General features: G+C 42.2%; 1 protein-coding gene and 1 long non-coding RNA gene across 8 annotated transcripts; one reads left to right on the top strand and one right to left on the bottom strand.

Annotated features, from left to right (window-relative positions):
* Nucleotides 1–3,790: 3,790 nt before the first annotated feature.
* GPAT3 (glycerol-3-phosphate acyltransferase 3) lies at nucleotides 3,791–75,543 on the top strand. Of its 7 annotated transcripts, none has more exons than XM_015471698.3 (13): nucleotides 3,791–3,877; nucleotides 4,688–4,974; nucleotides 15,385–15,451; nucleotides 41,915–42,185; nucleotides 46,857–46,931; nucleotides 50,136–50,225; nucleotides 53,024–53,117; nucleotides 58,080–58,195; nucleotides 62,734–62,789; nucleotides 63,503–63,588; nucleotides 64,669–64,797; nucleotides 65,287–65,366; nucleotides 74,284–75,542. In XM_015471698.3, the coding sequence occupies exons 2-13, from the start codon at nucleotides 4,834–4,836 to the stop codon at nucleotides 74,393–74,395; spliced, it is 1,317 nt and encodes a 438-aa protein (XP_015327184.1). In that variant the 5' UTR covers nucleotides 3,791–3,877; nucleotides 4,688–4,833; the 3' UTR covers nucleotides 74,396–75,542. The 7 variants fall into 7 exon arrangements, with proteins under 7 accessions (XP_015327184.1, XP_005208241.1, XP_024848983.1 ...); XM_005208184.5 differs by lacking the exon at nucleotides 3,791–3,877 and adding an exon at nucleotides 4,332–4,524; NM_001192514.3 differs by lacking the exon at nucleotides 3,791–3,877 and having other exon boundaries at nucleotides 4,834–4,974; nucleotides 74,284–75,543.
* Nucleotides 75,544–76,753: 1,210 nt separating this feature from the next.
* On the bottom strand, nucleotides 76,754–99,881 carry LOC112447117 (uncharacterized). The gene is made up of 2 exons (XR_003035209.2): nucleotides 99,377–99,881; nucleotides 76,754–77,063 (listed from the first exon to the last, which is right to left on the bottom strand). It is a non-coding gene; the product is annotated as an uncharacterized lncRNA (long non-coding RNA).
* Nucleotides 99,882–144,179: the final 44,298 nt, after the last annotated feature.

A 144,179-nucleotide genomic window follows, 5' to 3' on the forward strand; every position in this document is an offset into this window, starting at 1 on the left:
GTATGTTTGTTTTTCCCCATGACCTTTTGCCATCAGTTAAATATAAAAATCTCTCCTCTTTGTCCACACTCTAAGGGCTTGCTGCTCAAAGTGTGTCTGTACACCAACAATATCAGCATCACCTGGGAGCTCCTAGAAATGCAGAATCTCAGGCCCCATCCCAGCCCTAGGAAGAATCTTCACTCTCAGGAGCCCCAGGGATTCCTACCCACTTTAAAGTTTGAGGAGCTCTGGACTATATGCTAACCCTTTTCTTCATTCTCCTATACAACTTCCTTTGGCCTCAGGTGTTGACAAGGGGTCATGCATGGACTTGACAGTTTCATCAAAAAGTTTAATATTTTAGGACTGGAAGGGATCTTAGAAATTACATAATAATAAGGGAACCATGGGATTTATCACTCAAACCAGGACATTTTTTGAGAGTGAAAGGAAGTGTTATTAAAAATGTATGGCAGAAGAACAGGTGAAAACAGGATTGTCCTAAACAACCTCATTATTGAGTATTTACTATCAGCTAAAGTTTAATGCTAAAGCTGAAACTCCAGTACTTTGGCCACCTCATGCGAAGAGTTGACTCATTGGAAAAGACTCTGATGCTGGGAGGGATTGGGGGCAAGAGGAGAAGGGGATGACAGAGGATGAGATGGCTGGATGGCATCACTGACTCGATGGATGTGAGTCTGAGTGAACTCCGGGAGTTGGTGATGGACAGGGAGGCCTGGCGTGCTGCGATTCATGGGGTTGCAAAGAGTTGGACACGACTGAGCTACTGAACTGAACTGAAAGTTTAAATGTATTATCTCAAATCCCAATAACAACCTGCCCAGGTAGGTGTTATTAACCCTGGTTTACAGATATGGTAGGTGTAGTGGGTTGAACTGTAGCCTCCCAGAAGATATGCCCAAATTCTAACCTGTGAACATGAACTCATTTGGAAAAAAAGTTCTTTGCAGATTAAATATAATCAAGTAAAGAATCTCAAGATGAAATTGTTCTGGGGACTTTCCTGGTGGTCCAGTGGCTGACTCTGAGCTCTCAATGCAGGAGGCCTAGGTTCAATAACTGATCAGGGAACTAGATCTCACATGCTGCAACTAAAGATCCCACGTGGTGGAACTGAAGATAGAAAATCCAGAGTGCTGCAACTAAGACCCATAGTAGTCAAATAAATAAATAATAAAATCTTTTTTAAAAAGAAATCATCCTGCATTAGAGTGAGCCTTAAATCTGGGGTGATGGGTGTCTTTATAAGAGAAGAAAAGGCCATTTGAAGACTGAGCAGCAGGTATGCTGCCACAAGCCAAGGAACACTAAGTAACCCACGAAGCTGGAAGATGTAAGAACGATTTGCCCCTGGAGCCTTTGGAGGGAGCTTGGCTCTGCAGACACATTGATTTCAGACTTCTGGCCTTTAGAACTGAGAGAATAAATTTATGTTTAGTCACTAGGGGGCTTCCTTGGTGGCTCAGTCAGTAGAGAATCTGCCTGCAGTGCAGGAGACCTAGGTTCAATCCCTAGGTTGTTAAGATCCCCTGAAAAAGGAAATGGCAACCCACTCCAGTATTCTTGCCTGGAGAACCCCATGGACGAAGGAACTAGGTGGGCTACAGTCCATGCGGTGGCAAGAGTTGGACATGACTTAGCGACTAAACTACCACCAAAGTCACTATGTTTGTGGTAATTTGTTATGGCAGCCCTAAGACAGTGAAGGGAGTCTTAAGCGTAGCACAGGAGGGAGTATCCTTCCTAGGTTTAAATGATAGAGCCTTAGGGTGGGCAAGGAAAGGAGTGAAGTGAGAAGGCTGAAGAAAGCATGGAGACCCCCTGCTATGTCTTGTCTCCCCTCTCCCTCCCCCATCACTGCAAAAGTGAGTCTATCTTGGTTCCTGTGTTTCAGGCAAGAAAAAGATGGTCTTTTAACTCTCTCATTGAAGCCCCCTTCAATGTCTACACAGACCTTTGTTGTTACTAAATGATTTCAAACTCATCATCACATTTGACCCTAAGAAGAATCCATTTTACTGATGAGAAAACTGAAGCACAGAAGACTAAATGAATTGTTCAAATTTATGTGCTGGAGTCAAAACCCTTCAAATTCTACTTTATTGCTGAGGCAGGAGATAGATGAGCCCCAGGCTGAACAGTTTCTGTCCTATGGATAGAAACTCTGTAATAGCAGAAATTCTATAAAAACAGAACGATGGAGGAAGCTGGGCCTTGTCCAGATGAAACATGAAAACCACATATTCCTTATTCTGCAAGTCGAAGAGACCTCCCAGATCACACATGCGCAGAAAGGCTCCTTGGTGGTCAAAAAGGGAGGGAGCGTCACCTCATAGTAAGTGATAATCAACTACCCAATGAGCCTCTTCACTAGACTCCATTTTTGCTAAGAAATGAGCCTGCACACATGGGAGGGTCCTGAGATATACCAAATACAGACTCAGAACCAGGCAAATCAAAATGATTGGCCCGAGGAAACCGGGAAGAAATGCCCCATAAAAGTAATTAAAACTGCCAGGAGGGTGCAACTGAGTGACTCTCTGAGCCCGCTTGTGTGTTCATCCACATTACTCTTTTCCTCCTAACAAACACTTTACTTGTTTCATCACTTGCCTTCTTTGTGGGAATTATTTTCTGCAAAGCTGAGAAGCCAGGGTGTTGTCACTGAGGACGGCCTCCATCTCTGGCAGGGAACCGAAGCCCCTTTTCAAGCTGCTGCAGGCAGAGGTCACTCGAGATCATAGCCATTTAACCATTCTGTTGTGGGACAATACTTGTTCCTTGAAAAAACAAACAAAAGCCCCCAAAAACAAAAGAAGCAAACCCAGTTCATGAAATTTGGTCATGAGCAACAGATATCATTGCAGATTGTGGGCGCTCAGCTTTTGGGTCTCAATGGGTAGAAAAAGTCCGTCCTTAAACAAAGCTGCCTGCACTGGGACTTGTTGGGTAAACTTCGGTATAATCGCTCAGGGTTCCTTAGTCATCTTCCTTTGAGGAAATAAAAGAAGCGTTTAAGAGTTTTGCTTGAATGTATAGTGTTGAGCCAAAATAATCTTTGAGGATTTGGATTATGTGTTTTAAATATGTGTTTGTTTCCAGCAAGGACTTTGTAAGGATTTTGGCAATTGTTTTTCTTGTTTTCATAAAATGGCAGACCAAACAGAGGTTTAAGGTTGAGAGGCCAAGCGCGTGAAACTTCTTTATTCATAACTTGAATTTTAGGACCGAGTTACATTTCTTTGCCCCTTCTTAGTGGGGGCGGGAGGGGAGGGGGTTGTGATACCCACCCGGAGAGAGGTGCAAAGGCCGAATATTTACATTCCTCCCCGGGGGATTCTCCTTCCTTCCGCTCCTAGTTTCCGCTACACCTTAGGCCCCGGCAGCCTCCTTGGCAGTATTTTCGATCAGCCCTCTGAATTCAGTTTTTCTTGCCCTCCCCGCTTTTCCAGCTTGAAATAACACCCGAAAGAGACTGCTGTGAGATTTTTGGTCTCATTCAGTGACGACCTGGAAATCCCGGGGAGCCTGATTTTCTCATCTACTACACGGTCTCAACATCCCTTCTCCGGCTATATTCTTAAAAACAGATCAGGTTTCTAAAAGGCGTGAACCGCAGTGAAGTCAATACCCCTCCAAGGTTGTTCGAAGGAGGGCCAGCCAGACGGCGGTGCGGGAACTGAATTCCCCGGCAGCGCGCGTCCGCGGGGTGAAGCCAGCGCCGGCCTGGCGTTTTTCTGTGGTTTCTGTGCCTTAAGTTGGGGGGGCGGGGGCGGGGAGGAGAGGGGAACTGTGGTCGGAATTTTGCCCCAGGAAGGGAGCTACCCTGGGCGGAAGGATTTCTGTGCCAGGGACGCGGCGGCTGAGCCAGGTGAGAGGTCGGAAAAAGCTTTCCCCTCCGGGGATGAGCTAGGTGTCTCCCTAGCGGCTCAGCAGAGGAGGGAGGGGATGGGGGGCGGGGGGAGAAGGAGGTGTGGGAGACCGGGAAGCCGAGGAACCGAGGCGTTTCTCTCCCCTGCGGTTCCCTGCCTTCAAAGCCCGGCCGAGAGGTCGTTTTATACCCAAATAGGACCTTCTCTAGCGTCCCGGACCTATCGGTAGTCCATTCTGGGCATGAGAAAAGGCTAACGTTTTGCAGATGAAAATTCTGCCCCCAAAGGGACCTCCGCTGAGAGTGCTGGGAGGCGGGGCGGCGAAGGCGGGAGGCCGCCCGGGGAGGCTGCGGCGCTTTCCGCGTGGATCCCGCCTGGAGGCTCCCGGTTGGGTGGCGGAGGAGGTGGGGCCAGGGCAGGGCGCAGAAATAGGGACTCCCGGCGTCCGCGCGCAGCCCGCCGCCGGTGCAGTCCTCGGCCGGGCGCCAGGTCCGCGGCGGTGCGGTGCCGTGCGCCTCGGGATCCTCGCCCGGGAGGGCCTCCGTGAGTCACCGCTTGAGTTGTCGCAATCGCCACCCAGCGGAAATCGGACCCGGGGTGGAGCCGGTTCCCCGCCGCGCTCGCGTGTCTCCGCGCTCGCTCCCAGGTCTGCGCTCCGGGCGACGGCTTCGGTGGGGGGCCTGGGCCTCTGGCGCAGAGGGAGTTAATCGGCCGCGGCGAGGAGGAGCCCGAAGAGGAAGGAAGGAAATTGCTGTCCTTCTGAAAGTTTTTTTTTTTTTTTTCCTTCCTCTCTTCTTTTTCCCCCGCAGAGGTGAGTGCCGGGAGGCGGCGGCGTTGACTCCTGGGAGCCGGGCTCCGCGCTGCTGCTCCCGGAGTTGCCTTCGGACTACCTGGAGACAGGGACGGCCATCGCACTCGGACCTCCTCCGTGGACCCCGTCGGGGTGCTCCGAGACATGGATGGCGCGGAGCTGGCCGGGCAGATCCTTTACACCTGGCTGACCCTGGTGCTTGGCCTCATACTCCTGCCTTCGGCCTTTGGGGTGTCTTTGGGCATCTCTGAGATCTACATGAAGATCCTGGTGAAAACTTTAGAGGTGAGTCCGTGGAGGGATGCTGCTCCCCTTCCTCGGAGGGCTTTGGAGGGGGGAAACCCGGGGCGATGGGGAACAAGGTTAGAGCTGAGAGCCGAGGAGACGCCAGGAGACCAGGAGGAAGGTCAGTGGTCTGGAAGGAGGTGCGTTTTAGTTTATCCTCGGCCGTATCCCGGCTTCTCCCGCAGAGTTGGAGGGATCCTGAGACCACTGGACCACCTGGTTGCTGTGGTTGGAGGTAGAAAGACCCCACTCCCTGTTATTATGATGATGCTTTTTACTCATCTCAATAACAACGCGACCGCCTTTTCTATCACCGGTATTTCTTTACGTTCTTTAAGCGAGGCAGCCGCCACCTCATTCTCCTTAGTTTTTATAACCTCAGGTTTCAGAGGTCCTTCTGTGGACTAAGGTTTCCCGTCCAGAAAGGCATCAGGTTTATGCCCAAGATAAGAATGGATGGTAGAAAGAAATCTGATTATATTTTAGGAGTCATGGAAATTTAATCTAACCAATGGCACTTGACACGTCATTGAAAATCTGTGTTTTTTTTGACTTCAGCTCTCCCTATCTTCCTGTTTCCAAATTTTGCAAAGAAAGGTGTTAGATGGGAGAGGCCCTAATGGAACAACTGTAACTTGCCCTTCATACAGGGTTTTATTAAGTCACTGAGGGGTTCCCTGTGGACTCTCATCAGATGTAGGGAGAGCAAATGTTATCCCCCCTTTACAGATAAGGACACTGAAACTCTGAGAAGTTCAGTGGTTTGCTTGAATCAAGCAGTTAAGACAGGAGTCTAACTGAAGTGAGGGCCTGTAGCCTAAAGGTTAATAGTGCAGACTCTGGTTACAGATTTGCTTTGACTTGGTACCAAAATCCCAGCTCTGCTTCTCAACAGCGGACTCACCTACTTCTTATGCTTCATGTTCCTTATCTATAAAATAGTAGTAATCATAAGAACTACTTCCATAGGGTTGTCAAGTGAGTTGAGTGAGTTAAAATATGTCAAGCACTTCAGATTGGTATCTGGACATGTTAGATGCTTTGTAATGTTTGCTGCTATTAAAAGAATAATATTAAAAAAAATAAATAAATAAAAAAAAATAAAAAAAAAGAATAATATTATTGGGACTTGCCTGGTGGTCCAGTGATTAAGACTACACATTTCCACTGCAGAAGACACAGGTTCTATTCCTGAGGATCTTACATGCCTTGTTTCTCTAGCTGCTACAGAAGCTTCTAATGTGCCTATGTGCCTCCTCAGTGGTGTCCAACTCTTTGTGATCCCATGGACTGTAGCCTGCCAGGCTCCTCTGTCCGTGTGGTTTCCCAGGCAAGAATACTGAGTGGGTTGCCATTTCTTCCTCCAGGGGATCTTCCCGACCTAGGGATCAAACCCGAGTCTTCTGTGTCTCCTGCATTGGCAGGTGGATTCTTTACAGTACCTTCTTACACGGGTTCTCATTTTTCTGCCCTTATTCTCTGCCTGGGGCTTGGCTTTATTTGCTCTTCTCCCTCAGCCAGGAGAGTGGCTTTCAGATACCCATCTCTAATCTTTTATCTCCTACCTGGAGATTACCTGTTGATCACCCACCAGCTGCTGCTGCTGCTAAGTCGCTTCAGTTGTGTCGATCTCTATGCGATCCCATAGACGGCCGGCTGTCCCTCGGATTCTCCAGGCGAGAACACTCGAGGGGGTTGCCATTTCCTTCTCCAACGTATGAAAGTGAAAAGTGAAAGTGAAGTCGCTCAATCGTGTCCAACTCTTAGCAACCCCATTGACTGCAGCCCATCAGGCTCCTCGGTCCATGGGATTGTCCAGGCAAGAGTACTAGAGTGGGGTGCCATTGCCTTCTCCACACCCACCAGCTAATCTCCTGCAAATCTTTTCTACCTACTCATGTTTTATCTCACGTTTTTGTTGTACTTTATGGTTGATTTTCTGTCTAGTCTTTAAAAGTTATATTTGACTGTTCATCAGCCCTCATGTTTTAAAAGTTCTGTTGTTTCTACTTGGGAGATATTTCAGTCTCAAACCTTCCTTCTTGACATCACACTTTGGACATGGTCACAAATGAATGGTCACAAATAAATTTTTAGAAGTGTGAATTTCATGTGGTCACAAATAAATTTTTAGAGATGTGAATTTCCTAGCTGCCTCTTGCCTTAGATCATCTGCCTGTAGCAGATGATTATTTTCAGCTGGTGTTCACTCTTAGAACTCTGAAATGACTGAACTGTTCTCCCACATAGTAATATCTTTTGGAATTGATACTCCAAGTGAGAATATAGTAAATTACACACTCTATCTTCCAGGTGCTGACTCTTGAATGCTTGCGTAAGTCAGCTACAGCTAAAGAGACGTCAAGGAGACTGGCCTGCTAGTCCCTGTAGCGTGTGTGAGTGCTTGCGTGCTCAGTAGTATCTGAGTCTTTGTGACCTCATAGACTGTAGCCTGCCAGACTCCTCTGTCCATGGGATTTTTCAAGCAAGAATGCTGGAGTGGGTTGCTATTTCCTCCTCCAGGGGATCTTCCCAACCCAGGGATTGAACATGATTCTTGGATTCTTTATGCCACTGAGTCACCGGGGAAGCCCTCTAGTTGCTGTTAGCTTGGCAAATAACTTCTACACTTTGAAGAGATATCTCCAGTCCAGGATCTGACTTTCAGTGTGGCAAGGCCTCAAGTTTTAATTTTTGTCCATCTAGATTTCAAGAGATTTTTAGAGATGTACTCCTTGTTAGTAAAGCTCTCAGGAATGCTAGTTTTCTTTTTCTGTATTTGCGCTGGGTCTTTCTTGCAGCTGCTGGATCTTTGTTGCTATAGGTGGGCTCTTCTTCAGTTGCAGCATGAAAGTGAAAGAAAGTGAAGTTGCTCAGTCATGTGGGACTCTTTGCGACCCCATGGACTGTAGCCTACCAGGCTTCTCAGTCCATGGGATTTTCCAGGCAAGAATACTGGAGTGGGTTGACATTTCTTTCTTCAGGGGATCTTCCCAACCCAGGGATTGAACCCAGGTCTCCCGCATTGTAGGCAGACGCTTTACCGTCTGAGCTACCAGGGAAGCCCTTCAGTTGCAGCATATGTTTCTCTTATTGTAGAGTATGGGCCCTAGTGTGTGCCAGTTCAGTAGTTGCGGTGCACAGGCTTAGAATTAATTTAATTTTAAATTAATTGAGAATTAGTTAAGTTCTCAATTAATTTAGAGTTAATTAAATTCTTAGTTCCCCGACCAGGGATCAAACCTGAAGCCCCTGCATTGGATGGTAAATTTTAACCACCAGACCACTAGGGGAGTCCCACCAGATTTCTAATTTTAGTGGAAGATAAACCAACTAGCTTGGAAACCAGGTAGATGGCAGCATAAGGAACCATCCTCTTTGCTAAGACCAAAGTTTATTAGGTCAGACAGATGCTTGGCATATATGTAGTTAGAATGGGGATTCATTTTGTGAGCCACCTCTGATTTGGTGGTAGCTGCCTGGATTTCCTGTGTTTGGGAAAAGCTGGGCGCCTCAGGGAAGAGCTATGATCCAGTAGTGAGGTCTGCTTTGGGCACAGGAGAGGGAGATGGTAACCCAGGGCTTTGTATCCTCCAACCAGAACAGCAATGTTGGAAATTGACAGTGTTGCTCAGTTGTGTCTAGCTTTTTGCGATCCCATGGACTGTAGCCTGCTAGGTTCCTCTATCCATGGAATTCTCCAGGCAAGAACACGGGAGTGGATAGCTATTCCCTTCTCCAGGGAATCTTCCTGACCCAGGTTTTGAACCTGGGTCTCCTACATTACAGGTAGATCCTTTACTGTCTGAGCCATCAGGGAAGCCCAGGACTGTATTTGGTATTTGAAAGACATTTGTTAGGCAGAGGTTGGTAGACTGGATTGTTTTTCTGCCAACTATGGGAATCATTCCCTTAAAGATTGTGCTGGTTGTTTAATATTAAAACATTTTTATATTTGGACAAATACCCTACTCTTTGTTAAAGTCCATTCAAGGTCCAGACCTTCTGTTACTCATTATTCCTTAGTATATTCTCAACTGACTCGGTGGTTTCTTTCTTTTACTTTCCAGCCCCAAGAATATATGGCTTCCCAGGTGGCCCTGTGGTAAAGAATCTGTCTGCCAATGCAGGAGACTTGAGAAGCTTGGGTTCGATTCCTCTGTTAGGAAGGTCCCCTGGAGTAGAAAATGGCAACCCACTCCAGTATTCTTGCCTGGAATATTCCATGGAGAGAGGAGCCTGGCTGGCTATGTATGTAGTTCTTGGGGTCCCAAAGAGTTGAACATAGCAACTGAGCACACACACAGCCCCAGGAATATTACTTGGACTCTTTAAAAATATATATTTATTTAATTTAATTAATTAAAAAATATTTATTTGGCTGCGAAGGGTCTTAGCTGTGGCATGTGAGATCTTTGGTTTTTGTTGCAGCATGTGGGATCTTTTATTAATAGTTGTGGCAGGTGAAGTCTTAGTTGCTGCATGTGGGATGTAGTTCCCCAACCAGGGATTGAACCTGGGCCCCCTGCATTGGGAGCTTGGGGTCTTAGCCACTGGACCACCAGGGAAATCCCTCTTTGGACTCTTTAATTAGAATTGGATATTTTTCAGGTTTCCTTGGTTACAGTTTACATACCATTTTAAAAGGCTGTTTAGTTTTATACATGTGTGTTTACTTTGATAAGTTTTCTTGACAATGGGTAGCTTTTTTGTGACCATAAACTCAAAAAAATTCTGAAAGTTGCAGTATGAGGGGATAATCTTCAGAATAGCTGACTATGAAAATGACTAGTTGTCATATAACTCAGCCAGCTGAGGACTCTTCTGAGCTCTCCAGTTCAGGTAATAACTATTTATTAAGTACCTGCTGATTGCTGCCTTCTGCATTGCTGAATATCTTTATGTGTATTCATAAGTCCTTGATATGGCAAGCTACTTGAAAAACAGGGCTTGAATTTTTATCATAGAGTAAGTGAGTGAGTCTCTAAACCAGTGATTTTCTTCACTTCTGCTTCTTTTTTTTTGGTAGTTTTTTATTTATTTATATATTTGGCTGTGCCAGGGCTTAGTTGTGGCATGCAAATGCCCAGGCCCCCTCTATTGGGAGCACAGAGTCAGCCATTGGACCACCAGAGAAGTCCCTCTAAACCAGTGATTTTCTAGGGGTTTATAGTAATTTTTAGGAAGTAGATGTGTCAATATTATGACTTTATATTGGAGAAAGTTGTTTTAGGAGTGCAAACTATGCAAAGTAAAACTTCTGACTGAGGGAATGCATAGTCCATTAATACACCCTGCCTGGTAGGGTGTATTAATATATATTTAGATCTCTGGAAGAGAATATGAGTTTTTTATGTTTATCAGACAGGAGCATGGATTAAAGGTTGAATTATGCTGTTCTCAACTAGGAAGGGTTAATGATGCTTGTTATTCATTGGTCTAAGGACTGTTATTCATTGGCCTAAAGTTCACAATTAGAGGGAAATAAAGAATGGAAAGAATATAGGATTAATGGAGAAAAAGATATGGGGGACTGATACATAAATTGCTGAATCTAACCAGATATTGCAAGCAATAGATAGATAAAAGTAAATATTAATGGACTTAATTTTCCCCTCAACTTTTGAAGAATAATTTGGACACATGAACAGCTGCCTCCAAATTTCTGGCTTTGTAACCTTGGGCAGGTCATTCAGCATCTCCACCTTAGTTTCTTCCTGTGTATTTAGGAATGTAGCTCACAGAGTTATTGTGCAGATTGAATGAGGAGAAGTGAATGAAAGCCATTAATATACACTAGGTGCTCAAATCTTAGTGGAGTTTGGATTGGAACACTCTTTGGTTGTATGTGTGTGTGTGTGTGTGTTTGCTCCTATGTAGCCAAGAATTAATCTACCTTCAGATCTGATGGGTCAGCACACACATATTCAGAGCAGTCTACTCCTGACTTGTATTTTAGTTACTATTCTTTCCCTTACCGTCTCCTCCATTCACCGGTTATTTTTCTGTCTTTTAAAAAAGGCAGGTCAATAATTTTCAGATGGTTAACACTTCTGTTGTTATAACACTCAGGCATTACCCCTGGTGTTGGAAATACAGTAAATCTTCTAGAAGGCCATGACTGTTTATGACAGAGTGTGCTTAGTCGCTCAGTTGTGTCTGACTTTTTGTGACCCCACGGACTGTAGCTCGCCAGGCTCCTCGGTCCATAGGATTTTCCAAGCAAGAATAGTGGAGTGGGTTGCCATGCCCTCCTCCAGGGGATCTTTCCTACCCAGGGATCCAATCGCGGCTCCTGTGTCTCTTGCATTGCATGTGGATTCTTTACCTGCTGAGCCATTAAGTCATAATAAAAGAAAACTACCAAAGCAATGTGCTTCTTAGTTAACTTCATTCCACAACACCTCTCTGGGATAGGGTGTGTTATTCCCACTGATAGACTGAGGAAAGAAGGTTCAGAGAGGTGAGTTGACTGGACAGTGGCATACAGCTGTCAGTGGTAGAATCAGAATTTAACTTGAATCTAGAGCCTAAGTTCTTATTCTGCCAAGAGACCGTTTTATTTTGCTACAATTGATGGCCAGCCATTGAGTAGGCCTAACCTTTTGTAAGTGAAGCTGCTCAGTCGGGTCCAACTCTTTGTGATCCCATGGACTGTAGCCTACCAAGTTCTCCATCCATGGGATTTTCCAGGCAAGAGTACTGGAGTTCATTGCTATTTGCTTCTCCAGGGGATCTTCCCAGCCCAGGGACTGAACCCAGGTCTCTTGCATTGCAGGCAGACACTTTACCCTCTGAGCTACAATTTTCTACATTTTTCCTTTTTCCTTTCCCGCTCCTTAGTTAATTCTTATGTGTCTTTTTAGCATGGAAACCGGAAGTTGAATTGTCTAGCTGACAGTGTCACATTTTTGCAAACTTTTGGCCCAAGTTAGAAAAATTAGGCTTACCCATTTCTTTACTGTGAATTGTGGACAGCTCCTTATTTTCTTTCAAGAGGATTTTGAAATTAAGTGAAATGACAACCTGATGGAAAGTTGTCAGGACTTCCCTGGTGGTCCAGTGGCTAAGACTGCTTGCTCCCAATGCAGGGGGCTAGGTTTGACCCCTGGTCAGAGGACTAGATTCCATGTGCCACAACTAAGACCAGACATCGCTAAATAAATAAATAATCATTAAAAGCAAAAGCAAAAAACGTGCTCGTCTTGAACACAGGAACTGTGTTTTGGAGGACAGACTTGGGAGCTAGCATTTCAGGAGAGGGGCTTTGTTCTAAACCTCGGGTGATGACAGAACATGGAGTTCTTTGGAGCACATCGTGCTGTTGCAGCAAAGTACCCATATTAGTTTGTTGCCATAGCAGAATCCCATAACCTCGGTAGCTTAAACCGTGGAAATTTATTCCCTCACAGTTCTGGAAGCTAGAAGCCCAAGATCAAGGTGTCAGCAGATTTGATTTCTTCTGAGGCCTCTCCTTGGCTTGTAGATGGTGCCGTCCTGTAGGCAGTGGCCTGGAAGGTCTGTCTTGTGTATACGCGTCCCTAGTTCTTCCTGTTCGTATGAGGATACCAGTCATACTGGATTAGGACTTCACCCTAAGGGCTTCTGTTTAACTGAGTCACCTCTTTAAAGACTTAGTTTTCAAATACAGCCAGGTTCTGAGGTACTGGGGGTTAGGGCTTTAACACATGAATTTGTACAGTTCAGCTCATAACAGCCATGCGATACCAATGTTTTCCATCCTGTCAGCATGAACTGATTGTCCTAGTCTAAAGGTAATTCCCACTTATATAATACTCAAAAGCACATGCCCACATTAAAAAAAAAAGAGCTCCAAGATAAGGATGAATGTTTATTTACAAAATTTTATCTTAATCATATCTTTAGTCTACTTAACAACCAATGATAGGTACCAAGACTGTAAAGTGAAAAACTCTTCCCCAGTGGCTCAGTGGTAAAGAATCTGCTTGTAGTGCAGGAGACGTTGGAGACGTGGGTTCAATCTCCTGGTTGGGAAGAACCCTGGAGGAGGGCATGGCAACCTACTCTAGGATTCTTGCCTGGGAAGTCCCATGGACAGAGGAGCTTGACGGGCCACAGTCTATGAGGTCACAAAGCACTGGACATTGTGTGTGGTCACAAAGCGCGCGCACACACACACACACACACACACACGCAGAAATGAACCTTCACCTCTACTGAGACAAGGTGGGAGGCATGAAAGTCCAGAATTTGAGAATTCCTGCCTGGGATCAGCAAGGGGGAGAAAAGGACGAAACCAAATTAAGACTCTGAGCCTGTTATCATTTGTGACTGGCCACTTGAAGCTGGGAAGATTAGGCACCTATTTATAGGCTGTTTTCTAGGCACAAATGGCATGTTCCTGCTTTGCTATTTGGGGTGTGGTGCAGGGGTCCTGATCCAGTCAGGTTATGCCCTACTTCTTGACCTTCATGTACATGTTTTAAGTTATTTATTCTCTAGCACTTATCTTCTTTTTTATTAAACAAAACAAAACAAAAAATCCTTTTATCTTTCTGCTTAATCCCTTCAGGCCCTGCAATAACTGAAGTGTGTTTTTTCATTTGTTTGTATTTTGGAAGGGGATTGTGCTGGGTCTTTGTTGAGGTGCACAGGCTTCTCTTGTTGCCGGTGGGCTCAGCAGTTGCAGTGCTGGAGCTCTCTAGTTATAGAGCGTAGGCGTAGTTACCCGGCAGCATGTGGGATCTTAGTTCCCCAACCAGGGGTTGAACTCGAGTCTCCTGCACTGGAAGGCGAACTCTTAACCACTGGACGACCAGGAAAGTCCCAATAACTGAGGTTTTTGCCTTGACATGCTTAATAAATACTGTCTTTTTGCCCCTTCAAAGGTGCTGAACTCTTAATTATAATTATTACAGTGACCTTTACTTCTTCTTTTGCTCTTCTCCTACCTCCCCAAGTCAGTTTAGGCACTGTTAGCTTCTAGAATTGTAATCATCTAGATGATATTTTAATTGATCCGTTCTCAGCTGAAGATGGTAGCCACTGGGTTTTCTGGAGTGCTGTCAAAAGAGTTTACTTGCTGCTCTTGAACTGTGATGTTAATGGTAGGTGATTTGCTGCTGCTGCTGCTGCTGCTAAGTCACTTCAGTCGTGTCCAACTCTGTGCGACCCCATAGACGGCAGCCCACCAGGCTCCCCCGTCCCTGGGATTCTCCAGGCAAGAACACTGGAGTGGGTTGCCATTTCCTTCTCCAATGCATGAAAGTGAAAAGTGAAAGTGAAGTCACTCAGTCGTGTCCGACTCTTAGCGACCTCATGGACTGCAGCCCACCAGGCTCCTCTGTCCATGGGATTGTCCAGGCAAGAGTACTAGAGTAGGGTGCCATTGCCTTCTCCAGATGATTTGGGAAATATATAAAAAAAGTATAAAGAAGAAAAGAGCAAATCACACCTTGCTATATTTCTGGGAGTTAATTTTTTCTGTTCTTAAATTCTCTCAAAACTGGTTCCTCTTAATCATAATATTTTCTTTATCTTAGTAGGTAAGTGACCTCATGCGCAGATTTTTTTTTTACTTTGTTTCTTTGTTTAAAAATTTTTTATTGGTGTATAGTTGCTTTACAATGTTGTGTTAGTTTCAAATGTATAGCATAGTGAATCAGTTATACATATATATATCTTTTCTTTTTCACTTTTTTTAGATTCTTTTCCCAAAATAGGCCATTTATAGAGTATTGAGTAGAGTTCCCTGTGCTATACAGTAGGTCCTTGTTAGTTATTTGTTTTATGTATATAGCAGTGTGTATATGTCAACACCAGTCTCCTTAGTGATTTCATGGATTCCTTTCCAGCTTTCCAAGTCTCACAATAGTCCTTCTGCAAGCTTTTGTCTGATATAGGCAGTTAGGCATCTTTGAGAATGTCTCATCCTTGATTGCCTAATTTGTTATGAAAATAATATTCTTTGTGTCCTGTGTTTATGTCTTTACATGTATTAATCTCATTTAATCCTCAAGGCAACCTTATGGGATAGGAACTATTATCCTCATTTAACAGATGAGGAAATTGAGGCTGAGAGGAATTAAGTAATTTTATACCCAGAGTTGATGTTATAGTCTGTGCTCTTGTCCTTCATACTTTCTGACCTTTTCAAGGAGTAATTTATTGGATACCAGGTGTGTGTGAGAGTTTTAATAAGGTAAACATGATCTTTTCCTCATTTTTATTTGGGAATTATTGGTAACTAATATTAGAGTATACCTGGGACTTGGAATCCTATTATATCAGAAATTCAGTGGGGTGTCTCTTCAATTCAGATAGCATGAGGGCTTAATGATTAATTTCATGTTATTTAAGCATGGTTTAAATATGTTGTGTCCTGTCTATGGCACATTTTAAATTCATAACTTCTTGTTTTTTGAACAGTGGGCCACATTACGAATTGAAACAGGAGTTGCAAAGCAATCAGTCCTTAAAAACTCAGCTTCTGTCGGTAAGTCTCCCTTTTCATTATGACGGTTAAAATATCCAAATTGGGTAGATATGTGTCTACCCAACTTGAACTTGAAATATACCCAAAACAGTGCATTTTATGGGCCTTGGATTGTTCATAATTCTGTCCTTTATGCAAAATAGCAGCCTTCTGAGTTCTGGATGACTTTTCACTGTAGTCATACCATGCTGGTTCATCTATGTGTTCTTACAGGGTATTTCTAAAGGTATGCATTTAAAAGTGGTTGCCCATGGTATTTAAATGGTCTTAAGAAAAAAAGAAGGGGGCTAATTGGACCACCTAGGGTTAAGTTAAACCTATGTTGAGATTTCATTATCACCTTATTCTAACTTTGGTTCTTAAAGTATGTTCCTTAAAATATTTCCTGCTAAAAACCAATTAGTAATTAATGAAAAAAAAAAAAACCTCCCTTGTGATATAAGCTTGGGAGTCACCACATGCTACTAATAATGTCTAGTAATAAAGGCTCAGAAAATTCGGTAGTAAAGACACTCCCTTAGTTTTTGTTAGAAGTGAGTTACCAAATCAACCGAGCTGACTAGTCCCTGCTTCTGTTTGTGTGTTTTTCCTTTGTCCCAAAAACCCCTTTCATGTGAGTTAAGAACTTTAAGAATTTTTTAAGACACAGGGTTCATAGGGGAGTAGAATTCTGTGGAAGCGATGGCAATGAAATTAGGAAGAAATAAACCCTTGATTTAATTAAAAGAATTAGGCTGTATGTGTTTTCCAAAAATAATGTATAGAAACAATATTGTGCCCATCTGATTTAGGGTTCAACGTGGTCAAAATGTCAAACACTTCACTAGATGGGATGGAATTGGTCTTCAATTCCATGGAATTTGTCTTCTGAAGGCTTGTCTAAGGAATTGTAGAAATTATACTACATTTTGGAAATAAAGAATTTGAAGGAACATATCTGTGCATTTTTGTATAATTAGATTGCTGTGTTCTAATGATTGAAGCAACTAGTGAGCTTTTTGTTGTCTATGTAAACACCAAAGGGTTAGCGCTGATAACGTTTTTACCAAGATTGGGTATTTCCGGCTATACTTGATCCTCTTTTTATTGCCGGATACCCTCTCTGATAGCGACTAAACGGCACTAAACGACCTAGTAACCTTTTTTTCTGGGTTCTCTTTAAATGTGCGTCCTGTGATTTAAGGAGAGAAGAAACTTTATTGCTGATTTTTTGTTGTACTCGATGAGACTTTGGGCTGTTGTTGACCTTGGATGAAATTCTCTGGGACCCTATAGATTGGCGTGGCGGCGGCCTATATCTTGGGCCATGAATTTAAAAGAGCACAAAGTGTTTCAATTTGGTAGTTAAGAGGATTAAACTCACTAGGTAAGGGTGCAGCATTGTTTTGGTTTTGTGAAAACTATTTGTTTTTGGCTGTGTTGGGCCTTAGTTGCAGCACCTAGGGCTCTCTAGTTGAGGCACACGGGCTTAGTTGCCCCAACGCATGTGAGGTCTTAGTTCCTGGGCCAGGTGTCCAACCTGAGTGCCCTGCATTGGAAGGCAGATTTTCAACCCCTGGGCCACCAGGGAACTCTCTGTTTTAGTTTTTTCAGCATAATGGGAAGGAATATTTCCACTTGGATTTCTTTATTTTTGTCATGCTCTTTTTCTTTGCCTTTTCCTGGGGACCTCCAGGAGACCGTGGAAGTAAGCAGGAGGGGAAAATACACATCACAGTGGTTGAGAGTCATCTGTTGACTCTTTCGATGTCATCAAACACTTTTGATGTCTACAAAATTTGTCCTGTTTCCTTCGGAGTGGCTGCTCTTCCTTTTCAGCGTGTGCAGTTGGGAATTGACTATTGCAGAGACCAAGCATCTGTTGCCAGTGAGGCTGACAGTGGATCCATAGGTGATTAAGACTCGGTTCCTGTGGGGAGACGGGCATCCGACAACCCACTGCAATAAATGCTCAAGTAGCTGCATAAGCAGAGGATGATGTGAGGTCTCATGTAGGCTCTGCCATGTGCTGCTTTCGTCTCTGTTAATCCCACAACTGTGCTTGGTATGCCCCTCTCCTCCTGACTTATGTCCTGTTTGGGTCACCCGGTGGCAGGGTGTGTCCTCTGTGGATACGTTCTGCTGCTTGGAGTCAGCCGGGAGGTAGTGTCACAGTCCTAGACAGAGGCAGAGGGTGATGAAACCTTGAGCACTTATGTGTCTGGCTGGTGCAATCTCCTGCCTTCAGAACATCCTGCCTCTGTCCCGTGGCCAACTAGAGCACAAGTCAGGGTTGAGCCGGGCAGAGTTTAGGCAAGGGTCACTGGCAGGCCACGGGCCGGGGGTGTGGGTATGATTTTGAGATGTCCAAATGATGTAGTGCTGATGAAACATTTGGGGAACCGAGAGGAAGAGATGAGCTAAACAGGGATGAGAGTTATGTTTATTTTCTGCATCCAAAAATTCTCTCTGCCACTCTTACTTGGTGAAACACATTTTTGGAAACACTTTTCAAATCTCCCTCTCCAGTTAAACCCCTCTTGTACTGTATTGGGTTGGCCAAAAAAGTTCTTTCGGGTTTTCTGTACCGGCTTATGGAAAAACACAAATGAACTTTTTGGCCACCCCAATATTTTTTCTGTGCCTTTATTGAATAAGCTGATTGAAAGCTGAACTTTGAGAAGTGTTATCTTTGTGCTTAAATACTTCATTGCCGTCCTTGACTGTACTCTACCATGACTTTTATTAAAACGCTGTCTTAACTCATTGAGCTTTAAATATAATCATGAAGAGGCTCTTTAAGAAGCTCTGTCATTGTACATTCCTCTTCTAGGTTAGGGTTAGTGTTAAAACAGTGGTGAATATAAATTTTCTCCTCCCTTCAAGTAACTGTGTTATAAAGGAAGCATTCATCTTAAGTGGAGACTATAGAGTTGCCCTCTAACCTAGTTTTTCTTCCCTGAGAGCTGATGTGCTAGAAGGTAAAATAAGAGTCTTGGTTTCTTTGCATCAGCTGTGCTCTAGCCAGAGGACAAATGCATCTCCTTGGAACCCTGGAATGTGATTTTTAACAACTTTTATTTTACTTTGTTATAAATAGTGGAAGGGACCTTTGGACTATAAGAAGCCACTTGCCTCTTTCTTTGGGTATCTGATTTCCAGGATTAGACTGCCAGACTGGAAGGAGTCAGTAACTGTGATTGTCATTAAAATGAATGTCATTAATTATGTCATTTTCACGACTCAAGATAAATTCCACTGTAATTGCCTTATGGTGCTAGGACACCGTGATGATTACCAACTGAATGTTGACAGGCAGGACTTAAGGGCCTGCAGTTGCCCTTACCTGGGGAGTGAGTCACAATGCATGTAGAGGCTGTGGCTCACACCTGCTGGTGTTCCGTGGTGCGTGTTGCTGGCCTGACTCAGCATTATTGTCAGTGGGGAAACATACTTGCCTCCTCCGGCCCTCCACCTTGCTCTGTTCCAGCAAGGATTTGGGGCCATGTGCTGCTGCTGCTGCATCGCTTCAGTCGTGTCCGACTCTGTGCGACCCTATGGACTGCAGCCTACCAGGCTCCTCCATCCATGGATTTTCCAGGCAAGAGTACTGGAGTGGGGTGCCATTGCCTTCTCCATGGGGCCACGTGGCTTACCGTTAATTAAGCCCCTGGGCTAAATTTTTCTTCTCTCCTACATCTCTTGCCCCTCAGCACCCCGACTCCACCTCTCCCTTCTCCCGAACATACACAAAGGACAAAATGCTGTGGCAAAGCTTCTTATGTACCTGTTCAAGGAGAATTCAGCCCCACTAATGTCTCCCACTAATTTCATTCACATTTGGAATTCTTTTGTGAGAACTGACTAACCATGTTGATACCAGTACAACATTATTATTAGTAGTAGTAGTAGTTGTTGCTGTTTCATTGCTCAGTTGTGTCCAACTCTGTGTGACCCTGTGGACTGTAACCCACCAGACTCCTCTATCCATAGGATTTCCCAGGCAAGAATACTGGAGTGGGTTGCCATTTTCTTCTCCAGGGGATCTTCCAGACCCAGGGTTTGAACCTGGGTCTGCCTGGCAGGTGGATTTTTTACCACTGAGCCACCTGGGAAGCCCTGTAATTCCATTTATATAAATTGACCAGGAGAGATGAATCCATAGACACAGAATACAGTTAGGGGCCGGGGTAGAGGGGTAAGGAGTGACTGTTTCATGGGTTCAAGTCTCCCTTGGTGGGAATGAAAATGTTCTGGAACCAGATAGAGGGGCAGCTGCACACTGTGAATGAGCTAAATACCACTGAATTAGACACTTGAAAATAGTGAATTTGGTGTTAGATGAATTTCACCTCAATTTTTTTTTTCTTCTTGCCATACCACAGGGCATGTGGGATTCTTTACCGCTGAGCTATAATGACAACTTAGTTTAGCGACACTTTGGAGGACAATTTGGCAATTTGTAGCAAAGTTGAAGACCTACTTATTACCTGTTAACTCCTCAATTCCTGTGATATCAAACCTATCCAAACTCAGCATGTATGTGTTAGGAGACATGTTATGAGTGCATGGAAACGTGGAAATGTGGAGACGACCCAGTTATTCCTGGGGAGGGAAGATTATGTAAGGTGCTTTATTTATACTGTACAGCAATCAAAATGAATTAAATGGATTTGCATGAAGAAAACAAAATAGACAAATCTCAAACAACGTTGAGAGAAAATGAATATACAGTATGATAATATTCATTTAAAATTCAGTACCTTAAACAGATATAAGGTTTAAGTACCTTAAACTATATATTTATGTAGATGTATGTCAATTAGTATGAAGGAACCTGGTGGGCTATATACAGTCCCTGGGGTCGCAAAGAGTCAGACACAACTGATGAGAGATTGGTCTTATGTCGATTAGTAATAAAATACTTATGGAAATGATACATCAGCTAGAAGGAAGGTCAGATGGAGAGGTGGGCTTTAACTGTACCTATGATTTTTTCTTTAAAAAATAATTGAAGCAGATAGGCCAGTGGGTTTCTTTTCTTTGTTGAACTCGTATGTTTTGGTTAAACTTGTATTTTAAACATACATGTTAAGAAAACCAATCAAATAAGTTATTAATATCAATAATCATTCAGCTAGAGTCTGTAGTCTGATGAATGGAACGAGTTTTATGTGAATAGAAAACAGACACTTATCTCAGGGGTGTGACTGATGGATTCAAGCTCCAAAATTCATCTCTAGTCAGTATGCCCAGTGTCGGGAATTTAAACTTAAACCTGTGGAACAGAGGCGCTAGTAACTGAGTTAGAGCGGAGTTTCACAACCTTAGTACTACTGACATTTTGTTGTTCAGTTGCTTAGTCGTGTCCGACTCTTTGTGACCCCATGGACTACTGCCCACCAGGCTCCTCTGTCCATGGGATTCTCCAGGCAAGAGTACTGGAGTGGGGTGCCGTTTCCTCCTCCAGGGGATCTTCCCGACCCAGGAATTGAACCAGGGTCTCCTGCATTGTGAGCAGATTCTTTACCAACTGAGCCATCAGGGAAGCCCCAAATGAAGGCTCTGCCCTCTCTGAAGCTGAATCATTCTTTGTTACAGGGAGCGGTCCTGCATAGGGTTCCGGGTCTCTACTCACTAGGTGACACTAACACATTGTTAATGTGACAACCCAGATATTGCCCACTGTCCCCTGGGGGCAAAATCCTCCCCTTTCTCCCCCACCCCGCCTTCCACTTCTTTTAGTGAATAATATGTTAATCTATCGGTACCCACTCTCATTGGAATAATTTATTTAGTGTTCTAACCAGTAGCCCCTGAAAGGAGCAGAACTTGATTTCTCCAGTTTGTGGCGACTGGTTTGGGGGGAGATGGTATGCGAGGTAAGGCATGAAAACCACAGGGTTAGCGGGGTCACTGGATGGTGGGAGAGGAGGCGGTAGGTTCTTCAAGGAAAGGGAGAGGCGAGTGGAGGGAATCTTCCTTCAAAGTTTACCTCGTCATCTGATGAAAATAGACTTCCTCTTTTAGAGGAATCTTTACTCTCTTACCTCTGAACGCAGATGACTGTGCATGTTATTCTGGCCAACAGTGAGTAAGCGGGATGGAGTGGTTTTGGCAGGAAAGAGAAGACAGGACGTCAGAGCAAACTAATGGTCTTAACTGTGCGGTGAGGGATGGGTGGGAAAAGAGCAATTTGATCCATACATCACAGAGAGGAAGGCTCCTAGCCTAAGAAACCAGTTTTTCCAGTATGTTTTAGCCCATAAAACATACTCTATTATTTTTCAAGATTGTTCTCCTTTTCATATAGCTGTAACAAAGTGGATGACTTGCCCTGTGCCCTGTCCCTATTTTCTGTGAAATTAGGTTTTGTTTTAAATTTGTTTTTTAAAAAGTATTTATTTTTTAAATGAAGGATACTTGCTTTACAGAATTTTCTTGTTTTCTGTCAAACATCAATAAGAATCAGCCATAAAAAAAAAAAAAAAGTACCTAATCTAAGCAGATTTTTAATCTAATGGCAACCCACTCCAGTTTCCTTGCCTGGGAAATTCCATGGACAGAGGAGCCTGGCGGGCTGCAGTCCATGGAATCACAGGGTTGGACTGTGTTTTCCGGGTGGCTCAGTGGTAAAGAATCTGCCAATGCAGGAGACACAGGTTTGACACAGTGGATCTTCCCTGGGTTGGAATGATCCCCTGGTGAAGGAAGTGGCAATCCATTCCAGTATTCTTGCCTGGGAAATCCCATGGACAGAAGTACTTGGCAGGCTGTAGTCCACGGGGTCAGAAAATAGTCAGAAACAACTTAGTGACTAAACAACAACAAATGGAAGTTTGTTGGAAGTCTTGTTGGTGATTTCGCTCTCTTTATCCCAATTCCCTCTGTTGTTTAGAAGAGGGGATCTGCATTTCAGAATTATGAGATTTGAAACAGCTGGGTGTAAACGAAGACTCAAGAACTCTTTGAGAGGGAAAAGAATGTAGGATCAGATGATAAGACAGTCAACTCAAGAGCACGTCTCCTGTTTATTTAGAGTTCTCTACTGCTGGGAGGGGTGGACATCTCATTGGGGACTCATCAAATTTAAAATGCAGCTTGTTATTTTAGAAGTGTTCCTAAAACCAGCTTCCCCACCCACCACACCCCTTCTGGCCACCCTACACCACAGAGAAAACCCTGATCAAAATGCCAAAGCTTTTCCATTCTGTTTCTGCCTTATAGGTGAGAACCTATCAATAATAATGATAATCTTTGTTAAACACTGACTCCATTGTGCAAACTTTATTTACATTGCTTATGTCAAGATAATGTCTTGTTAGGGCTTCCCCTGTGGCTCAGTGGTAAAAAGAACCCACCTTGCAAGGCAGAAGACGTGGAATTGATCCCTGGGTCGGGAAGATCCCCTGGAGAAGGAAATGGCAACCCACTCTAGTATTCTGGCTACAGTCCCTGAGGTCTCAAAAGAGTCAGACACGACTTAGCAACTAAACAACATTTTTTTAATCCTCATTTTATAGATGAGAAAATTATAGATGAAGAAGCTCAAGTAACTTGCTTCAGATCATGTCACTAGTCAAAGGCAGCCTGGAAAGGAATCTCAATTTGTCTTTCCTACTCAAAACCCCTTGCCACCACTCCCTACCCTAATCCATGCCTTCCTTACTAGCCTGTCTGGTCAACGTCTTCTGATTCTCCCTTTGAAGGTTGAGGTGACTCTTGCACAAATGGAAACTCCTCTGCTGGGTGTTGGCTTTGTCACATCCTAGGAAACTCATAACATTTCAATCTCAAGACATCAACAGAAATTTTAAAGAAATGACTCTTTTCAGACTATTCAACATTATGATCAAAGCTACTGTACATAAATGCCAAACCCTAAGACTGACATTTTAATTGAATTAATGGTTCATTTGATGATGAAGTTTTATGGACACTTTGTGTTGTGGAATTTCTTGTTTAATCTGATTAGTTATGTCCAAAGCAATGAATAATGTGTGTCAGTCAAAATATGAGTCAACAGTGTATTGAATGAGATGTTAAAATGTTAGTTGTTAAAATGAAACTATGCCTGTTATTCCAAATGCCTGTTGGTTTCTCTGCAGTGTCAGTTGACAACCGATGACAGTGTCCATACTTCTACTCCACTGATGCCTTGAAATGGGTATAAATACATAATTCATTCCATGATTATATATCTGGGGCTAAAATCCTCCTATTTTATAATCAGTATTGGCTATTTTGTACGTTTCTGAAGTACTGAGGGATATAATGATGGAAATCATGGTAGGTTTTCTCATCCATGTTTCTCAAGAGGCTGCAAGTACATTTCCAGTACTTCTGGCTTAGTGCTTTTAGTCTTGATAACCGAGACACTAATAGAAAATTACTCACAATGAAAATGGCAAATTACTCTATCATAGATATATGAACCATGTAGAAATCAGGAAAATAGAACATTTATTTCAGCAGAACTTTTGCTTCTATCTTAATCCCAAATAACAGGGTCAACAAATGCATTCTGTTGGGTTGGCAGAAAGTTCATTTGGGTTTTTCCATACACTGTTACAGAAAAACCCAAATGAACTTTTTGGCCAGTCTAGGACCATGTTCATCTTCCTGTGACCCTGGAGACATCACTAAGTGATGATGTCTTTGTCACCACTCAGCCGTCTTTATGGTCCAACTCTCACATCTGTATATGACTACTTGAAAAACTATAGCTTTGACTATATGGACCTTTGTCTGCAAAATGATGTCTCTGCTCTTTAATACACTGTCTAGATTTGTGATAGCTTTTCTTCCAAGGAGCAAGCATCTTCTAATTTCGTGGCTACGGTTACTGTCTGCAGTCATTTTGGAGCCCCAGAAAATAAAATCTGTCACTGTGTCCACTTTTTTCCCATCTGGGTAGCAGCTATTTTTTCTCTTCTCCTGGGTGACCCAGTGGCGCTGGATTGCATTCTGAACACTGCTTACTCGTCTTGTACTGTTCTGTGTTTGGGTCCTGTATCTCCTCAAATAGAACTAACTTACGTGGATGGACCTGCAAACACGTGTTCCTGTTTGAAAGTTCGCAAGTTGAAAGTTATGTAGGGGACTTACTGTACTTTGGAGACAGTGCAAAAACATAGCGAATGACACCTTTCTTCAAGTTCTAAGAGAAAAGATTGTTATGGATGGTGATTTCAGATATCCCTTTGTAACCAGTGGTCTCTTGGTTTAAGCAAAATGGAAATTGATAATGAATTCCAGAGACCATCCCTAGAAAGGGAGAAAGAAAGGAGATTAAGATTGGATAGACAGTGCAAGTGTTGGCTGTGTGTGATTTATAGCGTGCACCCGCTTGGTAGGCTATGTAAAGTACTCCAAGTCTTTGTAGAGGCTTGGTGGTGGTGTTTTTTTCCCCCAAGTGTGGTAAACTTTTTGTTTATTAAGTTGGTATCTGTTAATGTTTCATGCAAACTTGAATCCCCTTCCTTCCTCTTCCTGCTTCTGCCACAGCATTTGCACAGATATACTTGAAAAAATGAATGTCCCCATTTTCAGTGACTCATATGTTCACACAGTAAGTTTTCTTGCCAGTCAGTGGCAACCCACATGATCCTCTGCAACAGTTACTGAGTGTGTGACACCAGCAGGCGTTGTGAAATCCCAGCGCGGCAGTTCTCAGCTTAGCCTCTGGTGCCCCTCTCAACGAGCCTGTGCCCAAGATCGCTAATTAGTAGGGAAGCTTGCGTCTCAGAGTACCTGTGCAAGAGAAAAACCGGCATTTTGTAATCAACAAAAAGAGCGGACATCCTTTTCTTTTTTTTTTTTTTAAAGGCAGGACATTGCTTTGCCATTTCACCCTCATCTTTTTTAAAAAAAAATTATTATTTATTTGTGGTTGCGCTGGGTCTTTGTTGCTGTGCGTCAGCTTTCTCTAGTTGTGATGATGACGGGGCTACTCTCTAGTTGCGGCACGTGGGCTTCTGATGGCGGTGGCTTCTTCTGTTGTGGAGCACGGGCTCTAGGCACATCAGCTTCAGTAGCTGCGACTCATGGGCTCTAGAACGAAGGCTTATTAGTTATGGTGCATGGGCTTAGTTGCAGCATGTGGGACCTTCCCGGATCAGGGATCGAACTTGTGTTCCCTGCATTGGCAGGAGGATTCTTAACCGCTGAACCGCCGGGGAAGTCCCTATCCTCATCTTCACAGGGCAAGCCAGCCATTGTGTCTTTTTAGTATAAGCCTGATTTAGTTGTAGTAAAAGCCTGATTTAAATGCTGAAGTTGAAATTGTAATACTTTGGACACCTGATGTGAAGAATTGACTCATTGGAAAAGACTCTGATGCTGGGAAAGATTGAAGGCAGGAAGAGAAGGGGATGACAGAGGATGAGATGGTTGGATGGCGTTACTGACTCAATGGACATGAGTTTGAGCAAGCTCCGGGAGTTGGTGAAGGACAGGGAGACCTAGCAGTGCTGCAGTCTATGGGGTCTAAAAGAGTCAGACATGACTGAGTGACTGAACTGGACTACTGAACGGATTTAGATTTAGAAACTTATAAGTGATATTTTGTAAGTTTGATGAAATATAGTCTTTCCCCTCCTTGTCTGCAGATAATCAGTTAAAACAACGCCTGCATCATATAATGAGTGGGATTGGTGGTTTATGGGCTCAAGGAAAATGAAAAGGGGAAAATGGAGTTCCACTGATGTGAAGAATTTTGAGTGATTTTGGGAAAAAAGAGTATCAGGTGGAAGAAATTGTAAGCAAAGACAGAAGTGTAGGAGAGTCTAAGAGATATTAAGGGCCTAAGAACTAGGGGCCTAGCCAGGCTGGAGCTAGGATGAGGGAAGATGAGTTGGAGGTGGAGAGAATCGAGATTGGATGTTTTAGTTCTGAAAGATCTTGAATGCCAGGCCAGGAGATTATTTAATTAAATTCAGAACAAATCTGGTAGCTTTGTGGAAGTGGGGCTAGACAGGAAGAGGGTGGGGGAAGTGGAGAAAGGATGGTGGTAGATGGAAAGTCATTCTGGAAGGTAAAGGGGCTTTGAACCAGAGCCATGAGGCTGGTGCGGAGGTAGAGGGTCTGGGCAGCCATATATTATAAAATGTGAGCCTTGGGGTAGAAGTCAGGACTAGAGTTGCGCATTTGGGAGTTATTTGCAGAGGGTGGAAGTTGAAATGGTGGACTGAGTGAACTGACTTAGTGAAAGACATTTTATTGAGGCTAGAGAAAAAAGAAAAATGGAAAAGGAGCAGGAAGAGATAAATGAACCAAATAAGGATTCACCAGGGAAGAGAATAGGAGCAGAGAGAGTGGAAATTCAGAGGAGGGGGGGTTCTGACTTTATATTTTCTCTCTGTATTTCTCTGCCCACTGATACGTTTCCCCCCTTAATTTTAATTAATTAATTTATTTGACTGACTGCTAGGAGTCTTAGTTGCAGCACGTGCATCTTCGAGCTCTGTTGCAGCCTGCAAGATGTTTAGTTGAGGCATGTGGGATCTAGTTCCCTGACCAGGGATCCAGCCAGGGCTGCCTGCATTGGGAGGGTGAAGTCTTAGCCACTAGACCACTAGGGAAGTCCTGAAATCCTTTAGTCTTAATTTGCATTTCTTTTATAGAGAGTGTGATTTGGTACTTGGTTTGTTTTTAGGGGCCATTTGTATTTGTTTTTCTGGGAACTGTCTACTCCCATCTTTGGTCATTTTTCTTTTTTTTGCCACTTTTCTATTTCTCTTGATTTCTGTTTCACCTTGACATCTAGGATCTTCTCATGCATTCAGGTGGTTAGCTTTTGTCTCTGCGGAGATAAAAGTACTGCTTTCAGTTTGCAGTTTGTGTTTTGTCCTTTGCTTATGATGTGTCTTACATTATTTTTCATCTTTATGTAGTCAAACTTATCAGTATTTTCTTTTTATAGTGTCTGGATTTTGAGTTTTGTAGTAGAAAGATTTTTCCCTCTGCCAAGTCCTAAAAATTTACCTAATGTTTTCTTTGATTACTTTTATGGCTTTAAAAAAACTTAAATCTTTGATGCATTTATTCTGGTCTGTTTGTCCAGATGACTATCCAGATGTTGCCAACTCCCTATTAAAAAGCCCATCTCTACCCAACTGATTTTCGATGCGTCCTTCATAGTTTCCTGTGTTCTAGTACATTTTTGGATCTATTTCTGAACTTTCTGTTCTGTAACATTTACTTGTCTTCTCTTGCACGGGTATGTTGCTTTAATTATTGACATTTTTAACAGATTGTTTTAATATCTGGTAGGGATTGCTGTTTGGTCACTTTTCCTTACAGAAAACTGTCGTGATAATTCTTGCTTTTGACCCATATGATCTTAAGATTTAGCTTGTCTGTGATCAAGAGGAAATACAACATCTGTTTTTATTAGCATTGTGTTAAGTTTATAAATTTCCTGAGGGTGGTTTGAAATTATCAGTGTTGAGTCTTCCTCTCCAAGGATATTAGATCTTTCCATTTATTTAGGTGTTTTTTTTTTTCTTTTTTAATCGTCCAGAGGTGTTTGAAAGTTTTCCTTAGATAGTATACATTTCCTCTTAAGTTTATAATTCTAGCTGATATTATAAATGGAGCATCTTCTTCCATCATATCTTCTAACTGGTTGTTGTTTGTATATTGGGAAGCTTTTGATTTCAGTAAAGGCAGAAGGATATACTCAAATAAGAATTCTCCTACTGTATGTAGATTTTCATATTTCCTTGTTTTTTTTCCCCAGGTATGCAGTTATTTTATTGTCAAATAGTGATAGTTTTGCCACCTATGATTCAACTTTAGTCTGTATTTTATTTCTTTTCCAGTTTATTTTCTTTCTTATTTTTTTTTTGATTGCATCACACAGCATGTTGGGTCTTAGTTCCCTGACTGGGGATCAGACCCGTGCCCCCTGCATTGGCACTGTGGAGTCTTAACCACTGGACTGCCAGCAAAGTCCCTCTTTTCCACTTTATACTTCATTTCTTTCCCTGGTCTAATTGTGCTGGCTGCTGCTTCAGTACAGTGTTGACTAGCAGTGCTGTTAGTTGTCATGCCTGCTGGAGACAGGCCTCTAGTGTCTGCCCGGTAAGCATCAGGCTGGGCTTGATCTAGTTTTCCATCTTATGGTAAATACTTCTTGGTGCTTGTTTTGTAAGTCAAGAACAAATGTTGAAGTTTTAATGTTTTTTCAGCATTTTGGTGATGAATAAATTACATTAATAGCATAATATCTGAGTCATCTTTGAGTTTATGGACTAAACATTGCTTGACCATGATGTGCTAGAAACTGTCTGCCAAAATTGAAGTTAGGACTTTTTGCAATTGATCCTTATACTTGAGGTTAATATATTACATACCAACTTACTTTTTCCCCCTCCTTCCCTTCTTTCCCTTGTCCCCTTTCTTCTCAGATTTAAAGGTTTGGTAGAATTCCTTGTAAAAACAGTTTGGGTCTGGAACTGATAAAGTTTCTTTACTCGCACATTATTTCATTTGTGCAAATGGTTCTCTTTAGAGCATTCATCTCTTGGTGTCAGTATTAGTAATTTTTTTTTTTTTTTTCAGTTAGAAAGCCAACACTTTTGCTTAGCTTATTGAATTTTCCAGGACTTTGTGCAAAGTTGTTTCTTATTCCTTTTATACTTTCTATTTCTTTTTTTCCTCCTTTTTGGCTGTGTTGGGTGTTCGTTGCTGCCTGTAGGCTTCCCCTATTTGCATCACACAGGGGCTTTAGTTGTGCTGCAAGGCTTCTTGTTTCCATGTACAGGCTTCTCTAGTTTCTAATTTCATCTTTGTAAATTCTTATTTCATATTTATGTGACTTTCTCCCCTGTCCTTATTTTTCTTGCTTGGATTAACTGATGGGATATATAGGTATTTAAAGTAAACTTTATCCTTTTTATGTAAAAAAGAAAAGAAAAGTTGAATGTAACTCTTAAATGTGCCAACTGGGGAAACGTTACTACAAGAGCATAATTTCATAACTCTAAAGCTTTTTTAAAAAACTAGGCCATCGTGATAGAGTAGCACTTAGGAAACCAGAAGAAGTGCTAAGTCAGCACTTATTTTTAGCACATACCATGTATATGATAGTGATAGCTTCATGATAAGTTCTGATTTTGTCCACCCCTTTTTATTTTGGCCGTGCAGCTTGAAGTATCTATGTGGAATCTTAGATCCCCCACCAGGGATTGAACCCAGGTGCTTGGCTGTGAAAGTGCCAAGTCCTGATCACTGGAGCACCAGGAAATTCCTTGCCCCCTTTTCTTTTTATGGTTCTGTTTTGTGGTGCACATGAGTCTAGTTCTAAAGCAGGGACACTTGTGAGACTTCTGTGCAGTGATTTTGTTTTCACATTTTTGCTTTTTATCTTTACCAATCTCTCCATTTCCAACAAGACAGAAACTTCAGACCTTAAAACAACATCCAAATGACCGAGCAAACGGCAACTCCTCCTCTTAAAAGTACATCTGTTAATTTGACCATCAGATAGATAAAATATCAATAATAGGTCAGAAAACTAAGATCATGGCATCTGGTCCCATCACTTCATGGCAAATAGATGGGGAAACAGTGGAAACTGTTAGACTTTATTTTTCTGGGCTCCAAAATCACTGCAGATGGTGACTGCCGCCACGAAATTAAAAAGACGCTTACTCCTTGGAAGGAAAGTTATGACCAACCTAGATAGCATATTCAAAAGCAGAGACATTACTTTGCCAACAAAGGCCTGTCTAGTCAAGGCTATAGTTTTTCCAGTGGTCATGTATGGATGTGAGAGTTGGACTGTGAAGAAGTCTGAGTGCCGAAGAATTAATGCTTTTGAACTGTGGTGTTGGAGAAGACTCTTGCGAGTCCCTTGGACTGCAAGGAGATCCACCCAGTCCATTATAAAGGAGATCGGTCCTGGGTGTTCTTTGGAAGGACTGATGTTGAAGCTGAAACTCCAGTACTTTGGCCACCTCATGCAAAGAGTTGACTCATTGGAAAAGACTCTGATGCTGGGAGGGATTGGGGGCAGGAGGAGAAGGGGACGACAGAGGATGAGATGGCTGGATGGCATCACCAACTTGATGGACGTGAGTTTGAGTGAACTCTGGGAGTTGGTGATGGACAGGGAGGCCTGGCGTGCTGCAATTCATGGGGTCACAAAGAGTCTGACACGACTGAGCAACTGAACTGAACTGAAGAGAAAGATGTTAATGTGTATGAAATCTCAGTGTTCTAATACTTATTGGTAATAATGTGGTTCTCTCAATCCTAAGTATTTCTTCTTCTAAACCATTTTAAGGGGCTTCCCTGGTGGCTCAGCAGCAAAAACTCCGTCTGTAATGCAGGAGATGTGGGTTCAATCCCTGGGTCGGGAAGATCCCCTGGAGGAGGACATGGCAATCTACTCCAGTTTTCTTGCCGGAAAAATCCCATAGACAGAGGAGCCTGGCAGGCTACAGTCTGTGGGGTCACAGAGTCTGACCTGACTGTAGCGACTGAGCATGCACAACTGTTTTAGGTTGTAGAGTAAGTGTGTTAACATTAATCTGTCGCTTGTAGCAACAAAATAATAATGTGATTCAGAGGTGGGGGCCAATCCAGGTTTTGTGGGGGCCTGACGCTTAAGACAGTTTGGAACTGTCTTATTTTTCTCTTTAAGAAAAATAATACTCAAAAGTAAATGTGGGAGCTTCGAAGGGTCTGTGCAGGTGAGGAAACTGAGGCTTACTCTTGTTAACAGCACGGTCCAGCTGTCTTTGGCTCAGAGACCTTGAATTCATTGTACAGTCACGGCTGAGGATGTAGCAGGTTATTTATTGGGACCAAAAGAGAGGCTATTTTCTACAAAACTTGGCCGGGTGACAGTACAGGTTACTGTACCTCTGTTAATATAACAGATGTTGACAATTTTAGAATATACCTTAGCGACAGCAATAAGCGTCAGGGATGATTATCCTTTCTAAACCTTGACTAATCTGCAAGATACACGGGGCAGCTGCCTCTGCCTCAGAGAGGACTTGAAGAGGAAAGATACAGGGAGGACATCTGTGTGCCGAGTCATAAACTGGACAGAATAGCCTCCTCAGAGAACTTGAGTCTGGCCGAACTACAAACTAAGGGAGTATTAAATAGAACACTGCCTGGGGGCTGTTCTTTGTTGGACTTGTAGTGGGAAGACCTAACCAGATGTGCTCCAATCTGTAAAGATTCCTGCCCCTGTTTAAAAAAGCAACAACAAAACAGTAACTTGAATTCAGGCTTCCTGGGAAAGACAGTTGAGCCTGGTTCAGTTAGTGACAAGTGTGTGTCCAGATTAATGGCAGATGGAGGCCACTTACAGATTTTCCCGTATCGAAGTTCCATTTCTTCCTTCAGAGGTAGAAGAGATATTAAGAACTGCTACTCGAGTAGGGCTTCTGTTTAGCAGGGAAAAACTAGGCTGATGTGGAGTTGATGGGGGACGATCTTAATTATGTCTTTGAGGTTTGTGAATGATCAAGTGTTGGACAGAGTAACATGGAATTTGGAAACTTAGGATATGAGGGAACATTTGGTTTCGGAGTCACAAGCTTGGTTTTTAAATCCTGGTTCTGTTCCTCTTTCTCCCCATGGCCCTGGGCAAGTTAATCACTCTGAGTCTTAATTTCCTCATCTGCGAAATGGGGATAATAGACAGTACCTCCCAGGATTCCGTCAGTGCATGTGTCAAGGGTTTAGCACATAGTCTGGCATCAGGAAGCACTCAATAAATGTCAGCTGTCTTTTAGTTCAGGAAAGAAGACAAAAATATCCATGGGAAGTGTAGGTATGATTGTCTAGAGCCTCTAATTGAGAGGCCAAAAGCTGAAAGCTGTGGAGACTTTTTTTTTGGCCACACCATGTACCATACAGCATGTGGGATCTTAATTCCTTGACCGGGGATTGAACCCATGTCCCCTGAGTTGGGAGCGTGGAGTCTTAACTGCTGGACCACCAGAGAAGTCCTTGTGAAGACTTAAAAAAAACAAAACAAAACCCTGAGGCATAATTAGGATACATTAAACTGTACAAATACCAGCTGTTCAACAAGATGAATTTTTACATGTTTGTAGACCAATGTGACTACCCCCCAGATTCAACTAAAGGTAGTATTCATCATCTCAAGGTTCTTGCAGGCCCCGCTCTAGGAGACATCACTCATCCCTCAGTCCCTGCTGTAACCTCTGTTGATTTCTGTCATCGTCATTTAGTTTTTCCCATTTATTGAAATTCACATAAATGGAATCATACTGTTCGGGCTGTTTTGTATCCGTTTTTTCACCCAGCATAATGTTTGTGCAATTTCTCCTTATCATGGCATGAATCAGTGGGTTTGTTTTTTTTTTAACTGCTGTGGACTATTTCTTTATATGGGGTTTCCCACATGGCCCTCATTTTTAAAGAACTAATCTGTCATTGCAAATGCAGGAGACTTAAGAGACACTGGCTCCATCCCTGGGTTGGGAAGATCCCCTGGAGGAGGAGGGCACGGCAGCCCACTCCAGTATTCTTGCCTTAAGAATCCCATGGACACAGGAGCCTGGCGGGCTACAGTCCATAGGTTCACAGAGTCAGACATGACTGAAGCGACTTTGCACACACACATTTCTTTGCATACAAATACATACTAATTTGCTTACCTATTATTGTGTTGATTGAGATTTGGGTATTTTAAAGTTTTTAGCCATTAGGAATAAAGCTGCTGTGACCATTGTTGTGAACCTATTTACTTGTTTTTTTGTACACACCTTGTAGCAAGATTGCCGGGTCATAGGGTAAGCAAGTGTGTTTTAACTGTTGAAAACTGCTAAGTGGTATTCCAAGATGGTTGTGCACTCTCAGAGCTGGGCCTGAATTCCATAATCTCTTGAGTGCTTGGTATTTTGGGCTTTTTAAATTATAGCCATTGTGGTGGGTAAGTAGTAGTACATATCTCATTTTGTTTTTTTTAAAAACAGCATTTTATTAAAAACAGCATGTTAAGTACTTTTCTCTCACTATGTAAAATGATGTGTGTGCTCAGTTGCTCAGTTGCGTCTGACTCTGTGACCCCGTGGACTGTAGCCTGCCAGGATCCTCTGTCCATGGGATTCTCTAAGCAAGAATATTTGAGTGGGTTGTCTCCGGGTGATCTTCTCTACCCAGAGATCGAACATGCATTGTCAGGCAGATTCTTTACCCCTGAGCCACCTGGGAAGCCCATGTAAAATGATCCATATGCTTAATTGAAAAATTAGACATGGCAAATGTATAAATAAGAAAATTTAAAAAAATCCCCCACATGAAATCCTGTTACTCAGAGAAGACCTAATATTTTGATGTCTTTCCTTATAATTTTTCATCTATTCCTATATATTTTTAAAAAGGTAGTTATTTTATTTTATTTTTTTTTGGCCTCATCACGTGGCACGTCGGGTCCTAGTTCCCTGACCCGGGATAAAATCTGTGCCCCCTGCATTGGACCGCCAAGGACGTCCAGAAAATTAGTTTATTAGATTTGGGATTGGACCCTTGTGTCTGTATTTTTCTAGAGGAGGATATGGTAGCCCACTCCAGTATTCTTGCCTGGAGAATCCCATGGACAGAGGAGCCTGTAGGCTACAGTCCATAGGTCGCAAAGAGTTGGACACGACCGAAGGGACTGAGCACGTACTCACATCTGTATTTTTATAGATACCAAAGATAGTCTAATGTGCAGCCAAGGTTGTGAACTACTGAGTTAGTTCAATTTTTTTTTTTTTTTCCTCTCCTTTCTGTATATTTTAGTTCCTGGCCTGGCACTCTCTCTGTAATGACTGAATGAGCAAATGAATGAGTGCTTTTGATTTAGATGAGGAAATTGATTCCCAGCTAAATTGACTTTTCAAATGAGTTTTTGGACACATTAAAATATATATATATCTAGTATTCATTTTTAAAAAGTAAAGAGAATAGTATAATTAATCCCATTATACCCATCACCCAAATTCAACAAGGATTTGTTTCATCTGTCATTTTTTTTCAGTTTTTCCTTTGCGGAAGTTTTTTTTTTTCATTAAAAGTTTAATTAAAAAAAAAAAGTTTAATTAGAAATGCAATATGTAAGCAATGTAGAAAATCAGAGAATACAGACAAACAATCAAAAACACCATATTCTCACCTTAGTGAATGTCCTTCTATAGAAGTATTTTATTTTATCTTTTTTTACAAAACTATTTTAAAACTAATCTACATACTATGTCATTTTACCTCTAAGTACCTTAGTATGCATGCACCTCAAAAACTTCACTTTTAAAAAATATAATCCAGGTACCATTATTATACTTAACTAAGTTGATAACAGTAAACTGGATTTTAAAAGATACTTAGGAAGGAAGGGAGTTGTCCTCAGGAACACAAAGAATTTGCTATGAAAAAGCACAGTCAAATCGTCTAAATTATGTGCTGGAAATTGTATTTTGACTAACGGCCCAGTGAATTTTTTGCACGTGGTATGTCTCAAGCTTTGCCTTGTCATATTACAGATAAATTATTTTGAAAAAAGGTGACAAAAAGTGGACTAGAAAGCTGTGCAGTTGCGTGAACTGCGTAGTTGGTGCACTGGTTAGTGTGTTAATATCTGTGATGATTAATGAACTGAAGACGCACGAGGACAGACTCAGTTGTCTCTTCAGGAAACCTTGGCCTTGGCCTGCTAGCATTGCATCAGGACCTTGAACTACGCCTAAGTGACTAAGCATGGGTCTTATCTCTCCGGAGCTTGGCACTGAATATTTCTGCTCTTTAATCCCAGCAGCTCTGACTCAACCCACTCTCCGAAACCCGACGGCGTATAGTTTTTACAGCTACTTTACCTTGGTCTCTTTAATCAAGCAGATTGCATTTATGGATCAGAAAGGATGTTGGGGCAGGGGAGGGAAGAATGTAGGACCGGCTTCCTTGCTGAGACCAGAGCCCTTCAGAGGAGCTCCTCATAGCAGAAAAACAACCATGTTAACAGGATTTGGTACTGAGACAGATAGACTCCTTCCTGCCCAATTGCTTAATAATTGGGTAGGGGGCTATAGAGTAAAGGGCTTCCCCAGTGGCTCAGTGGTAAAAGAATCTGCCTGCAATTCAGGAGATGTGGGTTTGCTACCTGGGTCAGGAAGATCCCCTGGAGAAGGGAATGGCAACCCACTCTAGTATTATTGCTAGGAAAATCCTGTGGATAGAGGAGCCTGGTGGGCTTGGCTCACAAAGAGTCAGACATGGCTGAATGACTGAATACACACACACAAATACAGAGTAAACTTTTTTTAAAGGGAAGTAGTATTTACTTAGCCCCATAATAGATAAATCATGAAAATAGAGGATTAACAGATACTGTCTCCTTCGATTCCTTTTTTCCCATAGTTGTGGAAACACTCAACATAAGATCTACCTTATTAACAAATATAAAGTGTACGATACAGTATTGTTAACCATAGGCCATACTGTGTAGCAGGTCTCAAGTATGATTTTTCTTAAAAAATTGAAGCATAATATACACAGACAAGGGTGCAAAATTATAACTGTACAACTTGATGTATTTCCCAAAATAAATGTACCATGAACCTCTCATCTAGATCAAGAAATGGAACATTACCCATGCCCCAGAAAGTCCTCCTGTTGCCTCCTCTAAGTCCCTACAGGATGAGGAATTTTTTATTTTTGTTAATTCCAAACTAGATTTAATTTTTAAATTTCTTGTGGAAATAGTGCTAAAGGAAATTTCTATTTCATGGTTCAGTTCAGTTCAGTCGCTTCGTTGTGTCGGACTCTTCGTGACCCCATGGACTGTAGCACGTCAGGCTTCCCTGTCCATCATCAACTCCCAGAGCTTGCTCAAACTCATGTCCGTTGAGTCCTTGATGCCATCCAACCATCTCATTCTCTGTCATCCCCTTCTCCTCCTGCCTTCAGTCTTTCCCAGCATCAGAGTCTTTTTCAATGAGTCAGTTCTTCGCATCAGGTGGCCAAAGTATTGGAGGCCAAAGTACTCCAAGTACCAATTTCATGGTACTGGTACTGCATGATCTGTGATCACGTATATTTTGAGTTAAGTAGACTTTGCTTGTATAGGATTCCAGCTCAAACAGACTTGCCGGGAGCCGGCATATTGCATATTGAGTGCAGCACTTTCCACAGCATCATCTTTCAGGATCTGGAATAGCTCAACTGGAATTGTATCACTGCCGGGAGCCAGCGTGAGGAACTCCTCCCTTGGCAAAGGTCATGAGGAAGGAGGCTCGGCATACGCAAAGGCGGGATCGAGCCTCAGGAGTCCCCCTGGAAATTCTTGAGCATCTACCCCCAAAACCAGAGTCTGCCTCCTTTCTGCTTTGTGCTCTCACCTACAACTCTGACTTTACGGGGGGCTGTCCCCCACTACCTCTCTCTGAAGAAAGAGTTAGCTTACAGCTCCAGTTAATAATTCCTGGGTGTGACAGTGTTTCAACCTACAAACTCCTTTGGAAATCCTCTAGCCTGCCTGAATAGGTTTTTCCGGCCACCACATGTGATTGTTCAGAGCCTCCCAACTGTGAGAGGCAGGAGATGTTCTAAACTGTCTAAACACAGATTCCTTTGAGTAGTTAAAAGATTGATTAGAAATTGTATTGGTGAAGGGTTTTTCACTTATTGGGCCAATGTTTGCTGCTAAGTCTCCATACTCCTTACCTACTGTGTCCTTGGCAGTGTATTGATTGATATAATGGGTGTATAGAAATGTAAGTAGTAGCCTCAATGTTTGTAACCTTGGACCCTTGAGTTAATTCTTTTCTTGACTGAGCCCACCTCACCTTTGCCCTATAGGAATGCAGCTTTGTCCATTGCTTTTTTGGAGGCTGGTGCCTGACTTTGGAATAATCACCTTTAGAGAAAGATAAGTTTCTTAAAATGTTAACAGGCCTCCTGGCCAGAAGATGATGTAATTCACCTGAACTTTTGCATATGATAAGTCTGAAAGCCTGGCTTCGATTAGGACCAGGAACTGCTGTCCCTGCATGACTCCACCCCTTCCCCCATTATCCTCTATGCACAACTTAAGGTATAAAAACTACTTTGGAAAATAAAGTGCGGGCCTTGTTCACTGAAACTTGGTCTCCCCATGTCGCTCTCTCTCCCAAATTCTGGCTGAGTCTCCATCTGGAGCGCGGAACCCGCCATGCTTGCTAATTATGCCTGGGCTTCTAAGATCCGACCGGGGAGGCCTCAGTGTCTCCTCTCCTTCGGGAGAACGGAAGGACGCCTGCAGCCTACGTAAGTGGTGCAAACTTCTTGTCTTGAAGTTTTATTGGTCTCCCGCGTAAACCAAGCTACTCAGCCTCTTTTCTTCACTGAATTTTCCTACTGAGCTATCCTTATTTCAGCCGCTTTTCTTCACTGAATTTTCCTACTGAGCTATCCTTATTTCAGCCGCTTTTCTCCATTGAATTTCCTCACTGAGCTATCCTCATTCTATTACTCTTTATATCTTTGATAAATATTTAAATAAATAGGTCGCCTATGCCATCTCTCCTTTGAATACCCTGGATCAGCCCGGGCTGGACCCCGGCACAGACTAATTCACACAAAGTTTCCATGAGAGAGTGTTTTAAACTCTGAGCTTCTGACGTTTGGAATACAGCTCATTGGTAGGTTAAGGATCAGTTTCTGTACATAAGCTGGTTATATCCACTTCTGATGTGTAGTAGACCCTGATTTTCTGTAGTAATCGCTGACCCAGAAAACATACTTTACAGCTGCAAGATGGAAAAACGAGCATGACTTATAAATGGGCAGTTATTCCAAGGGTTGACTCAGCTAATTTAGAGTTAATTATATTTGAGATGGTTTTAACTTAAGCCTCCATTTTTTTTAACAGGCCTGTCATAGCTGGTATTATTTATGTACCAATGACTTGCCTGAGGCAGGGGGCACAGGAAGCTTGTGCAATTCATCTCTTGCATTAGATGGAGATAGTTGTAATTTTATCTTTATCCCAAACATGAACCTTGTGGCTGAAGCATTTGGTGTAAGGACAAAGTTCAAATGTTTGTGGCTTTCCTTTTTTGAAGTTAACTTGTAAAACAAAAGGAAATAGCTCCTAGAATCAGGGTTTTATCAATTTAAGAATTGGGGTCACTCTGAAGGATCAGGATTAATTTATTAACAATAGCGAGGTTTCCTTTAAAGACAATAAAAACCCAATATTGAAACATCTGTGCTAGTTTGATACGTATTTATATAGCCCTGCAATGGCAGCCCACTCCAGTACTCGTGCCTAGGAAATCCCATGGACGGAGGAGCCTGGTAGGCTACAGTCCACGGGGCTGCTAAGAGTTGGGCGCGACTGAGCAACTTCACTTTCACTTTTTTTCTTTTTTTCCCACTTTCACTTTTCACTTTCATGCATTGGAGAAGGAAATGGCAACCCACTCCAGTGTTCTTGCCTGGAGAATCCCAGGGACAGAGGAGCCTGGTGGGCTTCCGTCTATGGGGTCGCACAGAGTCAGACACGACTGATGCGACTTAGCAGCAGCAGCAGCAGCCAGCCAACCCCTGAAACTACTACTCTGATTTCATGTTTATTATTTTTATGCATATTTTCATAATTCCTCTATACATGTGAAATGAAGTGAAGTGAAAGTAGCTCAGTCATGTCCGACTCTTTGTGACCCCATGGAGTGGGTAGCCATTCCTTTCTCCAGGGGATCTTCCCAACCCAGGGATCGAACCCAGGTCTCCTGCATTGCAGGTGGATTCTTTACCAGCTGAGCCGCCAGGGAAGCCCCCCCTCCCATACATGTATGTATCCTTAAATAATATAGTATCTATTGTTTTGCATTAAGCAAACTCTAAAAATATCACCTGTCATGTATTACTCTGAATTATCTGTTTCTTCTGATGTTTGGAAATGATCTAAGTTGGTAAATGTTTAGTTAATGAAAAAAATTATTTGTTTACTTATTTAATTTTGGCTGTGCTGGCTCTTCGTTGCTGCTCAGTCTTTTCTCTGGTTGCAGGAGCGGGGGCTACACTCCAGATGCAGTGTGTGGCCTTCTCATTTCGGTGGCTTCTCTTGTGGAGCACAGCCTCTAGGGCACGCAGGCTTTAGTAGTTTGCACGTGGGCTCAGGAGTTGCAGCTCCTGGGCTCTAGAGCACAGGCTGAATAGTTGTGCAACAAAGACTTAGTTGCTCCTTGTCAGTGAGATCTTCCTGGCCCAGGTGTCAAACCTGTGTCTCCTGCATTGGCAGGCAAATTCTTTACCACTAGCACTACCTGGGAAGTCCTCTGAAAAAGCTTATTTTTAGAAGGGCTGGTGGCTCAGATGGTAAAGAATCTGCCTGCAATGCAGAGACCTGGGTTCGATCCCCGGATCTGTAAGATCCCCTGGAGAAGGAAAAGGCAACCTGTTCCAGTATTCTTGCCTGGAGAATCCCCATGGACAGAGGAGCCTGGCGGGCCACAGTCCATGGGGTCACAAAGAGTCAGAAATGACTGAGCGACTAAGCACACACACACTCCTGTCTCCAGTGTGTTTCATTCAGCGATTTCCCAAGTAACTGGTCACCTCTCCCCTCTAGACTTAAAAAAAAAAAAATCTGTACATTGGTAAATAACGAAACTCTTGTACTGCTAAATATTGGCCATATTGGATAGAGTAACCCATTCTGAGTGGTACTGCAGTACCTACAGAACATGAGGGTATTTCACTAGAATGCTGGTTTATTCTCTAATATTGATTAAACCCTTTGCAGAGATGAAGAAAGATTAAACTACTTGGACTAAGAAGATAATCTAATGATCATTCAAGAACTTACTTTAGTGCTCTCATTCTTAAGGTGGTTAGGTATTAGCTTTGCTTTGGGCAAAATTGAAAGAAAACCCACCCCAAATCCCAAAAGTAAAATCAGAAAACTTTAGTCTTTGTAAGGATACTAAACACTTTCCCAACCGCTCTCCATCCCCATTTTATAGAGGAGGACACCAAGTTAGGTGACTTATCAGTTACACCTGGACATAGAGCTACCTGGTGGTTGTCCTAATAGAACTGGACTTTGGACTTCAGGTCCTCTTTATTTTCTACTCCATTATGCTGCAGTTCTTTCAGAAAAAAGAAAATGGGTATATTATAGCTGCTTCTTTGGATATACATCCAAGTTCTCCAGCAGGTAGATAACATAGCTCCCTCCACTGTCCTCATTGATTTCCTAGGAAATGGAAAAGTGAGGAAATCAAAGGCGATCTCTTTCAGGGAATTTAACATCTTAATTTTTGGCTTTTCTAATTAAAGTTGGACATAAATTTGTTTGTGGTACGCCCCATAGGGACAGATGGATAGCCATGTCACAGTGTATGCAGCTGCTTTTTATTCTTTGAAGATTGTCTCATTTATTATTTTTATTACGTGGTTAGAACTGGGTGGTATTAGTCATTTTTCGATTTATCAAACTTACACTACTTTGAAAAATCTTTGAATTATTTTCTTTACGGAAAGTACAATAAACAGTATAAAGAGGAAAACCTAACAGCCCAGAGTAACCTCTTAATTTTTTTCTTCTTGACATAGAGTTGAGTAAACCATAGTTTTAGATCCTGACTTTTTTCACTTAACATTATAGGTTTTTTTTTTTTTTTTTTTAAAGGATGTACTACCTTGTGTTGTCTGGATTGATTATAATGGAAAATGCTACACTAAACACTCTTGCTTGCATTTCTGATTATTTCTTGTGACAGTTTCCTAGAATTGGAATTATAATCATCAGCAAAACTATTTTTAGTCTCTTTATGCCAAACAGATTTTGACAAGATTGCTCCTTAACTGACTACCTTAAACCAAGCGTTCAGAGTTAAGCGGCACAAGTCATAGGACAGACTGACATCAGTGCCTCTGTCTCGTGATTCACTGAAAATAATCCAGTTCCATACTCATCCAAATTGAGTATGAGAATACCTGTGTCATTTCTGTCTGAATTTTATCATTAAACAAACATGCTGCTGGTTTGATCATGTGAATAGGCCACTGTGTTTGATTCACATTTCTTTGAAGACTAAAAAAGGCATTGAATATTTATTAACTATTTATGTTGTTTCTTTGAATTCAGTCCATGAACTTTGCTTACTTTCTGGCTTTATAGTTTTTCACTGGGGGAAATATAAACCTTTGTTTCTACATGATCTAGGTCTATACTCGGGGGACAGTTTGTTTCTGTGAGTTCTTTTGCTGATGATACATAGGGATGAATGCAAGCAAAAGGGATACTGAGGACGAGATTCCTCTGTAATGAACTGAAATCATCATATAGAAGCCATTTCACGCAGACTCAGTGATTTTACCTCTTTTCTCACTGCAGTTGCTCGTCCTTATTTCTGAAATCTGCTTCATGTTACCCAGTAGATGTATTTGTCTTCTGCATAAAGTAGCCTTTTTGATCACTTGTTCTTCTGTCCGATGGCGTTTTCTCATGTCCTGATGCTTTCTTTTAAGGTATTATCCAAAGAGATGAGTCACCCATGGAAAAAGGGCTGTCTGGTCTGCGAGGAAGGGACTTTGAGCTGTCTGACGTGTTTTATTTCTCCAAGAAGGGGTTGGAAGCCATTGTGGAAGACGAAGTGACCCAGAGGTTCTCCTCAGAGGAGCTAGTGTCATGGAACCTCCTCACAAGGACCAATGTGAATTTCCAGTACGTCAGTCCGCGGCTCACCATGGTGTGGGTGCTGGGCGTCATCGTGCGCTACTGTGTTCTCCTGCCTCTGAGGTGCGTCTCCCCGCCGGCAACTACAGCTAGTCTAGCTTTCGTTTTATGTATTTAGGATTTTTTTTTTTTTTGAGGTGTACCATTTTAAAGTCTTTATGGAATTTGTTACAATATTGCTTCTACTTTATGGTTGTTTTTTTTTTTTGACCATGGGGCATGTGGGATATTAGCTTCCTGACCAGGGATGGAACCCGCACACCCTGCATTGGAAAGCGAAGTCTTAACTGCTGGACCATCAGGGAAGTCCCCCATCTTTCTTTTTTAAATTATGTATGTAGTGATCACACGAGAGTATATTAATGCAGTAATCCCACCCCTTCCTGTTTATTAGTAGAAAACACCACTGAATGTGACCTCCACAAAGACATATTATCTCTTCTCTCATATCTTCCCCAGATGAAAGTATATATTCAGAATCCAGTATATATCCATCTGGATCCATGTCGCTTTTTTAGTCATAGATAATTTGAGGATGGATTTTCATTGTTGTTGAGTCGCAAAGTTGTGTCCCACTCTTTGCGACCCCATGGACTATAGCCTGCCAGGCTCCTCTGTTCCTGGGATTTCCCAGGCAAGATTACTGGAGTGGGTTGCCATTTCCTCCTCCAGGGCATCTTCCCGACCCAGGGATCGAACCCATGTCTCCACTGAGCCACCCGGGAAGCCCCGAGGATGGATAGAAAAGGGAAGTTAGAACAAAGAAGGGAAAATATGTACAGTTTCGTGTCCACCAGAATATCATCCAAACTGTGACTGCCTCTCTTCCCTGGTCTGCAGCGGTTCATAACTGCACAGGAGAGAAGAAAATTCCTGAGAGTGGTTGCCACATGGGAGAGAGAGATTTGGGAGGGTGAATTTGTTCCACTTCGATCTCTCTTTTTTTATATTAAAAGTTCACCAGTTGGGTCCACTTTGGTTCTAAGTTAGCGTGCCTCCTTATGAGGAGTTAGCCTCAAAGCCCAGTTTACTGGAGCCACAGTGTGGAGCATAAGTAGAAAAAGTGATGAAGCAGGACAAGCTGGGCAGCGGGAGGAAGTGGCTGAGGTCTCCTTAGTATGATGGTGACAGGTAGAAATGCGGCTGCCAGGCACGACATGTCCCTGATGGTCTTGCTTCATTCCCCTGGATGTGGCCTTGGTGTGCTCCCAATAGGGCTTTCCAGGCAGTTGCTACCAGCCAAGTAAAATTGGCACGTGAGTTGAAATGTCTTTACCACCCCTAGGGTGGCCTATCCTTGCCTCACTCAGATTTATTACAAGGAAAGAGGTTGCTTAAGTGTAGGCAAAGGCACATTTCTACCAAGCTGTTTCTCTTTTCTTGTCCTCATGTTGCCAGTGTCTAGATGGTAGAGGTAGGAGGGAGGGGAAGGGAGAAAAAAAAATTAGATGGTGGGGGTATCTTTGGGGAATCATTTCAGCCGTGATAACAGAGTGAAACTCGAACATACTTGCTTGAACATTAAGTCAGTGTTCCCAAAGTGGGATTTGGTGTGTAAAAAGGAAATGGTTCTGCTTTGAGCTTCCCTGGTAGCTCAGTGGGGAAGGATCCACCTGCCAGTGCAGGAGACATAGGTTCAATCCCTGAGCCAGGAGGATCCCACATGCTTTGGAGGAACTAAGCCCTTGAGCCACAGCTATTGAGCCTGTGCTCTAGAGCTGGGGACCTGCATCTGCTTAGCCCATATACGCCAACGACTAAAGCCTACGTGCACCCTGGAGCCCGTGTTCTGCAACAAGAGAAGCTACTGCAGTGAGGAGCCTGCGTACCACAACTACAGTAAACCTGTGCATCAAAGAAGACCCAGCACAACCAAAAAAAAAAGTTCAACTTTTATTTATTGAAAGTTTCTAGTCTGTTTATAATTAGCACCTTCCATTGATATTATTTTATTCTTATAAAGAAATGAAATTTCAGTAAAGTTGAATAATATATAGATGAGCTCTTATATCTTCACTTGGTCCACTAGTCAGGCACTGTATCCAAGCAACCTGAAGAAAGAGTGAGGATTTTACAGTCCAGGGCGCTTGAGATTCTCTCCTATGTTGGTTAGCTTCCACTTGCTGGAGGGGCCCACCAAATAGTGATATGATTCTGCTATCTAGTTTAAATTTATACTCGTAAAATAGGTACATGACATACAAGATTCTTGCAAATAAACCACAGATTTAGGATAATCCAGTAATGTAAACACTCAGTAAAAGAAGAAAATGGCAGAATTGAAGCTCCTCCTCTTAGTACGTACTCTTCATGTGAAAGAATTCCTTTGCAAATACTGTTTAGAAGAAGCAGTTTGAAGCACTTGTGGACACAGTGGGGGAAGGAGAGAGTGGGACAAATTGAGAGAGCAATGTTGACATAGTTTATGGAATAGCTAGCTAGTGGGAAGCTGCTCTGTAGCACAGGGAGCTCAGCTTGATGTTCTGTGATGGCCTAGAGGGGTGGGATGGGTGTCAGGGACTGGGAGAGAGGCTCAAGAGGGGATGTATGTGTACTTAGAGCTGATTCACATTGTTGTACAGCAGAAACCAGCACAACATTGTAAAGCAATTATACTCCAATTTAAAAAAAAGTAGTTTCTACAAAGTGAGCATTTAAAACACAGATTGTGCTAAAATTGATTGCGTTGATGGTGGTATAACTCTGTGAATGTGCCAAAAACCACTGAATTGCCACTTTAAGTAGGTGAATTGTATGACATGTGAATTGTATCTCACTAAAGTTCTTCAGCAAAACAGATTGTGCCAGAAAACTCTGTCATCTGTGAGAACTTTCACTTTGGCTCACTGACACTGGAAGACAGAATTTTCCGTTAATTAACGAATTAAAATGTTCAGTAGTTTTGAACCCAGCTGTTAAGCATGTTAAAATATATGACCTCTTCTGATTTAATGTGTTAGGAGCAATTGATTCATTATGCAAAATGGCAGTATTTTAAAACGTGTGTAATTGATGGATGAGATTAAGCAGTCCTTTAGTTATTGCATTAGTGGCTGACATGAAAATATGGTGTCCAAAGAAAATGAAACAGACCTTCAGACTGCTGTCTCAAAAGGTGTTAAACCAAGACTTTAACAAGGTTTAAAACCTTAACAAAGAATTTATAAGGAAGCCCTATTTATCTCGAAAGATTTAAAATCTCAGCCTTTTCTTTTCGAGTGATTCTATTTACATTTCTAAAAATAACTTTTCTTTTTGAAGTGATTGGCCCAGATATTAAAAGCACTTTTTAAAAATTAGAAAGTGTCTGTTGAGATGAGAGGTCCTGTCTATCACCTGTTTACTAACTTCTGAGCTATTTAGAACCTCACGAAGGTACAGCAGTTAAATTTGCATGGAAAATATAATGTGCTGTTCTTATTATGAAGGAAACTTTAGGTAAAACTTCCTTGCCATTTGCTGTACATTTTAAATTTCTTTGAGGAAAAATTGAATTTTTCCCTTTTGTCCCCATGATTAAAAAAGACCCTGATGCTGGGAAAGATTGAAGGCAGCAGGAGAAGGGGACGACAGAGGATGAGATGGTTGGATGGCATCACCGACTCAATAGGCACGAGTTTGAGTAAACTCTGGGAGCTGGTGATGGGCAGGGAGGCCTGGTGTGCTGCAGTCCATGGGGTCGCAAAGAGTTGGAAATGACTGAGCAACTGAACTGAACTGAACTTAGAAAATACAGGAAAACAAGTTATTTTTAGAGCTTTGCAAGGTATTTTCTTTTATAGCCTCACCAGGCCACACCAGAATAACTACTTTCAACCTAAAATGACTCCTTTATACATTATGTGAAAGGAAAAAAAAGGTGAAAGTGTTAGTCACTCAGTCCTGTTCCACTCTTTGCCCCCCCTGAACTGTAGCCCACCAGGCTCCAATGAACCGGGATTGTCCAGACAGTACTACTGGATTGGATTGCCATTCCCTTCTCCAGGGGATCTTCCTGACTCAGGGATCGAACCTGGGCCTCCTGCATTGCAGGCAGATTCTTTACCATCTGAGCCACCAGGGAAGCTTTATACACTGTTATGAGTGACATATGGACACCATGTATAAACTAGATACTAGTGGGAGGAACAGGGAACTCAGCCCAGTGCTTTGTGATGACCTAGAGGGGTGGGAGGAAGGCTCAAGAGGAAGGGGATAAAGGTATACTTACAGCTGATTCACTTTGTTATAGAGAAGAAACTAACACAACATTGTAAAACAATTATACTCTAATAAAAAACTTTTAAATTAAAATACGAATATATTTTTTTAAATAAAAAAAAAAAACTTCGGAAAAGCAAGAAGAGAAAGATTTTATTCTCTCCACTAGCCCTATTAACCCTTTGATAATTGCATAGACTAAATGTGGCAGTTTTGTGAACAAATTTCCAGGTCTGGTCTATACATCTGTAGGCTGGTTATGTGCTTGCTGTTTTTTTTTGGAAAATGGTATCAAACCCTACACAGTATTTTGAAAGTTAACGCTGTGTTTTTTCCTCTCAAAATGTACCAAGAACCGTTCTTCTGTGTCAGAATCTATAGATTTGCATGATTCTTTGAATGACTGCATCATATTCTGTGGCGTGAATGTTCTACAACTTACTTGTGGTTTTGTTATTCTTGAATTTCATGTTCCTTCTCTTTTCCCCCTGCTGTTCAACTAGCTTTTGCATTACCTTTTCTTTTCTCTTTCAGGCTTACCTTGGCTGTCATTGGGATCAGTTTGTTTGTTATAGGAACCACCCTGGTTGGACAGCTGCCCAGAAACAGGTGAAATGTTTTTTTTTTCCTCCCAGCCATTTAATAGGATTGTCCCTTTTCTTTCTTTTTACATTTTTTTAAAAAAAATTTTCTGGCCATGCTGCGTGGCATGGGGGATATTAGTTCCCTGAACAGGGATTGAACCCATGCCCCTGCCTTGAAAGTGTGGTGTCTTAACCACTGGACCACCAGGGAAGTCCTGGATTGTCCCTTTTCCTAGCTGTGTCCACAAAGAGAATATTTGTGTGATTCCTGTGTACTGCCTCAAATTTATGGCCTTCAGTTCAGTTCAGTTCAGTCACTCAGTCGTGTCCAACTCTTTGCAACCCCATGAATTGCAGCATGCCAGGCCTCCCTGTCCATCGCCAACTCCTGGAGTTCACTCAAACTCATGTCCATCAAGTCAGTGATGCCATCCAGCCATCTCATCCTCTGTCGTCCCCTTTTCCTCCTGCCCCCAATCCCTCCCAGCATCAGAGTCTTTTCCAATGAGTCAACTCTTCGCATGAGGTGGCCTAAGTACCAGAGTTTCAGCTTTAGCATCATTCCTTCCAAAGAACACCCAGAACTGATCTCCTTTAGGATGGATTGGTTGGGTCTCCTTGCAGTCCAAGGGACTCTCAAGAGTCTTCTCCAATACCACAGTTCAAAAACATCAGTTCTTCGGTGCTCAGCTTTCTTCACAGTCCAACTCTCACATCCATACATGACCACTGGAAAAACCATAGCCTTGACTAGATGGACCTTTGTTGGCAATGTCTCTGCTTTTGAATATGCTATCTAGGTTGGTCGTAACTTTCCGTCCAAGGAGTAAGCGTCTTTTAATTTCATGGCTGCAATCACCATCTGCAGTGATTTTGGAGCCCAAAAAAATAAAGTCTGATACTGTTTCTACTGTTTCCCCATCTATTTGCCATGAAGTGATGGGACCAGATGCCATGATCTTCGTTTTCTGAATGTTGAGCTTTAAGCCAACTTTTTCACTCTCCACTTTCATTGTCATCAAGAGGCTTTTGAGTTCCTCTTCACTTTCTGCCATAAGGGTGGTGTCATCTGCATATCTGAAGTTATTGCTATTTCTCCCGGCAATCTTGATTCCAGCTTGTGCTTCTTCCAGCCCAGCGTTTCTCATGATGTACTCTGCACAGAAGTTAAATAAGCAGGGTGACAATATATAGCCTTGACGTACTCCTTTTCCTATTTGGAACCAGTCTGTTTTTCCATGTCCAGTTCTAACTGTTGCTTCCTGACCTGCATACAGGTTTCTCAAGAGGCAGGTCAGGTGGTTTGGTATTGCCATCTCTTTCAGAATTTTCCACAGTTTATTGTGATCCACACAGTCAAAGGCTTTGGCAGAGTCAATAAAGCAGAAATAGATGTTTTTCTGGAACTCTCTTGCTTTTTCCATGACCCAGCAGATGTTGGCAATTTGATCTCTGGTTCCTCTGCCTTTTCTAAAACCAGCTTGAACATCTGGAAGTTCATGGTTCACGTATTGATGAAGCCTGGCTTGGAGAATTTTGAGCATTACTTTACTAGCGTGTGAGATGAGTGCAATTGTGTGGTCGTTTGAGCATTCTTTGGCATTGCCTTTCTTTGGGATTGGAATGAAAACTGACCTTTTCCAGTGCTGTGGCCACTGCTGAGTTTTCCAAATTTGCTGGCATATTGAGTGCAGCACTTTCACAGCATCATCTTTCAGGATTTGAAAGAGCTCAACTGGAATTCCATCACATTCACTAGCTTTGTTCATAGTGATGGTTTCTGAGGCCCAGTTGACTTCACATTCCAGGATGTCTGGCTCTAGGTGAGTGATCACACCATCGTGATTATCTGGGTCATGAAGATCTTTTTTGTACAGTTCTTCTGTGGATTCTTGCCACGTCTTCTTAATATCTTCTGCTTCTGTTAGGTCCATACCATTTCTGTCCTTTATTGAACCCATCTTTGCATGAAATGTTCCCTTGGTATCTCCAATTTTCTTGAAGAGATCTCTAGTCTTTCCCATTCTGTTGTTTTCCTCTATTTCTTTGCATTGATCGCTGAGGAAGGCTTTCTTATCTCTTCTTGCTATTCTTTGAAACTCTGCATTCAGATGCTTATATCTTTCCTTTTCTTCTTTGCTTTTCGCTTCTCTTCTTTTCACAGCTATTTGTAAGGCCTCCCCAGACAGCCATTTTGCTTTTTTGCATTTCTTTTCCATGGGGATGGTCTTGATCCCTGTCTCCTGTACAATGTCATGAACCTCATTCCATAGTTCATCAGGCCCTCTATCTATCAGATCTAGTCCCTTAAATCTATTTCTCACTTCCACTGTATAATCATAAGGGATTTGATTTAGGTCATACCTGAATGATCTAGTGGTTTTCCCTACTTTCTTCAATTTCAGTCTGAATTTGGCAATAAGGAGTTCATGATCTGAGCCACAGTCAGCTCCTGGTCTTGTTTTTGCTGACTGTATAGAGCTTCTCCATCTTTGACTGTAAAGAATATAATCAATCTGATTTCAGTGTTGACCATCTGGTGATGTCCATGTGTAGAGTCTTCTCTTGTGTTGTTGGAAGAGGGTGTTTGCTATGACCAGTGTGTTCTCCTGGCAAAACTCTATTAGCCTTTGCCCTGCTTCATTCTGTATTCCAAGGCCAAATTTGCCTGTTACTCCAGGTGTTTCTTGACTTCGTACTTTTGCATTCCAGTCCCTTATAATGAAAAGGACATCTGTTTTGGGTGTTAGTTCTAAAAGGTCTTGTAGGTCTTCATAGAACCGTTCAACTTCAGCTTCTTCAGTGTTACTGGTATGGCCTTAGCACATGTATTAAAATGCTGCTCACCTCATCTTTAGAGTCTCTATGTGATTTTCCATCATGCTTGCATTTAAATTGACAGAAGTTGCTCTTACAAAAGAGAAAGTGAAGAGGAGGAGGGAGAAAATAGACTGAGAGACTCAAGGAACACGAGAGAGTCTTGTAGGATCGTCAGACTTGTGAGGCCAAGACCATAGTTGCCTCAGCTTATCTTGGTCAAGGATTTGTCACGATGGGAACTGTCCTCCATTAGAGTTTTGTCCTAACTGCCTCGGTGGGACCTTGAGAATTGAACTGTGCTCGTATTTCAGAACATAGTATGTTGCTGTGGAAGGAACACCCTGGAGCTTTGTGTTGTTTCATAGGAGAGCCCAGAGCTGTTTAATAAAATGTTTTCTGTCTCTTTCAGACTCAAAAACTTCCTGAGTGAAGTGGTCCACCTGACTTGCTGCCGCATCTGTGTTCGCGCCCTCTCTGGAACCATTCACTATCATAACAGGTGCGTGTGTTCCGCTTTCGTGCCTGCTTCCTCAGGTCAGTCTCGCATGTGATTGTCAGGAGTGGGTGGGGGAAAACAAGGGAAGGAAGAGTACTTCCGGCGTGTTCATCTCTACCGTGTAGAGCGTCACAGACGTAACAATGCACCTGAACACTTTTCGAAGGCAATCCAGGGACTTCCCTGGTGGTCCAGTGGTTAAGAATCCACCTTCTAATGTATGGGTGGGCCTTCAGTCCCTGGTGAACTAAAATCTCGCATCCCGCAGGGCAGCTAAGCCCACACACCACAACTAGAGAAGCCCAAGTGCTGTAACAAAGACCCAGCACAGCGCCTCCCCTTCCCCTCAAAACAGCAATCCATTTGCAGAAAGTGAAAGTGAAGTCACTCAGTCCAACTCTTTGCGACCCCGTGGACTGTAGCCTACCAGGCTTCTCCCTCCATGAGATTCTCCAGGCAATACTAGAGTGGGTTGCCATTTCCTTCTCCAGGGGATCTTCTGGACCCAGGGATCGAACCCGGGTCTCCTGCTTTGCAGGCAGACGCTTTAACCTCTGAGTCTAGGGAAGCCCCATGGAACATGACGATAAACATGTAATGACACCTAATAATTGGACGTTTATGGTGTGCAGGCCTGGCCTGTGATTCTTTCTCCTAGGTCATCTCTAAGAGAAGGTGCTATTATACCATTTTACAGGCGAAGAAGTGGAAGCTCCAGGATTGGTTGTCTAGGGTCATATGCCTAATAAATGTCAGAGTTAGGTTTAGAATGGGGTTAATTAAAAATTTTTTTTAAATGGTGAAGGTGATAGGGCTGTAGAATGATGGAAAGAAGGCTAGACATGGAATTCTGAGGCTGGTTTCTAGTCTCAGCCTTGCCAACGTTTAAAATGCCAACACTGAGCTGAAAACAGGCCTAGCTTTCTGCTTCCCTCACCCCTTCATCAGGGAGGAGAAAGGTGGTAAATGAAGTCATTAGCCACATGAAGTTTGTTTTGATTGTTTTTGAATTGCTTTTATGTAAATTCAGTTTTTTTATACTTAATATCATTAGCTTAAAAATTCTAGGACAAACATCTCTTTTCTACTGACTAGATCTTTTTTTTAATTAAAAAAGAATTTATCTTTTAAAAGTTACTTTCTACTTACAGTTGTTACAAAATGTTGGCTATATTCCCCTTGTTGTACATTACATCCTTGAGCTTATCTTACACCTAAAAATTTGTACCCTCCACTCCCTCAGCCCCGTATTGGCCCCCGACCCCCCCACCACCTTTCACGTATAACCATTGGTTGGTTCTTTGTATCTGTGTGACTGGATCTTTCTGTCTAATTTGTAGAAGGAAAACATTTCATCATTTGGCTTTGCCATGTGTTACCAACTTAAAGCCCTCTTAAATTTCTAAAATTACATGACTTTTGTGATTGGGCTGTAAGTTTTGGGGTGAGAATGAGAAGAAAATGTTTTGGTAAAAGTGTGATCAAAGGAAACACCTTCTTCAGAAATGAAATGAAAATGAAGTGTTAGTCACTCAGTCATGTCTTACTCTGCAGTCCCATGGACTGTGGCCGACCAGGCTCCTCTGTCCATGGAAATCTCCAGGCAGGAATACTGGAGTGAATTGCCGTGCCCTCCTCCAGGGGATCTTCCTGACCCAGGGATCAAACCCTGGTCTCCTGCATTGCAGGCATATTCTTTACTGTCTGAGCCATCAGGGAAGCCCCTTCTTTGGAAAAGGTGCTTTAATTACATAGAGAGTTGTTCACAACTTGTTGTAGAATTGTTTCTAATTTTAAGGAAAACATGTTGAAGTTATGCATTTTGTTCCCTTCTCTGTTTAGGCTCAAAGAAAACTTTGCTTCAATAGTGTCAAATTCTGCTTAAACTTTGGGACAGAGGTTAGCAAACTAAACTATGAGCCTGTAGGCTGAATGTGGGCCGTCCTCTGGTTTTTGTAAATAAAGTTTTATTGGGACACAGCCATGCTCATTCATTTATGTATTATCTATACCTGCCATTGTGCCAAACAGCAGAGTCCAGGAGTTTTGACTGGGATTGGCTGGCTTGCAAATCCTAGAGTATTTACTGTCTGGGCTTCCATAGGAAAAGTTTGCCAACTTCTGCTTTAGGGGGATAAGGTGAAGGAAAGTACAGTACATTTACTCTGGATCACTCTGAAGCAACTGAAAGTGATATTTATGAAGATTGAAATAATACAAAAATACTTAGGATAAAATAAGGAAAGCTTACATATCATAAAGTTTATTAAAGTGATGGAATCTTTGTATTGATAATTCAGTCTAATATTTAAATTTTTTTTTCATTCTAAATGGACAATATGATCATTACAGAAAAGTGATATAAATATATGTAAAGGGAAAATTGTGGGCCCCCCTCCTCATATACTCTTACCCCCCTCCCATCATACTGCCTAGAGACAACCCTTTTAAGATGAGCCCATATATTTGAAAGTTTCTTGTTTTTTTTAGTGTACTTTAAAAAACAAAATAGCATGAATTTCTCCAGGTGTATTGTGAGTTAGTTGCTCAGTTGTGTCTGACTCTGCGACTCCACAAACTATAGCCCACCAGGCTCCTCTGTCCATGGAATTCTCCAGGCAAGAATACTGGAGTGGGTAGCCATTTACTTCTCCGGGGGATCTTCCGGACCCAGGGATCACACCCGAGTCTCTTGCATTGCAGGTGGATTCTTTATCATCTGAGCTACCGTGGAAGTTGCTGTTTTGCAAAATAGTGGCCGTTTTTCAATGTTTAGTATTAACTGCTGTATGTAATTGCAGGCAGTACAGGCCCCAGAAGGGAGGCATTTGTGTTGCCAACCATACGTCCCCAATCGATGTTTTGATCTTGACAACGGATGGGTGCTATACTATGGTAAGAACAGCTCACTGGTATTTCAAGTACTTGCATGTTCCGTGGATTAGTCAGACTTTTATTTTATTTTGGCACAAATTAGAAAGTTAGTTTTATATTAGAAAGTGACTGGGTTATACTATATAAGTAAGTCTATAAATTATTAATGACTGACTAGTCACTTCAGTCATGTCCGACTCTTTGTGACCCCATAGACTATAGCCTGCCAGGCCTCTCTGTCCATGGGGATTCTCCAGGCAAGAATACTGGAGTGGGTTGCCATGCCTTCTTCCAGGGGATCTTCCAAACTCAGGGATCGAACCCAGATCTCCCGAATAGTAGGCTGATTCTTTACCATCTGAGCCACCAGGGAAACCCATAAATTACTAATATATTTACATACATTAATAATGTATTTGCATTATTTATATTATTAATGTATAATTACACGAGGAATATATAGTGCAAGAAAAAGAAAGAAAATAGTCATTATATTTAAGGTAGTAAGAAATTAATGTACTGAAATGTAGACACGCTTGAGCATGACTAGTCTTTATAAAGTTGACTCCATCTTGCTTCTAGAATCCCTGCAGTGTTTAGTGACACTTTAAGACGTTAAAGTCATCCTCTTTAGAGCTGTACAAATCCCTCACCAGCCAATTAGTTCTTTCTCCCTTCAGGGAGTCATATGCAATTAAAAAAGAAAAAAAAAAAAACCTGGCTCTTTAGTGAAGATCAAGCAAGAAAGGCTCATATTTATGCCATATTGCCTTTGTCAGTTCTTGCTGACAGCCCCCAAAGAAAAGACAAAGCTTACTAAAATCAAACACCTCTAAAGACCTTTTTGTGGCATTTCTTACATTTTTTTCAAATCTAAGGTGTTTCAAGTCAGTGGGTGTTTTCTATCACCCTGAAGAAACTTGTCAAGATTTCCTTCCTCTCTTTCCTGTGCGTGTCAGGTTAAATTTGGAGAATCTCTGAAGGTGTTCTTTCCTGCATGGTGGTAACTATGCCCCAAGCTGGTGTGTGAAATAGAGAGATGGCACAGGGATCCTGAGGTGTGCTTGGTCGCTATGCTGTGTCTGACTCTGCGACCTCGTGAACTGTAGCCCGCCAGACTCCTCTGTCCACGGAATTCTCCAGGCAAGAATACTGGAGTGGGTTGCCATGCCCTCCTCCAAGGGATCTTCCCAACTCAGGGATCGAACCCAGGTCTCCTGAATTGCAGGCGGATTCTTTACCACCTGAGCCACCAGGGAAGCCCAGGATACTGAGGAGGGGAATTTTTTTTCATATCTCATGTTGGTGACTAGGGCTTCACACAGAGAACTGGTGGATTTTTTAATTTCACTCGTCAGCTCCAGTAACTGATAGTAGGGGTCTGGTGTGTTTTTCTGTGAAAGCATTCGAAGGGAACCTTTATTTTATTTATTTATTTAGAGATATAGTTGATGTACAATATTATATAAGTTTCAGGCTTACACTATAGTGATTCACAGTTTTTTAAAGGTTATACTCCATTCATAGTTGTAAAGTATTGGCCATATTCCCTGTGTTGTGCAATATGTCCTTGTAGCTTATTTATTTTCTAGAAGGTAGTTTTGTACCTCTTAGTCTCCTACTCCTATGATGGGTAGTCATGGTCTGGTGTGCTTTCCTGGGAAGGCAGTTGAAGTGTCTGTAGGCCACCGTGGAGTCCTGGTGGTCTGATTGCCTGTGGGTTATACATTCATTGAAGGGGGTTTGAAGACCTTTGTAAAAACTATTTTTTTATTGGCAGACATTGTCTAAAATATAAGTTTAGATATATAACTCTTGGACAACTACCTTTTAACAAGTTATACATTTCTCTAAGTTGTGGAGCTCTTCCTGAATCTAAGGAAGCTTTAACCACCTCTCTGAAAAGACTTATGGGAATTGGTAGTTCTTGACATTTATTAGGTTAGCAATCAGTTAATCTTTATGTATCCTTTTTTTCAGAAAAACAATAGCATGCATTTGCTTTATACCAACAAATATTTTTATGTAGTTCCAAGATGTTTATGGATTTCAAAAAGCCCATCCAGAGACCCTCATGTTAACAGTCCTTGATAGACCCCATCCGACTCTGGGTGTATATAATAATTCCTTTCATTTAAGTGGACAAGCACTTTCACATCCATTGTAATCTTTTGTGACCTTTCACATCCATTGTGACCTCCCTGTAATCCAAAGAGGTTAGGGCTGACATGTTTAGCGGAGAGAGCAGCTGTTTTCCTACAATACAATCTTTTTAAATTTCTTAACTAACTTGCCTAATCATGATTTTGTGTTTCTGAGACAGTACTCATTCTGTGTCTTAGTCAACAAAGATTGAGTATGACTCATTTGTGACTGTAGGCCTCAGAATTTTCTTAGCATTTTTCCGTGCTTCTTGATAATATGTAATTATCATTACAACTTCAATGTATAATGGTATAATTTACAGTTTTAGCCAAGTATTAGAAATAGAACTGCAAACTTTAATGGTTTGAATGATAGAAACCAAAAGCCTATTGGATTTATTTTTTACTTTTAATTTTTTAATTATAGTTGAATACAATGTTATGTTAGTTTCAGGTGTACAATATGATGATTCATCACTTATATACATTATGAATTGATTACCACTATACATTTAGTATTTGTCTGCTCACCATACAAAGTTAATGCAACATTAATTGACTATATTCCCTGTGCGGTACATTACATCCCATGGCTTACTTGTTTTGTAACTGGAAGTTGGTACTCTTAATCTCCTTCACCTATTTTGTCCTCCTCCGCATTCCTATCCTCTCTAAGCCAAATGGATTTTTCAAATTTGGGTATTTTTCAATAGCTCACATTATAAATAATGTTGCAATTTAAACATTGTGCATATGTATTTCCATTTTGTTTGGGGTGTATCTTCAGCGTAAATTCCTAGAAGTGAATTATTGAGTTTAAGGATAAATGTTTGTGTAAAGTGAAGTGAAAGTGTTAGTCACTCAGTTGTGTCTGATTCTTTACGATTCCATGGGTTGTAGCCCACAGGGTTCTCTGTCCATGGAATTCTCCAGGCAACAATACCGGAGTGGGTTCAGTTCAGTTTACTTCAGTCGCTCAGTTGTGTCCGACTCTTTGCCACCCCATGAACCACAGCACGCCAGGCCTCCCTGTCCATCACCAACTCTCGGAATCCACCAAAACCCATGTCCATCGAGTCGGTGATGCCATCCAGCCATGTCATCCTCTGTCGTCCCCTTCTCCTCCTGCCCTCAATCTTTCCCAGCATCAGGGTCTTTTCAAATGAGTCAGCTCTTCACATCAGGGGGCCAAAGTATTGGAGTTTTAGCTTCAACATCAGTCCTTCCAATGAACACCCAGGACTGATCTCCTTTAGGATGGACTGGTTGGATCTCCTTTTTGTCCAAGGGACTCTCAAAAGTCTTCTCCAACACCACAGTTCAAAAGCATCAATTCTTCGGCACTCAGCTTTCTTCATAGTCCAACTCTCACATCCATATGTGACCACTGGAAAAACCATAGCCTAGACAGACCTTTGTTGACAAAGTAATGTCTCTGCTTTTGAATATGCTATCTAGGTTGGTCATAACTTTCCTTCCAAGGAGTAAGCGTCTTTTAATTTCATGGCTGCAGTCACCATCTGAAGTGATTTTGGAGCCCAGAACAATAAAGTCAGCCACTGTTTCCACTGTTTCCCCAACTATTTGCCATGAAGTGATGGGACCAGATGCCATGATCTTCGTTTTCTGAATGTTGAGCTTTAAGCCAACTTTTTCACTCTCCTCTTTTGCTTTCATCAGGAGGCTTTTGAGTTCCTCTTCACTTTCTGCCATAAGGGTGGTGTCATCTGCATATCTGAGGTTATTGATATTTCTCTCAGCTGTCTTTATTCCAGCTTGTGCTTCCTCCAGCCCAGCATTTCTCATGATGTACTCTGCATATAAGTTAAATAAGCAGGGTGACAGTATACAGTCTTGACGTACTCCTTTTCCTATTTGGAACCAGTCTGTTTTCCATGTCCAGTTCTAACTGTTGCTTCCTGACCTGCATATAGGTTTCTCAAGAGGCAGGTCAGGTGGTCTGGTATTCCCATCTCTTTCAGAATTTTCCAGTTTATTGTGATCCACACAGTCAGAGGCTTTGGCATAGTCAATAAAGCAGAAATAGATGTTTGTTACCATTCCCTTTTCCAGGGGATCTTCCAGACCCAGGGATTGAACCCCAGTGTCCTGCATTGGAGGCAGATTCTTTACCATCTGAGCTCCAGGGAAGCTAATGTATATGTAATTTTAATAGATATTGCCAGATTTCCTTCTATGAGGATTATAAGCTCCCCATCCCAAGCACTGTATAAGAGTGCCTCTTTCTCACAGCCTTGGTTCTTTGTCATGCTTTTGAATCTTTGCCAGTCTGTTGGGTCTGAAATCGTATTTCAGTGTAGTTTTAATTTGTATTTCACTTACTTTGACTTTATTGGAAAATCTCTACTTTTAAAAGCCAGCGTAAAGGCAGTACCGCAACATAACTTAAAATTCAAAAGTGCTACTCAACAACATTTTGTGCTTGTATTTGGCCAGTCATGTCCTTTGAGCGTGGGCTTCCCAGGTAGTAAAGCACCGCCTGCCAAAGCAGGAGGCAGCAGGAGACGCGGGTTCAATTCCTAGGTCGGGAAGATTCCCTGGTGGAAGAAATGGCAACCCACTCCAGTATTCTTGCCTGGAGAATCCCATGGACAGAAGATCCTGGCAGGCTACAGTCCATGGGGTTGCAGCAGAGTGGGATACTACTGAGCGACTGAGCCCGCATGTATGACCTTTGAAGAGACTAAGAACTTCAGTCAGTAGAAGACCAGTCTTTTCTCTGAGTGGGGAATAGGAACTTAGTGGTTAAAGAAAAGAAGGCTTTTTTTTTGGACAGCTATGCCTTTACATTGTTTCCATTTTCTCATGGTTCTTGTAGGTGGGCCAGGTTCATGGTGGATTGATGGGGATTATTCAGAGATCCATGGTCAAGGCTTGTCCACATATCTGGTTTGAACGTTCAGAAATGAAGGACCGACACCTGGTTATTAGGAGGTAAGCGGTGACATTACTTGGTATCCATTGGATTGGCATAAACTCTTGGCCTTCCCATCAAAGAGGGCAGAGCCAGCGGTACTAACGGCTAACACTAAAACTAAGGGTTAAAACTAAAATATATTGACTTCTGTTTGTGGTTCACCATTTCCAGTGAGTCACCTGTCTTAACTGGATTTAAAACATTTTGAATTCTGTAGTCATGGTGGTATAGATGATGTGGTTAGAAGACCCATACATTTATATTGCCCTGACTTAGGTATTCCAGTCACTGAATTTCTAAAACTGAAAATTACTACCTTGAATGTAAGTAATTGGTAATGGTTGGCTGAATAAATAGATGGTTGATTATTTGCTGGATGTTATCACTTACACGCATCTAGAGATTGACAGGCAAAAAGGCAAAATGGTTGTCTGAAGAGGCCTTACAAATAGCTGAGAAAAGAAGAGAAGGAGAAAGGAGAAAGGAGAAAAGGAAAGATATGTGCATCTGAATGCAAAGTTCCAAAGAATAGCAAGAAGAGATAAGAAAGCCTTTCTCAGTGATCAATGCAAAGAAATAGAGGAAAACAATAGAATGGAAAGACTAGATTTCTTTAAGAAAATTAGAGATGCCAAGGGAACATATCATGCAAAGATGGGCTTGATAAAGGACAGAAATGGTATGGACCTAACAGAAGCAGAAGATATTAAGAAGAGGTGGCAAGAATACACAGAACTATACAAAAAAGCTCTTAATGATCCAGATAACCACAAATGGTGTGATCACTCACCTAGAGCAAGACATCCTGGAATGTGAAGTCAAGTGGGCCTTAGGAAGCATCACTAAGAACAAAGCTAGTGGAGGTGATGGAGTTCCAGTTGAGCTCTTTAAAATCCTAAAAGATTGTGCTGTGAAGGTGCTGCACTCAATATGCCAGCAAATTTGGAAAACTCAGCAGTGGCCACAGGACTGGAAAAGGTCAGTTTTCATTCCAATCCCAAAGAAGGTCAACACTAAAGAATGCTCAAACTGCCGCACAATTGCACTCATCTCACACGCTAGCAATGTAATGCTCAAAGTTCTCCAAGCCAGGCTTCAACAGTATGTGAACTGTGAACTTCCAGATATTCAAGCTGGATTTAGAAAAGGCAGAGAAACCAGAGGTCAAATTGCCAACAACCACTGGATCACTGAAAAAGCAAGAGAGTTCCAGAAAAACATCTACTCCTGCTTTATTTATTGACTATGCCAAAGCCTTTGACTGTGTGGATCACAACAAACTGTGGAAAATTTTTCAGGAGATGGGAATACCAGACCGCCTGACCTGCCTCCTAAGAAATCTGTATGCAGGTCAAGAAGCAGTGGTTAGAATGGGATATGGAACAACAGACTGGTTCCAAATCGGGAAAGAAGTACGTCAAGCGCTGTATATTGTCACCCTGCTTATTTAACTTATATGCAGAGTACATCATGCAGAATGCCTGCCCGGATGAAGCACAAGCTGGAATCAAGATTGCCGGGAGAAATATCAATAACCTCAGATATGCAGATGACACCACACTTACGGCAGAAAGCGAAGAAGAAATAAAGAGCCTCTTGATGAAAGTGAAAGAGGAGAGTGAAAAAGTTGACTTCAAACTCAACTTTCAAGAAACTAAGATCATGACATCTGGTCCTATCACTTCATGGCAAGTAGATGAGGAAACAATGGAAACAGTGAGAAACTTTATTTTCTCGGGCTCCAAAACCACTGTAGATTGTGACTGCAGCCATGAAATTAAAAGACGCTTGCTTTTTGGAAGAAAAGCTGTGACCAACCTAGAAAGTGAAAAAAGAAAGTGAAAGTCACTCACTTTTGTCGTGAAATGTGTCCAACTCTTTGTGACCCCATGGAATTCTCCAGGGCAGAATACTGGAATGGGTAGCCTTTCCCTTCTTTAAGGTATCTTTCCAGCCCAGGGATCGAGCCCAGGTCTCCTGCATTGCAGGTGGATTCTTTAGCAGCTGAGCCACAACCAACCTAGACATCATATTAAAAAGCAGAGTCATTATTTACCAACAAAGGTCCATCTAGTCAAAGCTATGGTTTTTCCAGTAGTCAAGTATGGATGTGAGAGTTGGACCATAAAGCTCAGCCCCGAAGAATTGATGCTTTTGAACTGTGGTGTTGGAGAAGACTCTTGAGAGTCCCTTGGACTGCAAGGAGATCAAACCAGTCAGTCCTACAGGAAATCAGACCTGACTATTCATTGGAAGGACTGATGCTGAAGCTGAAACTCCGAGTACTTTGGACATTTGATGTGAAGAGTTGTCTCATTGGAAAAGCCCCTGATGCTGGGAAAGATTGAAGGCAGGAGGAGAAGGGGATGACAGAGGATGAGATGGTTGGATGGCATCACCTGCCGGGGTCCAGCCCCGGCTGATCCAGGGTATTCGAAGAAGAGACGCCTAGGCGACTATTTATATGCTAATTAGAGATATAAAGAATAATAGAATGAGGATAGCTCAGTAGGAAAATTCAGTGGAGAAAAGAGGCTGAGTAGCTTGGTTTACGCGGGAGACCAATAAAACTTGAAGACAAGAAGTTTGCACCACTTACGTAGGCCGCAGGCACCCTCTCGAATAGCGGAAGGTGCCTCACCCTAGACACCTTCTCGAGTGGGTCTTAGAAGCCCAGGCATAATTAGTAAGCATGGTGGGTTCCGCACTCCAGATGGAGACTTCAGCCAGAATGTGAAAAGAATGACATGGGGAGACCAAGCACTGGTGAGCAAGGCCCATAGCTTTATTTTCAACAGGGGCTTATATACCCTAAGTTACACATAGAGGATAATAGGGGATGCAAAGTCAGCAGTTTTTGATCCTTATCAAAAACCAGGGTTTCTTTCCTGCAGATTTATCATATACAAATGGTTTAGGTGATTTACATCATCTTCTGGCCAGAAGGCCTACTAACATTTTATGACTCTTGACAAGGACTTATCAACAAAGACTTATTTTCTCTAAGAGTAATTATTTTAAAGTTTGGCGCCATCTTCCGAAGATAAAATTGCATTCCTATAGGGTGGATGTGTAATGGGTTTACAACAAAGGAAAGAATTTATTACCTTAAGGGTCTAAAGTTACTAACACCAAGGCCACTACTTATTTTTTCTACATACCAGCTATTAATTAATACACATTCAAGGATACAATTCAGGGGATGTGAAAACTTGGCAACAAACATTGGTTCATCAATGAAATCTTTTACTAGTTTTATTCTGACAGTTTCTAACTCTCTGAGAGGCTCTAAGCTATTTGAATATCTTAAGCTTCCCGTGCCTCTCGAGGCTGGGAGACTGTAAACAATCGTATGCATAGCTGTAGGAGTCCGGGTAAACTTGTCAGGCGAGTTAGAGAGCCATCTGAGGGGTTTGGATTTAAACACTCCTAATTGCCCAGGAACTTTTATTAATTGGAGCTGTAAGTTAACTCTTTGACAGAGAGAGCGAGATGGTGGTGGGGGACAGCCCCCAGTAAAGTCAGAGGTGAGAGCACAAAGCAATAAAGTAGGCAGACTCTGGTTTTTTGGGGGGTAGATGCTCGAGAATATCCGGGCGGACTCCTGAGGCTCGATCCCACCTTTGCGTATGCTGAGCCTCCTTCCTCATGACCTTTGTCACGAGTGGAATGCCTCACCAGCTCCCAGCAATCACCGACTTGATGGATATGAGTTTAAGCAAGCTCCGGGAGTTGGTGATGGACAGACAGTCTTGGCATGCTGCAGTAGTCCTTGAGATTGCAAAACGTTGGACACGACTGAGCAGCTGAAATGAACTGAAAGGCAGACAGAGCTAGTGCTCTTTATGGAACAGGAGAGGGAACTTCTGGGTCTAGGAGTGGAGTTAAGCTACCAGAAACCTTTGTTTGAAGAAGCTTTTTGCCTGAGACCTTTAACTGGAGGCACTCGAGTCATTGCTTCTGTAAATGTGATGGTGGGCTATGCTTTTAAGAGTGAAATAGTACGTACCTATTGAAATGTCTTTAAGGTTAGAGAACTGTTCCCCATCTTGTGGTTATTGAGCAGTGGTGTGCACGCTGGCAGTTGTAATCTATCTCAACTTTGTTAGCTCTTAATACTTGTATAGAAAGGGACCAACTTGTGTTTATTTCCTTTCTCTTCTCCTTATTGCTTTACAATTATATTTGTGTTAGTAGAGAGTAAAGAATACCAAAGAGAGATTGGGATTGATGTGTGTACACTACCACGTGTAAAATAGATAGTTAGTGGGAAGCTGCTATGTAGCACAGGGAGCTCAGCTCAGTGCTGTGTGATGACCTAGAGGGGTGGGATGGGGGTAGGCTGGGAGGGAGGCTCCAGGGGGAGGGTATATATGTATACTTATAGCTCATTCACGTTGTGGTACAGCAGAAATTAACACAATATTGTAAAGCAACTATATACCAGTTTTTAAAAATTTGCATGATTTAATTGAACCTAAAAGAAAAGATACCAAAGGGGATTCCCACCTCTCTTATTGAAGGTATAATTTAGATCCTTTATTTTTCTTCACAGACTAAAAGAACATATTGCTCTTAAGGAAGAATTACCCATATTAATCTTTCCTGAAGGTGAGAAGTGGGATTGCTCACCAAGCTATGGTTGATAACAACAGGTACCCGAAGTATATGGGGAGCTGGATTGTTCTGGAGTTGGCATTCTTAGTCCAGGTTTCTGCTGTCCTTCAGGAATGGCATGGCCTCTCTGAGCCAGTAATTCCCTGCTTTCTTATGAGGTTTGAAGCAAGTCATGGTACCTTTTTGATCTCAGAAGTTGTTTCTGGGTTGCCATTTCCGTGTCCAGTGAAACCTGCTTAGAACTGTTGAATTACTACTAAACAGAAGTTGGAGAAGGCAATGGCAACCCACTCCAGTACTCTTGCCTGGAAAATCTCATGCGCAGAGGAGCCTGGTAGGCTGCAGTCCATGGGGTCGCTAAGAGTCGGACACGACTGAGCGACTTCACTTTCACTTTTCACTTCCATGCATTGGAGAAGGAAATGGCAACCCACTCCAGTGTTCTTACCTGGAGAAACCCAGGGACGGTGGAGCCTGGTGGGCTGCCGTCTATGGGGTTGCACAGAGTCAGACACGACTGAAGTGACTTAGCAGCAGCAGCAAACAGGAGTTAATTTGTAAAATGATAGTATTTAAAATATCTGTAATTTTTAAAAAAGTCTGTAATTTTGATGTGACCTGAATATTTTAAATTATTTTATAACAAAATATTTCCTTTTTAAATTGGCTGCTTTAAAAAATTTCACTCTCTACCGATGTCCTTATAGGAACTTGTATCAACAATACTTCAGTCATGATGTTTAAAAAAGGAAGCTTTGAAATTGGAGGAACCATCCATCCAGTTGCCATTAAGGTAAAACAGATTATCCACTCTCATACACCTCCCTGCCAAAGACACTGACTTGGTCACTTTATTTTGATATAATTTCAAACTTAAGATTTGCAAACATATGGAATACTTGTGTGCTCTTTGCTTCCCTGGTTGCTCAGACAGTAAAGAATCTGCCTGCAATGCAGGAGACACGAGTTTGATGCCCGAGTCGGGAGGATCCCCTGGGGAAGGAAGTGGCAACCCCCTCCAGTATTCTTGCCTGGAGAATTCCATGGACAGTGGAGGCTCATGGGCTACACAGTTTATGGGGTCACAAAAAGTTGGGCATGACCGAGCATGTGCTCTTTATTCATATCCACCTGTTGTTTACAATTGTCCCGTTTGCTTGATCCCTTTTTCTGGCTACTGATACGGATATAGGTAAGTAGCGGTTGGGGGATACTATGTGCCAAGCCAGTGTCTGCCTACTGAGGACACTGTGATGAGCAATCAGATACTATTCCTACTTTCACCCACCTTCCATGAAGTGGGCAGACAGATATTTAAGAATCATGTCAATAACCCTCCAGTCTAAGGGCTCTGAGGCTCTAGTCAGGGGGGTTGCCCGGCCTGGTTTATTCTTTATTTTGGTTCTTTTCTTTTGTGAAAAGTTTCACTGGAATATAGTTGATTTACAGGCTGTGTTTGTTTCAGGTGTTCCGCAAAGTGAATCCACTCAGTTATACATATATCCAGTCTTTTAAATTCTTTTCCCCTATAGGCTGTTATGGAGTATTGAGTAGACTTCCCTGTGCTATAGTAGGTCCTTATTAGTTACCTATTTTATATACAGTAGTGTGTTTATGTCAGTCTCCGTCTCCCAGTTTATCCGTCCCCGCCTTTACCCCCTGGTGACCATAGGTTGTTTTCTACGTCTTGTTTGCTCTTTGGATCCTTTACTTTACTTTTACTTTACTTTACTTTGGATCAAGTAAAGTAGCTTTTTTTTTTTTTGGCAGGGCGCAGGTCTGATAGATGTTTGGCCTGTCATGTACTGGCATGTAGAAGAGAAGCTGCCATTTAATTCCTAACTAGAATGCATTTTCTTTTCTCTTTTCACAGTATAATCCTCGGTTTGGTGATGCATTTTGGAACAGTAGTAAATACAACATTGTGAGCTACCTGCTTCGAGTGATGACCAGCTGGGCCATCGTCTGTGACGTGTGGTACATGCCCCCCATGACCAGAGAGGTATTGCATAGATAACAGGTGCTTTATCTAATCAGATGAGGGCAAGAAAACCTTTACCTGCACATGTGGGTGTCTCCCTTCCTCACATCAGTTGAAGTTGGACTTTCTGCTTTCTCAGCAAGAGTCATTAAAAAAAAAAATGTATCTAGCACTCTGCAAAGTCACGCTGATTTGAGATCAGGAGAATTCTTTTCCATAATAGTTTTTACCATTGTTGTTGGTTTATTGAACCTACAGATACTGTAGAATGTTGTGTCTTGAATAAGTCTAGTAAAGAGCATAATATATATATGTGATAAAGATATTAAAGAAAAACAGCACTGCATTTTCTTGATGGACAAATGATATTTGCTATAATTCAGAATAGAGCATATTTGAGTTAAAAATGTGAATATTATACTTTAAAACGAATCTAAGTGATTGTGAGACATTTGAAAGCATTGTTTGAGAACTCTGTCTTCAGGATATACTGGTAATTTTTTATTCCAGGAAGGAGAAGACGCAGTCCAGTTTGCTAACAGGGTTAAGTCTGCTATTGCTGTACAAGGAGGATTGACTGAGCTTCCTTGGTAAGAAATTTTTCAGAAGTATTATTACTTAAAAAAAAGATGTCATTTATTATGCTTGTTAGCTGGAGGTTTAGCTGACACTGACAGTGGTTTATACAGCATAATGATGGCTTAAATAAGACAGAATTTTATCTCCCATACCTCATCATAGGCAGCCTAGACTGGTATAATAGCTCATTTTGTATTGATCTACCATCCTCAGTATGGTCCAAGATGACTGCCCAGTGAGTACAATAACATGAGTAGCAGGGAAGAACTAAAACAAGAAGGATGCGTTCATGTGTTTAAGAGCAAAAGCTGGAAGTTGGACTTACCACTTCCACTTCTATCTGTTGACTCGAACTCAAGTCACGTGATAACACCTTGCTGCAGAGGAGGCTCAGAAATGTAGTCTTTGTTCTACTTGGCCACATTAGTGGCTCAGTCATGTCCAACTCTTGGTAACCCCATGAACTGGGGCTTGCCAGGCTCCTCTGTCCATGTAGTTCTCCAGGCAAGAGTACTGGAGTGGGTTGCCATTTCTTTCTCCAGGGGATCTTCCTAACCCAGGGATTGAACCTGGGTCTCCTGCATTGCAGGCAGACTCTGTACTGTCAGAGCCACCGGGGAAGCTCCTGCTTGACCATATGCCTAACTAAAATTTAGGGATCTTTCACTGAAGAAGAAAGTGGGATTGGATTTGAGGGAAATGTATCTTTGAAGGCAGGGGGCAACTTACAAACTTGTTCTTATTTATCTCTAGCTGTAATTATATTAAAGAAAACTTAAAAACTTGACAGGAAATAAGTGAAATATTTTAAGTATGGATATCTATGGCTTTAGTTTTGTGTTTTTTTAAGAAAGAATATAGGTGAGAGTATTAATCTGATCAGGCTGCCAGAACAAGCTCCCGTAGACTGGGTGGCTTAAACAACAGAAATTTATTTTGTCTCATTGCTGAAGGCTGGAAGCTCTCTGGTGTGTCTTCTTACACGGGCACTGTTCCTGTCTTGAGGGCCCGTCCCTGATGACCTCATCTATACCTAACTGGCTCCTCAAAGCTCCATCTCCAAATACTGTATTATTGAAGGTTAGGGCTTCAGTACCTGAATTTTGGGGGGCACATGCAAACCTTTAGCCTGTGTCAGTGAGGGTTGAATATCCCTAGGTTATAATGGGAGATTAAATTTGTATATACACACAGACATTGTTTTAGCATATTTAGCACAAAAACAGTCCATTTGTTAAGTCCTGTGCATTTAATAAAGTCCCTGCTATCTATCTGTTTGGTGTTTTGAAAACACTTGACATGAGAAGTTCACTAGAGGCAGTTTTGGGAGTGTCGTGGAGCAGGATGTGGCTAGCCAAGTCAGGCTGTCAGCTAGGCAGCCAAAACCTTCTGAACCGGCAGAGGGACCCAGGACTGCTTAGGGATTAAGTCTATGGAAGAAGGGCTGCCTGCATTCTTATATACCCTTTAATGCAAGGATGGGGAATATCTCTAAAATAATTTCATCAATTCACGTATCTTGAATACAACTAATTTCACCCACGAAAGTCTGTTTCTGTCATCTGTCATGCTAATTAACAAGCCACTAACTTCTGCAGTGAAAGTGAGTGAAGTCACTCAGTCGTGTCCGACTCTTTGCGACCCCATAGACTGTAGCCTGCCAGGCTCCTCCATCCATGGGATTTTCCAGGCAAGAGTACTGGAGTGGGTTGCCATTTCCTTCTCCAGAGGATCTTCCCGACCCAGGGATTGAACCCCAGTCTCCTACATTGTAGGCAGACACTTTACCGTCTGAGCCACCAGGGAAGCCTATTTTTAAATTCACTATGCTAATTAACAAAGCTTGAAAAGTTGATGGGAGATCAAGATAGTGGAAGCCTTATAGTAGCACCTCTGGAGGGTGGCCTTCTGATGAAATGCCTGGCTGACCACTCTGGGGCTATGAGTTCTTGATTCAGGGCAACTCCCTGAATTATGCTTAAGATAGATTAGAACTAACATTCTTATTACACTCTCTAAACTGGAATATGTGAAACTAAATTGCAGACATCCTACTGAAACCAGTGACTCAGAGTGGGACTTCAGTCCACGTGGCCGGGACTTGAACCCTGCCTAAACCTAGACTGGGGCTTGAGCCCACGGTCTTTAAACTAGAATCACTCACCTGATGCCTGGGGTTACTGAGGCTCAGGCACTTTGTGTCTCAGTGCAGAAGAAATTCAGTAAGAGGCAAAGTGATAGGCAACAAGTAGATTTGTTACTATAGGACAGTTGAGGAAATGCAAACGGGCGGGTTGCCTGTCCCACGATTTAAGTGGTCCACAATTTTATAATCAAAGGAAAATGAGGGAGAGGAAAAGATTGTCTTCTCTGAGTAGAGGTCACCATAGTAGCTAGTAGCTCAGTCGTGTCTGACTCTTTGCGACCCCATGGACTGTAGCCTATCAGGCTCCTCGTCTGGGATTTTCCAGGCAAGAGTGCTGGAGTGGATTGCCGTTTCCTTCGCCAGGGCATCTTCCCGACCCAGGAATTGAACCCAGGTCTCCCGCATTGCAGGCAGACGCTTTACCGTCTGAGCCACCAGGGAAGCCGTGGGTAGAGGTCAGGCTTACACCATTAGCTCCTCCTTTGTATTGGGCAGGAGAGTGTCTGACCCTACAAGGTCAAACTGGGACTATCATAGCTTATTCAAATCAGTAGAAGAGTGGTAATGTTTTTCTTTCACCTAATGACTTGGGGAATGTCTCATGCTTTTTATTTATGGCTTTTATAGCAAAACAAGCCTGCTTCATTCCATGATAATCCCATAGTTTTCTTGAGCAATCATTAACTTACAGTGGTCTCCCAAAATCGCCTCAGTTTCTCTGTCTGTCTGTAGTCCCATCCGAGACCTTTAAACTACCTGTTGTTGTTTAGTCCCTCAGTCACGTCTGACTCTTTGTGATTCCACGAACTGCAGCACGCCAGGCTTCCCTGTCCCTCACTATCTCCCAGAATTTGCTCAAACTCATGTCCATTGAGTCGGTGATGCCAACCAACAATGTCATTCTCTGTCACCCCCTTCTTCTCCTGCCCTGTCTTTCCCAGCATGAGGGTTTTTTCCAATGAGTCAGCTCTTTGCATCAGGTGACCAAAGTATTGGGGCATATTCAAGGTTGATTTCCTTTAGGATTGACTGGTTTGATCTCCTTGCAGTCCAAGGGACTCTCATGAATCTTACTAGCACCACAATTTGAAAGCATCAGTTCTTTGGCGCTCAGCCTTCTTTATGGTTCAACTCTCATATCTGTACATGATGACACCACCCCTATGGCAGAAAGTGAAGAGGAACTAAAAAGCCTCTTGATGAAAGTGAAAGTGGAGAGTGAAAAAGTTGGCTTAAAGCTCAACATTCAGAAAACGAAGATCATGGCATCCGGTCCCATCACTTCATGGGAAATAGATGGGGAAACAGTGGAAACAGTGTCAGACTTTATTTTTGGGGGCTCCAAAATCACTGCAGATGGTGATTGCAGCCATGAAATTAAAAGACACTTACTCTGGAAGGAAAGTTATGACCAACCTAGATAGCATATTGAAAAGCAGAGACATTACTTTGCCAACAAAGGTCCATCTAGTCAAGGCTATGGTTTTTCCAGTGGTCGTGTATGGATGTGAGAGTTGGATTGTGAAGAAAGCTGAGCGCCGAAGAATTGATGCTTTTGAACTGTGGTGTTGGAGAAGACTCTTGAGAGTCCCTTGGACTGCAAGGAGATCCAACCAGTCCATTCTGAAGGAGATCAGTCCTGGGTGTTCTTTGGAAGGACTGATGCTAAAGCTGCAACTCCAGTACTTTGGCCACCTCGTGCGAAGAGCTGACTCATTGGAAAAGACTCTGATGCTGGGAGGGATTGAGGGCAGGAGGAGAAGGGGACAACAGAGGATGAAATGGCTAGAGGGCATCACCGACTCGATGGACATGGGTTTGAGTGAACTCTGGGAGTTGGTGATGGACAGGGAGGCCTGGTGTGCTGTGATTCATGGGGTTGCAAAGAGTCAGACACGACTGAGCGACTGAACTGAACTGAACTGAACTGGAAAAACCATAGCTTTGACTAGACGGACCTTTCTTGAGCAATCAGTCTCCCAAAGTTTCCTCGGATTCTGTATCTATCTATAGTCCCCTACTGGGACCTCTACAACTACCTGTGTAAGTATCCTATTTTATCCTAATCACTGCCATCAGGGAATGAGCAGGCTTACCAGTGCTCTAGTTTACAGATGTCTTAGTGACCCATGTTCATACGTATAACTGGCTTCCTCTTCCTCGTCCACTGTTTTCTATTCTTTATCCCCCTTCCTTTTACTTGACATCCTAACCCTGCTCCTGTCCTGAGGCCATTATGAAAACCTTAGAGCTTTGGATCTGTAGCCTCAGATACCAAGAAAATGAAGAAAGCCTTGAGAAACAAAAAGAGCCTAAGGGAGTTAGCTCCAGGACAGACTGTCCTTAGCCAGATTGGCTTGAATAGCATGGCAGAAATGATCCTCGTAGTTTTTAAATTGCCTTTTATCAGGCTACATGCAGTCTTATAAGAAAAAAAAAAGTTACTTTTAATTACCTAGACTCTTCTTTTAAAAGAAAATAAGTTCACTGCCTTTCCGGTTATATTTGTCATTCATCTGTTGGGTATGAATTAACATGTCTAGATTTCCGCCCCCCTCCCCAGATTAAATGAGAACTTAATTGAAACATTTTTTTAAAAATTATTAGGTGACTATTTTTAAAATTTATTGATTTATTTTTGGCTCTGCTGGCTCATTGCCGCAGGTGGGCTTTCTTTAGTTGGTGAGTAGGGGCTCTCTCTAGTTGCGGGGCATGAGTTTCTCATTGCAGTGGCTTCTCTTGTTGCAGATGTCAATTAAAAAAGATGCACCACGTGAGAGTTGCAAGTTAAGTTTTATTTAGGGTGAAATGAGGACTGTAGCCCAGGAGACGGCACCTCAGATTGCTCTGAGAGACTACTCCAAAGAGGTAGTGGGGGAAGGTCAGTATATAAGATTTTGGTGAATCAAGCACTTTACAAAAGGTTTATTGCTCATCATGAAGAGCTGATGTCATCGTGAAGGGACTTTTAGATTTTCTAGATATGAAGAGATTTTCTAGACATGAATCAGTTCCTGAAAATATCTAACTATCTAAAGGCCTGTTCTGTCAAGATTCCGTGGAGCACAGAGTGCCTCACTGTCTACCCTAAACTCCCTCAGGGGTTGTTGAGTGTCAACAGCTGCAGCAGCACAGAGTTCAGTCTCCTCAGAGGCAGATGGCAAATGCTCTTGTTGATCAGTTCAGTTCAGTTCAGTCGCTCAGTCGTGTCTGACTCTTTGCAACCCCATGAATCGAAGCACACCAGGCCTCCCTGTCCATCACCAAATCCCAGAGTTCACTCAAACCCATGTCCATCGAGTCGGTGATACCGTCCAGCCATCTCAACCTCTGTTGTCCCCTTCTCCTCCTGCCCTCAATCCCTCCCAGCATCAGAGTCTTTTCCAATGAGTCAACTCTTCACATGAGGTGGCCAAAGTACTGGAGTTGCAGCTTTAGCATCAGTCCTTCCAAAGAACACCCAGGACTGATCTCCTTCAGAATGGACTGGTTGGATCTCCTTGCAGTCCAAGGGACTCTCAAGAGTCTTCTCCAACACCACAGTTCAAAAGCATCAATTCTTCGGCGCTCAGCTTTCTTCACAATCCAACTCTCACATCCATACACGACCACTGGAAAAACCATAGCCTTGACTAGATGGACCTTTGTTGGCAAAGTAATGTCTCTGCTTTTCAATATGCTATCTAGGTTGGTCATAACTTTCCTTCCAAGGAGTAAGTGTCTTTTAATTTCATGGCTGCAATCACCATCTGCAGTGATTTTGGAGCCCAGAAAAATAAAGTCTGACACTGTTTCCACTGTTTCCCCATCTATTTCCCATGAAGTGATGGGACCAGATGCCATGATCTTCGTTTTCTGAATGTTGAGCTTTAAGGCAACTTTTTCACTCTCCTCTTTGACTTTCATCAAGAGGCTTTTGAGTTCCTCTTCACTTTCTGCCATAAGGGTGGTGTCATCTGCATATCTGAGGTTATTGATATTTCTCCTGGCAGTCTTGATTGCAGTTTGTGCTTCCTCCAGCCACTGGCAAATGCTCTTGGCAAGTGCCAGTCTGTGGTTGACACAGAGCGTGGGTTCTAGGCGCACAGACTTCAGTAGTTGCAGGACATGGGCTCACGAGTTCTGTGCACAGCTTAGTTGCCCCTTGGCATGTGGTATCCTCCCAGACCAGGGGTCTAACCTGTGTCCCCTGCATTGACAGGTGGATTTTAACCACTGGATCACCAGGGAAGTCCTCAATTGTATCATCTTAACTGGCTTTTACATTCAGCTGCTGCCCTCCTTAAGTACTAAGATCTCCTGCCATTGCAAAGGGGAATTGAATAAAGCTTTGAAGTCTCTAGAGGGTGACGAGTCACAGTTGGAGTGCTTAGAGCAGTGGCTCAGATGGTAAAGCATCTGCCTGCAATGCGGGAGACCCAGGTTCCATCCCTGGGTCGGGAAGATCCCCTGGAGAGGGAAATGGCAACCCACTCCATTACTTCTGCCTGGAAAATTCCATGGATGGAGGAACCTGGTAGGCTACAGTCCATGGGATCCCAAAGAGTTGGACCCAACTGAGTGACTTCACTTTCACTTTCTTTAGAAGGGAGATGCTCAGGATTTTCAAGGACAGATGTCGCTAATTGATTTGTTGCCTGTTTTGGCCTGGACCTCAGAAAAGGAGGGATGGCTTTTCTTCTGGCTCTCCATTTCTTAGTTCTTACCAACCATCCTGGATGACATCACCGACTCAATGGACATGAGTTTGAGTAAGCTCTGGGAATTGGTGATGGACAGAGAAGCTGGGTGTGCTGTAGTCCATGGGGTCACAAAGAGTTGGACATGACTAAGTGACTGAACTGAACTGGTAACTCAGCTGGTAAAAAATCCGCCTACAATGCAGGAGACCCTGGTTTGATTCCTGTGTCAGGAAGATCCCCTGGAGATGGGATAGGCTACCCACTCCAGTAGTCTTGGGCTTTCCTGGTGGCTCAGACAGTAAAGAATCCACCTTGAATGCAGGAGACCTGGGTTTGATCCCTGGGTTGTAAAGATCCCCTGGAGGAGGGCATGGCAACCCACTCCAGTATTCTTGCCTGGAGAATCCCCACAGACAGAGAATCCTGGTGGGCTACAGTCCATGGGGTCACAAAGAATTGGACTTGACTGAGCGACTAAGCACCGCACACATTGCTTTTATGTGAATTCTGAATAGTAAGAACTAAGAAAGGGAGGGAGAGCCAGAGGAAAGGCCATTCCTCCTTTTCTGAGGTCCAGGCCAAAACAGGCAACAAGTCAGTTAGCAACATCTCTCCTTGAGCAGCCAAAACAGGCAACAAGTCAGTTAACCAACATATGTTCTTGAGCAGATGCTGAGTGGTACCAGGGAAGCCCCTAAATGCTATGTATAGTGAGAAGCATCTCCTGTGGATAAAAGAGGCTCTTGTGGACAATTCTGGAGGTCTCATGACAACTTCTAACCTTATTTCATGGAAATTTCCTACAGCTGACCCCCTGGAAGATTTGTGGGCCAAAGTCCATTTTTAAAGTTGAGGACTTCGTGGTGGACCATGTCTTAGTTTTGACTCTAGATGCCTGAAGGTTACAGCGGACTCAGGCTGCCTTCTGTTTGTAGGTCAAGTTCCGTCTTCACGGCATTGAGTTCACTGGCTAACCTGTGAAACACTCATCATCATTAGAGAGCACTTGGTAAACATTCATGCTTAGCTGGGTTAAAATTAAACAGGCAGAGAATAAAGTAAGCACCTTCTTGGTCCATGGTCTCCTGGGAATTAAAATCTAAAGTGTGAGATTAGGAGAGAGTGGATCCAGATAATCCAGTCTTCTTCCAGGTCTTCCAGCTTGTTTCTTTGTATTGTCAAAAGGAGGAAAGACATACACAATCCTTTTAACTTTGGCAGGTCTGATTTTTACCACCCTGGAGAGAGTTCAAAGATTCTAGGCTCTGAATTAAGGAATGCTGCTTACATAGGCACTGTGATTGGTTGAATGCCATTTATGTTTTTGTTGCTTGTTTTATTTTAGTCTCTTTTGGAATATGGAAGATTATCAATACTTACAATAGAGCACTTTGAATCAAAACATGACTTGTTAGACACAGGATTAGATTTGAATCATGAGCACATTTCTTTTTGAGGAATTTACCCCACCCCCAGCCCCACACATAGCACCTTCATCATTTCTTATATGTGTATTTATAGTGAGACCAGGGAAGCCCAGTAACTCAGACGGTAAAGCATCCGCCTGGAATGCAGGAGACCTGGGTTTGATACCTGGGTCGAGAAGATCCCCTGGAGAAGGAAATGGCAACCCACTCCAGTGTTCTTGCCTGGAGAATCCCATGGACAGAGGAGCCTGGTGGGCTACAGTCCGGGGGATTGCAAAGAGTCAGACATGACTGAGCGGCTAACATACACATAGGCTGATTTAGGTGAAAAAGTCTAGTACTTGGCTTTCCTTGGGGAAAAAGATAAACAGTCCGAATTTTAATATAGCATCCAAATATGGAAGATAGCAGCCCTAACTTCTAAAGAAACTGAGCAGTGAAATTGTGCTTAATTCTTACCAAACATCAAAGAGATTGTTCCTTCCTTTAAGTAACACAGGTCTGGTTAAGCGGTAGAACAGAGACTGAAATCTGGGTCTTTCTGCTTCCAAATCCATTGTACTTTGCCTCCTCTCTGAGCATCTGTTCAATGCCATGGCACTGTGCGGCATGTATGAGTAGGTAGCCCTTTGACATCATTGCTGGAGGTATTTATGTGTCTTTCTATTCTCAGGGATGGAGGGCTGAAGAGAGCCAAGGTGAAGGACACCTTTAAGGAAGAGCAGCAGAAGAATTACAGCAAAATGATTGTGGGCAATGGATCTCTCAAGTCGGAACTGGACTGAATGCCATCCAGGCTTTCCAGAGCTAGTCCTTAGAGATGCAATGGGGTGGAGTTTTTTTTTTTTTTTGGCGAGGGGAGGAAGGGAGTGCGTTGTTTTCTTTTACTTTTTTTTTTTTTAATTGTTAACCTTTTCTACAGGATGGTTGTCTCTACCTCCTCGTGCCAGAGGCGGAACCCACGGTGCCCTTCTTGGCTTTTGTTGTTATAGCATTAGCCGCATCAACTGTAAAGTAGTGTACTGAGTTTGAACTGATTCTGCCTTTTGTGAAATGACTGTGGCCTTGTGGATTGAATGAAGTATTTGTACTGGAAAAAGTTCTTCTAAAACACTTTGGGAACTCATTGAGAGGGCAGTTCTCAAGAAAATACCCCAAACTTTGTTCATGATTTGTTTTCACACGCCCTTCCCTTCCCACTTTCCTTAATCACTCAAACAAGGATTGCACATTCGGTTCGAATGGCTGTCATGGTTTTGTTCTACTACAAGGTTGAAAAGGAAAATGGAAGACAGTCTTTAGGAGAATGGACAGCTTTGTGGCCCCTTGATCTCAAAGTTGAAAGGAAATTAAATATTTTTTACTGGCGTGTTAGAAGAGACATCCTATTTGGTGAGCCTTACCAAAGAAAAGTGAATCCCCGTTACAGTGAGTGCATATTTATATGTAGGTGACTTTCAAATAGACCTATGTTAGCCAGCAACTGGCGATAAAGCTTTTAGTTTTCCAAGTTTCTGTAGTAAAGATCTCTATCTAATGCCTCTCCCATCCGTTGATTTGTTTGATCCGTGTCACCAAACACATTTCAAAGAGGAAGAGCCTCTGACAACCACCACCAACCACACTGAGTGTCTTCCGCAGAGGTGGGGGTGTTGTGAGTGAAGTGGGTGGTGCTGTTCCTCCCCCATCACCCCTTTGTCCTTTAGTTCAGAACTTTCCCATTTTCTTAAACAGGAAAATAAGTGACAAAATTACCTTTTGGAATCTGAGCCTTAAATCTTTTAAAGGGGAAAATCAGTGTTTCCCGACTGTGCAGCATAAGCAACGTTGATAGCAATATAGTGCCATCAGAGTGTTATTTCTCTTCTGGGAACCATGTACAAAATGTGACACTGTCTTACGGTGAATATAAATAAATTCTATATTTCTAAACGTGTGTTGCGTTATTTTCTCCATACCTCAACTCTCTTGCCGCCTTTTGATTTTTGAGTAAGTTAAATTTTTTCACATTATAATCAAGGATTGTTTGTTTTTTCATTTCAGTGATATATTTAGATTTTATTAGTCTGCAATGGCTGGAAAATGAGAAACATGGGCCGTTGGTTTTGGTGTGTTTTTTTCCTCTTTTTTTTTTTTTAAGCTGAGTTTGTCTGGACTCTGACTCTTGGACCTTGTCTTGCGCAAAGACATAGACTTGGGTTGTTTTGCAAATGAACACGGGCCCTTCTCTCTTAACTGAGATAGGCCTGCCCCAGCACTATCAGGGTGTATTCTCCTCAAGCTGCATGGATTTGATCCCAAAGGAAAATTTGTGAACAGGTGACCATCACAGTCAGCTAGCCTTCTCTTCTCGCTTCCCCCCATCTTTTTCCTTTGTTCTTGCTTTAACCTTTGGCCCCACACCCCCAAAAAACTCGCTTGGGGGGTAAGCTTTGACCTCAAATCAGTGAATTTGTATGTTGCGGTGACTCTTTTTTTTCTCAAAAGATTTCCTTTTCTTTTTGCTTGTCATATTCAATACAGCTTGAATTAATAAACTCATTTTATTAATTAGGTCAATTCTCAGGAAAGTTGGAAGAACAATTAACAGTTGTTTTGTTTGGATACTGATAATATGTATCTTTCCAAGGGTACCATGAAAGCAATAATGCTATCACATATTCACTAGAAAATCTAATGCTATTGTTTTATCAGAATATAATTGCTTTACAATGTTGTCTTAGTTTCTGCTGTACAAGGTGAATCAACTATATGTATACATATATCCCCTCCCTCGAGCCTCTCTCCTCTGCAAAACCCACCATTCCACCCCTATAGGTCATCACAGAGCACCAGAACCTTTGTCTTGTAAGTTTTTGACTTACACAACTAGTTTTCAAGTTGCTTTAGGAATTACAGTATTACTGAAAACATGTTTTTAGAAAGCAAATACTGCTCAGATTTAGTTCATGTTCCCTAGAACACCTGTTTGTTTGTTTTTTTTTCATTTTTGACTTGCCTTTCTTTATATTATTTTATGCCCACTTTAGAAATATTATTCCTGGGACTTCTGTAACTATTGGTGTATGAAGGGTAAGCAGGATTTGGTAGAAAAAAATCCCATTAGATAAGCCCTTTCATCTAACACAGATTCATTCATTGAGTCTTGTGATGGGCCATCACCTAAAAAAATGCGATGGCCCTTTTTTATTCCTACCCTTTGTCTTGGTGACCTTTATAGACACTGGGTTTCAGGAACACCAAGGGTTTCTGAAACATCCTGGCACATACTGGGATTCGATGAGCAGCCATGTCTGAATGAGCAAATAATCCTCGGAGCATAGGGGAAACAGTCCTGGTTCACAGCCTGGAGCAAAGACCAGTGATGAGGAAAGTTTTCTAGTAGAGGCAGACTTGCCAAGGTCTAGTCGACTTGGTGATTTGCACGTGCTGCATTTCGGGCACTCTTGATATCTGGAAATACACAATAAGGGCTGTTGGTTTATCATGACTACAGATAATGTACTGGGGTCATGAGGGCCGCCTCGACCAGAGTTGCTCTCAATAGCTGTTTCTGAAATATGGTACTTTTTAAAATGTGGTACTGCAGATCTAACCTGTTTCTGGGTGGGTCTAGTGGCTTATGATGGGAGACCACAGGGAGGATGAGGTGTGAAAACAAGGGACCCTATTAGGAACTTGACAAAAGCTGTATGCTTGCTTTTTTTTTTTTTTGAATACTGGGTTCCAATGGATTGATGCTACTGGTGTTTGATGTTATTTTTGGAGTAATGGTTAAGATGAGATAAAGAGTCATAAAGACATTTTCTAATTGTGACTATAGCACTCATCAGCTTTTCAGTCTTTGACCAATTACTGCTCTGATTCTCATTTGTCTTCTTTTTATTTATTGTGAAATTCTAGAGCACACACAAATGTATGTGTGTGCATTTATGTGCAGGTATCCTTTAAGGGCAATGATAAAAACACATACTTTGTTATTGGCATATTTGTTACCAAGCCAATAAGTAGAACATGACTGTATCCTGGAAGGTATGAAAAATTCACCAACTTACTCCATTTATAGTCAGTGGACAGTAGGGTTCTTTTTAGTGTATTGAGACATGCTTGTGTATCTCTTGGTAGACATGCTACGGACTTTCTCTAGTTGTATGTATAGTAGGAATTGTTCTAGGGTAGGGTATAAATATTTCAACTTCAGCGTTGAAACAGCCATACATTTTCAAAAAGGTGTACCATTTTACACAAATTATACTATCAGCACTACATGAAAGCAACATTTACGTTTAGTGTAGTAATATTTAAATTGTATTTTTAATCTTAATTTTGTGCTTTCTTGTTGTTTGTTGTTTTGTCAGTAAATCATGTCCAACTCTTCTGCAACCCTGTGGATTGTAGCCTGCCAGGCTCCTCTGTCCATGGGATTTTCCAGGCAAGAATACCAGAGTGGGTTACCATTTCCTTCTCCAGGGGATCTTCCCAGACTAGGGGTTGACTTCGAATCTTCTGCATTGGCAGGCAAGTTTTTTACCACTGAGCCACCAGGGAAGCCCTGTTTTCTTTCTTACATTTTTAAAAATAGCTCTCTCCTTGCCCTTTTTTGGATTTATTTCTTTTTCCATTTTCTCTACTCAAGTTGGGGTTTAATGGTCTTGTTTGTTTTCGTCTGTGGTTACATTATAAATTTCAACTTGCCAAAGTCTAAAATTGATCACTATCCTTACACTCATGAATGAAACAGGGACTTAGAATTTCAGTCATTCATTCCTTCTATGAATTTATATGATATGCATTTAAATTGCTTATATAATCACAAAATATCATAATCATTGTTGCCATCGTAATCTTTTTTGTAATTTTACACAGTGTTTACCCATCTGTTGACTACTTTGTATTCCTTACCTCCTTTATCTCAGTCCTTCCATGTGGGATCATTTTCTGAATGAGAGTCTCTTGGTGGCAAATTGGGTTTTTGTTTTTCTGAATGTTTTATTTATTTGTATACATTCTTGAAAGTTTTTGCTAGATGTAGAAGTTTATGTTCATATCAAGTTATTTTTCTCTAATGACGTTAAGGATCATCCCATAGTTGCTACTGAGAAGTCAGCTATGAGGCATGAGTATTACTTCTTTGAAGGTGGTGTTTCTTTGAGCATATGTAAGGTGACTTGTGTTTGTTCTTTTACCACTTGCCTGTGATGTACTCAGTGTGAGTCTCTTGTTGTCTATCTTGCTTGTGACTTGACTTCTCATCTGTGGTTTAGTATTTTTCATCAATTCTCAGATATTCCTTTCCATAATGTTTCTGTCGCACTTGCCCTCTCCTGTCTTTTTAGAAGTCTGATTAAGCAAGTGCTAGACTTTCTCACTGTATCCTGTATGTCTCTTAATCTCTCTTTTTTATACTTTCCATTTCTTTGCCTCTAGCTAGACTTCTTTCTGGACAATCTTATGATTGTACCATTTCACTAATTCTTTACTTCTGCCTAATTTGCTGTTCTGTCCCTTCATTGAGTCTTTAATTTCAGTTTTTATATTTTTCATTTTTATGAGTTATATTTCTTTTAATTTTTCATTTTAATTTTTATGAGGCTGCAAGGTATTTTATTACTTGAAGGTTTTAAAATATAGTTCTCTAAAGGGCGTATTGCTTAAAAATCACAGTGTTTAATATTTTTTTATTAAAATACGGTTTTATATTCATTTCAGTTTTACAGCATAGTGATTCAATATTTTTACAGATTATACTCCATTAAAAATTGTTACAAGACGTGCTTATCCTTGTAGCTTATCTGTTCTATACACAGTAGTTTGGGTCTGTTCATTTCATACCCTCAATTTGTCCTTCCCCCTTTCCTCTCCACGTTGGTAATCACTAATTTGTTTTCTAGACCTGTTAGTCTATTTCGGTTTTGCATATACATTTATTTGTTCTTTTTTTTTGTCTAAATTGCACTGTAGTTGATTTATAATGTGTTAGTTTCAGGTGTATAGCTAAGTGATTCAGTTATTCACATATCTATATCTGCATCTATATGTCTGTTTCAGATTCTTTTCTAAGTTATTATAAGATTGAATATAGTTCCTTGTGTATTTGGTTCTTTTTCAAGAGTGCTTACTCTTCAGTAAGTTTCGGAGCATCTTACACATACAGATTTTATATGTTTTTCCACCTATTCCAAAGTCTTACATCTTGAGTCTGAGTCTTTTTTTTTCCCCCCTGTGGCTTCTCATTAAGGGAGTCATTTCTTGTGTGTTTAGAGAGTTTTCATGATGATGTCATCTTTGGAATTTTTATCTTCAAGCTTCAGGCCTTCAGATCAAGGATAAGCAAACTATAGCCCATAGGCTGGACCTTGTGCAATATTTTTTAAAGATTTTTAAGATTTTATTGGAAGACAGCCACACCTGTTTGTTCACTCACTGTCTGTTTGCTTCTGTGCTACAACTGCAGAGCTGAGCAGTTGCAACAGTGACCGGATCACCCACAATGCCTAAAATATTTACTCTCTGGCCCTTCACCTGGAATGGTTTGCCTACCTCTGTTCTAGGGTACAGTCAACCTGGCACCACTTTATACTGACTAGCTTGAGACTTACTGAACCGTGTATATAGTGAGAATGTGGCTTGTCAACCCAAATGAGGTCATCTGGTGGTTTTGAATTCTCTGCCTAATGTTTTTGAGATTCGTCCATATTGTTATGTTTATGAGTAATTCTTTTCTTTTAATTGCCAAGTGGTTTTAAATCCTTAGGGGGAAATTATTTTTCCCTTTCACTTAGCACTAAGGTTTGACACAGGCAATTTATTGGGCTGGCATCTAGGAGTGAAGGATGGGTGATTTCTTCTTTCTCCTTACTTAAAAGATGTGGTCCTTTGAGATCCCACCCTTCAGGGAAAGAGTTTCTACTAGACTTCTCACCATGGGCTGGCCTTCAACTTTTTATCTGGTCCCTTAGGTCCTTGTTGTTGTTCAGTCGCTCAGTTGTGTCCGACTCTGTGATCCCGTGGACTGTAGCATGCCAGACTTCCCTGTCCTCTACTATTTCGCAGAGTTTGCTCAAACTAATGTCCACTGAGTCAGTGATGCCATCCAACCATCTCATCCTCTGCCGCCCCTTCTTCTCTTGCCCTCAGTCTTTCCCAGCATCAGGTCTTTTCCAAAGAGACAACTCTTCACATCAGGTGGCCAAAGAATTAAAGCTACAGTTCAGCATCAATCCTTGCAATGAATATTCAGGATTGATTTCCTTTAAAATTGATTGGTTTGATCTCCTTGCTGTCCAAGGGACTCTCAAGAGTCTTCTCCAACATCACAGTTTGAAAGCATTGATTCTTCTGCACTCAGCCTTCTTTATGGTCCCTGAGGCTCTGGAAACCACTGCTCAAGCTTGCTTGGCTCAGCCAACACCCTCAAGATGAAGGCCAATAGCTGGCCTCTCCAGTCCGCTTATCTTCCGAGGTAATGTATCTTCCTCCAGTCTTTGGCGTGAGTACCTTCTTGCTAGTTAATGTGCTGTGCTGTGCTTAGTCGCTCAGTCATATATGACTTTTTTCAACCCCACTGACTGTAGCCCACCAGGCTTCTCTGTCCATGGGGATTCTCCAGGCAAGAATACTGGAGTGGGTTGCCATTGCTAGATAATGGAAGTAGTCAAAACAGTTTTCTTTTATCATATACAAAGAGGATGGGTGCATATTGGTAGAAATAAGAGTTCTAGAAAGCAATAGCTTTCTAAAAAGTTTCTCTGAGTCATTTTAATATAAAGAGCAGAGCGCTTCCTTTAGCATTAGAACTTAATTTACAAATTAAGTACTGTGCTGAAGGTTTTTTGTAAGATGAAGTGATAAACAAGAAGACACGGACCAACACAGGAAAGCTCTGAGATTCTTAACAGTCACATTGCATATGATAACCTAATGGCATGACGGCAGCTGAAAGCAGGTGCAGTGATATTTTCTGAATTTTTGGCTGAATGACAAGGTCTCTGACTGTCTATGGTCTGAGTCAACGTGGGCCGAAGTCCCTTCAAAGCCTTTGATTTCTCTTCACAAGGGTCAAAAATCTCCTTGATGGGTGCCCTCTGCTGTTGTAGGAAGCATACAGCAGTTCTGGCTACTCAATGGTCTCTTGGAAAATATGCCCCCAAACAGCTTTTAAAATAGAATATTTATGCCCTGTCTTGGTGAGCTGAAAAACCGTGAATCCCTTTGAGCTTTAAGCTATGATTAGGGTGTGGGATGCCTGGAAGACAGGGACCAAAAAGTCAGTCTCCTTGCAAGGTGAAATATGATACTACTTTTAAAAATAAGTGAATTTAATTTTTTTGGAGATGCTTTCAAAATTATATCCCTTCACTTAAGATACGTTCTTGCCAGTTATACAAACCAATTGGGAATGATAGCTTTCTTGGGAAAGCCTTCAAATGGCTGTTTCTCTAGCTTTATAAAGTAAAACACATACGTGGTGCCTGCTATGTGTGCCTGGTCCAAGGACACAGCAATGACAAGGAATGACACAGTTACTGGGCTTACAGAAATCCACAGGAGCAGCTGAAAAGCAAAAAATCAAGGCGCATATTTGGACAAAACCATCACAAGGGATTCAATGTGATCTTTAACTTTTTTTTTGTATAAACCTAGGATAGTAAATGCCTATGCATTCTTTAGCGTAACTTTAGGAAGAGTTTACAGAAAATTATACTCTTCTTATAGCTAGAGTATAGCGTCAACTCAATGGAGCTCTGTAACTGGGAGAAGAGAGTGAGCCTAATCTATGGAATGCACGCCTGATAGTCAACATTGCCAAATGGACTGAACATTTGACCTTGGTTAAGACCTGCTTATTATAGCAACCATCTCATACTGGCAACCCTGACGTCTTGTTTAATCGCTCAGTTGTGTCTGACTCTTTTGCAACCCCATAGACTGTAGCCCTCCAGGTTCCTCTGTTCATGGGATTTCCCAGGCAAGAATACTGAAGTGTGTTGTCATTTCCTTCTCAAGGGGATCTTCCTGACCCAGGGACCGAACCCATGTTTCCTGCATTCTATATCTCCCGAGTTACAGGCAGATTCTTTACCACTGGGCCCGATTGTTGCTAAATTGGGCACAAGTGAGAGTTCCAGACTTCTAACTGGAAAGAATTTTCCATGCTGGTTGTTCTCAAGACAGGTTCTGAGGTTGTCCTTGAAGAGCCAGAATTTTTTTAGGATGGGACAGAGGAAGGATTCTGAAACCCTGTCTTACCCAGGAGGTTCTACAGTAATTTGGTTAATGAGTGGAGTGATGAATGAGATGCTGTGGCTTTAACCAATAAATCCCTTGGTTTAATACTTCTCTTTGGGAAATGCTTTTTTGGGTTTTTTTTTCTGAAACAACTAATTTATTATTTACTTAATTATTTATTTTTGGCTGCGCTGGGTCTTTGTCGCTGCCTGTGGGCTTGCTTTCTCCAGTTGTGGTGAGTGGGGGCTACTCTAGCTGCGGTGTGAGGGTTTCTCATTGTGGTGGCTTCTCTTGCTGTGGAGCACAGGCTCAGTAGTTGTGGCGTGTGGCTGCGGCATGTGGGATCTTCCCAGAACAAGGATGGAACCCATGTCTCCTGCATTGGCAGGTGGATTCGTAACCACTGGACCACCAGGGAAGCCCTGGAAAATGCTCTTATTAAACAGTGGTTTTGTTTAGGTATTTAGCACATACTTTAGGTAATACAGATGATGATTCTGACTCTGCTAGTACGGAGGCCCTGTGATGCCCAAGATAGGAATCCACACCACAGGAGTTTCAAATCTGGAAGTGAAAACAAGCATCACGAACCGCAAGAGGAAGTGTCAAGACCGTTGTTGTTGTTTTTTTTTTTTTTTGGCCCAGGCACACAGTGCTGTGGAGTCTGAAGAAGTGGTTAATGCAGGGGATGAGAGGGCATGTGGAAGGGAGGACATTTGAGCCATCTCTGGAGGGTAAGTGCTCTCTGATGAAATGAGGGAAAATGCAGATGAATGGATTCCTCATTCCTTATGTGCACCTAGGTACACCACGCCCTCCCTTCCCCCCGCCCCCCGCCCCCGCCTCAACAAAAACAAAACAAAAGCCTCAGTAGGAGAGGGTTGTTTATAACCATAGAACTGTTTGTCTGTGAAGTGTTTCCTGTTCTTATTTTTAGAGCCATTTACTCTTTCTCTCCTGTTATTAATGCTACCTGAGCCCAAACCATCTTCATCTCTCACCTGGGCTACAGTAAGAATCTTTCATCGGATTAACCTGCTTCTGCTCTTCTCTCAAAAATAGTCTATTTGGTGACTGCGGATCACCAAATAGCATCCTAGTGAATGATTATGATCCTTTAGAATCATAATGGAATCATGTCACTTGCCCATGAAATGAGCCCTGTGGTTCCTTCCTCCATGGACAGCTCCGCCCTCTGTGCAGGTTCTGATACCCTGAGCAGCCTTCCGACCCCCGGTGTGGGGGCCGCCTTACACTGCACCACCTGTGGCCTAAAGACCGGATGGTTCAGGAAAGGGAGAAGCAGAGAAAGGGGAGGTGGGAGAGCCATTCCTATTTTTTGTATTTTGAGGAGGGGACAGCAGGGGCATTGGTTAGTGGTTGCAGAGTGTATCTTTTTTCCAACCTTTACTTTTGATCTTACGTGTTTCTTTAAATTACACATAGATAAGTGTACATATTTAAAGATCCCTGGTGGCTCAGATGGTAAAGAATCTGCCTGCAATGCAGGAGACCTGGGTTTAAGCCTTGGTTCAGGAAGATCCCCTGGAGAAGGAAATGCAACCCACTCTAGTATTCTTGCCCAGAGAATCCCATGGATCGAGGAGCCTAGTAGACTACAGTCCATAGGGTTGCAAAGAGATGGACATGACTAAGCAAGGAGCACTTTAACTTTCACTCTAAATAACAGGGTCATTTTCCTGCATAAATTTTTTTTTTGATGTGGATCGCTTTTAAAGTCTTTATTGAATTAGTTGCAATATTACTTCTGTTTTATGTTTTGCTTTTTTGGCCCCAGGGCATGTGGGAATAGGCTATGCTACCAGAGATCGATGCCTCACCCCCTGCATTGGAAGTCTTAACCACTGGACTGCCAGGGAAGTCCTCTCCTGGATGAATTCTGATTTTGCTTTAACAAACAAGGAATTTCAAAATGTTTTAGGGCTATGTTTTCTTTCGAAAACTGAGATCTGATGGTTGTTTTTATTGTTCAGTTGCTAGGTCATGTCCGACTCTTTGAGACCCCATGGACTGCAGCACGCCAGGCCTCCTGTCCCTCACCATCTCCTGGAGGTCTGGTAGTACTATGAAACAAACTGAGATCTGATATTACTGTGCCGCAGAGGGTAAATGTTATCTTTACTTTTGCTCATATTCTTTCCTGTTGTTGCCATGCTACAGTACTGAGAGCAAGCAACTTCTCCTACCACAGAAGTTGGTACATCCCCTCTAGGCTAGCCAGTTAGAGAAGTTCCTTTGTTCCCAGTGTGAACAGATGACCCAAGAGTGTCAAGAAGAGTCTTTTGAAAGAGCGAAAGGCATATAGGGGAGATAAGTTCTTATTTTTTTCTGAGGTTGCACATGTAGATCTCAAGATCCTGGGGTCATCTTTGCTGCACATGGAGAGCAGCTTGTTGAGAAAGAAGCCAACATAGAGGAAAGTAGACAGAAAAAGTGGGATTCATCCTGATGGTACAGTTTGATAGCCTTCATTCACTCATGCCTGAAGCTAGAAAACCCCATGAATTTTGAGATACAATAATCGATAAACTATTTTCCCCCTACTTAAGCTAGATGGGTTTATATTTAGAGTGAGTTTAAATTTTTGGCTATAGTATGTTGAAAATGAAACAGTCCTAAAACAAATAGCTTTGTAAATACATATGTATAGTTTATATACATATATGTGCACATACACAAGAACTTTCCAGCTAGGAATTTTTTTAACTTTTAAAAATATTTATTTATTTATTTGGCTGTGCTGGGTCTTTGTTGTGGCAGGCAGGGTCTTCAGTTGTGGCATGTGAACGCTTAGTTGAGGCATGTGGGATCTAGTTCCCTGACCAGGGATTGAACTTGAGCCCCTTCCATTGAAGCCTGAAGTCTTAGCCACTTGACTGCCAGGGAAGTCCCAGGAATTCTCTTTTTTCCCTCAACTGAAATCTTTGGAACTCCAAAACATAATACTTTCACTGGATCAGGGATGGGCTTCCAAATGCCCAGAGCCTCATTCACTCAGTCCCCCTTTGCCTCCATCCGTTCTCTCTGGGGCAACGCTGTGAAATCCTGGGGCTCTGCGAGACAAAAATGAAAGCCCGTTTTTGGGCAATGAATGTGCAATGTGTATTTTTTAGGAATTTCCCCTTTAGTTAAGTAGGGCCTAATTTTAGTGGTTTAAATATAAAACAAATACAATAAACCTGTTATTGACTATAGAATTTAAATATCTCCTTCAGGGTACTTTTTGGACAGCATCAATTATCACGCTAATTAAATATTAATGTAATTAAACCTGAGTCCAGCTGAGATAGGTAACTGTGCCATGAGCTCCTGGCACCTTCCTACCTGCTGCAGAGCACCTGTCTGAGGTAGAGAAGCCAGTGTGGGTGTTGCCCCTAGACAAGGCAGACCTCAGAGTCACGGATTCTTTCAGCAGCTGCAGAGCACAGAATCTTAGTTCAAGGTCAGGGCAGACAGCCAGCCAGTCTGAGCCTGTCCTGAGCAGTACAAAGTTATCACACACTCACAGGAGCTAGAGGGAGATTTTTCAGAAGTCTCCCTCTCCCTTTAGCAGTGAGCTGGAGAAAAAGAGCACTTGAGACCCCAGTACCTCTTGTGATGAATCTATACCCGACTCCAGCCATCTCCTGAGGGAAGTCCCCATATTCAGCAGAACACACACACATTGTCTAATGCTGCAGAATGATAGGTTTTGATATAGGGCACACCACTCTGCCTGCAATGTGGGAGACCAGGGTTCGATCCCTGGATCAGGAAGATCCTCTGGAGAAGGGAATGGCAACCCACTCCAGTATTCTTGCTTGGAGAACCCCATGGACAGAGGATCGTGGCAGGCTGTAGTCCATGGGGTTGCAAAGAGTCAGACATGACTGAGTGACTAACGCACTTCATTTTCACACACACTTTCACCCACACCATTTTAGATGTTTCTGACATCTAAACATAAAAGGGATAATTGAACAGATTCTCAAAGGGGTTTAATAATAAAATACTGGGAATTAGAGGTTCCACTGTAGTTACACTTTAACGGGGGCCATGAGAAGGCTGGTGTCAGTGCTTTTCTTCTGTGAACAACCCTCTATTATTAGGAGAGAATGCTTTTGTTGTTGTTTAGTTGTGTCTGACTCTTTTCGACTCCTTCGACTGTAGCCCATCAGGTCCTCTGTCCCTGGAATTTCCCAGGCAAGAACACTAGAGTGTGTTGCCATTTCCTTCTCCAGGGGAGCTTCCCTACCCAGGGATAGAACCTAGGTCTCTTGCATCTCCTGCATTGACAGGCAGGTTCTTTACCACTAGCGCCACCTGGGAAGTCCAGGAGAGAATGCTGCATTGCAGAACAACTCTCAGAATCTCAGAATGAGTAAACCATGGCAACCTTCTATAAAGCAACATAAGAAGTAACCAATTTTCTCTCCTTATGACTCTGTATGACAGTCTCTAGGTCCATCCATGTCTCTGCAAATGGCACAGTTTCATTCCTTTTTATGGCTGAGTAATATTCCATTTTATATTTGTACTACATCTTTATCCATTCCTCGGATGGACATTTAAGTTGCTTTTATGTCCTGGCTATTGTAAATAGTGCTGCAATGAACATTGGGATACACGTATCTTTTCAAATTATGGTTTTCTCCAGATATATGTGCTCAAGAGTGGGATTGTTGGGTCATATGGTAGCTCCATTTTTGTTTTTTTAGGAACTTCCGTACTGTTCTTCTTAGTGGCTGTGAGATAATATTACAGTTTTGATTTGCATTTCTTTAGTAATTATTGATGTTGAGTACCTTTTCATGTGCCTCTTGGCCATCTGTATGTCTTCTTTGGAGAAATGTCTATTTAGGTCTTCCATTCATTTTTTTGGATTGTGTTGTTTGCTTTTTTTTTTTTATATTGAGCTGCATGAGCTGTATCGTATATTAATGCATATATGTGGAATCTAGAAAAATGGTACAGATGAAACTATTTGCAAAGCAGAAATAAAGACACAGGCATAGAGAACAACTGTATGGACACCAAGGAGGGGAAGAGGAGTGGGTTGAACTGGAGCCTGGATTGACATATATGCACTATTATGTATAAATGGATACAAGAACCTGCTGTATGGCACAGGAAACTCTACTCAATACTCTATGGTGACCTAAATAGGAAGGGAATCCAAAAAAAGAGGGGCCAAATATACACGCATGGCTGATTCACTTTGCTGTACAGCAGACACTAACACAGCATTGTAAAAAAATATACTCCAATAAAATTTTTTAAAACAGAAGTAACCCATTTTCTCATTGTAATCTGGGAATCCCAGTCTGTATTAAAGAAAAACATTTTGGCTTTTCCTTTGACCCTGTTTTCTTTTGCTCTTTTCTTTTCTTCTATTTATAGTGTGACCCCTTCAACACTCAGTCTGGCTTTGGTCGCCTGTGTTCAGTTCATTTAGCTTTGCTATTTTTAGCACATCATTGAGGTAGTTTTGGATCAAAATCATGTGCTTTGGCAGCACAAGTCATTCAGCTAACAAAGGCGTAGTAATCACTGAAGTGAAGCCAAGTCAGAATTTTTTTTTTTAAGAGTAGTATTTTCCAAGTGGTTATGTGAATTCTAGTGAGATTTGCTTTGGAGCAAGAAGTATTTATTTCCCAGGACTGATCTCATTTCCTTCTAAAGTGGTCTCATCAAATAATTGCTTGCATCCTTAGAAGAAAATCCAGTTTCACAGACACAAGCCAAAGTCTGTGACCAAAAGTTCAACTTCATGTTCTACTTAGAAAGTAAATAATGTCAATTAGCACCTTTAAAAAAAAATAATGGGAAATTGCTATATTATCAAAAGGTTTTACATTTCTTCCTTCTCTCGACTCCTAATAAATTCCAATTCAGGAGATTTTATTCTGCTGTTGTTATATTTACAGATGAAGTTGAGAGAGTGGATCTTCTAGTGGCAGTTCAAAATACTTTGTGGATTAACCACCTGTCCTGTATCTATAGCCCAACGTTCTGAACAAAAGCTTAGAGACAGTGATTCATTCATTCACTCAGTGATCACTGAAATAGAACCTTTTCTGACAACCTTTTGATTGGGCAGAAAAAAACGTTAATTTTTCGCTTTGATTGTTGTCTCACCCTTTTGTCTGTGGGTGTGGCCATGGGGCAGGAATTAAGTCTGCCTACAGATCTTCCTCCAGTCTTGGGCTACATGTCTCAGCCCCTCATTGTGGTGGTTGCGGGGGCAAGGCGTGGCCAACATTGGTGCGTCCAGCTTTTGAGCATGGCTTGTGAGACTGGCTTCTAGTGCTCCTTGTGGAGGGGCCAGAGGTGGTCCCTGCCATGTTGGCAGATTTGTTAGTGGCCAGTGGAAGTTACTGGGCTTCCCAGGTGGCTCAGTGGTAAAGAATCCACCTGCAAAGCAGGAGATGTGGGTTTGATCCCTGGGTCGGGAAGGTTATCTGGAGAAGGCGATGGCAGCCCACTCCAGTGTTCTTGCCTGGAGAATCCCCATGGACAGAGGAGCCTGGTGGGCTACAGTCCATGGGGTCACAGAGTCAGACAAGACTTAGTGACTACACAGCAGCGGCAGCAGTGGGAGCAGTTGGCATTTGAAGACTCTTGAGGTCAAATAGGGTTGAAGGAGACTGTGTTTCTCTGTTTATCCCCTGGTGTTGGATTTCCCATTAAAGCTGCTAGATTCATGCAATTTCCTGGAAGAGAAAGGAACTTGACCTGTAGCTGCTTCAATAGGTGGATCTGTCTGAGCCACACAGCCAAGCATGTGGTCACTGCTTCTCTTACTTTTTAAAAAAGTGTTTCATTGACTTTTTTATTGTTACTTAATTTTTTTTTTTTTTTTGCCATGCTGCGAGGCTTGCACGTGAGGCTTGCTTGGTATGTGGAGTCTTAGTTCCCTGACTTGGGATCAAACCTGCACCCCTGCAGTGGAAGTGTCACGTCCTAATCACTGCTCGGCCAGGGCAGTCTCCTTGCTGACTCTTTTGAGTTGTGAAAGTAGGTGTCATTGCTACTGTGTGTTCTGTATACCAGGGACCCTGACCCTAGGATGTAAGAATTATTATCCTCATTTTTCAGGTGATCAGGAGTGAAGCCCACAGAGGCTAGGAGGCTACCTAAGGCCCCACAGTTTTTGAGATGGAGTCACAGCTAGTATACATTTAAGATATTTCTTTGTAAATATTTTACTGCTATATTTTTCAAAATGGCTGCCACTCCTTATCACTTGTTTTCCTTAATTCTAATTCTTTGCCTCAGCATTCTAATTGCTTTTCTGATTCATGATACTGTATGTCTTCTGGTTCTTCTCTCTCACCTTTGTCTCCCCATCAACCTGTCTGGCAATCTCTGAACCTTTACCCTGCCCTGCCCTATACACGAAATTGGAATCTTCCTTTGGGCTCACACCTTTCTTCTTTTCTGTCATCACCATTCAGGCAGCGTTCAGACCTGTTCACTCCGTTGCTAGACTGTAATAGTCTTGGAACCAAAACTCTCCAAATCCAAAGCCACCATTAGATTCAGCTTCCTAAAATACCCTTTCGTCCTGTCCTGGTTCCTTACTTAATGCCAAACAAAGGTCAGTTCCTTAGCCTGGAATTCTAGGCTCCCCACAGTATGGTTCCAAACTAATAAAATTGTTATTTGTTTATTTAGATTTATTTATGTACTAATTTTTTTGAGGACGCCCGAGGTGGCTCAGGTAAAGAATCTGCCTGCCAGTGCAGGAGACATAAGAGACATGGGTGCGATTCCTGGGACGGGAAGACCGCTTGGAGGAGGAATAGGCTACCCATTTATTTTTGGCTCTGCTGGGTCTTTGTTGCTGTATGAGGGCTTTTTTCTAGTTATGGCAAGGGGGGCTACTCTCTAGTTGCAGTAGGCAGGCTTCTCTTTACTGTGGCTTCTCTTGTTGTTATTTAATTTTTAATTTTTATTTTTAGAGCATGGGTTCTAGGACACATGGGCTCAGTAGTTGGGGTGCACAGGCTTAGCTGCCCGCAGCATGTGGCATCTTCCCTGCCCAGTGATGGAACCCGTGTCCCCTGCATCGGCAGGCAGATTTTTAATCACTGGACTACCAGGGAAGGTCCAGCATCAATTTTTAAAAATCTATAAAATGGGCATAAAGTTGTTACTGAAATAATATATTTAAACACTTATTAAATTATAAAATATTCTGCTTATGTGAGGTGTTAATAGTATCTTCACAGAAAACTCTAAGATGTAAATAGGGAAGGAATTATTCTTCGTTTTAGAGGGGAGTAAATGAAAACAGATCGGTAACAGGGTTTGTGGTCACTGTGAATTAGTGTTGAGGGCAGGACTCAAATTTCTGATTTACTGTCTAACACCCTTCCATGATGTCACATCCAGTGTTCAGAGGAGTGGAAGGTGTACAAACCAGAGGAGGTAGTAGGAAGATGTATTTTTTTAAACCATGAGCAGATGAATGCAGTGATTTCAGAGCTGTCCCTGTGGAGTTGAACCTAAGGCATCTCTCTGCAGAGGCTGTATATTTGGTTGTCAGTACGTTGAAAAGAAACATAGCTACATTTTAGATATGTTTTAGTTAAATTAAAAGATGGACGAGTATTTATTTTAAGGTGATGATTGAGATACCTTCCCCATGTGTAATGGAATTTTCTTTTTTGGCAATGCTGAAGACAGTTCATTTAGCTGCATATGTCGTCGGTGAAATTTCCCACATGCTTACACGAAACATTTGTCTTCTCCAGATGGCCTGTGTAAAGCCCAGTTGTTCTTCCAAATAAATTTATAGTTATGACAACTGTGGTATCTCTCTAGACTAGATGAGAGTTTTTTTCTTGGAAAAGGAAATGGTCTCTTTCCATTCAAACATGGAAAGTGGGCACCCAATTGTATTAAAGCTGAAACTTGATGGGGTCTGAATTAGAGAGGTTAGTAGGTTAGGGGTCCTGCTTTTATTCCCTCTCCATCCTTCAAATCTGTGTGGTCTTAAGCTCCCTCCATAAAAGAACCCCAAACATAAAAAGATCTCCAGAAAAGGGTCCACAGATTTTTTTTGTCAGTAATACCTTCCTTTCTTTGTTAAAAATTCAAACATTTATTATTCAACAGTTAATATGTAAGAAAGAATGTCTGCACCACATACATAATTAAGAAACTTAATAAGTTGAACATGGAACCACCAATCTGCTTCTGAGCCAGGACATGGTTAATGCTATTCAATTGATCTGTGGTTCATTTCCTTCCTCCTTCTTCCCTTCCCACTATGAACCACATTGTGCTTTCCAAAATTTTCATGAGCTGACTATATTTATAATAAGTTTTGAAAACTTTTTAGGAGAATATGCAATATGACTTCAGATGTATATTTATCAATACAGTAATTCTTCACTTCGTGCTGAGGGCTTTCAATCTATGGTCTTCTTTGAAATTCACAACAGTTCTATGAACTAACTTGGATGGAAATTTTATACTTTTGCAGGTAGAGAAAAGAGGCTCACCCAGGACTCATAACTGATGAGTAGGTATCAGACTTGAGGTTAGAACTAGAGCCTTCAGACCCCAAGTCCTGTGATCTTTGCTCATAACGACATTGCACATGAATGAGTAGCTGCTACCGAGTAGATTTCCAAGGAGAAATCCATCTTCCTGATGGATTATTCCTGATGGATTATATCTTCCTGATAGAAATTATCACTGCAGGTCACAGTAGTAGACCACAGGAACTTGTATTGTTAGCAGATTCAGAGACTCAGGGCCATGTAGGGTACCTTATTTTTCCTTGTTTTCTCAGTCCTCGGCATGGTATCTGAAACACAGTAGGCCCAGGTTAGAAGCCTGGGTTCTGGCGTCCAACATCATGGCATTGCAAATTGGCTCTTCATTCAGTAGCTATGTGACATTGAGCAGATAAATTAACCTCTGTAAGCCCCAGCTACTCCCTTGTAAAATGAGTTTAATCATACCAATTCTCAGGAGTGCTGAGAGGAGTAAATGAGACAATGACTATGTAGTGACAGCAGAGGGATTGCCAGGGAGCAAGCACTGAATAGATTGTAGCTAAAAATAAAAAAAAGAGTGTCTGTTTCCATGTCCTTGGGCGAATCATTTGATTCCATCTGTTCCCCGCTTTCCAAAGCTTCAGAGCCTTATGTGTGCAGGGAGGGGGTTAGACAAAGATGAATTCTCAGGTCTTTCGAGCTCTGACTTTCAGTGAAGCTAAATACAGTTCCCAAGACTTCTGCTGTGTTAGTTTATTATTTGACTTTCGAAAACCATATCCAAATGCCTTTGTTGTTTGTACTTCCAAGTCCTCACGTGACACACAGACTAGTGTGACAAGATAGAACTGCAAAATAATAACCAATGCTTTTCTTTTCTGCAATTTTCTTGTTGCTCCATAGGCTACTGCTAGCATTCACTGCTTTGGCCCTAGAAAGTGTAAAAATTGAGTTTTATGTGATTAAAAAAAATGCATAGCAGCATTCATTATTATATTGAAAATCAGGCTTCCTATTGGAAAAGTCAAACTTTTGAAAGAAAAAAGGAGGCCTTAAGCATTGAGTTACCTTTCTAACTGTGGTCTGGAAAGCATGCGCAATGGTGCGGTAGTAGCTTCCCATCAGACAGGCATTAAAGTCTAAGTCTAATGTTAGAATCCAAGTTTCAGACAGAACATGACCGAGACTTTGATGCTGTTGAGTGTCTGAGATGAGCCTTCTGCACTGAACCATGTAGTGGAGGTGGAGGATGAGAAAGGAGAGACATTTTTAATTCATCTGGGAGATGTCAGAGAGGAGAGGACCTGCCTCTTATTTCCCACGTGAGCTTTAAGGCAACAAGCCTTGGAAGTCCTTCTGTTCCAGGACCCATACTAAGATGGCACAGCTGAAGAAGAGCGGAATGGTGTGGCGTGTGTAGGCACAGTCTCCTCCCACGGCTCACCTACAGGCGCCAGTGAAGTTGCACAGAGCAAGTTACCAGAACGGGTGGGGAATTGATTGGAGAAGCCTTGGAGTGTGGTTGAGGAGGACCCATGATGACTTGCGTGGGGGTGGTGGCCAGAGGAAAGGACGGAGGCACCAGACACTTCTGCATGCAGAGGGAACTGAGGTCTGTGAAGCGAGGAAGGATAGGATGAATCGTGTAAGCAACAAAACCAGCCTGAGAGGAGACCACTGGAGAATGGCCGGCGGACTGTATTCCTGTGGATGGTAGGCCAATAGACTACCCTGCTTAGTCTGGGAGACAGGTGGACACAGTTACCAGGCATGCCGGCTGCTGTGTGTTTTACTAGATTAGATTCAAAGTGTCATTTTTGTTTTTTTTCTTTTTTGCCCCACCACGTAGCATGTGGGATCTTAGGTCCCGGACCAGGTACCAAACCTGCAGTGGAAGGGTGAAGTCTTAACCATTGGATCTCCAGGGAGGTCCCCCAAGGTGCTATGGAAACCTAGCCACACGTTTCAGAGCTCCCTGGGAACAGACCCCCATATCACTTGCTACTTAATATTAAACTGTAATATTAAAATATTCAATTATTTTTAGTCTGTAACTTTTCTTCTTGGGATTTGAGTTATCTGGTTTGTTCTGCCGTTTAAAAAAAAAACAAAAACCAAACCACCATCTCCTCTCCCTAAACCACCACTGGTCATCAGGCTTCTGAAACTGAAGAAGGAGGAGTGAATAAAGAGGGAGTTAAAGCCCTGAAATGGGGAAATAGTTCAGAAATAATACTTTCTTAGCAATAAAAATACTATCTTATTTTTCTGTGCATGTAAGCAGCTTTGCATACACCCCCTCGATTGATCCATGTAAATTACGCTGTTACAGATGAGGAAGAAGAGACTCAGATTTCTAGACTGAAGCTCTTTCTGCTGCCATTATGATCAGAAACACAGTGCCTAGAGGTGTGTGCCTGTGTGTATTGTGCCTGTGTTGGAGGTGGGGGAGAAGGTGTGGGGACTGAAGGCAGATTTTTCTAGAGGAAAATGTCAAAACAGCCCAATCACTCAACAAAGCCATGATGAATGAAGGGATAAAGTGATTTGCTTCAACAAGTCATGAGGATCTGGCTTTAGATATATGGATAATGGCCCTTTTAATTCCCATTTTCCTTATGATATCATCACGTACTGTTTGTCAAAATGTTCTTGGAGGAAAACACCAGAGCTCAGAGATCAGGCCAATTATTGTGGAGACTCTTTTGAAAGAATATTATGCTTCCCTCTGCTCAAGGGTACATGGCACATCGTAGGACCCAGAGGAATCTACACTAGGTTTACAGGCTCTAAGGGACATATGGACTCTTCTGTGTCTTTTCCTTTTTTTTTGAGTAGCAGAAGCATCCCCCTTGACTGGGTTCTTAGTGGGCCTGTCAATCAAGATGCCCCTCCTTGGGCCAAGGGTTGATCACATGATCCACTCTAGGCCAATCAGATTCCCTCTCTGAAATTGGAGTCTGGACTGAAATGTTCAGGTGGACTGAGGTGATTCACTTTGAGGGAGACAACTTGAAGAGAATCTGGTTGTTATTTCCTGCTACCGAGATCTTCTGTTTCCTCCTTGGGGCCTGATACTTCTCTATTTCTTTTGACTTGATAAGTTACCACATGCCCTTCTAATTTACTGCTTTTAGTTTAAGTCACCCAGAGTTAATTTTGGTTGCTTCAGTCTAAATATCTCTAACAGGACTTTCCTGGTGGTCCAGTGGTTAAGGCTCTGTACTTCCAATGTCGGGGGCAGAAGTTAGTTCCTGCCTGTGTCGTAGAGCAAGAAAAAAAGGAGGGGAAAAACTCAGGCTTCCTTCATTGCACAGCATAATAAAAAAAAACTCTAGGAAGTACAGCGGTAGTACAGTGTTGCTCAGTATTTTCTTTGTTGTGGGCAGTCTTCATATTCTATGCAAATACTTTGTATATTTGCTAACTTGTGGAGAAAAAGCCCTTTTCAGGCAGAAGACAAGCTGGAGCCAGGTTAAACAGTTAATAAAAGTGTGGGAAATCTGAGCTCACCAGGAAACAGTGGGTTCAAGAAGAGAAAAGGTAGTTATAAAGATGTCTATTGGTTAAGAACCCTGTGTAGGCACTGTTTACAATATCCAGGACATGGAAGGAACCTAGATGTCCATTGGCAGATCAATGGATAAGACAGCTGTGGTTCATATACACAATGGAATATTACTCAGCTATTAAAAATGCATTTGAATTAGTACTACTGAGGTGGATGAAACTGGAGCCTATTATACAGAGTGAAGTAAGTCAGAAAGAAAAACACCAATACAGTATATTAACGCATATATATTGAATTTAGAAAGATGGTAACGATGACCCTATATGTGAGACATCAAAAGAGACACAGATGTAAAGAACAGACTTTTGGACTCTGTGGGAGAAGGCGAGGGTGGGATGATTTGAGAGAATAGCATTGAAACATGTATATTATCATATGTGAAATAGATCACCAGTCCAGGTTCGATGCATGAGACAGGGTGCTCAGGGCTGGTGCACTGGGATGACCCTGAGGGATGGGATGGGGAAGGAGGTGGGAGGGGGGTTCAGGATGGAGAACAGATGTACACCCGTGGCCGATTCATGTCAATGTATGGCAAAAACCACTACAATATTGTAAAGTAATTAGCCTCCAATTAAAATTAATTAATTAATTAAAAAAAAAGAACCCTGTGTAGGGTTGGAGATCAGGTCAGGTTTGATCCATCTATGGCCAAGAGAGTTTAGGGAGAACTCTTGTTGGGACAAGAATAGATCAGAACTTCTTAGTTAGCCTCTTCCTTGGGCAGCGTGTGTGCTGGAAACAAGTTGGACGCCAGTGACTGGCATAGATCCTAGGCTCCCTGAGTTAGACTGTTCTCCCAGCCTGAACTGGACTGGACCCTGGAACTGTCCTGTGAACCTGCCATTGTTTATCAGGACATAGATCTTGTCCTGATAAATAATTGCACCTGTTTTATAGTCACTCTCTGCCTTCAGGAAATTGTCTCAGATTTGTGACACTCATTTGTTTACTCATTCAGTAAATATTTATTGAATGCCAGTCCCTAATATTGATGCTAAGTACCTAGTGGTACGGAATAGATACAGTTCCTTTCTCAAGGGGATAGTAACTATAGAGACGGGGAGAATGATATTAAGCATATGCTGCTGCTGCTGCTGCTAAGTCGCTTCAGTCGTGTCTGACTCTGTGCGACCCCATAGACAGCAGCCCACTAAGCTCCTCTGTCTCTAGGATTCTCCAGGCAAGAACACTGGAGTGGGTTGCCATTTCCTTCTCCAATGCATGAAAGTGAAAAGTGAAAGTGAAGTCACTCAGTCGGGCCTGACTCTTAGCGACCCCATGGACTGCAGCCTACCAGGCTCCTCCGTCCATGGGATTTTCCAGGCAAGAGTACTGGAGTGGGGTGCCACTGCCTTCTCCGATTAAGCATATAATTACAAATTGTACCATGTGCTAAGCAGGAATATTGCAAATTGTGATCAGGATGTAACATGTGATGGTGTTTTACTATCAAAGGAAGGGCTATGGAGAGAGACTTTTCCCTGTAAAGAGGGTTCACTAACTTTCATTCTGATGGTAAGATCTTTGCATTTTATCCAAGAGGCTTGGTGCGATACATTCTGTAAGATACAGTATATTTTTGTGTTGGTTTTATGTGTAGTAGGTTGTAACTGAAAACTGAAGGCAAAGCTTTAAGAAGACCTCTTGGGCCAATGATGTGTGTGTGTTCAGTTGCTCCATTGTGTCCAACTCTTTGTGACCCCATGGATTGTAGTCCTGCCAGGCTCCTCTGTCCATGGGATTTCTGAGGCAAGAATACTGGAGTGGGTTGCCATTTCCTTCTCCAAGGGATCCTTCCAATCCAGGGATCAAACCCGAGTCTCTTGGGTCTCCTGCACTGCAGATGGATTCTTTACCACTGTGCCACCTGAAAGCCCGTTGGGCCATTTGGTGGGCATTGAATCTGATTTAGAGACAGGGACATAAACTTGTGACTCTAAGTTTCAACAGGGAAAGTGATTTAAAACTCATTAAAGTTGTGTTTGGCTGTGAAGAAAGAACAGATAATGAGGCTAATTTCATGGGTGCATCATAGGAGTTAGGAGATCTCAGCTGTCATATGACATGTTGATATGACTAAATAAAAAATTATTTATTTTTAATTGAAGGATAATTGCTTTACAATACTGTGTTGGTTTCTGCCATACATTAATATGAATCAGCCATAGGTATATATATATCCCCTCCCTCATGAACTTCCCTCCCACCTTCCACCTCATCCCACCCCTCTAGGTTGTCACGGAGCTTTGGTTTAAACTCCCCGGGTCATACAGTAAATTCCCACTGGCTGTCTATTTTACATATGGTAATGTAGATGTCTTCATGCTACCCCCTCCGTTCGTCCCACCCTCTCCTTCCCTTTCCCCCACTGTGTCCACAAGTCTGCTCTCTGTGTCTGCATCTCTGCTGCTGCCCTGCAAATAGGTGATATAACTTAATTTCCCAAACACATTGTAGGTGCATCTGTTATCCTGAAAGAAATGACCAAACCTTACCTTTTCACATTTGTTCAACACGTTAGTGATTTGACCATCACCTGAAGACCGTCGTTAAGGGCAGGATACTCTGTGAGGTACACTGTGACTACCAGAATGTATATGGAATCATCTAGAATGAAGCAATTTTGCTATCAGTAAGAATCTATGTGGTGCATATGCATGAAAGTGAAAAGTGAAAGTGAAGTCACCCAGTTGTGTCCGACTCTTAGCGACCCCACAGACTGCAGCCTACCAGGCTCCTCTGTCCATGGGATTTTCCAGGTGAGAGTACTGGAGTAGGTTGCCATTGCCTTCTCCAAAATAAGATCTTAGACTTTGGCAATCATCCTGAGTGGCTGAGAAGTCTTTGGAAGAATGCTTTAGGTGCCATCTTGTGGTTGGAATTATGAATGCATTGAATTCAACTCATCTTCAAGTTTCCAGAAAGACTGTTTAAAAAGTTTATGAGGTTCCCATCAGCTATTTATTTGGTGCTCTATGATGACTTAGATCGGAGAAGGCGATGGCACCCCACTCCAGTACTGTTGCCTGGAAAATCCCAGGGATGGTGGGGCCTGGTGGCTGCCGTCTATGGGGTTGCACAGAGTCAGACATGACTGAAGAGACTTAGCAGCAGCAGCAGCAAATGACTTCGATGGGTGGGGTGGGGGTAGTTGAGAGGGAGGTCCAAGAGAGAGGGGATATATGTATGCATATAGCTGACTTACTTCATTGTACAGCAGAAACTAACACAACATTGTAAAGCAATTATATTAAAAAAAACAAAGAAAAAAGATAAAGGTTTATGAGGACTTCTGGGCTGTTCAGACTTAAAACCTCACCCCATAGAACTAGTGTCTTAAAAGGAGTTTACACTATTTGGCTATGACAAAGCCTTGGTCTAGTAATCGGTTCTCTTTCTGTGTCAGTTGATAGACACCTGTTTCAAACTGTCTCAAAGAAGAAAGGTGTTACCTTGCAGAACTGGAGAAGCAGCTGCAGGAGCCAAGGCCTTGGGGGCTAATTCCATGTCCTGTTGTCACCAGGACCTGCCCTTCTGTTTCTCATTTCTGTTTGGTTTTATCCCCTCTTGCTTCCAGGAAGAATGCTGCTAGAAGTCCAGATTTCAAATCATTTCTGCGTTGTGACTCAGGTTCAGATAGAAGAATCTTGAAGGAAGGACTTGGGCCCGATTTGGGTCCCATGCCAAGCCTGGTACCAATCATGCCATAAGGGGAAGGGGGCACCCTGAACAGCCAGCTAGAGTCTGTTATCACGCCCCATGGTTGGGGGTGGAGGAGAAGGCACCTTAGCAACATGAACATGTTACCATAGTGACGGAACCTGTGGGAATGCTTATAGGCAAATGAGCAAACAAAAGGCACGACCCGACCCATTACAACTGCACTACTTGGACCCCAGCACACATCCAAACCCTTCCTCGGATCTGAAAGGGCCCAAATACTTTATCCCGAGTACATGCAACAACATAAGCTTACCCCCTCTTTAAGCAGAGGCAACTCAAAGATGCACTGAGCTGACAAATTCAACACCAACAGTTTCAGGATTTCTAGACGATGTACATTCCTCTTAGGTCCAGATAGAGTGTCCAATCTTGGCCCAACAATCTGTTTCCATTAAGGGAAAAAAAAAAAAAAAAACAAAAAAACTCAACCACAAAGTCAGTTCACTTGAGTTGATCTATTTTGGGTGCCCTTAACTTATCTTTGAAAATTTCCTAAAGAAAAAAAATCCTCTGAAAAACATGTGAGTAAGTCAGACACTTCAGAGACATTCAATCACGTATTCAAATAAACAGTTATTTGAAACTCTCCTGTTTGTCAGTTATTTTAGTTCCTGGGAATATGTCCCTGGTTTCTCTGAACTTAAAAATCTGGAAAATAATTACAATACTAAGCAGTAAGGGACTGTAGAAGGAATCGCATATATGTTTAACTTGTAGCATTTTTCAGAATTCTGTATATTTCACAAGTGGTCTTTATGGAAAATTAAGACCGCTGAAATAAGAGAATCTCATTGATACAGAGAATAAGGACAAACATCAATAGAACCTCACAGAGTTAGCCATATTACTGGGAATAATTTCAAGTGAAAGAGACTTGGCAATGGTTTGCCTATTTTCTTCTTTTGAATTTTTCTAGTCTTTTGTTCCAAACAGAGTTTGTGCACTTGAGGACTGATTAATCATGAAACAATGTTGAATCAATTTACATTATTCATTAATTAGTTTCAGAGCTCATTATCTTGTTGGTGTTTCTAATATAAAGCAAATTGAATGATTTATTTTAAGACCTACAGTTAGCTTAATGATTAGAGAAGAAGGATAGAGTAGTGCTTAAGAGCATGGGTTTTGGCACTGTATTGATTAAGATTTGAATCCTAGCTCCACTCTTATTAATTGCCTGACTTTCAGCACCTTTTTTAACCAAAGTCTCCGTTTTCTGATCTGAGTGATGGGAGCAATAGCAGTACTTACCTTATGAGATTATTGTGAGGGTTTGATAAACGTATAACAGAATTAGTAACTAGTGCTTCCCTGGCTCAGAAAGTTAAGGATCTGCCTGTAATGCAGGAGACCTGGGTTCGATCCCTGGGTTGGGAAGATCCCCTGGAGAAGGGCATGGCAACCCACTCCAGTATTCTTGCCTGGAGAATCCCCATGGACAGAGGAGCCTGGCAGGCTACAGTCCACGGGGTCGCAAAGAGTTGGACATGACTGAGCAGCTAAGCACAGCACAGCACAGCACACACCTTCTTTACTGATTGAGGGTTGCTTTGGGGGTGTTAACTCCCTGACACCTTTAGCTGGGACCATTTTGTACCCAGTGGAAATCTTTAGTTGGGGAGATGCAGGTGTAGTCCTTGGTATAGAAAAGCATCAGTATGGCTAGAACTCTCTGTTGAGGCTATGAGTGACTGAGTGTGGGTGGGGGGATATGAGTGGGGTACCAGAAATGTGTGCTAGAAACTTTCCCATGAATCCCTCTTAGCTATGTTAGGTGCCCTCATTCTGTGGTTCCACGGACTCTTTTTTTCTTTAAACTTTTAATTTTATATTGGAGTATAGCCAGTTAACGAAGATGTGATAGTTTCAGGTGAACAGCAAAGGGACTCGGCCATCCATACACGTGTATCCATTCTCCCCCAAACTCCACTCCCATCCAGGCTGCCACATCACACTGAGCAGAGTTCCACGTGCCGTACAGTAGGTCCTTATTGGTTATCCATCTTAAACATAGCAGTGTGTACAAGTCAATCCCAAACTCCCTAACTATCCCTTCCTCCCATTCTTCTCCCCTGGAGGCCGTAGATTCCTTCTCGAAGTCTCCACAGATTCTTGTTTCCTCCCTTATAAAACCTACCGCATTGTACACATTGTCTATTCTTTCTCCTGGGCTATCTCATTTCTACGTGGGCAGGGACAAGATCCACGTTGTTCACTGTGGTGTCTCCAAGCCTAGGTGATTAGTAAATATTTGTTGACTGCATGTTCTGATCAGGAATAAATAAATGTTCATGGCAAAAAAAACTATATGAATATTAATAAAGCAAGTTTTTGTACTTTGTATTTCTACACATAGGATAGTACTGCTGAACTCTTTCAACACAAAGACATGAATGCTTGGTTTGAATCCATCTGATCTGGGGTCAGACTTGAAGGAAACTTGTCTTTTACAATTTTATGGTCCATGGAAAAAGTAGAGATCAGATATTTCTCTCTCTTAAACAAATATGGTAAGCAGGGAGTAGCTTCCATGAAGGTAAGATGGAATAAAAATGTTATTGTTTGAAGTCTTTTAAAAAATTTATTTATTTTTAATTGGAGGATAATTGCTTTTCAATGTTGAATTAGTTTCTGCTGTACAATGAAGTGAATCAGCTATATGTATACATATATCCCCTCCCCCTTGAGCCTCCCTCCCACTCCGCATCTCACACATCTAGGTCATCACAGCACTGAGCTGAGTCCGTGCTATACAGCAGCTTCCCGCTAGCTGTCTATTTTATTATAGTGTATATTGGTTCTGTTTGTGAAGTGACTTGTCAAAGTTTCCCAAAGGGAGTGTGCATGCAGGTTCAGTTACTCAGTCATGTCTGATTCTTCGCAACCCCACAGACTATAGCCCGCCAGGCTCCTCTGTCCATGGGCTTTTTCCAGCCGGAATACTGGAGTGGGTTGCTGCTTCGTCCTCCCGGGGATCGATTAAACCCGAATCTCCAGCGTCTCCGGCATCAGCAGGAGGATTCTTTACCACCGAGTCACCTGGGAATCTCATTCCCAAAGCGAGAGAGTTCAGCAATTTTGGACAAATTTCAAGACTGAGAATACAGTGGCGAAATGTGACAATTCTGCCAGTAGGTGGCGTGTTTCACGAAGCAATCGAGGTGGTTTTATTTTGCGTTTGGACTGTGTTTGAGTTCACATTAATCTCAAAATGAATTGGATTAGTTTCTGAAGGATTGATAAGATTTTAGCATCAGGCAAGCAATAACGGGAGAAAAATCAGTCACCCTCTTCCACAAGTAAAAAATTCAGAGGGAGATACAATCTTTGCAGTTCGTACAACTGCAGTCAGTAGTATGGGGAAGAAGAAATACATGAAAATGATGGTATGTACAAGTCTATCCCAAACTCCCTAACTATTCTGTCCCCATATCCTTCCCCTGGACATGTACACACTGCTCTATTTAAAATGAGTAACCAGTAAGGACCTTGTATAGCACAGGGAACTCTGCTCAGTGCTATGTGGCAGCCTGGATGAGAGAGGCATGTAAGGGAGAATAGATACATGTACATGTATGGCAGAATCCCTTCTCTGTTCACCAGAAACTATCACAACATTGTTAATCGGCTATACTCAGTACAAAATGAAAAAAAAAAATAATGGTAATTGTAAGTTGGTTATATCCGCTTGTGTGGCCTGAATAATTCCAATTTTGAAAACTGTTTTGGACAGGCACATATGCCAGGAAAAATTCAGATTTAATGGATAGTTCTGCTATAGGGTTAAGAGTTGCTTAAAAGTACAGTTTTAAGATGAACTGGGAAGTATTAGACTTAGCTTTGTGAATTACCACACGGAAGTGGAAGTGTTAGTCACTCTATTGTGTCTGAATCTTTGAGGCACTATGGACTGTAGCTCGCCAGGCTCCTCTGTCCATGGAATTCTCCAGATAAAAATACTGGAGTTGGTTGCCATTTCCTTCCCCAGGGGCTCTTCCCAACCTGGGAATACCCAGGTCTCCTGCAGTGCAGGCAGATTCTTAACCATCTGAGCCACCAGGGACTTGACTTTGTGCATTACCGCCTAAATACATATAAATTACCACATAAATACCACATTTATGCTTGCAAATTATTACATTTAAAAACGAGTCATACAGTAATTTTTAATACTCTGATATGTATAACTTGACAAACTGCTGAGCTATCTTAATATTTCAAATGAATTTAATAAACATGTATTGGGGGTCTACTATGTACAGGCAGTCTGCCAAGCACTGGAAATACACAAGTTAGTAAAACGGAGGCCTTCCTTCCATGTCAGCCTTCAGCCCAGCTGTTTGCAAACCTGTGGAGACCCTGCTTCTCCTCCATCACAGCTAAAGGTCTCAGTCCAAGGGCTGTGGTGCAAGGAGAGGACTCAATGCTCCCTAAATCCCTGCTCCCTTCTGTAGCAAAGTCCCTGCTTCTCTCACACAGAAACCTTGCCTAGTCAGGGGCTGCAGAGGAGTTAGAATTGTTCACCCTCTGATTATGCTCCAGTAGTCATGTATGGATATGAGAGCTGGACCACAAAGAAGGCTGAGAGCGAAAGAATTGATGCTTTTGAACTGTGGTGTTGGAAAGGACTCTTGAGAGTTCCTTGGACAGCAAGGAGATCAAACCAGTCAATCTTAAAGGAAATCAACTTTGAATATTCATTGGAAGGACTGATGCTGAAGCTCCAATACTTTGGCTACCTGATGCAAAGAGCCAACTCATTAGAAAAGACCCTATTGCTGGGAAAGATTGAAGGCAGGAGAAGAAGGGGAGGATGAGATGGTTAGATGGCATTACTGACTCAATGAACATGAGTTTGAGCAAGCTCCTGGAGGTGGTGAAGGTCCAGGAAACTTGGCATGCTGCAGTCCATGGGGTCGCAAAGAGTCGGACACGACTGAGTGACTGAACAACAACATGCCTCTTGTACTACCACACTTTTTGTGTTCATTTTTTTTTAAAATGTTTTTACCATTTTAAAAATGGGTTTGAAAGTGGTTTTATTTTTTATTTTATCTGTTTTGGCTGTGGCATGTGGCATGTGGGATCTTACTTCCCTGACTAAGGATGAAATCTGCAACACCTACATTGCGACAGCAGAGTCTTAACTGGACCACCAGGGAATTCCCTCTCACCCTTCAAACAGGGAAGAAATACGGTCATTTTGGATGTATATTAAAATCCAGTGATAGGTTAAAAATGCTCATGCATCACACCTGAATTTTATAATTATATCCTTTTCCAGGATGCTTGTAGAAGGTTCAAAGACATGGCAAAATGGTCAAAGTTATATTCTAGGAGAAGGCTTGAAAATGACACCTCTTGTGCCAAGGCTCTAATAAGATTGTTCCCAGGTTTATCCGCTCCTCATCATCCAGAAAAATTGAGAAAGGTAAAAGTTGTGCTAGGCAGTAGCAGAAAGATGCCCAGTTACTTTTTATGAATCAGAGCTTTTAGAAGAAGTGAGCAGCAACCATTTTGAAATGGGTCATAGAACAAAGACATCTTTGAAAACACACAGTCCTGGTTCAGATCCCAACTTAACCACATGTCAGCTCTGTGATTTGGGATAATTTATTTAACTGCTGTGAGCCTTGGTTGTCTCACTTAAAAAAATAGGAATTATAATTCCCAGCTCATAAGGTTGTTGGAATGCTTGAAATAGGATAACACATGGGAAAGCAACTATCATTCCTGGCATATGAGGCAGTCAAGAAAATTTTAGGATTACTTTTCCCCTCTTTGAGAGGGGGTATGTGTGGTCAGTTGGGCTTCCCTGGTGGCTCAGTGGTAAAGAATCCGCCTGCAATGTAGGACATGCAGGAGACATGGGTTCGATCCCTGGGTTGTGCAGATCCCCTGGAGGAGGGCATGGTAATCCACTCCAGTATTCTTGCCTGGAGAGCTCATGAACAGAGGAGCCTGGCAGGCTATGGTCCAGTGGGTTGCAAAGAGTTGGCCATGACTGAAGCGACTGAGCATACACGCATGTGTGGGTGGTCAGTCACACAGTCATCAGACAATGTGTAAGGATGTTTGGTATCAAAATGATGTCATCACCATTGACCCATCATCTCTTGGTTTGCTAGCAATGCTCCTCATTTTGGTGGCAATGCCAATGGACAATTTCTTTGTCTATTGTAAAGTCAATGGGCAAAGGATTTCAAGGGCTGATTCTGAAAGTGTGCGTGTGTGGATGCTCAGCTGCTCAGTCGTGTCTGACACTTTGCAACCCTATGGACTGTAGTCTGCCAGGCTCCTCTGTCCATGGGATTTCCAGGCAAGAATACTGGATTACATTGCCATTCCCTTCTCTAGGGGATCTTGCCAACCCAGGGATTGGACCCTTGTCTCCTGCATGGACAGGTGGATTCTTTACCCCTGAGCCACCTGGGAAGCCCCAAGTCTGAAAGCATCCATAGGCAAATCCAGAGTGGAAAGAGACCATTTATATTTTTCACACATGTTCTTGTACATGGTAAGCTGGAAAGCTGGTATTCTCAAAGACACTGATGAAATGACAGGTGAGGTTGGGGCATCCCAGAGCCTTCTCATTTGCTGTGTGATCCTCAGCCTGCTGGCTTAAATGAAGTGAGGAACAGTTTCTCTTCAACTGCCATGGACAATATGGGAGCCCGACTGCTTTTGTTGCTGATGAAAATATTATGGCCTCAGTTCCCTGTAATCAATTTACTACTTTATGGACCTAAAGTCCTCCAGAGAATTTAATAAATTCACATAATGTTTCTAAGTGCTGCATTGTGCATTTGGAGCGCTGATTTAGCTGACAAATGTGAAAAATTCGTGTAGCTAGACAAATCCCCAGTGATTAGACATGTGTAGAAGCTAAAGAGAGCACGTTGCTCCGGAGAAGGTCAGCATTAACATACAGCAGAGATCCTTCTCTCGTGATCAGCTTCGTGTCCCCCCACTTCTGACAGTTAATACCATCCGACCGAATATTTGCAGGGGGGTTTCCACTTCCAGTGGGCCTGCATTTTTGGTTCCCTAACCACTTGCAGCTTCTGATCTGGGCAGAGCAAATAACAAAATAAGGCAACGTTGGAGTGTGTGACAAGCATGGTACCCACTGGATTTAGATAATGAAATGGTCACTGAATTATGGACATTTGACCCCAAAGATGTCAGAGTTCTCTAAGGGAGATTTTTATGGGCTAATATCACAGGTCACTTGTTTAAAACTGCTTTCACTTAAGTTGTATTGAATCTTTCTGCACATCTTTTTCTTTCATTCTAATTTCTTTCCTTAAATTTACCAAAATAATACATATTAAAGAATTTTTATTGTTCAAGATAATCTCTCTTTATTGATGTACATATGAGCATTCTGCCTAGTAGTAATCAATCCATCGATTGCTTTGTCTTAAAAATACCATTTTATATTCCATTTTTTCTCATTAATGTTATTTCATACAAGCAATAATGTTATTTTATATCCATCTAGATGGGCCACAAAGCTGTGGTTTCAAATAGCTTTTTAGTATTGAATTTCTGGAACTTATCTCTTAAAGTGGACAACTGCTGTGTGCTTCAAAGACCACTATTGTTCACAATTACTGCAGATTTTATTGCCTGACTTTTAACTTGAATTTTGATTTTCAGCTTGAGCTATATTTAGGATTTAGCTTCCCTGGTGGCTCTGTCAGTAAAGAATGCCTGCAATAAGGTAGACCTGGGTTCAATCCCTGGGTCAGGAAGATCCCCTGGAGAAGGAAATGGCAACCCACTTCAGTATTCTTGCTTGGGAAATCCCATGGACAGAGGAGCCTGGTGGGCTACAGTCTATGAGGCTGAAAAGAGTTGGACATGACTGTACAATTGAGTGTATTCACACACACACAATTTGCCATTTTAACCATTCTTAAGTGTACAATTCCATGGTACTAAATACATCCATAATGTTGTACAGTCATCACCACCATCAATTTCCAGAGCTTTTTTCATCTTGTAAAACTGAAATTCTATACTCATTAAATAGTATTTTTCATTTGCCCATCCCCTAAGCCCCTGGTAATCACCATTCAACATTTTGTCTCTATGAATTTTACTACTCTACCTCACATAAGTGGAATCTTATGATATTTGTCTTTTTGAGACTGGTTTATTTCACCTTGGCCTAATGTCTTCAAGGTATGTCATAATTTTCTTCCTTTTTAGGGCTGAATAATATTCCAGAGGTGATGGAATTCCAGTTGAGCTATTGATGCTGTGAAAGTGCTGCACTCAATATGGCGACAAATTTGGAAAACTCAGCAGTGGCCACAGGACTGGAAAAGGTCAGTTTTCATTCCAATCTCAAAGAAAGGCAATGCCAAAGAATGCTCAAACTACCGCACAATTGTACTCATCTCACACGCTAGTAAAGTAATGCTCAAAATTCTCCAAGCCAGGCTTCAGCAATATGTGAACCGTGAACTTCCTGATGTTCAAGCTGGTTTTAGAAAAGGCAGAGGAACCAGAGATCAAATTGCCAACATCCGCTGGATCATGGAAAAAGCAAGAGAGTTCCAGAAAAACATCTATTTTTGCTTTATTGACTATGCCAAAGCCTTTGACTGTGTGGATCACAATAAACTGTGGAAAATTCTGAAAGAGATGGGAATACCAGACCACCTGACCTGCCTCTTGGGAAACCTGTATGTAGGTCAGGAAGCAACAGTTAGAACTGGACACGGAACAACAGACTGGTTCCAAATAGGAAAAGGAGTACATCAAGGCTGTATATTGTCACCCTGTTTATTTAACTTATATGCAGAGTACATCATGAGAAACGCTGGACTGGAAGAAACACAAGCTGGAATCAAGATTGCTGGGAGAAATATCAATAACCTCAGATATGCAGATGACACCACCCTTATGGCAGAAAGTGAAGAGGAACTCAAAAGCCTCTTGATGAAAGTGAAAGAGGAGAGTGAAAAAGTTGGCTTAAAGCTCAACATTCAGAAAACGAAGATCATGGCATCTGATCCCATCACTTCATGGGAAATAGATGGGGAAACAGTGGAAACAGTGTCAGACTTTATTTTTTGGGGCTCAAAAATCACTGCAGATGGTGACTGCAGTCATGAAATTAAAAGACGCTTACTCCTTGGAAGGAAATTTATGACCAACCTAGATAGCATATTCAAAAGCAGAGACATTACTTCGCCAAAAAAGGTCCGTCTAGTCAAGGCTGTGGTTTTTCCAGTGGTCATGTATGGATGTGAGAGTTGGACTGTGAAGAAGGCTGAGTGCCAAAGAATTGACGTTTTTGAACTGTGGTGTTGGAGAAGACTCTTGAGAGTCCCTTGGACTGCAGGGAGATCCAACCAGTCCATTCTGAAGGAGATCAGCCCTGGGATTTCTTTGGAAGGAATGATGCTGAAGCTGAAACTCCAGTACTTTGGCCACCTCATGTGAAGAGTTGACTCATTGGAAAAGACTCTGATGCTGGGAGGGATTGGGGGCAGGAAGAGAAGGGGACAACAGAGGATGAGATGGCTGGATGGCGTCACTGACTCGATGGACGTGAGTCTGAGTGAACTCCAGGAGTTGGTGTTGGACAGGGAGGCCTTGTGTGCTGCGATTCATGGGGTCGCAAAGAGTCAGACACGACTGAGCGACTGATCTGATCTGATGTGATGCATATACCACATTTGGCTTATCCTTTCATCCATGATGGACACTTGGATTATTTCTGTAGCTATATTTTTAGTATTTATTAGTTGGGAAAATCCAGAATAGAGTCATAGACCATTTGCAGTGACACTGTAGCTCCTTGGGGATGCCTAGGATGGAAAATCACTGCATAAGAGGTTTTCATTTTTAAAAACCTTTTGGTAAACTCTGACCTGAATGGCAGCATGATGCAATGCTCTTATAAACAAGATGTTTAACTGTGAAACTCCCTGTCACCCAGATATTAGCAGTAGATGGTAAGAAATGGAAAGTTTGGGGGTTAGTGAAGGTCCCTTTCAAGAGGACAGGACTTGTTAATGAACATGCTTTCTAGGAGTTCCACTTTATATGGAGAATGGCACCGTGAGCCATATCTAACTGTAGTGTGTTCCTGTCACCCATCTTGAAATGGTAATGCTTATACCAGGCAGACAGGATTCTCCATTAATACTCAAATGGTGAACCCTTGTGACGTTGTGATTTTATTTTTGCACTATTTTGTTGCTGTCACTCCTGATAAGCATGTCTCTATACTTGCCAGGTTAAATTTGTCGCCAGTTGTAAGACATAAAACGCATACCTCTATATGTTTTCATTTTTTTCATTTTCTAAAACGAACATCATAAAAAAGACAGAAGCATGACCTCAAAAGGCAGGATACAGACTCAAAATATTGTACAGCAGCTTCATCTTTTTATTAGATTTTCTGTGTTTTCTCCCCCCTAGTTGCTGGATAAAATCCATACAAATGAAATACTGGCTCACTCAGTAAATAATAATGAAAAGGTAAATTCATTTTACAGAGAAGCCAGTACATGTAAGACATCATCTTGAATGACTGTGATTTTCTTGAACTGATCACCAGGCTATTATAGTCTCTCAAAAATAATATCTGGCTTTTAGGCTCTCCAATTGTGCCTGCGACCTCTTCTTAACCCTTTGGCTCTTAAGAAAAATTGATTTTTTTTAACCATGTGCACTGAATGCTGCTAAAATTACATAGGTGCCATTTGGTTCACATCACTTTGGTGTTGGAAGAGATGACAGTACATGCCGAAGGTCTTCTTTCTGCCATCATTTCCCCCTCAACTACAACACCCGAATATTGCCTCTTCAATAGTTATGACATGCAGATATTCATATATGATATGAATAACTAATTCTAACTATTTTTTTAAAAGAAATACCTCTAGGACTCAAATTTTGTTTTCTTTTACAGTTTGTTCTGGACTTCCTTGGTGGCTCAGAAGGTAAGGAATCTGCCTGCAATGCTGGAGACACAGGTTTAATCCCTAGGTGGGGAAGATCCCCTGGAGAAGGGAATGGCAATCCACTCCAGTATTCTTGCCTGGAGAATTCCATGGCAGAGGAGCCTGCCAGGCTATAGTTCATGGAGTTGCAAAGAGTTGGACATTACAGTTTTGTTTTCTTTTTATCTTGTAGCTAATTATGTGTTGAAACCTATTTCAGATTCCATCTTATGTTTTTTGAAAAAGTCCAAATGTGTGTGTGTGACAATTTTGTTCATTCTTCACTATTCTCTCAGACTGGTGGGAAGAACTACATTTAAATAGATGTTTATGTGTCAGAGAGGATGACTGAGTGACCAGCTATCTTGGTTTGCTTAAAATGGAGGGAGTTCCCAGGACATGAGCCTTTCAAGGCCAAACTTGGGAAAGTCTGGCCAACCCAGGTGAGCTGGCCACTCTGGAGAATGGGTTTATTCTGGATTTGCTTCTGGGTGAGAGAAAGGTCAAATTCAACCCAACAACAGTTTTTCTGAGCAATTTCTATGTAAAGGGCTTCTGAAGGCGGAAGTTTAGCGAAAAAAATGGGCTCTCAATGAACTCTCTACCTGGAGGAGCTGGGGAGTCACATGTCCAGAAAGCAGAGGTCATGCCTGTACAAGCCAAGTGCCAGAGGAGCAGGTATGCAGGCCATGGGCATACAAAGAGGGAATGGCCCCTCTGAGTGGTCTGTGCTCAGATAGTCCTCTTCTAATCAGAAATAAAACCCCCAGGTCACCACAGAATGGGCTTCCTGGATGGCTCAGCAGGTAAAGAATCCACCTGCAATTCAGGAGACACAGGAGACGTGGGTTCAATCCCTGGGTCAGGAAGATCCCCTGGAGGAAGGAAATGGCACCCTACTCCAGTATTCTTACTTGAAAAATCTCATGGACAGAGGAGCCTGGTGGGCTATAGTCCAATGGGTCACAAAGAGTTGGATATGACTAAGCACAAGCACACACCACGGAAGGCCAAGCCGAACTTGCCATGCTCTACAGCGGGTTCACACCAGCTAGCTGTTTGATACTTGGGAGTGCACACATGTCAGTCCCAATCTCCCAGTTCACCCCACCCCTTCCCTGAACTCTTGCCCACATGTCCATTCTCTATGCCTGTGTCTCTATTTCTTCCCTGCAAATAGCTTCCCCTGTACCATTTGTCTAGACGTCACATATATGCATTAATATAGGATGTATTTGTTTTTCTCTTGGGGGTGAGGGGAAAGCCAAGAGGGAAGTTATATATGTATGCATATAGCTGACTTACTTTGTTGTACAACATTGTAAAGCACCTACATCCCAATTTTAAAAAAAAGGAGTATGTTTAAAAAAATTAAAAACGAAATAAAACACCTATAGCTCAGAATGCCATGTAAATAACTATTTACTGAGCATCTGAGAAGGTAAAAAAACGAGTAAAGTCCTTGAGTCAGAAAGAATTTGTCCTCAATTCAAGATGAGGCTTTGTCATTATTAAAAGCTTTATTCAGCTTTATTGAGAACTTCAAAGATGGAAATAAATTGGAAGCTTTTATGTCTTCGTCTCTAATATCGGGTGAGTAGCAGCCTGAGGAAACACTCCTGTGACCTTGAGAAGTGTGTCCAGGTTGAAATAGACTTGAATTTGAGGGAAGGGAACTGTGAGCTTGGCCAGACAGGCCTCCTACCTGCAGAGAAGCCAGGCTGGTGGGGTGAGGGTCTTTAGAAAGGAGGCCTCAGAAATTCAGCGGAGTAGACTGTGGGTGGAAGCTGAGGATGGGCAGGCCCTGGTGCAGTTATGAGGTTCCTGTTCAGTTCCTAAGTCGTGTCTGACTCTTTGCAACCCCAAGGACTGCAGCGGCTAGGCTTCCCTGTTCTTCATTATCTCCTGGAATTTGCTGAAACTCATGTCCATTGAGGCAGTGATGCTGTCCAACCTCTGCCACCCCCTTCTTCTTTGCCTCCAATCTTTCCCAGCATCATGATCTTTTCCAATGACTTGACTCTTCGCATCAGGTGGCCAAACTATTGGAACTTCAGCATCAGTTCTTCCAATGAATATTCAGGGCTGATTGCCTTTAGGATTCACTGGTTTGAAATCCTTAGTGTCCAAAGGACTCTCGAGAGTCTTCTCCAGCACCGTAGTTTGAAAGCATCCATTTTTTGGTGCTCAGCCTTCTTTACGGTCCAGCTCTCACATCTGTACATGACTACTGAAAAAAACCACAGCTTTTTTATAGTAGATAGTGAAGCTATGGACCTTTGTCAGCAAAGTGATGTCTCTGCTTTTTAATATACCATTTAGATTTGTCACAGCTTTCTTTCCAAGGAATAAGCTTCTTTTAATTTCATGGCATAGTTACAGTTGCCACCAAAGCGAGGAGAAAGCAGGCTGAGTGTGGGATGTCTGTCCTGATTTTTGAAGGTGTGAAAAGTGGTGGATGGCCAATGAGGAGAGGCTAAGGGTGCAGTCAGACAGTCCTTTATTGGAATCCCTTTCCCAGGGCTTTCTAGCTGTGTAACCTGGGGCAATTGACTTAATCCCTGCAAACCTCCATCTTCTTGTTTGTGAACAGGGACATATTCCTTCATGATAGTTAGTCATTAGGATTAAATAAGATAATGTAAGAAATTTAGTTCAGTTCCTCTACATAATTCTAAACAAATAGTAGCTATGAACACTTTCGTTTCTAATAGTAGGGCAGCCATCTCATTGATGTCATTAAACTGTGGTGCTGGAGAAGACTCTTGAGAGTCCCTTGGACTGCAAGGAGATCAAACCAGTCAATCCTAAAGGAAATCAGTCCTGAATATTCATTGGAAGGACTGATGATGAAACTGAAGCTCCAATACTTTGGCCACGTGATACAAAGAGCTGACTCATTGGAAAAGACCCTGATGCTGGGAAAGACTGAAGGCAGGAGGAGAAGGGGATGACAGAGGACGAGATGGTTGAATGGCATCACTGACTGAATGGACATGAGCTTGAGCAAACTCCAGAAGATAGTGAAGGACAGGAAAGCCAAGCTTGCTGCAGTCCATGGGGTTGCAAAGAGTTGGACACAACTGAGCAACTGAACAACAAAGTCATCTCATTCACTTGCCATGATTAAATAATAACATTTGGTACTTCTTTCTCTTATCATTTTATACCATCTTCCTTCTTCCTGAACTTTTAATTGATATGTACTCTAATTCTGAGAACTGTTTTCTAGCTGAGACTCAGATTGAAAGCATAAAGTATCCATTTGATAAATTTCTTAGGATTGAAGTTTGATCTGTGTGACAAACCAGCTGATCCAAGATTTCATCAGAACCAGTACGTTTCTTCCTGGGACTCCTCTGGGATATAATTTATTCTGTCCTCCAAGGGAGGACTGCTCTCCTCGGCTAAGAACCAGGATGGAAAGTAGAAGGGAGACCTGATGGATAGCTGTCAGTGAAGTACATGCAAGGCTTCCCAGGTGGTGCTAGTGGTAAAGAACCTGCCTGCCAGTGCGGGAGACATAAGGGACCAGGGTTCGATCTCTGGTTTGGGAAGATCCCCTGGAGGAGGGTGTGGTAACTGATTCCACTGTTCTTACCTGGGAAATCCCATGGACAGTGGAGCCTGGTGGGCTACAGTCCACAGGGTAGTGAAGAGTCAGACAGGACTGAAGAGACTTAGCGCATGCAGCAATACATGTGATGGACAGTGGGAGCGGCCTTGCCCACACAAACCCACTCTCCTCTCCCTACAGCAGTTCCATTGACTTTCTGAGCCAGGGAAAGTCATCCTGGGGTCGAGGAGTAATCCTTCTCAAGTGTTCTGGCAGGGATGAGAGCCAGAAGCAGGTACAATGAAGGCCAGGTTTGTGTTCAAGGAGAAGAGAGACACTTTGAAGTACCTGCCTTGGGCAGCAAAGCAAATTTATAGCCTATCCTCCTTACTGGGCAACCGGAAACTGTACCCAGTCCAGATAGTAAATTTGCTGAATTCACCTTCACATGGTTGGATTCTGCTGCTAAGACTTTTCTTTTTTTTTGGTTTTAAAGGAAACTAGGAATTCAGTCTTTAAAAAATTACAGCTACATTGACATATACACAGTACCATGTATAAAACAGATAGCTAGTGGGAAGCATCACTGACTCACTGGATGGGAGTTTGAGCAAAATCCAAGACAGTGAAGGGCAGGGAAGCCTGGTGTGCTGCAGTCCATGGGATCTCAAAGAGTCAGACATGGCTTAGTGACTGAACAACAAGTAGGGAGCTGCTGTATAACAGAGGGAGCTCAGCTCGGTGCTCTGTGATGAACTAGAAGGATGGGATGGTGGGGTGAGAAGGAGGCTAAGGATGGAGGGATATATGCATACATGTAGCTGATTCACATTGTTATACAGCAGAAACTAACACAACATTGTAATGCAATTATATTCCAGTTAAAAAAAAATTACAGTTACAGACTGGGCTGAATGAGGTTATTCTCTGCTTAGAAGGTGAATATGACCAACCGAGATAGCATATTAAAAAGCAGAGATATTACTTTGCCAACAAAGGTCCGTCTAGTCAAGGCTATGGTTTTTCCAGTGGTCATGTATGGATATGAGAGTTGGATTATGAAGAAAGCTGAGCACCGAAGAATTGATGGTTTTGAACTATGTGTTAGAGAAGACTCTTGAGAGTCCCTTGGACTGCAAGGAGATCCAACCAGTCCATCCTAAAGGAGACCAGTCCTGGGTGTTCATTGGAAGGACTGATGCTGAGGCTGAAACTCCAATACTTTGGCCACCTTATGTGACGAGTTGACCATTGGAAAAGACTGATGCTGGGAGGGATTTGGGGCAGGAGGAGAAAGGGACAACAGAGGATGAGATGGCTGGATGGCATCACCGACTCGATGCACATGAGTTTGGGTGAAATCCTGGAGTTGGTGATGGACAGGGAGGCCTGGCGTGCTGCGATTCATGGGGTTGCAAAGAGTTGGACACGACTGAGCGACTGAACTGAACTGAACTGAACTGAATACAAGAAAACAACATTTAACAGTTGGTGGCAAAATTTGTGGACTGGGAAAGCAATGTCAGCATCAGCTGTGTTGGTGGCTGGTGTTCAGTGGTGTTGACAGAAATAGATCTGTTTAAAGTGCTGGGGAGCCTTGTGGAGAGGACTGACCCTGCATGAGGCAGGAATCAGGCTTCATGAGCCCAGTCCCTGACCAAGTCTGGGGTAAGGTTTTGGGAGGACCAGTATTTGAATGGGCCTCTCTAGTGGCTCAGTGGTAAAGAATTCGCCAGCAATGCAAGAGCCATAGGTTCGATTCCTGGGTCAGGAAGATCCTTTGGAGAAGGAAATGGCAACCCACTCCAATATTCTTGCCTGGAGAATCCCATGGACAGAGGAGCCTGGCAGGTTACAGTCCACGGGGTCACAAGAGTTAGACATGACTTAGCGACTAAACCATCACCAGCACCATCTATATTCTACCTCATAGGCTGGAGATGGAGATGCAGGCTGCTCGCCATGAGCACCAGGTCATGCTAATGAGGCAGGATTTGATGAGGTGTCAAGAAGAACTTCGGAGGATGGAAGGGCTGCACAATCAAGAAGTGCAAAAACGAAAGCAGCTGGAGCTCAGGCAGGAGGAGGAGCGCAGGCGCCGTGAGGAAGAGATGTGGCAGCAACAAGAAGAAATGATGCAACGGCAGCAGGAAGGATTCAGGGGAACCTTCCCTGATGTGAGAGAGCAAGAGATACGGATGGGTCAGATGACTATGGGAGGAAGTGCTATGGGCATAAACAACAGAGGTGCCATGCCCCCTGCTCCTGTGCCAGCTGGTACCCCAGCTCCTCCAGGACCAGCCACTATGATGCCAGATGGAACCTTGGGATTGACTCCACCAACAACTGAACGCTTTGGCCAAGCTGCTACAATGGAAGGAATTGGAGCAATTGGTGGAACCCCTCCTGCATTCAACCGTGCAGCTCCTGGAGCTGAATTTGCTCCAAACACACATTGCCAATAATAAAAAAATTGCAGTGTCTAGTTTCCCAAAACCCTTAAAAGAAAGACCCTTTTTGGACTAGCTGAATTCTACTCTGGAAAAGTGTTAGGGATTCCTCCTAATAGTTTAGGTCTTCCCTGCCTGTAGTACTCTAGGGAGTATGTTGGAGGCAGAGGGTAAGGGCGGGGTGATATTTAACAAATCAGTTCTATGTGGTATATCCTTTCACTAATCAGTTCTGTGTGGTGCATTCCTAAAATCTCATGTGATTGTTGAGAGCCTGCGAGGGCCAGAGAGTCATGGCAAAATGGATCCAGTTAGAGCCCCCATTAATCTTAATCATTCCACTCTTTGTCCACCTTGTTCTATTTGCTTTCTTGTTCTTATACTGGTCCCCCCCTCCCCAACCCCAGTTGGTAAAGAATCTTCTTGCAATGCTGGAGACCAGGGTTCAATCCCTGGCTCGGGAAGATCCCCTGGAGAAGGAAATGGCAACCTGCTCCAGTATTCTTGACTGGAGAATCCCATGGACAGAGGAGCCTGGTGGGCTACAGTCCATGGGGTCACAAGAGTCGGACACAACTTAGTGCACTGTCTCTCTCTCGTAGATGAGGAATGAAAAAAAAAAATGCTCTAAGGCAGAAGCGGACAGAGTCGTGATGCTAAAACATCTGTTTGTAAGCAGACTAGAAGTGCTTCAATGATAGAAGGTTCATAAGAGAAACAGACTCATGAGATATAAGACCCCGTAAGACCATACTGCTGATGCAGAAGCTCAGAGGCTGGAGAGGTGCCCACCATGTTTAGCTGAGGTGGGGATCTGTGGGGAGAGCAGTTTTGCCATGTAGCAAACATGGAGTTTGCATCTACAGAATGGATGTTGTGGGTTGGATTCCTGGAAAAGTGACTCTAAACCAGAGGTTAGTGTGTGAGTTTATTAGGGGTGCTCCTGGGATTAGGACTTTCTGGGGAGGGATTGGGTGGAAGGAGGGGTTGGATGGCAGTGTGGCTACCCCCATGGCTAGCTCTGCAACTACAATAGCTCTTTGGAGTTGACCCCATTTGGGGCTTGGAGGCTGGATTTTAATGGCCCTATATCAACTTGGCATCAAATGCAGGTTGACCCTGGGAAGTGGTAAGACTATGGCTGAGGTGGTTTCATTCAGCCAACTTGAGGGTAATTCCCAAGGGCTGAGGGTTGGTGGAGGGCAGCCAGCCCAGGAGGTAGGGGTATAAATCCTTCAGTCCTAAAGCTGAGATTTAGGTGGGATAGCACAGTCTGTTTCATAGGGACTTACTTTTTGAGAGACCAGTGAAATGTACTGAATGAAGTGCTTCTGGTTTGGGGAGATAGAAGTCAGTGTGACTATCAAACGAACTGAGTGCTAAGTCGCTCAGTCATGTCCGACTCTTTGTGACCCCATGGACTGTAGCCCACCACGCTCCTCTGTCTATTTCATTCTCCAGGCAAGAATACTGGAGTGGGTTGCCATGCCCTCCTCCAAGGGATCTTCCTGACCCAGGGATTGAATCCACATCTCTTATATCTCCTGCACTGGCAGGTAAGTTATTTACCCCTAGCGCCATCTGGGAAGCCCAAGCAAACTGTAGTAATCCTCAGATCTGGGAATCGGGGACTGACTGTGTCTTTAAACTAAGCTTTAAATCAGGTCAGATTAAAATGAATGAGCTCCAATCTGTTCCTATGGCCTTCTCATTCTGAGAAGAGCATACCTTAAGATTTCTTATTCAGTTCAGTTCAGTTCCATCGCTCAGTCCTGTCTGACTCTTTGTGACCCCATGGACTTTAGCACGCCAGGCTTCCCTGTCCATCACCAACTCCCAGAGCTTGCTCAAACTCATGTCCATTGAGTCAGTGATGCCATCCAACCATCTCATCCTCTGTTATCCCCTTCTCCTCCTGCCTTCAATATTTCCCAGCATCAGGGTCTTTTCCAATAATTCAGTTCTTTGCATCAGATGGCCAAAGTATTGGAGTTTCAGCTTCAGCATCAGTCCTTCCAATGAATATTCAGGACTGATTTCCTTCAGGATTGATTGAAGATTTCTCATACTCCAGTCAATAGTAGGTACTCTGTGTACTTCTAATGTTGGCTGGTGCTATAAGAATAATAGCAGTAAAGATAACAACAATCACAATTAACACAAATTGAGTGTTACTATGTGCCAGCACTCTTCTAAATGCTCAATTTACTATTTTCTATTTAACCCTTACAATAACCCCACAAGGTAGGCAGTTTTATTATTCTCACTTTCACGATGAGGAAAATTGAGGCTCAGAGTTTAAATAACTTGTCCAAGGCTATGTTGCTGATGAATACAGTGCTGGGTTGCAAAATCAGTCAGGAAAAGCAAAAGTGGAAAGATCAAAACGAAAGCAAGGTGGTCTTCAGAAGACATCCCTGATGCTTTGAGATCTGGTCACATGAAGTTTCCTGAACAATGTTAGTGGCATGACAGGCCACTTCTCTTTCAACAAGTGAGAGTGCTCTGTCTGGGCTATCTGGGATTAGCCCATGGAAGGCATGGCCCCCTGAATAGCATGGCCCATTCGAGGTGTCCAAAAGAGATTTATTCAGTGATGGATGGAGTGAGTGTACTGGAAGGATTATTATTATTTTTTTTTCTTGGCTGGAGACTCCCCTTGTACAGAGGTTGCAAAGAGTCAGACAGGACTGAAGCAACTTAGCATGCACATGTGCTCAAAACAGAGTTAAAACCCTGGACAATTTTCTTACTCTCTGTGAGCCTCAGTTTTTCATCCATAGAAAGGAAATGATGTCTTTGGGGAGATGTGAGGTTTGGAACAATCACTGATGTAGCATAGAGTCTTGCACTGCATACACATTCAAGTGGGAGCAATTGTTGCTGTCGTTATTATTATTATCAATTTTGCTCCACCTGCTAGAAGGTGATGCTTGATTTAAGAACTATGAAGAAGAATTAAATGCCTAATTCTTTCAGCTTTGGAAGGCTTGACTACATCATCTCTAGCATTCTGTTTTAAGACAAAGTCCGGAATCCTAGATTTTCATATTTCTCAGGTGCGGAGTTTTTAGACAAATAATTTGTACTGAAGTAAAAATGGAGCTTCTTGGTTCCATCCGGCCCCACCTGGCCCCCTTCCGACATTTTCAAGGCACGTCTTGCTTTTATTACCCTTGCATTAACAGATCTACTTCAAGGAGCTTACCATGACCCAGGAAATGGAGGCTGATGAAAATTGGAGGAGGAGAGACGGCAAGAAGACATAAAAGGGATTTTATGTTCTTTTTTAGAAGTCATTAAAGTAGTATAAAAAAAATCCTTAAAATGCCACACAAAGTAGTGTTTAGATAAGTCTCAGAGGACATTTTCTATAGACAGATGGAAAAAGCCAGTCTCTGTGCTTTTGGCTGTTAATTCCTGGGTAAGGGATCTATCAGTCAGGGTTTGGTTGGATATAGGAGAAAACTCTTCAGTTGTTTTAAGCAGAAGGAAATTTCACACAGGGAATAAATGTGCTTATGAAATCACTAGAGGGATTGGAGGAGGAGGTCTTGGGTGGCCCTCCAGGTACTAGTACCTAAAGGACAGCCCACACCAGCTTGGCAGAGGGCCATGACTTCAGCACAGTGGGGACGTTGGAGAACCAGCAGGTTCCTCGGGCTGCTATTGGTCCTGAAGTCACGTTACCTTAGCTGTGAGTCTGGGGTCAGGGTGCTACCACCTCCCCTGTCAGTTCACAAACACACCACCTCAACCAAAACCTAGGGGTCAGGAAGCTGGTCCCGTCATTGCTGGCTCTGGAGCTGTGATCGTCTGATAAATCTGCACTGGCAAAGTTGAAACAGGAGGCAAGGGGGCAGAGCGCAACCTTTAAAAGAATGACATAGCCCGAAGACATGACGTAAACTGATTAGAACCGAAGTAGTCCAAGATGGTGGACAAGTTGACTTCCACTGGACCTTGAGCCTCAGAATATCCTCATTTTAACACATCAGCCTCAGTGTATGCTCACTGTAACACATCAGCAAGCTAAGTGACACCCCCCAGGTGCCATGACAATTGCAAGACCCACCATAAAGGTAAAAAAGTGGAGCGGTGGCCTGATTCCTGGAAATCCCCATCCCTTACCCAAATTAGTTGGAATAATCCTCCTACTGATTAGCCTATGAAATTACCCAGCCCATAAAAATTAACCATGCCATATTGTGAGGCCACTCTCTCCTTCTGAGATGACCCACCTTCTGTGGAGTATGTTTCTCTCTAAATAAATCCACTTCTTACCTACCTTCCTATCTACTTTGTCTCTCACTGAATTCTTTCTGTGATAAGACCAAGAACCTGAGCTTAATTAAGTGCTGAAACCAGGGTGTGATCTCGGAAGACCATGGGTTTGGGCTGGGTTCGAGTCCTGGCGCTGCATGCATTCAAGTTCCAATTTGAGGCACGTGGTTTCAAAATGAATATCTCCCTCCCTACTTGGCTCAGGATGAAATACAGTTCTTGCCCAAATTCATTTTCAAATGAGTCATGGAAATGGAATTTTTATCTTTCCAGCTTCTGCGGTGCAGGAAAGCATGGTAGACAGAGGTTGGGATGAATGAACAGCACATCCATCCGCTGTTCCCAGCACATAGTGGTTTACAGGGTGGAAAATTGGGAAGGCTTCGATTTTCTCTTCTTGCATAAGCTTGATTTTGCATGTGTATGCAAAGAATAGCACATGAGTGTTGGGAAGTGTAAACCGTCCAGTGTTACCTTATCTTGATCCCATGACTGATTTCAGTGAACTCTAACACTAAATCTGAATTACTTGGAGGCCAGCATTTTGTTAACACCAGACACATTTAAAGAGAGACAGTTTAAATATCATTGGAAGAACTTCCCTGGTGGTCCAGTGGCTAAGGCTCCACGCTGTCAGTGCAGGGGGTCTGGGTTCGATCCCTGGTCAGGAAACTAAGGTCACACGTGCTGCAAAGAAGATATTGCACGCTGCAATGGATTGCAGCCAAATAAATAAGTAAATGTTAAGAAAAATATTGGAAAAAGCAGTCCCTGTCCTTTAAAATGATTTTCAAAAAACCCATACCCATTAAAATCTCATTAGATAAATAGCAACTCCAATTCTTATTCACAAACATATTTAATAGTAATGAGCTTAATGGAGCTGTTTATTTTGTAAGACACTTGGAAAACCATTGCTCCTCCAGCAACTGTGACCAAATAAGTGCCCAAATTATTTCTCTTCAGACCCTTTGGCCATGGCTAGATGCTTGGGTCGGAATCAAGTTTCCTTTTAACAAAAGCACATAGAGCAGTAGTACTTGGAGCCTAATTGATGAACACACCGGCTTGTAATCTCCATTTGTAAAATTTATTTATAGCTTGTAATCTCTATGAAATCAGGGACCACACCTTTCAACCCCCTTATCATCTGCTTCCCACCACTGTTGATGCTGTTTCCCAGGATCATGGACATAGCAAGTGTGCAACCAGTTTTTGTTGACCATTTCTTAACTGAAGGATGGAATACAGGAATAAATAACTCCTTAAAAAGACCACATATTTGCTCAAATCACAGTGAAATATCGTGCTGTGCTGAGCCGCTCAGTCATGTTCAACTCTTTGTGAGCCCATGAACTGTAGCTCTCCAGGTTCCTCTGTCCATGGGGATTCTCCAGGGAAGAATACTGGAGTGGGTTGCCATGCCCTTCTCTAGGGGATCTTCCCAACCCAGGGATCGAACCCAGGTCTCCCACATTACAGGTGGATTCTTTACCATCTGAGCCACCAGGGAAGCCCAAGAATACTGGAGTGGGCAGCCTATCCCTTCTCCAGGGGATCTTCCCAACCCAGAAATTGAACCGGGGGTCTCCTGCATTGCAGGCAGATTCTTTACCAGCTGAGCTACATTGGGAAACATAATAGAGATTTTCTGCTTTGGTAAAGCACTTTTGATTTTACAGTTCAACAGTTCAGCTTTTATTTATTTATTTTAAACAAGAATACTTAGGAAAACGGTCCGTGTATATCATAGATCATTTTTTTTCTCCCTCTGGTTTTTATTCTGCAATAGACACAACGATAAATGAAATTTCCGATGTGATTATGCTTTGAGCATTTCATTCCCTGGAAGATATAGCTGTGGACAAAGAGAAGGAACATATTTTCTTATGGATATGTTCTCTAGGGTAGCGTCCATACCCTAGCCTTCTTTATAGTACTTTGCATGCTTTCTTAGATTTTATAAGTCACCCCAGAATGACTATGTTCTCAACATTTTTATCCTCCCTATACCCTGATCAATACCATCCTTTTTGACCTTTGCAAACAGCGGTGGGCAAAGCAAAATTTTGCTCTGTAGATAAATTGCAAATTGGTTCCCTAGTGAACTTACAACAGATGACTCAGAATAGTGTTCCACAACAGACACAGTCAAGATGCATTATCAATATAAAGTCAAATACTTTTCTTTTGATGAGTCTTCTGGTAGGGCAAAAGACATGAGTTCTAGGCAATCTGCTTTCATCATGGTGTTTAATTTGTGTGTCTGAAGGAATGCGATAAATTACTAGGTAAAAAGTTCAGAGGTTATTTCATCATTAACTAACCCCAAATTATTTTTGAGTACTTGGTGTATGGATGCCAGGTACTGTTCCAGTTGCTAGAAATACAGCATAGAAATGAAAATTCTTGCTTTCACAGAACTTACATTCCATTTCAGTTCAGTTTGGTGCAGTCACTCAGTCATGTCTGACTCTTTGCTACCCTGTGGACTGCAGGACGCCAGGCTTCCCTGTCCATTACCAACTCCCATAGTTTACTCAAACTCATGTCCATTGAGTTGGTGATGCCATTCAACCATCTCATCCTCTGTTATCCCCTTCTTCTTCAATCTTTCCCAGCATCAGGGTATTTTCCAATGAGTCAGTTCTTCTCATCAGGTGGCCAAAGGATTGGAGTTTCAGCTTCAGCATCAATCCTTCCAATGAATATTCAGGATTGATTTTATTTTAGGATTGACTGGTTGGATTTCCTTTCAGTCCAAGGGACTCTCAAGAGTCTTCAACACCACAGTTCAAAAGCATCAATTCTTTGGCACTCAGCTTTCTTTATAGTCCAACTCTCATATCCATACATGACCATTAGAAAAACCATAGCTTTGACTAGATAGATCTTTGTTGGCAAAGTAATGTCTCTGCTTTTTAATATGCTGTCTAGGTTGGTCATAATTTTTCTTCCAAGGAGAAAGCATCTTTTTATTTCATGACTGCAATCACCATACGCAGTGATTTTGGAGCCCAAGAAAAGAAAGTCTGACACTGTTTCCATTGTTTCTGCATCTATTTGCTGTGAAGTGATGGGACTGGATGCCATGATCTTAGTTTTCTGAATATTGAGCTTTAAGCCAACTTTTTCACTCTCCTCTTTCACTTTCATCAAGAGGCTCTTTGGTTCTTCTTTACTTTCTGCCATAAGGGTGGTGTCATCTGCATATCTGAGGTTATTGATATTTCTCCCAGCAATCTTGATTCCAGCTTGTGCTTCTTCCAGCCCAGCATTTCACATGATGTACTCTGCATATGAGTTAAATAAGCAGGGTGACAATATATAGCCTTAATGTACTCTTTTTCCTATTTGGAACCAGTCTGTTGTTCCATGTCCAGTTCTAACTGTTGCTTCCTGACCTGCATACAGGTTTCTCAAGAGGCAGGTCAGGTGGTCTGATATTCCCATCTCTTTCAGAATTTTCCACAGTTTATTGTGATCCACACAGTCAAAGGCTTTGGCATAGTCAATAAAGCAGAAATAGATGTTTTTCTGGAACTCTCTTGTTCTTTTGATGACCCAGCAGATGTTGGCAATTTGATCTCTGGTTCCTCTGCCTTTTCCAAATCCAGCTTGAACATCTGGAAGTTCATGGTTCACGTATTGCTGAAGCCTGGCTTGGAGAATTTTGAGCATTACTTTACCAGTGCGTGAGATGAGTGTAATTGTGTGTTAGTTTGAGCACAACTTTTGAGGTTTGGGGCGCTGGAGCCAAGAACAGCCAGGAGGAAATACCCCACATCCAAGGTCATTAGCCACAGCCATGAGGAGATACCCCGTGTCCAAGGTAAGTGAAACCCAAGTAAGACGGTAGGTGCTGAGAAAGGGCATCAGAGAACAGACAGACTGAAACCACAATCACAGAAAACTAACCAGTCTAATCACATGGGCCACATTTTTGTCTAACTCAATGAAACTAAGCCATGCCATGTAGGGCCACCTAATATGGATGGATCATGGTGGAGGGTTCTGATGAAATGTGGTCCACTGGAGAAGGGAATGGCAAACTACTTTATTATTCTTGCCTTGAGAACCCCATGAATAGTATGAAAAGGCAAAAAGATAGGATACTAAAAGAGGAACTCCCCAGGTCGGTAGGTGCCCAATATGCTACTGGAGATCAGTGGAGAAATAACTCCAGAAAGAATGAAGAGACGGGGTCAAAGCAAAAACAACACCCAGTTGTGGATGTGACTGGTGATAGAAGCAAGGTCGTCTGATGCTGCAAAGAGCAATACTGCATAGGAACCTGGAATGTTAGGTCCATGAATCAAGGCAAATGGGAAGTGGTCAAACAGGAGATGACAAGAGTGAATGTGGACATTTTAGGAATCAGCAAACTAAAATGGACTGGAATGGGTGAATTTAACTCAGATGACCATTATATCTACTACTGCGGGCAAGAATCCCTTAGAAGAAATGGAGTAGCCATCATGGTCAACAAAAGAGTCTGAAATTCAGTACTTGGATGCAATCTCAAAAATGACAGAATGATCTCTGTTTGTTTCCAAGGCAAACCTTTCAATGTCCAAGTCTATGCCCCAACCAGTAATGCTGAAGAAGCTGAAGTTGAATGGTTCTATGAAGACCTACAAGACCTTTTGGAACTAACACCCAAAAAAGATGTCCTTTTCATTTTAGGGGACTGGAATACAAAAGTAGGAAGTCAAGAAACACCTGGAGTAACAGGCAAATTCAGCTTTGGAGTACAGAATGAAGCAGGGCAAAGACTAATAGAGTTTTGCCAAGAAAATGCACTGGTCATAGCAAACACCCTCTTCCAACAACACAAGAGAAGACTCTACACATGGACATTGCTAGATAGCCAACATTGAAATCAGATTGATTATATTCTTTGCAGCCAAAGATGGGGAAGCTCTATACAGTCAGCAAAAAAAAGACCAGGAGCTGACTGTGGCTCAGACCATGAACTCCTTATTGCCAAATTCAGACTTAAATTGAAGAAAGTAGGGAAAACCACTAGACCATTCAGGTATGACCTAAATCAACTCCTTTACGATTATACAGTGGAAGTCCCCATAGAATATTATTAAATAGACTTTGGGATTGTATTGGTATTGAATTGGTCGAATGGATTCCCACTTGGACCCTAGCCTGGCCAAAGCCCTCTGCCTTGGTGGGAAAGGTTCTTTTTTGTTTGGATTTGCACAGCCAATAACATAATCAATATTGAGACTGAAGCAGCACAAGCTTTATTCAATGGCCAGAGAATGGAAAAATGGGAACTTAGTTCACAAATCAACTTCTTAACCCTACTGGTAGGAGGCTTGAGGTAAAAGGGAGGGATTGGGTAAAGAGAGGGGGAATATTCATGAGTTATCTGAGAACAGGGGTGTAGTTTGCTCAGAACTGAGGCAATGCTCCTTTTCAGTCCTTGTATAGGCTCTTCCGGTTGTCATAGGCGGCACTGACAGCAGTCTTGGTGCTGGTGGGTGTGTCAGTTGGCACGCTAATTTATTACAATGAGCAGGGTAATGAGGTTTGGGACTTCCCCAGAGGCTCAGATGGTAAAAAATCTGCTTACAATGCAGGATACCTGGGTTCGGTTCCTGGGTCGGGAAGGTTCCCCTGGAGAAAGAAATGGCAACCCACTGCAGTATTCTTGCCTGGAGAATCCCATGGACAGAGGAGTCTGGCTGGCTATAGTCCATACAGTCCATGGGGTCGTGAAGCGACGGACACGACTGAGCAACTAACACTTTCACTTTTCATATAATGAGACTCAGGGTCTACTGAAGATTGTGTCATCTGGGGATGATCTTGGATTTGAGTGGTTCTAACCAGTCCCAGTGGGCTCTTGCTTGTCTCTTCTGGTGGTTTCCTATAGGACAAAGATAATGCTTCTCTGCAGCTTATGTTCTCTTAAGGAAGGAGAAGGCTTAAAGCTAGAGGCTAACAGCCATGGCAACAATATTAAGAAGAGCAACAATGTAGTTTTCATTCCTACTGTTGTTGGCTTTAAAAAACTGCTCAATGTGAGAGTCGAGAGTTGTTTTATTTGGGGCAAAATGAGGACTGCAGCTCTGGAGATGGCACCTCGGATAGCTTTGAGAAACTGCTCCAAAGGTCAGTATATATATCATTTTGGTGCAAGGGGCATGCATGCAATCAAGCACTTATTTTTCCAGAAGGTTTCTACTAGTCTCGTGAAGCTTTTGCTATCAGGAAGACCAGTAGTCACCATGAAGGAGTTTAGTGCTTTTCTAGACATGGGGAGATACAAGAATTGGACTCATAAAATCAGCTCCTAAAAATACCTATCTGTAGACTTGTCTTCCCAGTTTTTCCCCAAGCACAGAGTGCCTCACTTCTGCTCTCCACCCTGAACTCCTTTCAGAGGGTGTTGAAAATCAGCAGCTGCAGCAGTACGTAATTTAATCCTTATAGAGGTAGAAGGCAATCAGTTCAGTTCAGTTGCTCAGTCGTGTCCGACTGTTTGTGACCCCATGAATCACAGCACTCCAGGCCTCTCTGTCCATCACCAACTCCTGGAGTTTATTCAAACTCATGTCCATCGAGTTGGTGATGCCATCCAGCCATCTCATCCTCTGTCGTCCCCTTCTCTTCCTGCCCCCAATCCCTCCCAGCATCAGAGTCTTTTCCAATGAGTCAACTCTTCACATGAGGCGGCCAAAGTACTGGAGTTTCAGCTTTAGCATCATTCTTTCCAATGAACACCCAGGACTGATCTCCTTTAGAATGGACTGGTTGGATCTCCTTGAAGTCCAAGGGACTCTCAAGAGTCTTCTCCAACACCACAGTTCAAAAGCATCAATTCTTCAGTGCTCAGCCTTCTTCACCGTCCAACTCTCACATCCATACATGACCACTGGAAAAACCATAGCCTTGACTAGACAGACCTTTGTTGGCAAAGTAAAGTCTTTGCTTTTGAATATGCTATCTAGGTTGGTCATAACTTTCCTTCCAAGGAGTAAGAGTCTTTTAATTTCATGGCTGCAATCACCATCTGCAGTGATTTTGGAGCCCCCCAAAAATAAAGTCTGACACTGTTTCCATTGTTTCCTCATATATTTCCCATGAAGTGATGGGACAAGATGCCATGATCTTAGTTTTCTGAATGTTGATAATGGCAAGCGCCAATTTGTAGTTGACACTGTGCTGTGGACGTTATTGGAGGAAATGTGCTCAAAAGGCAAGGACGGAAATTTAAGAGCAGGAAAAAAAAGAGTTTCAAGGACGAATTTTGGATTTAGTAAAAGAGATAATGTGGAATATCTTTCTTGGAGATATTTTAGAAAAGTACCTAAGAAAATATTTAAAATAAAGTGACCACGTCTATTTCAGTGTTGACAAAAATCCCAGCAACAACATATTTTCTTAGGAAACTTTCTGTTCACCTGGGCTCCTTCCCTTTCATCTCTTTTTTCAACTAATTACTTAAACAAGAGATTAGATTATGTAAAGTTACATTATCAGAATTTTGTCAGGGGTGAGATGGAGAATAGGTTCACACAGCTCTCTACCCCCAAATTGTATGTAATTATTTTATATTGTTAGGTTGCTGCTGCTGAGTCACTTCAGTCGTGTCTGACTCTGTGCAACCCCATAGACGGCAGCCCACTAGGCTCCCCTGTCCCCGGGATTCTCCAGGCAAGAACACTGGAGTGGGTTGCCATTTCCTTCTCCAATGCATGAAAGTGAAAAGTGAAAGTGAAGTCACTCAGTCGTGTCCGACCCTCAGCGACCCCATGGCCTGCAGCCTTCTAGGCTCCTCCATCCATGGGATTTTCTAGGCAAGAGTACTGGAGTAGGGTGCCATTGCCTTCTCCGATGTTGTTAGGTTAATCATGTTCTATTATGGCTTGCAATTATAATTATCTTTTATTTTTTGTCTGGCTATTGATTGTGAAAACTGATAAACATCTTTTACTATTGTGACTATGTAACTATTACTCACTCACTACCATTGTATCATGATTGGTTAACAGAAAAATAATAGAATTCTGTATTACCAAACTACCATTTAATAAAAAACCTGTAGTCACTTTTAAAAATCCAGATGCATATCAGAATTATCTTGGAATTATTTGAAAAATACAAATGTCCAGGTATTGCTTTTTTTCCTTCGGAGCTCCAGATACGTTTCTAATGAGCAGCCATGTTTAAAAACAACTGGACTATATGATGAGCTTTTACTTTTATGTAGTTTGTTTCACATTTTCTATTTCATATTCAGTGCTCCCAATTTATGTTTTCCAATCTCTCCGTCTCTTTTTTTTTGTATGTTCTTTCTCAAGCCTTTATCAAGCATAGCAGAAAAACTTTTGTATACATATGTAAATAATATATATATGAGAAAGCTTATGAATTTTTGCCTAACTAAAAATTTTATGACATTTTGATTCCACTTCTTTGACTTAGTATGAATAGAATGTTAGATTTCTAACATTCTAAAAAATAGATATACAATAAACAACAAAGGTTTACTGTTTAACACAGGGACCTATAGGCAATATCTGGTAATATCCTGTGATGAAAAATAATCTCAAAAATAATGTGCATATGTACAGCTGAATCACCTTATTGTACACCTGAAACATTGTTACTTCAATAAAATATACATATTAAGAAAAAAATAGGATAGTTGGGAAGATTAAAAAAATCTAATTGATTTATCAAAGAATGCCATAAGCTTCTGAAATAGAAAAAACTTTGGAGAAAGCTGAATCTTCAAGGACAAATACCAGTAGAAAGGTTCATAGAAGTAAGGTCAGAATTACTAAAGCAGGAAATGAAATGCAGCCTCTAAAGTTGAAATAGAACATTCTATTTTCCTTTTTTTTTTTTTTCACTATCAAGAGCAAGAAAAGACTAAAGCAGAGTGATGTTCTTTAATTACATAGGAAAGCAAGAGACTCAGTGATGACATCAAAAGTCCACAGGCTATTCAATGTCTTTTTACAAGACATTTCTGCACAATCGAGTAGAATGGGGCTCTGGAAATATGTAATGCAGACTTCAGGAGAATGAAAAGTATAAAAGAAGACTTGGAGGAAGATAATTTAAATAAGAGAGATCTGTATCTAAATATGCAGACTCTGGTGACTTATATCCAAGGATACTAAGACAATTGGTTCAAGTATTGTGGACCATAAATTGAAAATGAGTCAGCAATTTGTAATGCTATTATTTGAAAAAGGGAACATGATCGAGAGATGTATGACACGAAAAGGGCAAGGATCCTCTTGGCATTGATCAACCATTATTTAGAGTATAATTATCAATCTCGGTCACTGCATATTAAAAGAGATGAACAGGTTCAAGGAAAGAAGCAAAAATATGGCAAATGGAATAAAATACTGGTGAGAAAAACCAATAGTGGAGGTAAATTCTCCACTCTGATGTTATTTTGGTTAAGAATACCAAGTTCCAGATCACACTAATTTGGAACATCCAGCTTTTGCATCTTAAATGATTGACATTTCAATAGCCATATCTCAGGTTACAGGAGATGGGTGGTCTTGTTTAAATAAGAAGGATTATCATGAAAACCATTCTGGCTAATTGCTTTGTTTTCCACAGGGGAGAATGAGAGTTTTGGTATATATTGGTATTATGAGAGTCAGACCAAAAAAGAACTAAACTAACAGTGATTATGTGATTATGTACCAGAATGGAGGGCTCCTTTTCCTCACAAATCCTTAGCATAATAATCCATGGTCCTGGGTCTTCCCTGATGGCCCAGTGGTGAGAGTCTGCCTGCCAACGCACAGGGCACGGGTTGGATACCTTATCCTGGAAGATCCCACAGGCAGTGAATCAACTAAGCTTGGGCGTCACAACTACTGAGCCTGCGCTTTAGAGCCCATGCTCCACAACAAGGGGGCCCCCACAATAAGAAGCCCGCGCACTGCAACTAGACAGGAGCCCCCCACTCTCTGCAACTAGAGCAAAGGCCCCCGAAGTGACAAAGACCCAGCATAGCCAAAAATAAATAATAAATAAAAGTTTGAAAAAATCCGTGGCCCTTAAGTACATGCAGTTGTCCCCTTGGGTAACTAACTGAGGGGGATTTGTTCCAGGACTCTCCTTGGCTATCAAAATCTGTGGATGCTCAAGTTCCTTATGTAAAATGGTATAGTATTTACACATAACCTGTGCACATCCTTCTGTATACTGTAAGTCATCTCTAGATCAATTGCAATTTCTAGTACAATGTAAGTGCCATGTAAATAGTTGCTGATGTGTGGCAAGTTCAGGTTTTGGTTTCTTGGAACTTTCTGGATTATTTTTCCCCAGAATATTTTGAGATCCAGAGTTGGCTAAATCTGTGAATGTGGAACCAGCAGAGGGCTGACTGTACTGCTTTCTTGTCTTGTCACAGAACCCTCTATTCCTTGATTCAGTGGATCTGATAAAAGTGATTGATAAACAGGTGCCCATTTCAGTGGGAATTCTGCTATGATGCTGCAATTGCTAAACTGGCAAGTTTGCTTCTTATTCTTCCCAATTACTCTTTGTTTCCCTTTTCCATGAATACATCCTAGAACATTTCTCTCTCAGATTCCCCGGGATGTTTAAGTTGCCCGTCCCTGCCAGTTCAATGCCCTCCTCCTTGCTCATGTCGATATTGTCCTGTGGACTGGTGTCTCTGGGATGGACCTTTACTTCTTGGGCTCCTTCTTCCTCACATACTTGTCAACATTTCCCTTTCCTTTGTCCCATCATCTAGGATCCTTTACTTGGCTTTCCAGATTGACAGCTTATTAACACTGCTGACTTTGTAGAGGGGTTAAAGGTGGTTCCTCAGCGTCCCTTAATGAGTGGTGGTGGGACTGATGGTAAAGGAAGAGCATTTTAGACGGCATATGCAAGTGGCAAAACATAGCACTGAATCACGTAGAGTGAACATTACTCCCTTTTCAATCTCTTCTCAAATCTTTCTGATTAAGGGAAGGAGAAAGTTTCGTTTTGGTGGTTTCAACAAAGTTTTGTTTTTTAACAAACTGCTCATCTCCCCCTTTGACAAAACGAGTCTATGGTCTTCAGGCTGACAGCCTTGGGAGGTAGAATTATTTGTTAGACATTTTTTTTGTATTGAGTATAATATATGCACTAGAAAGTTGAGTAAGTAAAAAATGTATACCTTGATTAATTGTATTACTTAGGATTTAAAATTATTTAAATAATTCTCATTGTCTATACAGTTCCATTTTACTTATGTTAGTGATACTGGTTTTTAACAAAGTTTTTTAAAAAAAGAAATTTAGTAAGTAGATACTGATTTAAAGAAAAAGTATTACACTACTTCACAGATTCTAAAGACTCACATTTCCCCTTAATCTCTCTGAAGCCATCATACATCACACGATTGGTTTCATCTTGTGACACCATGGACTAAGTCGGCACTCAGAGGGGTGGAAACCTTAGGTGACACCTGTGGTCGAGTCGAGAAAGATCAACATTGGAGCATTTTAGATTCAGTGATACATGGTAAATAAATATGACTTGGAAAGAATGGAGAGTTGGTGAAGAAATACCTGGAATTTAGCAAACAGTAGCTTAGTGACCTGCTCTTTCCATCTGGGGCCTTTGTGTTTTATTTAACAGGAACCCTCTACAGGTGCAAAGCCTTAGCCCCGAGAGTGATAGCAGAGGCAGAAATGTCAGCCTGTGTCTGGGTTGTGGTGGGTATCAGGGAAATCCTGGGGAGACAGGTGGCCTTCTTTTTTCCATCGCTCAGTGCTCTGTGCTTATCAACTCTGTGTCTGTCCCGAGGCTTGTCTGGTGTCCTTTGCGACATATATGTTATCCTTGCTCAGAAACTCTGGGGCACTGCATAATCAGCTTGCAAGCTTATCAATTATAGGTAAATCCTCTTTCATATGCAGAATATAGGTCAATACCTCTGAACGTTGGGGTTATCTGCTTAGACTTGCTCCCTGTAGTCTGATGATATGCCGTGATGTCTTCTGCATAGGAGCCTTTGAATACTCACCTGTTACAAGAACGAATGGACGCTTACCCTGGGTCCAGGTGTAGCTGTCCTGTATGGCCTGGACAGCTAGGGGCCAGCAGCAGCCTACAGTTGGCTTCCCCCGTCTCCTCTGGAGGTGATGGCTGGGAATTTGTATGGCACACTATTTGCATACTCTAACGAGATGGGCTATAATTGGCCTTCATCGATTTTGTTTTCATTGAGCTAAAATAGAGTCAGAGCTTCTTAGGCTAGAAGAACTGATTGATTTGTGGTAGAATTCAGGACTATTCAGTTGAAGAAATAATTAATTATGTTCTTATTTAGTAATCATCAGGGCTCAGCCAGTTGCTTCGCAGGAGAATGTGCTCAGCAGAATTGGACTTTGCTAAGACATGAATGCTTTTGTATAGGTACCAGCTAGGCAAATGGATCGGAGAAGGCAATGGCACCCCACTCCAGTACTCTTGCCTGGAAAATTCCATGGACAGAGGAGCCTGGTAGGCTGCAGTCCATGGGGTTGCTAAGAGTCGGTCATAACTGAGCGACTTCACTTTCATTTTTCATTTTCACGCTTTGGAGAAGGAAATGGTAACCCACTCCAGTGTTCTTGCCTAGAGAATCCCAGGGACAGAGGAGCCTAGTGGGCTGCCATCTATGGGGTCGCACAGAGTCGGACACGACTGAAGCGACTTAGCAGCAGCAGCAGCAGCAGGCAAATGGATACTAGAAATAATACATATTTCTAAAGAAATCTCTGTGCAGATCAGAGACAATACTGTGTACACATGTATATTGAGAACGAGACATGCGTAATATTTTCCTGTTCTTCGTGTTACTCCTCATGCGAGCATATACCTGTCCATGTATCTTGAATCTATCCCCTTGTCTTCAATGTTCTATAAGTTCTTTGTGAGTTAATTAAATCTGGATGAATGATGTCTTCCACTTTAGCCTTCCAAATCTTGCGACCTGGCAGTTGGTTCAGATTGGTCACAACCCTAAGGAAACAAATGAGGGAATTTCAGTCTGATTTGATTATCCTAGAGCTTGGGACACTGAAGTGAGCAGTGAAGTGGCAGGCCATTGTGTGTAGAGAGAATAGCTTGGAATTTTGAACTATGACTAACAGCTTTGTAAATGTTTAATTTCATGTCAATCTCTCCTTTTCAAAATTTCTTTTGAAATTATTATATACAATTTTTGGATATCATCAGTCCTTATTAGAATGAGTTCTAGCCTCTAAATTGAGACCTTACATCCTTTGAAGATTAAAGTATGGATATAAATAGCCACATCCTTTCACTCAACATTTACTCAAGGCTCAGTTTATAAGGTATTATGGTGAGTACTGTAAATGATACAAACATGCATAAAACACTACAGGTGCTCTGAAGCATCTTACAAGATAGTATGGAAATATTTGTCAGAAATTCTTTTGTAACTTAGCTATTTGGAACTATATAGACAATATTATGCTTGCTTCATAGCCTAGACCACAAAAATCTATGGGAAGAGTAGGACTAAATCATGAAATTGCCAATGTTTTACCACTTTTTGCCCTACAAAAAAGGCCACTCCTTGTGGTTCAACCTAATATACACGTAAAGCAATGTACCTTCAATTCAGTTCAGTTTAGTTCAGTCGCTCAGTTGTGTCCGACTCTTTGTGACCCCATGAACTGCTGCACGCCAGGCCTCCCTGTCCACTACCAACTCCTGGAGTCCCCCCAAACCCATGTCCATTGTGTCGGTGATGCCATCCAACCATCTCACCCTCTGTCATCCCCTTCTCCTCCTGCCCTCAATCTTTCCCAGCATCAGGGTCTTTTCAAATGAGTCAACTCTTCACATCAGGTGGCCAAAGTATTGGAGTTTCAGCTTCAACATCAGTCCTTCCAATGAACACCCAGGACTGATCTCCTTTAGAATGGACTGGTTGGATCTCCTTTCTGTCCAAGGGACTCTCAAGAGTCTTCTCCAACACCACAGTTCAAAAGTATCAATTCTTCTGCACTCAGCTTTATTTATACTCCAAATCTCACATCCATACATGACTACTGGAAAAACCATAGCCTTGACTAGACAGACCTGTGTTGGCAAAGTAATGTCTCTGCTTTTTAATATGCTGTCTAGGTTGGTCATAACTTTCCTTCCAAGGAGCAAGCGTCTTTTAATTTCATGGCTTCAATCACCACCTGCAGTGATTTTGGAGCCCAGAAAAATAAAGTCAGCCACTGTTTCCCCATGTATTTCCCATGAAGTGATGGGACCAGATGTCATGATCTTAGTTTTCTGAATATTGAGCTTTAAGCCAACTTTTTAACTCTCTTCTTTCACTTTCATCAAGGGGCTCTTTAGTTCTTTTCCACTTTCTGCCATCAGGGTGGTGTCATCTGCATATCTGAGGTTATTGATATTTCTCCCAGCAATCTTGATTCCAGCTTGTGCTTCCTCCAGCCCAGCATTTCTCATGATGTTCTCTGCATATAAGTTAAATAAGCAGGGTGACAATATACAGCCTTGATGTACTCTTTTTCCTATTTGGAACCAGTCTGTTGTTCCATGTTCAGTTCTAACTGTTGCTTCCTGACCCGCATACAGATTTCTCAAGAGGCAGGTAAGGTGGTCTGGTATTACCATATCTTTCAGAATTTTCCACAACGTAGCTTACTAAAGCATAAAACCAAGAGTGACTCATGATCATGAATTATATTGATTATGTGAGGAAAGTGTGTCCTGAAGCTTATCTCCTCCAATATTAGGCCTAGAAATGAAACAAAGGACCCCTATGTGGATGTTTCCATTTGCAGGGATAATCAAAACAGGAGTTTGCCTTGGGCAAGAATCTTAACAAAAACGGTGAAATAGTGGGAATTAGAAGGGTAACAGGGAAGAAGTGAGGAAGGTTGTTCTTTGAGGGATGCTGGAGTCTACTGCAGGTCTAACTGGTGATGAAGCTCCACGGCTGGGTTGTCACTGCTATTATCTCCTGTACCAGAACTGTGTTGAGCCTGTTATGAGTCACACCAGAAAAATGATGTCCCTGCCCTTCCTCTTAAAGGAAGGACACAAAACTAGTGTGCCCTTCAAAGCCAGTGACAGGGCCTCTGCTAATGCAGCCATGGAAAAACCAAATCCAATAATACCAGTGATGACGCTGCTTCCATTAACACAAATATGGATATAATGTGGTTGTCATCCTCTGTGCTGTGCTTAGGCGCTCAGTCATGTCTGACTCTTTGCAACTCCATGGACTGTAGCCCAGCAGGCTCCTCTGTCCATGGGGATTCTCCAAGCAAGAACACTGGAGTGGGTTGCCATGCCCTCTTCCAGGGGATCTTCCCTGCCCAGGGATTGAACTGAGGTCTCTTGTGTTGCAGGTGGATTCTTTACCATTTGAGCCGCCAGGGAAGCCCTGTCATCCTCTACCCACCTCTGTTTGAGAATGGGATGGGCTAGAGTCCTCATTCTCCCTTGGGGCAGGTGAGGATGAAGGATGGGTAAGGCCAGCAGGGAAATTCAGGCAATCGCATCTTGAGAAGGTGGAAGTAAGGGACAATCCCCGTGTCTTTGGTATTCTTCCGAACCTCATTTCCCGGATGCAGTTGACAAAAATGAATACTCATTGATTACCTAATTTCTGGAATTGCTGCCACTGTCATGGAATTATCATTGATATTGAAGCTTGGAATTATCATTGGTTGTCTTGGAATTATCACTGATATTGAAGGAAAAACCATTGTCATTGTTGACACTAAGCCTGAGGGGTGGTGCTGACAAATTTTAGCTATGTAACTAGAACCTCAGAACTTCCCAGCTGTCTGGGCTTGTTCCAGTCACTGCATTCATCTCACAATAACAGCGGCTTGCGTGACTGGAAAATTTGGAGCCACTTTTCACATTATGAGGAATTTTGCTGGATCTCCATGATGTCCTGATCTGAAGAAGAAAGCAGTAGCTTAGACTCCACCTACTTCCACCATCCAGATATTCCACAAGTTCACTGGATGGATTAAACAAAAAGTACATCTAAAATTCCAGTTTGTCAACTGTGGCTTTTAGCTTTTCAGACCTTGAAATAAAGGAATGTGTGTACACTAGGAGGGAGGTGGAATGAATGTTGAGTGCCTCTCCATTGTATCTACTACAGAGCTCTTTCATTTTCTAAGCATTTTTAATCCCAGCAGCTGGAAGAAATAGACAGAGGTACAAAACCCATCTACTTTCATGACCCTCATCAGTTTGTTCACTGTTCATTTCCAGTAGAAGGCAACAAACATAGGTGCTAACAATGAATTTTCAGGCATATAAAAAAGCTGAATGTTTATACCCCAGAGGAAAATTCAGAGTCAGCAAGTGTCCTAAACACTCTGTCCCTCCAAACAGGACAAGATGGTGACTCTGGGGAGTGGTGTGGGGACGGGACAGGGACTGGGCATGCAGCCTGTGAAGGGGAGATGCCTTGGGGTTCAGCTTTTCCCTTTATCTCTCTTCCTCTTTGTGGCATCAGTCTGAGATGATGTTGAGTAGGATTCCAGCTGGGAAGAGTCTGAACTTGTTTCCTATTTGATAGGTAGCACTGGAAAGTTTTGCGTATTTTTCATGAAGATAAAAATTATAAACAGGATAACTGTAGATGGTGAGGATGACGCTTCACTCAAATGTTCTCAGCTGGGCTGGTTCTCTTTGCTTCTTCCCCCATAACTTGTCTATTTGTTGCACAGCCCTGCATCACCCTCGTGGCTCAGACAGTAAAGCATCTGCCTATAATGCAGGAGACTCGAGTTCAATCCCTGGGTCAGGAAGATTTCCTGGAGAAGGAAATGGCAACCCACTCCAGTACTCTTGCCTGGAAAATCCCATGGAAGGAGGAGACTGGTAGGCTACAGTCCATAGGGTCACAAAGAGTCGGACATGACTGAGTGACTTCACTTTCACTTTCCTGAATCATTTGGCAGACAAAATTCTTAGTCCCCTTCAGTTTTTGATGGTGGTAAGTGATTATCTTTGGAGAAGGAAAATAAAAGGGCTCCTTTATGTTCTCATAGTGATTTCTTGGTGGCTTCTCTTGTCAACATCCCACTAGCTTCTTTGGGTTATGGTAAAGAAAAACAGAACAAAATCACAAGCCAGGTGGCTGCTCCTGAGTCCTTTCTTTAATTTGGAATCACACTGTCTTGGAAACTTAACTCATTCTTAGTTCAAAGTAATTCTATAGGCCTTTCAGATGAAATATAACTTGCTCACAGTATTGATAAATTTTAAAAAACAGGGAGAATGCAGAGGGTAGAGAAGTATAGGCTTTCTTCTGTGATGAAAGTCACATCTTTGAAGCTTCTCTGATCTTTCTCTTCATTACCACACCTTTCTTCCACTGAGCCCTGTACATTTCTCTTGGGCACCTGTAACATTATTGATCTCGTTGTCTTATCTGTCTCCCCTCTGCTATCCTGAAAGCATGTTAAGATTGAGTGCACAAATGCTCAGTCGCATCTGACTCTGAAGCCCCATGGACTGTAGCCCGCCAGGCTCCTCTGTCCATGGGGTTTCCCAGGCAAGAATACTGGAATGGGTTGCCATTTCTTACTCCTGGGGATCTTCCCAACCCAGGGATCCATCCCATGCCTTTTGCATCTCCTGCATTGGCAGGTGGATTCTTTACCACTAGTGACACCTGGGAAGCCCATGTTAAGATCTAGAGCCTTGTCTTATTCATCTTTCTTATTTTTATTTTATTAAATTTTTTTTTCAACCAGAGGATTTTGTTAAACTTTTAATATTGATAATACATGTCATTAAGTTATATTAGAATCTGTCTTTGAGCCTGTGATGTTTGCTTTCCTTTCTTTCTTTCTGGCTGTGCTGGGTCTTGATCATTGCTGGAGGGCTTTCTCTAGTTGCGGCGAGTGGGGCCACTCTCTGGTCGTGGAGCTCAGACCTCTCACTGCGGCGGCTCCTCTTGCTGTGGAGCACGGGCTCTAGGGCATGCGGGCTCATAGTTGTTGCACGTGGGCCCAGCTCCTCGGTGGCATGTGGGATGTTCCCAGGCTAGGGATTGAATCCATGTCCTCTGCAATGGCAGGCAGGTTCTTAACCAGTGGGCCACCAGGGACGTCCTTATTCATCTTTCTTAAGTAGGTAAGGAGTACATTTACATACAGTAGGAACTTAAGAAGTGAACTTTTGAATGACTGGATAAATAATAGTTTTATTTAAGGAGATATTAAAAAGAATGCGTTTACTGTTTTTATATAAACATTCATCACACTATTTCAGCAAAGTAGAAAAATACAAAATAAAAGCAGTAATAATCATAAATTCCATCATCCAGAAATAATCAGGGTTAGAACTAATGATGTCCACATTTCCAGATGTCAGGAAGAAGATTATCATTGACATATGATAACAATGTCTAGATTAGGTAGGAATAAGTAAAATTGTAGCCTTACCTCAGACTCAAGAATACTTAGAATATTTAGGCATTAATATTACATAAAACTCTCATAATTTCTGTGACATGACCTCTTGCTGAGAAAATCAGTGCATGAACCAAAAATAGATAATATGCTTTCCGTGGATAGTAGAATTGCTCATGTTTATAATAATTTTGCAATGACAGCCATATGTTTGAGCTCATCTGAATGTTAAGTATCCTAATTTCAAAGGATTTAAAAGCTAACAAAATCAGCCTACCCTTAAAAAAAAGAAAAAACTATTCATTTTCTATATAAGGAGGAATACCAGTGGAGAGTTATAAAGGATGATAATTTTGTCTGTATAAATCATTAATTTATGCATTTGTCTCAACTTATAATGAATATCTCCTATGTTCCAGACATTGTTGTAGGGGATATACTTGCAAATAAATTTTGTAGTCTTTAAAATATTTCTTCTTTCATTATAAGATCCATAGGAAGCTTACATTATTTTACTTTGAAGTATTTTATTGAGAAGGAAGATTATAAAACTAATGATGCTAACTAACTACCTTTCAACCCTGAATTGATAAGATATTCTGCATTCACAGAAACAAGATCAGGTAACTTAATTTTACCCTAAAAGTTTGATTTCCACTCCTATCTTTTGAATATGTCCTAGACTACATAGCTCTATGTACCGTAATGTTGGCTGAGTCTGGCTTAAGATTTCATTAGAGGTTTTCATTACATTCTAATTCAGTGATTTCCCTATCCACTTGGTAAATACTCCTTGGAACTTTAGAACTTCTTCCACCCACACCCTAAGATGAGATAGAGCATAGTGCCAGGGCAAAGTCTGAATCAGGAATTCCTGAATCAGGATTCCTGAATCAGGAATCAGCCAGGAATCAGACCTGGATCCACAAGAGCAGATGCACCTAACATTTCTCAGTATCTGTCATGTGCCAGATAGGAAATTCAGCACTTCTGCATAGACTACCTTTTAAATTCTTACAGTAACTCTGCAAAGTGGGTATTATCATCCCCATTTTTCTGAGAGGGTTAGTGGTAGGTAAGACTGTGGTTTCTGCATTTGTAACCTAATACTAGCATTTATTAGGACTTCCCTGTAGCTCAAACAGTAAAGAATCTGCCTGCAGTGCAGGAGACCAGGGTTCAATTCCTGGGTCAGGAAGATCCTCTGGAGAAGAGAATGGCAATGCACTCCAATATTCTTGTCTGGAGAACTCCATGGACAGAGAAGCCTGATGGGCTACCATTCATGGGGTTGCAAAGAGTCGGACCCAACTAAGCAACTAACACACACTACTGTTTTTTAGTGTGTGACTGTGAGGAAGTTTCTGACCTCTCTTTCTTTGGTTCCTTAATTAGACGACAGTATGGTCTTCTAGGGTTTGGGGCAAGATTAGATAAATTAAGTATGTGAACTGCAAAGAGTGGTGTCTGACCATAGTAGGCATGGAGTAAATATAAGCTATTTTTGTCCATGCTCAGCTACTTTCAGGTAGTATCTGCTATCTTTGTGACTTTGGGCAAATTATTAGCATCTCTGGATCTATAGCATCATATTTTTAAAAAGTCTCATAGTGTTGTTGGAAGGTTGAAAAGAGATTAATCAGCATGAAATTTGACAGTGATGCATCATGTAAGTATACAAGTTCATATTACATTGTCCATTATATAGTATATCCTTGTTGAAAGTGAAAGTGTTTGTCACTCAGTTGTGTCCACCTCTTTGTGATCTCATGGACTGTAGCTTGCCAAGCTCCTCTGTCCATGGAATTCTCCAGGCAAGAATACTGGAGTGGGTAGTCATAGTCATTCCCTTCTTCAGGGGATCTTCCCAACCCAGAGATTGAACCTGAGTCTTCCACATTACAGGCCGATTTTTTACCGTCTGAGTCACCAGGGAAGCCCAATATCCTTTTATTAATCCTGTTTTTGCTTTTTATTGAAAACCTTATTAAAATATCCTAGCAAAGGAGATAAGTCTCAAGGACTCACTCAATTGTTTCTATTTTAAATTTTTTGAGTTTCTTTTTGCTAAGGTCTCAAAAATCACAATTCCATTATTATCTGTTGAACTTTGGTATATGTTATAAATTTTGATCAGGGGTAGGAAGCTTTACAAGTAGATAAGATATGCAATAACTATTTTCTAATAAGAAACTCAAGTTCAATATTTTCTTGGGATGTACTGTAATCAAAACCCACTCCTGACAGTGAACATAGTTTTCAATCACTTCTACTTCCTTTATAACAGTATTCTAAGGGATATAGGGCATGGGTTGCTGTCCCCATTCTACAGACAAGAAAATGGGCTCCAGAAGATAAATGAACTGCATAAGGTTTCATCTAAGAAATTACCAGACTTGTTCTCTTACCTCATGATCTATACATGATATTATATGTATCACTGTTTAAGATAAGAATAAATTTCTGAGCATGATGGGTTGCACTGACATCTCTGTTATAGATGATTTTCTGAGAGCATTTTTGTCTTTTCTACCTAGAAGAGGGTACTGAAAATTTTGATGTGGAAAAACACTTCAGTTAAAATTGAAAAACTTGTTTCTGGAATTTCCCCTAGTATTCCAACAACCAATTCTTCTGCAAAAAGTTATATATATATGACTATATCTCCTGAGATTATTATATGGCCTTACCTGGTGGCTCAGACAGTAAAGAATCTGCCTGCAATGCAGGAGACTCAGGTTTTATCACTGGATAGGGAAGATCTCCTGGAGAAGGAATAGGCTACCCACTCCAGTATTCTTGGGCTTTCCTGTTGACCCAGATGGTAAAGAATCTGCCTGCAATGAGGGACACCTGGGTTTGATCCCTGGATTGGGAAGATCCCCTGGAGGACAGCATGGCAACCCACTCCAGTACTCTTGCCTGGAGAATCCCCATGGACAGAGGAGCCTGGTGGGTTACAGTCCATGAGGTCGCAAAGAGTCAGACATGACGGGATGACTAAGCACACACACGCACACACACACAGGAGAATGCCGGAGTCGCAGCCCTCAGTCAGATCAGGGTTGTTGGCTTTGGGTGAACATGAGGTGACTTCCTGGGGTTCCTGTCCTCTTACTGGTATGGTGGTGCCAGGAGGGGAAATCAGGCTTCTGCTACAGGGAGTCTCCCTACTTTGTAATATAACTAATCAATCACCAAGATCTACCTTTATTTTGGGTTTCTACTGGTAATAAAGAGAGACTACCTTAAGCCCTTTAAGTCTAAGTTGGGTCAGAGGTTAAGGGTATAGTACCCAATAAATCAGAGAAGGCAATGGCACCCCACTCCAGTACTCTTGCCTAGAAAATCCCATGGATGGAGGAGCTTGGTGGGCTGCAGTCCATGGGGTCGATAGGATTCGGACACGACTGAGCGACTTCACTTTCACTTTCATGCATTGGAGGAGGAAATGGCAACCCACTCCAGTGTTCTTGCCTGGAGAATCCCAGGGACGGGGGAGCCTGGTGGGGTGCTGTCTATGGAGTCGCACAGAGTCAGACACGACTGAAGTGACTTAGCAGCACCCAATAAATCACTGCAGATGGTGACTGCAGCCATGAAATTAGAAGATGCTTGCTCCTTGGAAGAAAAGTTATGGCCAACCTAGACAGCATATTAAAAAGCAGACATTACTTTGCCAACAAAGGTCCATCTTATCAAAGATAGATATGGTTTTTCCAGTAGTCATGTATGGATGTGAGCGTTGGACTATAAAGAAAGCTGAGCGCTGAAGAATTGATGCTTTTGAACTGTGGTGTTGGAGAAGACTCTTGAGAGTCCCTTGGACTGCAAGGAGGTCCAACCAGTCCATCCTAAAGGAAAGAAGTCCTGAATATTCATTGGAAGAATTGATGCTGAAGCTGAAACTCCAATCCTTTGGCCACCTGATGAGAAGAACTGCCTCATTAGAAAAGACCCTGATGCTGGGAAAGATTAAAAGTGGGAGGAGAAGGGGACAACAGAGGATGAGATGGTTGGATGGCATCACCAACTCAATGGACATGAGTTTGAGTAAACTCCAGGAGTTGGCAATGGACAGGGAGGTCTGGCCTGCTGCAGTCCATGGGGTCACAAAAAGTTGGACATGACTGAGTGACTGAACTGAACTGAACTGAACTGAACCCAATAAGATTATGCTTACTTCAGATAGTGACCACAAGTTTGGGGGTCCACGGGCCACCTGCACTTCTGATCAACTGGCTATAAATCAAGGGATTCTTAAGATCCCTTCAGTTTTGAGAATTCACTAGAAAGACTCTGGCTCAGATGGTAAAGAATCTGCCTGCAATGGAGACCTGGGTTCAATCCCTGGGTTGGGAAGATCTCTTGGAGAAGGAAATGGCAACCCACTCCGGTATTCTTGCCTGGGAAATCCCTCTGGGACAGAGGAACCTGGGAGGCTGTTGTCCTTAGGGTCACAGAATTGGACATGAGTAAGTGACTACCACTTTCACTTTCAGAAGGACTCAAAGAACTCAGGGAAGTGCTATACTTACAATTATAGTTTTATTGTAAAGAGACACAGGATACATAGGGTGATGTCTGAGAGGTTTCCAAACACAACTTCCATGTCCTTGACACACAGAATCATGACACATCACTCTCTGAGAAAAGCTATGTGTTCACCTACTAGGAAGCTCACACAAATATCAGTATCCAGAATTGTCACTGGGGTTTCATTGATTAAAGTATTGGCCATGTGGTTGAACTTAATCTCTAACCACCCTTTCCTTTGTGGAGCTTGGGCTGATACCACCTAGCTCAAAGCCCCAACCTTTTGTCCTATAGTTGATTTTTCTGGCATGACCAGC

Source organism: Bos taurus, chromosome 6 (assembly GCF_002263795.3).
Source record: "Bos taurus isolate L1 Dominette 01449 registration number 42190680 breed Hereford chromosome 6, ARS-UCD2.0, whole genome shotgun sequence".
NCBI classification, from domain to species: Eukaryota; Metazoa; Chordata; class Mammalia; order Artiodactyla; family Bovidae; genus Bos; species Bos taurus.

What these genes read in the sequence shown, in the direction of transcription:
- GPAT3 (XM_015471698.3), top strand. Translation starts at nt 4,834, where the DNA reads ATGGATGGCGCGGAGCTGGCCGGGCAGATCCTTTACACCTGGCTGACC. An exon ending in CATATTAATCTTTCCTGAAG is followed by an intron (nt 62,790 to 63,502) that starts GTGAGAAGTGGG and finishes ATGTCCTTATAG; the next exon opens with GAACTTGTATCAACAATACT. An exon ending in TGCCCCCCATGACCAGAGAG is followed by an intron (nt 64,798 to 65,286) that starts GTATTGCATAGA and finishes TTTTTATTCCAG; the next exon opens with GAAGGAGAAGACGCAGTCCA.